This window comes from Marmota monax, unplaced genomic scaffold (genome assembly GCF_021218885.2).
Source record: "Marmota monax isolate L192 unplaced genomic scaffold, Marmota_monax_Labrador192_F-V1.1 WCK01_AAM20220418_F8-fsc00099, whole genome shotgun sequence".
Taxonomy (NCBI): Eukaryota; Metazoa; Chordata; class Mammalia; order Rodentia; family Sciuridae; genus Marmota; species Marmota monax.
In genome coordinates this window covers 5,393,736-5,537,914 of record NW_026692126.1, presented here as the reverse complement: position 1 = coordinate 5,537,914, position 144,179 = coordinate 5,393,736, and the positions used below count along the sequence as shown (strand labels likewise).

The following is a 144,179-nucleotide window of genomic DNA, read 5'->3' as shown; positions in this document are numbered from 1 at the left end:
GCTCCTTTTCATTAAAATAGAGAGGTCTTGTATTTCAAATTCAAGTACAGCTCTGTTCTTTTTAGAGCTGAGTTAATTACAGCACTTGGCCTGAATCTGCTGCTGGAGGAAATGTGATTATTGATCTTAAGAGTCTAATAGGATATTAGAAGGGTGGTAACCAACAAAGTCGTGCTCCTAGAAAGCTCAAAATTAATCCCAGGACCAGAAGGATGATCCCCATATGCTTTCAGTTTCAACTTTCTGTCCGTCTGATGATTTTACATAATTTCCATGCAATTAAATTCATCACAATCATCTTAAGTCATTCTATTGTGGCAATGCCTTTATGTCTATGTAAAAATGGACTCTGTGTTGATATATTTGAGTAAATAAAATATGCTGAGGGAATTCACTTTAGTAGCAGTTCACAGAGATCTTTTGGGGGGAAAAAAGTAATTTTTCAGATATAGTAAACATGCTTCCTTCCTACCTTCTCTGTCATTCCTGTGAGCACATCACATCAACTAAGGGCAAACATATAGCCACTCTATACTTCTATTAAGAGTGGAAAGACAGGTAGATGAGTTGTATAGAAAATAAACATATTTAGAATATTCAGATGATTTGTTGCATTTTGTAAGTAACTTTTAAAATATGGGATAAACTTTCACATGGATTAACACAAACATATCTATTCATAGAGCTAAGAGAAGGAAGTTGAGTATGTGATTGCTATCTGCCAAAACATATGTAAGAAAAAGACTGAAAATAAAGTTTGGCTTTCAAAGTCAGGAAAATCAGTGTGGGTAAATATTTTTAAAATCTTTTTTTAACCAAGAATAGATAAAAGGCATGTCAGGTTTTTTTGTCTCTTATTTTTGTGAATTTCTTCAACAAAAGAAAATCTGTCCAAGATTAAATTTCTGTTATTGGGTGAAAATAAATGACTTCCCAATGTCAGGTACATAGAAACTTTCTTGGGGCACACTTGTGGTTGTTGACCAACAAGTGCCCCAAAACTTGTTGGAATGACATTTCATTTATTTATATTAGTGTCAAACTTGAGAGAATTTTCCCACTATGTAGGCCAGCAAGTGAAAAGTTTAAGATAAATAGAAACTAAAGATTTGCCTGCAGATTTGTATGAATTCTAAGCACGAATCAGCGTGTTTCTCTTGGACTCTAGTAAAAGTCTGAAATGATGCACCTTTAAGACTGATTTTGCCAAGTGAAGTCCCCAACTTACTAACTATTCTTACGTGTGCCCTGGTTGGCAAAGGCAGAGAGGTGAGGGAACTCTCTAGGACATTTAGACAAGAACTCTTTTTCCATCCTGCTAAGTGGTCTCCATGCTACAGAGCAAATCAGAACCGGAGCAAGTTTCCCTTTGGTACCCGGCCATCACCTTGACTGCAGTTTTGCTCCTTCCTGCTGCTCCTGGATAGCTGCTTTATTTGATTCTTTTCCCATCAGGTACAATGCTCTCTCGATCTTACCTGCTGCCACTGATTTTCAGTGCTGCTCCACTCCTTGTGACTACTATGTTTTAAATATTCCCCAATGCAAACATAGTTAACTCATTCTCCTGGGTTTCCCATTTTTTAAACCCCTTAAAATAGTAGACAGATCTTTTGGGGACTCGGCCCTCCCATCACTTAACATCACCTCAGACAAGCATGTGTCTGCTTCTAACACACATCTGCATTTTATCCAGGTCAACTGGTCATTCTCTTTTTACCTTTATGCTTTATCATTTCATGTCCCCTAGGGACATGAATATGTTCTCCCTATTGTCTTATGGTTCTGGAGAGCAGAGGTTGAAAATGGGTTCTATTGGGTTAAAATCAAGGTATCAGCAAGACCATATTCTTTCCTGAGCCTCCAATAAAATTCTGTTTCTCAGAGCCCACTGGTTGGCTCTCAGAATAGATAAGTTCCTTGCTTCACCGTCAAGTCAGCAGTGTGACATCTTCAAAGCCTTTCTTTTGTTTCTGGACTCCTATTCTACTCATAAAATAGCGGGATTATATCTGGATCACTCAGATAATGCATGATAATCTTCCCATTGCAGGGCCCTTAACTTACATATGCAAAGTCCCTTGTACCATACTCATAGACTTTTTGAATTAGGATGTGGGCATCTTTGGATGCAGGTACTATTTTTCCCACCATGACACCTTCAAGGAAACTTTGCTCCACCTCTCATAATTTTGACTTAGTGTGATTTATTTTAATTAAAAAGTCAGTGTATTACAGTAAACTGCCCATTTTAACTCCCACTAAGGTAACAATTGATAATGACTTAGTCTTTTATACCTCATAGTACTTGCATCTTCATTCTTCATTATCAAATGTCCCCTGAAGTTAACCTCTAGTTTTATAATTTTGTGCATCTACAATTGTATTTCACATACATTATATATGCAAACTAGGCCATTTGTAAGATCCATTTTAATTGAAATAATGACAGGGAATTCAATCTGTTTTTCATTAATCATGGTGTTTTATTATTTTTCCATGAGAAATATGATATTATTTAAAAGACTTGAGGGTAGTAGCTGTTTGTTACTAAGGCAAGAATTCAGGAAAACAGAAAACATCCAGGGCTTACATGGTAAACTTGAGGAGCCCCCAGATGTTATCCCATCTCCCAGAAAGATGGAATGCACTCCAGTTAGAGAATGGGCTCAGGAGCAACAAACTGAAGGAGAACTCACCTGAGAGATAGCAGAACCAGGGCCTCCAAACAATGTCTTCTTGCCCATAGCCCCCATCAACGATTGCTCTTACAAAAAACTGGATGCAAATCTAGGCTTGAGGGCAGAGTTTCTCAAACACGTTGTTTTTATAGCACTTACATCTAATAAGAAAAGACCTTGTGAATCCTTTATCTACCTCATCCAAATAGTCAAAAACAAATTTTATATATAATGTAAATAGTAATTTTAGAAATTTCTTTTCAAATATTATATAAAGCAAGTAAAAGGATACACACACACACACACACACACACACACACACACTAAGTACTTCCTTTTTAAACAGGAAACCAGGTTTATAAAGGCCCTTGGAGATTGCCCACCAACCCCATTGGCTGAGAACTCCTGCCAAGATCCTCAGCTTCCACACCTGGTTTCACTCCACCTCAAGAAAGAACACTGAGCCATGGCACTCAGGGTAAGTCTCAGCTTCCTTGAAAAAATGCAGACTATTAACCATCACCTGTATGTGTGCTACCCAGGTACCAGCTACTGATGTCTGTGAGGACAGAATTTGACAGGCCCAGGAGATTATTCCAGACCTTTATTTCAAATGATAGTTTAGTGAGCTTTAGGGGATACTGAGTTTAATATAAAATGAAAACAAATTAGGTTTCATGATATCATTTAAATTTTGAGGCCTTGGGTACTATGCCTTTGATATGTCAGTCAGCCTTTTCTTACTGTAACAATACCTGAGCTCATCAAAAAGAAGACAGGTGTATTGGGACTGAAAGCTTTGGAGTTTTCAATGCACTGTTACTTGGCCTTGTTGCTTTGGGCCTGTGGTGAGGCCTAATAAAATGGCAGGAGCATGTGGTAGAAGAAGTTGCTCACCTTGTGAAACCTGGGAAAAAATAAAAGAAAGAAAGAAAAGGGACCACAGTCCCAATATACCTTCAAGGGCATGCCCCCCAAATCCAAGTTCCCTTTAGTAGATTCCACCTCCTGAAAGTTTCCCTCCCTCCCAAGAGTACCTTGGGCTGGGAGCCCAATACATGGGTCTCTGGAGACATTTGAGATTCAAACTATAGTATAATAGAATGAAATTTGGAAAAAGTAAAATGCTAGTGATTGTGAATATACCAATTGCTTATTTTAAATGTAATACATACATTGTTAACTGTGGTTTCCATCAATGAAGTATTTTTCACCACTTTTCACAGGACTTACTTGTTTGTATCTTTACACAGATGGTGGGTATGTGTCTGAGGAACTGAGTGGCTGACTTTAGGTTCCTGTTTATGTATTGTCACTTTTTCCTGTGGATTTTGTTTCACTTGATAATCAGGTATGGTTTATATGATGGAAATTGTAAATGATGATGAATTTAGCAAAATCAGAATTCATTCATTCTATAAATAGCACATCACATCTATTCATTCTTTCATTCATTTAACAATGATAAGAAGTCAAGAGATACACAAGGCTAAGTTGGTGTCACAGTGGTCCAGCAATATCAGGATCAAAGACTCTTGGATTCCATTGACCTTTCCTTCATTTTTGTTTCATCTCCAGTAACCATGTGGAAATTTTACACAGAAAGAGAATCAAAGGACTCAAATATTTCTCTTTCAAAAAGATTCTTTGTACACCACCTCCCAACAGTACCATGGGCTAGACACCAATTGTTCTGTTACCCTTACACTGTTAAGATAGATTATGCTGAGGTCCATTAACTTTGAGAGAAGGAACAACACTTGTGGATTTTCTGCTGGGTGTTTTTGTTTGATTTTTTTATTTTTTGCTTGCTCGTTATTGGGCATGTTATTTGAATTTATATGCATTGACTGATAATATCTCAACTCTATAGGAGAATCTAAACTAACAATTTGTCAAAGATATTTTACTCTACTTAACTTTTTATTTTGATACTGCATCATATCTTTGCTAGGATGAAATACACAAGTTAGCACAACTCCAGAAGGTCATAACTAGTGAAGATTTATTGTATGGAGCCTTGATAGGCTTAGTTTTTCCTCTTTGTCAGTACAAAAGGGAATTTTAAATAATTATTTTTGAGAAAAAAAAGAACTTACTTGCAGTTAACAAATAGGGGTTCTGCTTCTATAATTGACTCTGGAAGCTTTTAACATCAAAGAGAAGATTCCAGTAGTTTTAAAGGGGACTCGGTCTTCTTGTGTTTTCTTGTCCTTGTTAGAGAGCAGTTTTCACCAGACTGGAGCTCAGCATGGGCACTCTGGTACCTTATGTGTTTGTTGACTGGACTTCAGACAACTTTTGTCAATAAGAGCAGTAATATTTATCTTCCTAATGTCACAGTGTTGTTGTAAACATAAATTTAGACATATAGAAAGACATTAAGAAATTTTAAAGTGTTATATAATTGACAATAAATTACTGACTTCTCAAAATAGTTCAGAAAATGATTCCTGGAGATAAGATGAACCTCCCTGTAAATGTTCTATTGTGAGAAGTCAAAAGTAAGGGATGATTATGTCTTCTAGGCAATGTAATTGTGCGCATGGAGGAGGAAGTACTGCATCCCATGGATTATTTATACCTCAGTTTCAATCACAAATCTTTAAATATAATAATAGCCATTGGAAAAGCTTTATCACTTAATTTACCTTTTTCAAGTTTTAAAAGAATGATAATAATAATCGTAACAATAATTCTGAGTGAATGTTCAGTGAGTCCTCAGATTCATTTCTAAGGGCTGTTATTGTCTGCTTATTATTATGCAAGAAGAAATTGAGGCACAAAGGTGTTAAGAGACTTACACAAAAGTGCATATCTAAAAAGCATGAAGGCAGGGTGATCTAAGTTTCTGGCCCCACAGCCTGTGCAAACAGCTAAAAGCTTTCTTTCGTATGGCTAGAAAATTAGCTTTAGCATGAATCATTGATTGAGGAAGGATTTTAAATGTGTGTGTGTTTCTTTAAAGTTTTATGAATCTGTATTCATGATACTATATTCATTCAAATCTGTGGCCTATTCAGCTGTCTAGGGATCTGGTTTAATTCAGTTCCCAAGGTGTGCTGGATATCATGGTCTTTGCACCTCAGAGACCACAGGAACAACCAAGCAGCATATGTAATGGCTAATCGGCTTTGAGACTTGGGGAAATAATCTATACAATTGTGTTCTGCTCTCAAAATCCCAGACTAGACATCACATCATTACTAAATGCCTGACCTTGGCAGGGTCCCTTATGATTTCTGGGTCTTAGCTCCCTTATCTGTAAAGAGATAACAATAACCAACTTACAATGTTATTGGAACTGAATAAGATAAAAACATATAGCACAGTTCTGGTCATGTGGAAAGCACTTAAGGGGTGTTGGTTAAATTATAGCAAATCCATTTGTGCCAGTGGGGTGATTCTTACATAATCTTTGTCAAATTGATTGACTCAGAATTTTTTCTTGTTAGCCAAGGAAGTTAAAAACAACAACAACAACAACAAAAGGATCTACTAATGCACAATAGGAGGATGCCTGTAAAATTTAACTCTATTTTAAAAATAAATTTGAACATAGCAAAGAGGAGTTAGGCAAAACATTTCTCCAAAACCTGTGATATAAAATAATTTAATCAAATCCTCTTTAGGAATGTTGTTCATCAAAGTTGTTCCTTTGATTCTGGAAGGAATTCCCAATCTGAAAAAGAATCTCAAATTGTTACCCTCAACATCTGCTGCATTCAAAGCAAAATAGGGAAGCTATTTTAACTGCTCTAGAATATCATCTTTTGCTGCTTATCCAAATACAATTTTCACAATACAGAAAGAATTCTGTTGATGCACTTAGGAATCTAGATGCAGACTGGGATTCTAGGCAAAATTAAAGCAGGCAGAACTTATTGTCAAGACTTCACTATTTCTTATTTATAGTATCTTTTCTTTTCCAGGGCACCTGTGTCTGTATACACAAAGCCCCTAGAGTCTGTTGGATCTAGATCATCGCTTAAGCTCTTTGAGTGTTTGTTTAGTTATCTGGATATGTGCCCAGTAACACCTACCTTGGAAGCTTGTTGGGCTGAATGTGTGAAGTATGTCCCAACTACCTGGCACAATGAAGGTATTCAAAAATAGTATTATTACTAATGCTTTCACCTAACACCTGAACTTGCACTTGGTACTGTTTACATGACATTGAGGTATGTTGAAGTCACATAAACATAAAAATGTACCGAAATGCAGATATTTATGCAATTGCAAGGTAATGGACTTTGTCATATATTGTAGAATCAGTGTAAAAATATAGCAAAATCAGTTTCTAGCATTGAATCAGTTTACAATTAATAGAAAAGACAAAAGATAAAAAATTAGTTTTGATTCAAGTAGAGTAGACTAATCCAAGTACAAAAGATATTCATTCTCCATTAGATTGTTACTATCATATTAGTAATTATTTAGATTATACATTAGCTAGATATTTTCCAGACTTGTCATCTCAAACCTGTGACCCTATAATGTAGAGAGCAGTGTGTGTTTCAAAAATTGTGGCATAAGCTCTCTTCTCAGTGGGGTCTGTACAGACCAAGATGTGAAAGAATGAACAGCTAGTCACCTTTTATAAATCACAGTTCATTGGTTCTCTGACAGTACTGTCAATCCCAAATGGCTTTCATGAGTTTTCAGAAGATCAGAGAAACCAACTGGAATAGAGGGATGTAGATAAATCAGTGCATGTGCAATCTAACCACTACTAAAATGACAAATTGGGCCTCAACCACAGCATATTAGTCTTCATCATAGCTTGAGCATACCTAAAATAAATGGTTTTAGGAAGACTTATCACTATTGCTTTAGAAATCCCTAACTTCAGATTAACCCCAAATGTATTTTTACATTTGGGTATGACCAAATAGAGAGAGCACTGAGATCCATGCTTATGCTACAAAGATCATCCTTTATTGAAAGTTACAATTGCTATAAATTAGTAGTACTTTGCTGAAATCATATTTTATTAAAAATTCTTAATTTTGGTAGGGGGTTCACCAAAACAAAGTATTGAATTTAATTACAAACTCCCACCATTGTTCAAGGGAGAAAGGTAGACCTTGTGTAGAGATTCCTCTTCAGAAGATTAATGGCTGTGGAGGATGGGGCTGGATGAAAAACAGCCTGGGGTGGGTGGCACCCAAACACATACCCGTTACCTTCTCCCCTGCATCATTCCCATGCGAAATCTGTTAGATTAACATTTCTTTCATTACCTTCCTGTTTCCACATTCCACGCCCCCCTGCCTTTTTTTTTTTTTTTAAAGACAGGTTTTTGCTAAGTTGCTGAGGCTGGCTTTGAACTTACGCGCCTCCTGTTTCAGCCTCCTGAGCTGCTGGGTGCACTTCCATGCCAGCTCTACATGTGCTTTTAAGTATTTGCTTGCAATAGGCAGATTCTCTTATGAGTAACACATGGAGCAGGGCAGCCATTCACCCTACCACAACAGCAGTGATTGCTCAGAAAATTACAAAACCTTGACCTTCCTGAAAATTGCACTGCATTATAAAGATCTATCAATACCAAGGAACCACAGGTAAGTAGTTCTTGGAATTGCTCAAACAGTATATAGAATCATTCCAAAATACCTGAAAGGAAGGGACAAGAATTCTTTATAATAACTTTATTGCCAACACCAACATATTCAGGTCAAAGTAAATGTCTTTTCATGCTTAAGAAAGAGATGAGAAGAAAGAATTTAAACTTAGCGTTTCCCCTACAATGCAATGTACAAAACTTGAGCAATTCTACTGAACATGCTGGCTTTTGTGCAAGCATGAAAATGAACCTTATAAAACTACTTTATTGTTTTATAATTAAACAATTCTGCATATGCCTAAGACTCTGGAGGAAATTATTCCATTGAATTATCACTCCTGGCTCCCCCCCAAAATTTACAAAACATATAGAGCTTGTTCTAATTTAGGGGAACTGCTTTAGGCTTATGGCACTTTGGAGTTATATAAGTGAATCAATTTTCAAATATCCAGTGTTAATAACCAGCTCATGTGTTATTCTTGCTGTGTTTTCCTCCCTTCATGGTATGCCTGTATCTTAGTCATTGTTGTTTTTCTGAACAACCTAATTATGCTTCGGTGTTTCTAAGAAAGAATGGAAAGTTGAAGAAAAACAAAGAAAAAATAAAGAGGATCTTGTTAAATTCATTTTTTTTATTCTCTTCTCTCTTTATTTTTCATTTATTTATTTTTTACCAGGGATCGAACTCAGGGGCACTCAACCACTAAGCCATATCCCCAGTCCTATTTTTTTTGTATTTTATTTAGAGACAGGGTCTCACTGAGTTGTTTAGTGCCTCACTTTTTACTGAGGCTGGCTTTGAACTCACGTCCTCCTGTCTCAGCCTCTGGAATTGCTGGGATTACAGGCATGCACCACCTCTCCCTGCTCTCTTCTCATTTTTAACTTGGGTAAAAACAATATCTAGGAAATCTTGATTTTAATTATTCAGATTTTCTCTGACTGCCCAGCATCTTCCTGGCCACCCAAAATGATCCCATTGCCATTAACTGAGAGTTGGCTGAGGGTTTGACCGTAATGCATCAGAATGTTGCTTTTGTATCTGGGAAGCACGCACTAGTTTCATCATGCCATACAAAGGCTAATGCATGCATCCTCACATTGACCATCTCTTGTTTCTCAGAGGCACTGAATATTGAACTTCAGAGGTAATGTGAGAGGGCAAAATATGGACCTGGGATTTGAATCAAATTACAAAGCCAGCGCTCTTTCCACGCCTCCTCAATCAGCCTGTGAGATTGAGCAACAGTAATAGTAAATGTGAAACAGGGTTAAGGATTTGCCTGATGGTCTCCATTTATATAAAATTTGGTTTGTTGATCTCTCAGACACTGCCGCCTTGACCTAGCTTTAGAATCAGTTGATTTTTCCCATTGAAGACTAAAGTTTTCATAGAGTATCAAAGTATACCTTGGTAAGGACATAATAGAAAACAGTGTTTGATAGTGAACTTTTATTCTCCCCATAATGTCCTTAAGGATGAAGAGCCTTTTAGCTCAAGTCTGAGGGGTGCACTCAGCTCTCACATGAAAGGCATATTTTGGTTAGATCTTTTCTTGATTCATAATTTACTACTTTTGTCAACTACTGCATCATCCTAAAGATAGATGCCATTTTAATTTGTACACGATGCTAAAATTTGATCAACATGGAGTTTAACTTTTTTCATATTTTCACATGTCCTCTGACCTCATTTATTACTTTGAAGTTAAAATTAAAAGAAAAATTTAAAGACATTCCAATACTTTTAAGGCACACAATTCTCAAAGTTAATCATAGGATCTTCTTAGTAAGCGGTGCTGCTATAACAATATACCAAAAATTGGGTGACTTAAACATCAGAACTTTTTTCCTTACAGTTCTGAAGCCTGGGAAAGTCCAAGATCAAGGTTCTAGTAAATCCAGTCTCTATGGAGGGTCCACTAGTTTGTAGTCAGCTATCTGTTTATATCCTCACGTAGAGCAGAAAGGAAGAACTCTTCCATGTTTCATTCCTTTTCTTTTTCTTTTCTTCTTTGTTTGTTTGATGGTAGAGATTGAACCCAGGGCACTTAACCACTGAGCAACATCCCCAGCCCTTTTTCATATTTTATTTAGAGGCAGGGTCTCATTATTTGCTTAGGACCTCACTAAATTGCTGAGACTGGCCTTGAACTTTCAATCCTCCTGCCTCAGCCTCCTGAGCCACTGGGATTACAAGCATGAGCCACTGTGTGCTGGGCTCCATGTCTCTTCTTAAAAAGTCAGGAATCCTGATCTTGAAGACTCCACCATAATTTTCCAATACTTAACACTATTACCTTGGAGGATAGGATTTCAACATATGAATTGATCTACATATGATCCACATTTGGTGTATATTCAGAATAAAGCATGTTCATTCTTTTCTCATTGGAAAATTTTATAAATTGGTAAATCTAAATATATCATGTTTATAAGAGTAATTAAGTAGAACATTAAACCATTTCCCATAAAATAATAGTTGAATAACAAAGTAATTCTTTAACTGTGAAGTTCTTTTTAATCATAGAAACAAACATTGGTGTAGTACTAAGCTGTCATTTGTATTTAATTATCACAAATGGGGAAATTGAAGTTGAGAAAGAATAAATAACTAGTCTTAGTTTACACAGCTCATAATTGGTGATACTACTTCTCATTCTGTATTTTGGCAAAGATTTCATTTTCTACTACATCTGTCTCTTATTACAATCTTCCAAAACATAAGGAAATTAGGGATAGTGACTAAGAGATCAATCTGAACATTAATAAAATAAAATGTTGGTTCATGCTGTGTTCTAAGTGTTTTCTGTCTCTCCAATGTCCATTTGTTGAAATCCTCACCTCCGAAGCAATTGCGTTAGGAGAAAAGGACTTGAGAGGTTTTTAAGTCTTGTGGTTCTGCTCTCATGAATGGGATTCGTGACTTTATCAAAGAGGCCCTAGAGACCATATTAACCCATTCTCCCCTTCCACCAGGTAGTGTTACAATGAGGACACTGGCCTTCACCAGACACCAAAGAATCCACTGATCCTTAGTCTTGGATGACCCAGCCTCCAGAACATGAGAAACATTGCTCCAGTTTAAAAGTCTCCTAGACTAAGATATTTTGTTATAGTAATGCACACAGCCTAAGGCATTGAGTAGGGTGCATTTTTTTTGAAGAATTGAGCATAGATTTTTATTCTTATCACACTTTCCAAAAATGCCATTTAGAAATAGTTGTATAAAGTACAAGTACAACTCATAAAATAAAAGCAGTTGGCAAATCAGCTGTTAATGCACACACACTATTGAAAAACATAGAAATTGACATCTTGGGGAGAAAGACTGAATTCTGACTAATTCTGCAGTGAGAAAGGGAAGCACCATGCTAGAGCTGTGCTTCTCATTCCAGAGGAAACCTCTTGCCTAACACACTTGTTTTGAATTAAATATTAAGTATTTGAAAGTGTCTTGAATGAATTTGTTTTCAAGTGCGAAATTCATGAAATTGAAATATATTTATGAGCAGATAAATACCTTGCTGTTGGCTGAGGACTATGCAATGTATTTGTAACTTGTGTAAGTCTGGTTTTAATCTCTGTCTGCTACTGTAGGACCTTTGAGTCTTTTAAATTGTCATCTAATGCCCTTCAATAGATGAACAGATAAAGAAACTGTGGTACATATACACAGTGAAATATTACTCAGTATTAAAAGAGAATAAAATTATGACACACGCGGGTAAATAGATGGAGTTGGAGAATACCATGCTAAGCAAAGTAAGCCAATCCCAAAAACCCAAAGGCCGAATGTTCTCTCTGATAAGTGGATACTGATCCATAATGGCAGGGGATGGGGAGAATGGAAGAACTTTGATTGGGCAAAGGGGGGGATGGGGAGGGGCCATGGGGGTAGAAAAGATGATGGAATGAGATGATCATCATTACCCAAAGTACATGTATGACTGCACTGTAGTGTGACTCTACATGGTGTACAATGAAAAGTTGTGCTCCATTTGTGTACAATGAATTGAAATGCATTCTGCCACCATGTATAACTAATTAGAACAAATAAAAAATAATAATTTGTCATCTAATATGGTTGAGATACTGTCAGCATTGGTTTTGCATGGCCAAGACAATGCTGTCCTCAGATCTTTGCAGACTTCCTAGTCTCCTGCCCAGGAACCCTGGGGGGAGGTTTCTGATATCCTCACTGCTTGCTCAGCTTCATATCTTGACACTGCTGTTAGCCAGAGGGAGATGGCAGAGGTTCTTCAAAAAGGTCCTGTCTTCTGATGCCATCAACAGAAATTTCTACTGCTGAGCCAGCTGACTCCCAGGGAGAGAGTCCAAGGAGCTCTTTTGTGTTCCTCTCTCCACTATCTTCCTCCCACAAAAAATTGTGACCTTAACAGTTTGGTCATTTTCCAGGTTATTAATTACCTATGATTTCTACGGGTGGATATTTTAAAGAAAATAACAAATGAAAGCTCTTATAATCATAGTTTATTTCCTCCTTCCATCCAATGTGACTAGTAGCTGAGGTAGTCCAGCCAGAGTCACTTAGTATTCTCCCTCCCCTTGGAAGCTATCTTTATGACCCATTTGGATTCTAGGCCAGCATCACTGCCAACTGGGCTTTAGCCAGGACACAGACACTTGCTTTTGTTCCTTTTGACTCATTCTCTTCTGACCTTGGCGCCCTATTGCCGTGGTAGACTCTGAAGCTCAACTTTGGATTGGCAGGACCTTCTGGTCTTTGGCCATTAGGTCAACCTGGATATGATTTAGCTGAGGGAGAGAGTGGTGCTAGATGAGGCACTGCCTCATTTACAACAGTTCCATATTAACACTCAGATCCAAAGCTCCCGTCAGTGATATGGTATTTCTTTGTGTCACCAGCATTTATCTTTGCTTACATCAAAAAAGCAAGGATTTCATAAGAGGAAAGATAATCCAGCTGTGTTTGTCCAAGTCCTTCAAAGGCAGACTCCAAGACAGGATTAAGCTTGTAAGAGTGTTATCAGGGAAAGCGCCCAAGCAAGAGGACATGAGGTGGGGAGGGAGCCAGGAAAGAATGGGAGAGCAGTCAGACCATAATGCAGGTCTGATCCCCATGAAGGAGAAAGGGAAAAGAGATGAAGTGAAATCACCCGGATTACTATGCAGACTAAAGAAGTCTCAACAAAGCCATGAAGGATTCCTCAAGTAGTTAGCCATCGGAGAAGTCCCTTGGCGCTCAGGATGGGGTGCCTTTATAACCAAGCCACATGCACTTATTGGCAAGGAGAAGTCCCTTGAAAGCTTAGCTTCAGGACAAAAGCAACAGTGGACTTCACAGAGCAGCAGCTGGGGCCTTTGATCAAAGTGTCTGTAGTTGAAGGTTGAAATGTTCATCCCATGATCACCACATCAGCTAACACAGAATTTGGGTATTCCGCAGTCACCTAAGCAAAAATATCTCATAAGTGTTGAGCTACAAGGATCCTACTTTATTGTCTGACACCTGGATGACCACAAACCCTCTAAGCTTCCTGGCTAAACATTTTCATAGCTGTAATCAAGTGTCCATGCCATTTATTAATGGAAACCAGCATTTTTTGATCTTCTCAGGCATATTAGTTTTCTCTTTGCATAACAAATTGCTTCAGCCTTAGCTTTATAAAATATCAGTTATTTATTTTCTCATAGTCATAGAGTAGGTCAGAAATATGGGTGACCTCACCTGGGTCCTCTTTTAGTATACCACAGGGATGCAATAAAGATTTTGGTCAGATGAGGTTTTTATTTGAAAGCTTTGAGGAAGAATTTACTTCTAAGATCTTACAAATTCCTTGTGGTTGTAGAACTAAGGTTCCAATCTTCTTGCTGGCTATCAGCCAGGGTCACTTTTATCACCTGTTTTGGTTTGGACATAAAATTTCCCCCCAGAGTCCCTGTATTAATTTTCTATGATGGAGTTATATGCGACTTTCTTGTCAAGACAATAGCAAATTATCCAAAGTTACCCAAGCACACATTTTGATGCTTTCTTAAGCAAAAGAGGCATTTATCTGGTCATTGTTCCCTTTAAGAATCTCTTCCCTTGCCCCCAGCCTCTCCACCCCACCTAGTCCAGTAGACTCTAGGGAGACGTTAAAAAAACAAAACAAAACAAAACAAAACAAACATACAAACAAAAAAAACATCTTCTAGGGAATCAAAAGGGAATGGTGAAGTGGGGGGCACGAGGAAGTACTGGGGAACAAAATCTACCAAATCACAAGAGAGCCATGTAAAATATCCCACAACAAATCCCTCTTTTATATGTAATTACAATGCACTAATAAAAGTAATAGTAGAAAGGACATCAGTAGAGTAGAGCAAACAGATCAGGGGAAGGAGGTACTGGGGAATGAGATGGATCAAATTATGTTATGTTCATGTACATATTTGACACAACAAATCCACTATTATGTATAATTATAATGCAAAAATTGGAAACAAAATCTCTTCGAGTCCTGTACACAGCAAAAGCTCTGGAATGGTAGACCTTTTTGTTCTCTTCCATGTAAACCCCATATGAGCCCCAGGAAAATAGCACTAGCTAAAATCCTTTTTCAGCAAAGCCTATTGTTTGAAAGAGACTCCAGAAGACTCCTTTTTGCACCCTGTGCTCTAGCATGAATTTCAAAGTAGCATTGCCTTATATCCTTGTGTCTGGCTTTTAGTATAAAATAGTTCTCTCATCTCTGCTTGTAGTCCTCTTATTTCTTAGCAGCCACACGGATCTTTCAGGCCTTATGTGGAGAAGGATAAGAACAGACATGAGATTCTACTTGTTCCCCACAATAGAGTCTTTGGCAGAGTGGACCTTCCCTTATAGTAGCTTTCTACCTAGTTTTTGATGTAACCCACCTCTGGCTGGGACCACCACCCAGCAACCTGCCAAATATGCACAAACACATCTGAAATGTGGAAAAGAATAAGCTACCCCAGTTCTAGATTCATCTGCAGAGGAATTTGCAGATTGTTCTTTTCCCCATGTACCTGGACATATATTCTTCTAATCCCAGCATGTAAGTGCTTTACCAGTTTTATTGGTCAGATTTGCAATTGCCTCTTTCACTTCTGGTTTATAAGGTTGAGGTCAGAGTGTTAAGTTTTATGGGTTAAATATAAGAGACTCACTGTTCCTTCTTGTTTTTCTTGTCATAAAGAGTACAGTACTGGAGTGGCAGAACTTAATGAATTGAGTCTTTAGCCTGACACCCAGAGCAGCACCTGCTGGCAGCGGGAAGTGACAGTGCTGTAAACCTTCTACCCAATGGTCAGGTAGTGTGCACACCAGAGCCTTGTTAATTCACTACCCTTTAAAGTGAAGATAAATGTTCCTTTTTCTGTGTGTGTGTAAATAAAGCGTTTTCAATCAGAATCTTGTTCTCCATGTTTCCTTTCCATCTTTGTATCAACTCTAAACACTTATAAGAACACAGAAGCAATAGTGAGCTCATGGAAGCTGCAAAGATTTTACATCTTTTTATCTGCCCCCTGTATTGTATTAATCCCTAAAATAAATATGGAAATTTGATTCACGTTTAAAAGCCTTGCATAGACCAGAAAGAGTGACTGTACATTTTCAACTTGGAACCAAAGGTCTGGCAATGAACGAAGTTCTGTTGATGATGATTCCTGTGAGCTGACAAGCATCACCTGTCACAAACCTTAAGGACGGAAATAATTGTCTTGACTTGAAGGAAATCTTTATGTAGCTGTAAAATGTGAAACTCTTTGTGTGTGTACATATGTTAATGAAATACCTTTGAAAATGTGTGCCAGGTACTTCTTAAACAGTAATGCTTTCTCTAGAGACACTGCCTTTTAAATAAGTCCAATAAAGACAGCTTCCACGATAGCCAGGGTGATGGGCCACTCAGCACCCAGCAGAAAACTTACAATACCACCAACCTTACTTGGAGAGAATGCTCATGAAGTGCCTTCTTACAACAACAACAACAAAAAAAAAATGATCACCATACAAACATAGGACTTGATAAACAAAATATCTCTCAAACTAAATTTCTTGCTAAAATTTCTCAGGACTCACATAGAACTTTACACAGGAAACTTCATTCACATAGAGAAAATTATAAATTCAGTGATTGAATTTCCCCCAAATTTATTCTTTGTAAGAACAAAAATAATAAGGGTAGTGTTTTATCTGTGTCAGGTATTGTGGCAGGAGACATGTGATAGACAATTTTACTTAAGGCTCACAAAATTCCTCAAAATTTGTTTCTATACATTCATTTATCCAAAATTTTATTGATGTCCTGTGTGCCAAGCATTTGGGATGTATCCTGGACACCTGAGATGCATCAGTGTAGAAAGTAAACATCTCTGCACTCAAAGATCTCACATTCTAGAAGTCAAAGAAAGTGTGAAATAAATAAATTAAATATATATAGTAAATAAATATACATATATAGAGAGTATATATACATATATCCATATATATATTATATATATATATATATATATATATATATATATATATATATAGAGAGAGAGAGAGAGAGAGAGAGAGATTGAGAGAGAGAGAGAGAGAGAGAGAGAGAAAACAGAAATTAGGTAATATATAAGAAAGGATTAACTGTTGAAGAATAAATACAGCAAATAAGAATAAAGTGCATTAGGAGGGTGGGGGGGAACAAAGTGCTTAATAAAATAGCATGGCCAATCCAAGTCTCATTGAGAAGGTGATTTTTGATTAAAGACCCGAAAGGGATAAGAAAACAAGCCAGAGAGGAGGAAGGAGAGATGACAGGGAAAGTCCTTCAACAGATACTATGATGTATGTAGTTACAAAAGAAGAATCAATTCTGGAGCTCCATTGCACAGCAAATTGAATATAATTAGCAGATATACATTATATATTTCAAAATAGTTATATATTTCAAATTGTCAGGACAGAGTATTTTGAACATACTCACCCAAAAGGAATGATAAAAGTGTAAGGTGATGGATTTGCTGATTACTCCGAGTTAGCCAAGATACACATGAAAGAAAACATTATAGAGTAACTAGTGAATACATGCAAATATTAACTAAAATCAAAATTTACATATAAAAATACTAATATCAAGATGGCCAATGTGGCTGGAGGGGTTTCATCAAGGTGCAGAGAATAAATAAAGTAATTAAATCATCATGTCGGTCAAATTGTCTCTGCCATGGTAGGGACTTTCTTTGTGTGAAATGAGGTGCTGATGCTGGCTTCTGATGAAAGAAATTGCATAATAAAATTTATATTTCAAAAGAGTTCCTCTCTCTTCCTTTGGAATAAAAGACTATGGGTAGACAAAGGAATGGGGAGAAAAATAAGGAGGTTATATCAACAACTCAGGTAGAAATAATGATGGTCCTGACTCAAGTGGTGGCTTTTGTAAGGAAGAGCCAAGAGAATTTCTTCACTGACTTCATATTGGGGCTAAAGAGCTGACTTAAAGGTTTTGACCAAAATCATATTATGATGGTTTGTGTTAACTGAGATGAAAAAGGTTTCTGTGGAAGAGATTTTGGAAAAGAGATGGAGGACTTTGGTTTTGGACATGTTGAACGTATCTATTGGACATGCCAGTGGCAATGTCAAGTGCATAGTTGGACATACAGTCAGGAGGAAGGAGGGATGGCTGAGTTGGAGCTTGACTTTGGAAATCAGTAACACATGGATATAATTCAAAGATTTCTCATTGGTTGAGATCATCAAAAGAATGGATCCAAATAGAGAAGATGATCAAGATCTGACTTCTGGGGCACTGTAATTATAAGAGATGAGGGAGAAAAAGGGAGTCATCAATGAGAAGTGAAAGGAGTGATAAAGGAATAGAGGATAAACTATGAGGGTGATCAGTAAAGTATGGTGTTCTGAATGCTTGTTGAACATAGACTTCAGCTATCCGTGTGCTCAACATCAATTTGTTCACATTTCATAATTTCTGGTTAAATTTCATACATTGGTACCAATAATAAGTGGTAGAAATTGGTTCTACAATTGGCCCTTTTATGTTAATATCCAGATTGTTGCCTCAAATGCTAGAAGCTATTATTATAAGTGTAATAAAACCTATAAGCATAAGTTACATCCATTATTATATACTCAGAACTTCCTGGTAGGATCTTCTCTCGCAAATGATTGATATTAATCCAATTTGTTATTTTATCAATAAGAAAGGGGATGATTTAAAAGGTAGGTGGTAGCTTCCAGATCACGATTGTTATGGGTGAAGCTGAAACTCAGATCCTAATCTTATGATTCCAAGTTGTGTGTATGCATTGCTCCTACATTGCTCCTTCTATTCCATGGTACGGGAATGGAAGAGTTCTACCCTTTTTTCCCTTAAAATATGCATGTCAAATTCTCCCCGATTGGCTAGTTAATAGCTAAGTTTACATTTAGTTAAAATCAGTTATTGAACAAATTCAAGGGGAAAAAATGTGCAATTTACGTAAAATGAGGACCTCTGCATTATGTTAAGTGATACGGCATCAACCCCTCAGCATACCAAAAAAGGCTCAAAATTCCATCTCAAAACCTGTAACATGAGCTGTGAACACCAGAAGAATGAGACCAATTTTGTAGTTATTAGGTCTGGACACTTTAATGGTACACTGAACTTGAACATCACCATGGTGCCTTTTCAGGCAATTGAAATTCTTCCTGCCTCTTTAGTTCCATTACTTTTAGAAATATACTGCTTCTGGGTGTCTAAGATTCATGCTACTAATAGTGATTAATATTTTTTAGTCTCATGTGCTAGGCAACTTCCTGTATTTTTCACATATATATATATATATATGTGTGTGTGTGTGTGTGTGTGTGTATGTATGTATATATATACACACACATACAAGCATGACATATCACAAAATAGTATATATTCTTTATTTAAATTCAGAGCAATCCTGTGAGGTTAGTTTTAGAAATACTTGTAGCTTTAAAGTAAGAAAACAGAAGCAGAATGTGAAATAACTTGTCCAGATTGACATCCTGGGAGTTTTGACCTGATGGTCTCACTCTAAACGCTGATATGTAACCACTATGAACATGTGGGTGCATAACTAGGCCTGTGTATTCCAGGCCTTACCACATGCCTCATGTTTCCTGAATTATTCCATTCTATGGATAATGGTCTACTTTTCATGGGATTTTATATTTTGGTATTTTCCATAGGCATTACATCATGCATCATGAAAATAGATATCAAAATTCTATTGCCATATAACTCATTCCATTAAAGACTTTCCTTAACATGTAGCTACTTTTAAAAAACTTAATGTATAGAGGCAGAAGTATTGCAAGTTGAAAGTCAGCCTGTGCAACTTAGTGAGACCCTGCCTGAAAAATAAAATAAAAAAGGGTTGGGGGTGTAGCTCAGAGATATAGGGCTTGCCTGGGATGCGTAAGGACCTGAGTTTAATCCTCACCATTGAAAAAAAAAAGAAGAAGAAGAATGCCAAGAATGAAGGAAGTTATTAAAAGTTTATAATGGAATAACTTATAAGTTCCCTACTTTGCACTCTCCACAGCAATACATTTAAAATGAGCATTTACCCAAACTAAACACTAAAGAGCTATGAAAAATTTAGTCTCTCTGGTAAGATCAAGGGCAAATATGGTCTGACTTTCCTGATCTCGAATTACACCATCTGACAAACATCTCTGCTATTTATGAAGAAGTTCACATCCTAAAAGCACTCAACTCTACAAACCACTCAGCTTGCATCCCCTGAGAATTTACTTCATGATGTGGCAATTGGAATGCTTTCCATACCTGAAGGTCATCCCTCTTTCCTGTGGAGAGCCTCTGCCACTCTTCTGGAGTGACCTTCCTACACTCTTGACTTCAGGTTGCAGTTGGGGACAGGCAATGTTGGATGCCTCCTTATTCAATCATTGTGATTGTTGATTTGCCCACCTAGCCTGATTCAACCAGAATTCTGTCATAACCTGTTGGAATTTGGTTCCATCCTGAATCAATCTTAGTCCCATTCTATGTGGAATGCTGGAAAATCGGCTGCCATAAGGCCACAATAACTGAAGAAAACGTACATCTGAAAATATCTAAACCAATCTGAAAGGACAATCTGCAATAAGGGAACCAGAAGGTTCTGGAGATTTCAATTGCAAGAGGCCTGCAGTACTCTGGTTTTCCCACAGGGAAAAGCAGGAGGGCAGCCAGAGCAGCTCCCTCCGGCTTGATTCCTCCAGAGCATAAATTTCCTTTATAAGGAAAATTCTGAGATCTTAAGCTATGAAGCAGGGCAGCCATCCCACTAACATCCTGAGCAACACATAGCTCCTGTTAGAGCAGTAATGAGCTGAGTCAGCATCAAATCATTTGTAGTTTGGCAACCACAGCACTGGAAAGGGCGGCAGAACCTTCGTGGTTGATGTTGCCAGCAGGGGTCAAAAGAAAAGCATCCTTAGTTGGGTGCACGTAGAACTCATCCTTTTTATAGGGATATATGAAATACCTTAGGGATTCCACAAATAATTTCCTGAAGTTTTGGAATGGAGAGTGAGGGGACAGAAGAGCTGGTTTAATTAATGAGAACATCTTCCTTCATGGGTTATTAAAAGTAATGTGACATACAAAGTTAAGATTGTACTGGTTTAACTGCATTTTATAACTCAATTTTTTCATAAAATTATATGTAATCATGCTTTTAAAAGATCAAATTGTAAAGAAAATTTTCTAACTGAATTATATTTTTCTCCCTTGGTCTTGCTTCACAATAATAACTAATCTTTTTAGGTGGTATGCTTATGCAGCTACATGTTCACCTGTTCACTTTTGTCACAATTTATTGTTTTTTTGCTGTGATTCTCTTTGCTTCCTCTGTGGTATATGGCTTTTCTATTGTATTTTTGTTGTCGTTGTTGTTTAGCTATAAATAACTTATCAAAACTGGTATTTCTTCTTCTACCATCATGACAGTATATCTTCATATTCCACTTCAGAGAACTTCTAAATCTCTTCTAACTTCCCTTGCCCTCCCACTTTCTGGCATGTTTGCTATTACTTTCAAATGGGAAGAGGCATGAGAAAGTCTAACAGTTATGGGTCAAATAGAAAGGGACAGGGAATGTTCTGAACAAATAATGCAATTTCACAAGATTGTCATTGCTTCTAGGTCTTTGCTATGAGCAAAAGTTGGACATATTTTTAAATATGTGTTTAAACTCATATTTCCAATTAAAATATAGCCTTAAATATTTTTTAGTTAATGGTTCTCCTTGTATATTAGTATTTCTTTCCTATTATATGGAAAATATTGGTTGCAATAATATCAACACTATTATGCTCTATTAAAATTTAGTTAATTTTCCTATAACATATATGCATAAAAAGAGTTTCATAACACACACATTATGAACAATTAAATTCTGAAATTAAATTCCAAACTTTTGTAGTTTTATAGAATAGATTCTGAAAAAGTGTTATAGTTACTATATATTACATAGTCACTTGCAATAATTGTTTATCTATACATGCCAACAGTAAATGCAGTTAGCTTCATTCATTTTAGTTTGCTTTTAATTTTTGCTTTAATATTTTAATTTAATTTTTGAATATACAAAACACACAGATGTTTATAAAGTTGAAAAAATATGTCTTAGAGATACATTTTGGAGAAGTTGAGCTTTATTCCAATATAGGATATTTTACCCCTTTTAATAGGAAAGGTGATATGCAATATATAGTATTTTACGCCTAATTTTTTCAAATATTAAAATTTTAAAATATTAAAACAGGAACCACACTATTTCATTAGATAATGATTTTCCCTCTTTCTTTTTAAGTGTCCTGCTATTTTACTAGAGAAGCTGGCATGATTCACTTAACATGTGCCCCATGAATGATCATTTGGGTGGTTTCTATGAATATTCCTATCTCAAACTCTTACAACAAATAACTTTGTGTATGTCATTTCATACGTACATTATTCTATTATTAGTGCCCAAATCCCCTTCATTGGAGTTGAACATTTTTGCATTCCCATCAGCAACACATGAGTGTGCCAGTTTTCCCTCAATCTAGGCTCACCTACCTATATTTTGTGAAAGAATTCTTCAAAAATTTGGAATGTAAATAATATCCTTTCTTGTTTTCTCACTTTCTATTAGTTTCCTTTGGCCACATCAGTGAAGATTTGCAAGGGGAAATAAGTATCAGAGTGCCATCTTGTTCCCAATGTCTGGTGTTCTCTTTTGACAGCATGGGTCCAATAAGAGAAGACACACAATTTTTTTTTTCTTTACTACCCAGGGAGACCTGATGTACCCATGAAAATGCCATGTAAGGCAAATAAATATTAAAAAATGAAATGATCTTTCCTGGTTGCTTTCATGTATAACCAGTTGCCATGTCTTATATACATTGGGGTACTCAGGAAAAATAAAAGTTAGTTTGTAATAAAAGTATTGGGAATAAAATTTGATGCTAATACTGAAAATCAGTCTAAGCCAGTGCCCCTTCTTTTTCAATTGACCTTTTTCAAATCAGTCTAAGCCAGTGCCCCTTCTTTTCCACCTCATTGGGAATTCCTAGTGTGAAGAAGAACAGCAAGGAGCCGTAGCCTACTGCTGACTTCCTCAGAGAGCAGAAATGAGATGGAACAAAAAATGGAAACATCAGGATTACACATATCCCCTTTTTCCTTTTTATCATTTCGTTCATATCTCCTTATGTTTGTCCTGCCTTCAAATACATTTTTCTATTTCACTTTATTCAAAGTTTTATTTTTTCCCATTTCACCTGTATATTTTAAAGTGATCAACATGATTATTAATTCAAACCATAGAATGCTTTCATCTCAATTTCAAATGTTTTTAGATGGATATCTGTTTGATCTCTTATTTAAATGAATAAGTGATGTGTGATTAACATTGAGAAGCATTCAAAACATCAAAATCTCACCCAAAAATGTAGAACTGAATTCCTGGTTAAGGTTTATATAACATTTTGGCTAACTTATTTTGCCAAATACTTCTCTCAATTCAATTGTAGAGATTTTTGAGTTGTGAAGGAGTTTAGAGATCAACTAATCCAGAAATTTTCTTTAGAAATGAGGAATTATTTGGCATGGAAGATTCTGGAAGGATGTCATTCTAAATTTCTTTTAAAAAGTAGCTCCTGGTAGGACTGGGCTGAAACACAAATTTCCCAGTTTCTTGGTTCAGTGCTTTTAACCACAAAATCTTGACACATTTATTAATGTCTGTTGTTGTCATTGTTGCTGTTGTTGTTAACAGGGAGAAATGAAAGAATAGAGGATAATTTCATTTCAGGGTTGCATGGAGCCAGTTTGCAGCCAACTGGTTGCCTTTGCTGTGATTTGGACGATTCTCGCCTCGCCTTCCCAGAAATCTATTGTTAAACGTATTGGGAAGCTTTCTTAAAGACAGCTTCACCTAAAGTGGGGGAAAAGGGGGGAATTGGCTTAGCTCAATCATAAAAGTTGATTTTTATCATGAGCATCAGTTCTGAATTTAGCAAGGAGCTGGACATGCAGATGGGTCTGTTGGCTCCACTTTATGGGTTTATGCTTGATCCCATGAATAAACAGAACCACTCTATTCAAGCTTTAGATGATATTGGAAAAACTTCAATTCTTTGGTACCATTTTACCAGAGTATAAATAAGTAAGTGAAAGAAATTATCTCCTATTTTTCTACATGGTGAAGCTCTGGCAGTTTGAATCAGCACTCCAGGGGAGTGGAGGAGCCCAGAAGTGGCAGAACTTGGCAGCTGTGTTGGTGTTACACAATGAGATTGCTCCAGCAGCAGGAGAAAGCACTGCCTGCTGGGTGTGACTATAGACAGCCAAAAGAACAGAGCTGCTAAGTGGGGATTGCTCTAACTCAACAGGAAGAAGGGAAAGAAAGTGGCTGGTGGGATACAACGGTGGACTGGGTTTGTGAAATCTCCTGTGTCCTTTCAGAATACTTTAAGGTAGGGGTAGAAATGGGGATGGAATTACTCAAGACTGAAGCTCTGCTATAACCAGTGGGGAAGGCTTGCATGGAAATAATTTCATATATTGTGTGTTAGTCAACTTCCTGTTGTTGTGGCCAAAATACCTGACAAAGAATAACAACTTAAAGGAAGAAAGATTTATTTTGTTCACAGTTTCAGAAGTTCAGCTCATGGTCAGCTAGCTCCAAGGCAGAAACATCATGGTGGAAGGGAGAGCAGAGTAAAGTTGCCCAGCTCTTGACAGCCACAAAGCAGAGGGGGGAGTATGGGCAGGTGGACCAGGGGCAGATATAGTCCCCAAAGCCATGCCCTAGTGACTTCCTCCAGTCAAGCCCCAACCTACCTGTAGTTACTACCTAGTAGTTCATTCAGCTATCAGTGGATTAAACCAGTAAATGAATTAATCCATTGATGAGTTTAGTTCCCCAATACATTGCATAAATGTTCTACCTCTGAACCTTCATGTATCTGGGGCTCATGCTTTTAACACATGAGCTCTGGGGAGACATTCTAGATCCAAATCATAATATTTTGTATGTACCCATGTTCATTTTTATTTTGTAGTGGCCAAATATCATACATGAGAACATGCAAAAGTTCTTTCTTCTACCTTTACGGAATCATTGAAAAGATACAAAGGGAGGTTTTTTGTTTGTTTGTTTGTTTGTTTTTAACCTAAACAAGGTAAACAGAGTTTTACTAAAAATGATAAAGTAGAGAATATAATATAATTTTTGTATTTTGAGCTTGTCTAGTCTTTGCAAGTGTCAAATTTACTAAAGGAAAATTGATACCTCTCCACTTCTTTTGCTTTTATCCATCTCTAAGCCAATGAAAATGCAATTATTTAAACTGTCTCTTATATCCATGTGTACATTAATCGTTGTAAATTTTTTTTTAAAGGAAGGGAAAATAAGTAAGCGAAAAGGATAAAAATAAGGACATCTGAAGACTGAATAAAACAGTAAACATGACAAATCAGGGACAAATTGCTTGTTTAACTCACACGCTCTCCATGTTAGTCCCCTATTGCTGTGCAACAAGTCATCCAAATCTCAGCAGCTTCAAAGAAATTTGCAGGAAATTAAAGGTAATTTCCTCATCATTTCTCTCTGTCCCTACTATAGTTTGGATTTGGAATGTCCCCAAAGGCCTGCATGTTGAGGGGCTGGTCCATCCCCTGGTGCCACTGTGCCACTGTGAGGTAATGAACTCTTGAGGAGGTGAGGCCTAGTGGGATGAAGCTAGGGCACTGGGGGCAAGCCCTTGAAGAGGCTATTGGGATTCCAGGTCTTCTTCTTCTTCTCTTTTGCTTACTGGCTACCATGAGGTAAGCAACTTCCTCTACACACACTCTCTGACATTATATCCTGCCTCACCCCAAATTTATAGGTCAACCAACCATGAACTGAAATCTGTGAAACCGGGAGCAAAAACAAACCTTTCCTTCTTATAAGCTAATTATCTCAGGTCTTTTTGTCATAGTGATGGAAAGCTAAAACAAATCAGGAATAATTTGAGGTGGCTTGGCTGAGTTCTTAACTCATGGGATGGGCTGAAATCAATTTTTTGATCCAGGTTTTAGTCATTTCAAGTTTGAGTGTAGCGGGGAACTAGTTGCAAGCTTATTCACATGATTATTGGCAGGCCCCAACCTCTTGCCATATGGACCTCCCCACAACTGCTTCATGACACTGCAGCTGGTTGTCCCCATAAAGAGTGATACAGGAACAAGTGAAAGACAACAACTGTCATAGAAACCACATTGGTTGTAAGCTCCCCTCATGTATGACTCTGTGTCTTCTGCTCCATAATGTTTGTAAGGATTAAATCATTATGTGCAGCCCATACTCAGAGAGAGAGCTTTACACTGACACACAGAATATCAAGAGATGATGATTGGAAGGACCCTTCTTAGAGATTTCCAGCCCTGATCTCCAAGACAGAATGTTTTGGTTTAAGGAGTAAATGTTATATTTATGAATTATTGGGTAGTTTCAGTTATAAGTGCCTTAATTATCTTCCCTGACATCCTCACTCTCTTTCATTGTTGAAATAATCCAGATTCATTGGAACTCTACATTCTTAATTTCATAATTTCTATTCTGGGAAATGATCGTTAATTCCCAAATGGTATGTAAGCACCTGAAATAATAAACCCTTGAGTTCATCACTAATATTGTACCTCGAGAGATTTTTTTTTTGAAACACAAATCAGGTAATTCCCTATATTCTAAGGCCACCTTTGCTCTTTAAGATCCTGCAGTGGACTTTCCCTGCTCTTAGTAGAGTAGGCCAACTGTTATAACATGATGTATACTCTCTTGGACAGCCTTGCCAGAGCCACCTCTTCAGGCTCAAGCACCCTAGAGGGGACAGTGTTCCAGCCACATAGTATGGCCTCTACCATAATATTTTTTCTTCTCCCTATCTTTACAACATTATTTTCCCTGCTTGAGATGCTTTTCATCTCTTTCCTTTACCCTTGATCCTGTGCTTCCAACTTTTTCACCAGTTATCTTTCACATCTGTGAGAAGAAAATTTCTCCACTACAGCAGCACTTGCCTGGGAAATCTCAATACAAAATTTCATCACCACTAGTTCTAACTAGTGAATCTCATAAACTCTGAATGACCTTGGTATGTCACACCTTAACTGGAACTAAATGACGACTCTTTAATAATCAATAAACTGTGTTTTATTTTTTTTAAATGCAACCCTCTATAATCCTTGGACTCATTCATCTGACTCAGAAAGTTAGTATTTGGTCCTTAGCTCCTTAATAAGAGCAATCCTTTCTAGGGTCGAAAAGTCTATAACATTTTCCTATGAGTGAATGACTTAAGTGAAATTTTTCACTGGTGTGTGTTCCTTGCTTTCCAAATTAATAGACTCAGCAATGATTTTTTTCTTTCATTTTTTTAAGTTATGGTAATTTTGCTTTTATTATTATTCTCTAACCCTTTACTTTAGAACCCTCTAATTATGTAACTGATTGATATCTTCCTTTGCTGCTAGACTTCAAGTTCCCAGGAGGTAATGACTATGTGTGTACTTACTATGGTATATCCCCCAGCACTTAAACAAATGCAAGTAAATAAATGGGTTTCTAGCACATATTTGCTGAGTGAATTAGTAAATTACTTCATTTTATGGCCTCAGACTCAAAAACAAGGGAGTATATGTTATAAACTTTATTTCTTTGTTTTCCAAAATTGGTTTTTAGATTTTTGGGGGGCAATGTCTCTCCTTTTTTTCCCTTAATAAAGAAAAATCAATCTTAATTGCTATATTAGTTCGTGTTTACCATTTGCAAAAGCCATTTAATGATTTGGAGAAAGGTGATCTTCTCACCCCTTCCTCCTGACATTACAATCATGTGCTTGGCCAACTGTGCGACACTGGTGTGTGCAGAAATTCCTTTCTGAAAAGCACAGGTGATCATTTTACACCCTGAAGCCTGAGATCTGATTACTCTTACTCTAGTAGCCTGAAAAGTTACAAATGTCGTTAGTAGTCATTACTCTGTTTAGCTTTCTAAAAAAGGAGTGCAACCATCTCTTATGGCTGTAAATTCTATAATTTGAACATGCATTTTCATGAGACTGCATATTCTTTGACAGATTCTATGTATTATTGTTCTAAAAATGACTCTCAGTAGTGAAAACAGAACCTGAGCCTAAGAATTCTAGTGGAAATCCAAGTGTTGGAATTAAGTGTGTGTGTGTGTGTGAATATCGGCATGCCCAAATCTGCCTTCTTCACCCCACCCACTACTCCTTTCTATTTTGCTGTGTTCAAGCAATTTAATTCTGCATCTAATTTTAATCTGTAAACCATATCCCTTCTTGCAATTGTAGAGCATGTGTTAGCACTTAACCAGCAGGAGGGGGGTTGCCTAAGGTAAGAGGATTGATAGCACAGACCCGGCATCTTAAAAATGGCTTTGTGTGATTTGGCGCCACTAGCTAAGGCTTTATGTTCACAGGTCCAAGCTGTCTGTCCAGGGCTTAGAGAGACTCAGGAACTGAACACAGTGAAATCTTTTATTCTTATTACTTGGTGTTGATGTTTCAGGAAAATTTGTAGGGGCTGGATAAGAAACTCTGAACATATTCATGGTCTCTTTCTTAGAGGGAGCAAGCAGGAAGAATGAGTAAATTTGTCCAAAAAGGGCAGGAGAGTGACTTGAAAAATGTGATTAAGATCTGTTGAAATTAGATTGTGTCACCACTGGGTAAAGTAAGAAAGGATTTGTAGAAACACAAGTTTGACGGATACATAAATGTCATCTCTTCTTACTAAGCCTTAACTTATAGTCATAGAAATCTTTAACATTCCTGTAAAGTGAAAGCATTCCAAATTAAATTATTTCCAAAACTTTTCCATAATATTTTTACATGCATCACTTTTTCAGGCTTAATTATCTTTCATGTTTAATATAACAATGCAGCCCATAAATGTTGATAAATAAATACTGTATAACATGAATTCTAAGATTCGTCTTTTTCACGTTAACATTTCTAAAACAGAGATGTGTTTTACAATGAATGATGTTTGAAAATTAGAATGTGCAGCCTTCCTTCTTTCTTTCCCTTCCTTCTTTCTGTCTTTCCTTCTTTCCTTCCTTTCCCTCCCTCCTTTCCTTTCAATTCTTCCTCACACACGGATGGTTTATTTTACCATTAGTAGTTTCTTATATTTGAAGAAATAGAGTGACTAAACTCACATATTATAAAAATATAAATAAATGTTAGGACTCCACAGTCTAAAAATACATGCAACTATTGTAAGTGTAGTTTTCTGAGAAATCCACAATTCACAACATCTGGCCTAAAGCATGGGATTATATAAGGTAGTCACTGTAGATGCTGCTTACTGAACAGATATGTTCGGTATCTGAATTACTCATTCAACTAATATTTATTAAGCTCCTACAACATGTTTAACATTGTTCTTGGTTCTCAGTTTAGAAAAGCAAAAGAAACAAAACAAAACAACAACAAAAAGAAATGAGTAAAGTCTCTGACTTGGAGATTATTTTCACTTATAAAAAGAAAAATCAGTCTAAGTCATCTGATTCTAGTGTCATCTTTCCAAACATAGAGTCTGTGAATACAAACCTTATTATTCAGTCATGCCTTCACATTTAACCTAAATCCCAGAGAAAGAAAATTCAGACTGAGCTTCTGTTTTAAAAGGAATATATTATAGCTTTATTTTTTTTAGAAAAGTTATTCACTAGAAGCTAGAGTCTCAAAATTTGAATACGAACCGCACAGTACAGCTTAAACCACCTTCGTACCAGTTCTGTGACATTGCGCATATTATTACTATCTTGTCCCATTTAAAAAAAAATCTTTCTCGAGGGGTTTTTGTGAGGACTAAAAAAGACAATGTACCTGGATTATTGTGTATTTAACAAAGTAAATTAGAATTCCATTTAACTTTCTTTTGCAAACTCACCAAAACTTAAGCATAACTGGTATTATGATTTTTTTTTTTTTTTGTAAACTAAGACCTGTATCATTTTAGGACAGTAAATAAGTGCATTTTATCAACTTAAAACAAAATAAAATAAAGCACAGAGAAATAGGTGCAAATTAAAAAAAAATGGAGAGGTAAAATTAGTTAGAAATTAAAGAAAGTTCTTAAGAAGTTTACAAATGACTGATCTTGAAGAAAATGCCAAATAGGCATTAGAGAATCTCCTCTGTCTGAACAATCTGAAGAATAATTATTCATTAAATATCCCAACTATAACAATACTTTCTTTGCATATTTGAATACATTTCAATTTTCCATATACCTTCCTTATATCTTGGTGTTATTGACTTGAGTACCTGAAGCCCAATATTACTTAAGAGCACATTCTGGTATGTGAGTTGTGCCCGAATTCTTTCTTCCCATCTTTCATTCAAAAGCTGAGAAAGCTTATAACTGATAAAAGTAATGCGTTATAAAAATCAAAGGCAACATTCAAAATCAAATGAGTAATAATACAATTTTTAATGTTTTCTTATCCCATGAATTCAAGTTTATATATATTAAAATTACATTATTAAAAGAAATTTTTAAAAGAAATTTTATCTTATTTTATATAAAGCATGTAGACTCTTTTTTAAAAATATAAGTGATCAGTAAATAATAGACTTAACATTTCAAAGTAGCTTCCTTATATTTACTTTAAGTTTTCGGATTTTAATTTATCATCATATTTAGAATTAAGATGACATTACATAAAGCACTTTTGTAAAACTCTCACAATGTAGTTTGTATGTATGTGTTTATGTGTGTGTATTTAAATCAGAATAAAGACTTATAACAATTAATATTTTAAATACTGTTGTCAATGCTCGAGGGTTTTGGAATTCCAACAGGCTGTAGGTCTTTTATTTCACTAAACAAAAGAATTTGAAATTTAATAATGAGAATTTTTTTTAAAAAAAGACAATCTTTTAATGGCTTTCAATTACATAAAAGGATAAAAGCAACAAATTTTTATATTAGAAATATAGAAGATAAAATAAATATGAGAAGAAAAATGACCAAACGTTAAGTGGTAAACACAATGCTAAAGTGATCACATGAAATATTTCATTTATCCTGAAAACAATACTATCAGGTATGGACTATTATACCAGTTACACAGTTGAAAAAAAATAGAGTCTTAAGAAAGTGAATTAATTTCCTCATGATTGCTACTCTACTAAACTTGGATTTAAACCTCAGTGTGATTTTTGAAAAATTTTTTATTTAATTACAAGCAGACTCTTCTTTCATTAAAACAAATCTAAATCTTAGACTTATTATTACTTCCTGTTATATGATATGTCATTATTCACTGCCTCATTCCCCATATTTAGACAGGTAGCTTGCTTCTATTATTAAATTTTTAAAATAATGTACATTGTTGGTGGAGCTGCAAATTAGTACAACCACTTAAGAAAGCAGAATAGAGATTCCTCAATTAAAAAAATAGAATCACCAGATGACCCAGATATTTCATTCTTTGGTATTTATCCTAAAGAACTAAAATCAGCATACTTAGAGTGATACATGCATACAAATGTTTGTAGCAGCCCAATTCAAAGTAGCCAAGTTATAGAACCAGCTTAGGTCTCTGTCAAAAGATGAATGAAAGAAAACATAGTATATATACACAATGGAGTTTTACTCAGCCACAAAGAAGAATGAAATTATGTTATTTAAAGATGAATAAATGGAACTAGAAAACATCATGCTAAGTGAAATAAGTCAAACTCAGAAAGCCAAGGGTTGAATGTTTTCTCTCATATGTGGAAACTATATACAGAGAAGAAACAAGGGAATAGAAAAGGGACAGGGTCTTATGAAAATGTAAGGGAGACCAATAGAGTAGAGGAAGGAGATTGAGAGGGAGAAAGGACAGGATGGAATAGGGAGGTATGGGGGAATGAAATCTACCAAATTTTGCTATCACCATATACAGATATATCACAATGAATCGTGTGTGTGTGTGCACGTGCGTGTGTGTGTGTGTAAAATTATAGTATATATAGATCATAGCACATATGTAAGTATATGTATAATTATAGCACACTAATTATAGATAATAATAGTGATGGAAGATTAACAGCGTAAGGCAAGTGGATTGGGGAGGAAGGAAGGGAATAAAAGGAAGGTAGAAGGAAATGAGATTGATTAAGTTATGTTATATACATATACAAATATGGGACAATAAATACTACCTCTTATATACAATTATAATGCACCAATAAAAATAATTAAAATGCTGCTTTGTATATCTTCAAACATATGTACATATATGCATTGAAAAAAAATCACACTTTCTAAATTTAAAATATAAAGCTATTATAATAAGAACATCATGTTACTGGCATTAAAAATAGACACATCAACCAATGGAACAGAACAGAAAGTTGAGAAACAAACCCAAGTATTTCTGGTCGATTGATTTTTCAGGCAAGTTCCCAAGAACACACAATGGCAAAGGGCAATCACTTCAGTAAATCATGCTGAGAAAATTGATACTCCCACAGAATACAATTAGATCCTTATCTCACAGCATAGAAAAAAATCAACTCGAAATGGATAAAAGGCTTAGGTGTGAAACTATAAAACTATCAGAGGAAGCATAAGGAAAAGTTCTGCAACATTGGTCTGGGCAGAGATTTCTTGCCTAGAACTTGAAAAGCACAAACAACGTAAATAGAAATAAAAAATATGGAATTGCATCAAATGAACAATCTGCACTGCAAAAATAAAAATGAGTTAAGAGACAACCTAGGGGTTGAGAGAAAATATTTGTAAGCCAGACATCTGATAATGGGTTAATATCCAAAAATTTATAAGAACTCAGTCAGTGCATAAATATATAAACAACACAAAAAAAAAAACCTTGAGAAGGTGAAGAATGCACATCAGCCACAGCTAATCAAGTAGGGCTTTTTTTCCAAGACATTAAATGTCCTATAGGCATCCAAAATGACATCAAGAAGCAGAGCAAAGAGAGCTGGGAAAATGAGCTCCAGATCTAAAACTTTTTGAATGAAATCTGTTTCACTCATCCCTTAGGAGCTGCAACACACCTAATACCTGCCTATTTTTGCTGCTCCTCCCTGATCTTCTAGATCTGATTTACTGACAGGGAAAGAAAGCGAAATGTTCTTCCTCCCAAGATCCTCATGGCATTATACTTGTGGAACACCTCTACTATCTCCTGAAGGATTCAGCAGTTTTTAGTTCAAATTCCTAAAAAGGAAAATATGAAAGTCTCAGCCACACCTATGGATCGGTCCCCTTAGGACAGGTGCGTATTTCTGGTGCAATATGCCACAGCAGGGACGGTAAGCCACATGTTCAAAATTGAAGAAAAGTGAAGCTGAGAAGTGAGTGTAAGTAGAAAACAATCATACCTAGTTTAGTATGAAAACATTCGTGTCAGCCACACTAGAGGCTCTATCATTTGCTTCATCACTTAGCCTGACGAAAGAAACTCACATCATATTGTTTTAAATCTGGATTCTTGGTTGAGTGAAATAGAAAAAGCTTATATCATATACACATCACCCATTCACATTTATTCTGTGACTACTCTGTTGACTTTCATCGTTCGCTTATTTCTTGAGTTGTTAATGTTTTCCTTATTGCTTTTTATATTAAAGTTTTTTACATATTCAGTATACAAATTGTTGGTCTTATCTATTGCTCATATTCTTTCCATTTGTCTATTTGCCTTCTAATTATAGTTTGGTGTTTAATGTAGTCAAATCCTCCCACTATTGTCTTTTTGCTTTAATTGTCTTAATATTGAAAAAAAAAATCTTTACCATTTCAAGGTAAATAAATGTCCCAATTACACCTATTTTAAATATTTTTTAAAAATTGCTTGCAATTGCTTAATGTCCTGAAATAAATCTTGAGAGATTATGTGATATTCTTTATGTGAAGTCTGATATTTATTTGGCAATACATAAATTTCTTTTTTCTCAACTTGGCTAATATTCATAACATTTTTTCTACCAGAATAATCCATCTATTAAACATACTAAGATATTTTATTCAGGTTGCATTATAGTTTCACAACATGATTAGATTTTTAAAAATATTCCTCTTAAAATAATGTGGGGAAAATATCGAACAGATTGCTTATAGTAGATACGAAGTTGATTAGGGGACTATTAGGACAGTTCACATAAGAGTTCAGTAAGGATAACTCACAGAAAAGTCTGATATTTATTTGGCAATACAGAACCCACTGGTGATTCAGTTCATTAAAAAAAAAAGTAGATACAAGGGGTAGAAAGGAATGGTAGAAGCAGCCAAATTATAGATAGTTGAGGTGAAAGGGTACAGGCTGCCACATACAATTTTTAAACCCTTTTAAAGAGAAGATATAAGTAGTGGGAGACTGAAACAAGTCCAGAGAAGTTTTTTCTTAAATGTCTTTAGTTTTCTTCTGAGAAGAGACAAAACTGAACCTTGCCACATGTTACATGGAAAGAGCCATATGGTGAGAAGAGGGGGATATCACAGAGTAAGCCGTGTCATGAGCAAGACGGGAAGAAGTGAGTCAACCAGGGGACAGAAGTGTATGGATTGGTTGGCTATCGCTGAAGAAGTGGAGGGAGCAATCAGATGGAAAGGCTTCTCAATCAAAAAAAGAGGTCGGTGCATCAGTTGAAATCAGAATGTTGGAGGGGAGCTGTGAGAAAGGAGGTCCACACTTGAGCTACCTACTAGGTGGTAGGGTGGAAGAAATAACAGGGTGGAGATGAGGGACCAAGCCATTTGAAGGCCCATGAATATGTCCTAACATTCTTCCTTATGATTGTGTGATTTTTTTTTCCCCCAGCAAAAATGAAGCTTTTGGATAGTTGCTTTGGGGTTAAGAGAATGGGAAAATAGAAGAAAGCAATAGGCAGAGTGTGGCAGTTTAGACAGTGGATGAGCTAAAATGTCTTAGGGTTCTTATGAAAGCTAGAGCAGGGTTCCAGGAATGGGCTTCTATAAGGGGAGCTGAAGAGACTGATGTGAGATTGCAAAGGTCAAGGAGCAGGAAGGATCATGTATTGGAGAGATCTTTTTTTAAATAAACATTGAAGTCAGCTTGGTGCTCCAGACACTCTAGAAGCATTTAGTACTGTAACTATAATCATTATGAATGGTGAACTTAAAACCACTAGGATCAAACATAACAACTAAACAAAACAATGACATTAATAGTCTTACCCATGAAAAGTCAGATGAGTGTGACTTCACTGTTGGCCATGGTTGTAGGTTTAACAATTCAGGTTAGGTGTTTGGAAAAAGAAACACAAGGAAATGGGTAAAATTTTATGTTGGAGTTTTGAAATTTAGTTAGGGAAATGAAGCGACTCTATGATGATCATGTGTTCTGAGAGTCACTAAGTTATTTTATACATTTTTCCCTTCCTTAACAAATACGAGGGCAAGAGGAATTATTTGAGTGAGTCCTCAACTAGAGAAACAGAACATGCAATTACTTGGTGTTCCTATCCCAATCGGACCAGGAAATTTAACAAAAGATGTAGAGAATGGGTGCTTTTAAATGTTATAAAGACAGAGGTGCCAGTGGCATGGATCCTGGGGTGCTTCTTGGTGTCTTCCTCTCACCCCATTGTAACAGAAGAAGGTGTGTTAACCCAGATGATGATGTACTGATCCTGTGGACAAAATGGTTTACCTTTTATAAAAATGTGCTCTATTTATAACATACGGAAGTACAGAGAAGCATCATGCTGTTTTGAACTAGTGCCTTTCTCACTGAAATCTGATCACACGATATAGATTGAATACATCGACCTGAACTCTCAAACAGACCCGAAAGGTGACGGTGAAGAGTGATACCAACATATTCAGGACATCTTTGAAAGGTGGAATGTTGTTGATTGTGACAGCACAAAGCGGGGCCACAGTTGCATTCATTGTTCAGTGAGCTTGTCCACACAGCTCAACCCACCGACAGCAATGAATGTTGATTGTGACCTTTTGAAAAATAATCTCTGCATGAAGAAGAGAAAGTTCTGGAGTGTCCTGCTTTGGTTTTCTGTCTTCAGCAAATTCTGGGAGCCACGGAGCAGTTGATGGTTAGCCATAGGGTACAATCAACGGTCGATGGTTTTGATTTTAATTCCAAACTCACCGACAGCGTTGAATGTTCACTGAAGCAACCTCTAAGCTCAGAATTCTGCTGACTTTACAGTATCTGTAAGTATGGAAAGAGGAGGGAGACAGAAAATACAAAGTACATTTAGTCACACGTTGTATGCATTTTAAGCCTTTTCAAAGAAATAAGGAGGAAGAGACGAAGGGTGATTCTTCCAACCAACACTTTGGCCAGCCTCCACATCACATGTGTGAAAGAAAGGGATTTTGTTTCTTCAAGCTAAAAAAAAATGCTGATCTTGGTTTAGTTCCAGAGAGAGAATTATCCCACAGTTACAAAGAGAATTTCTTATTCAAAGTAATTTGAAATATCAAATTGAAACAATATCTTAAAATTTAAATAATGCTATGCTTGAAGAATATATTATGCATATAGAATATTCAAAAATTAAAAAGAATTCTCTTAGATTTCCTCAAATTAAACAACTGTCAATTACCTTTTTACACTTATATGTCTAATGTATGTGATCATAAAATTTGGTTTTAAAATTAGAATATGTTCCAAAGCATTCTTAAACTGAACAAATTACAAATGAAGAAATCAGCTCAACCCATTTTTCCATTTATGACACAAAAAATTCATTAATACAGTAAATACAATCTATGCATGCTATGAAGCTATGAATTCCCAACTGTTTTGGATATGAAACTCCTAACATCTTTTTATGGGTGTATAGGTCAGGGATTCTTTTTATAACCTCTTTTCTGTGAGTGCTTTGTGAATAATGCTTATTTTAAAGCATTTATTCTCAACTCTGTTAAATGTATTTATATAATCATGTTGAATAATTTTTATTATTAATTAAAACAAAAGTTCTCTTGCATATATTGAAACCAACCTAGAAAGTCACTATTTGACACACTTCAACTGACATCCAATATGATTGTAATTATCTGTGGGTAAGACAACCCACGGTAATTTAGAATACTACTTTGAAGATTTTCAAATCAATGGAATAGTTCCTGAAATATTAGTGAACTATGTATTTCAAATTTTTACATATTCTGACATTTCCTTCGCTTACAATACCATATTTTAAAGGCAGTAATTGCTTAATATCTTTGAAATACAATTTTTACATGGAAATGTTCTCTAACATGTTTTGGTAAAATGAGGGCTAGTGATCTACTAAAAGCATGTATTGAGGCAACAAATAGTAATAGAATAAACAGTGGTGATTAATCTGAATTTTGCATTGTGTCATTCTTTTGAAATAATCACTTTTTTTCCTGCAGAGTACAACTAGTTAAAAAAATGCTTTATCAATAGGCATTTCTTGTGCTGGTGTGGAAAGAACATTATCATGGGACTAAGGGCTCATTTGTTTGCATTATCAATTCCACCTGAAGGCATATCACTCCTGTTTCTCTGCCTGCACATTGTGGCGTTAGTGTCAGTTCAATATATAACCATTTTTTCAATCATGCCTATTGATCTCTCACTACATCTGCTAACATTTGTATAACAGGGATGCTCTGATACAAGACTTCAAACCCTGTATTTTGCCTGAATGCAAAATATGCATTTGACCTACTAATGAGCAAAGCTCCAGGGTTGCTACAATTAATTACAATGCATATCCATGTTATTATTTGTTTTGTAAAACATTCCCCCAGTAATTTTTGCAAAATATTATTAACTTATGCCTCAAATTTTCAAATTATTAAAATAAAACTCTTGAATAAAATTAATGTAAAATTCTTAAAAGTCATAAATGATTCATTTCCAACAGTAACAGATTGCATTATATATCTTGTCATTTGCACATAGAATAGTAATAGTAAACAGAGTAATTAATTCTTTCTAGTTTCCCTGGATTAAACTGGATGTGTTTCACACACACAGTTTGTTGAAGATAAAAAAATCTCATAACAGTTAAATTCTCCATAAGAGTATATAAATTTTTTGTATTCTTGCTGCATTTACTCTAATGTCAGAGAAGAGGATATACTTCAGGGTTCTATATACTAAATTATTTTTGAATCATCAGAAAAATTGTTACATTTGCTGATTCTATTTTCTGCTTATTCAAGTGGGCTTTTAATCACTATCTTATATTTCCTAATCCTCTCTCTTCTACATCTTTATTTTCATGACCTGGTCTTTGACTACAAATAATTTATCTTTTAATTATTTAGGTTTCACAGTACTGAGATTTGATGTTTTCTATTAGAAAGTATGCAGCATTACATTTTTAACATCATATTCAAATTCCAGAATTCTAAATTAGTTGTAGCAATCTCCATTCTTATATTGTTTTCACTGAATGAAAAGAGCCACAAGAAATAGGTCTTTTATGGATGAGTATCCCCTTATGCCCCTCTTCCTAATTTTGGAGGTTTGCGTGGGCAGGATAAGACTGATTTGCATCAAGGTCAGATTTATTTTAGATTTTTGTTTCTCATCCCTTGACTTGTGGAAACATTAAGCATTTTGGTTTTGCTTAAGGTTAGTAGGTCATAAATAAACCAAAGCAATTTCTTTGCTTTGAGCAAAAGGGTCACAGAATACATGAAATACCACTTTTAAACAAAGCAAACTTTAACATGAATTGACAGAGGAACATGAAGAAGTAGTGCCACATGCCTCAGTAAAAGGCCATAGGGATTTGGGATGCTGAAGTTGTCTGTTTTAGAAATAGATTATATATCTTGCTTGATGACCTGTATTTAATTTAAGTGACTGCCGCTGCCAGTCCTTCCAGAGGGCAAGTGTGTGAAATAGAGCATTCCAGTGTCAGGCTCCAGCCCTTTCCTCTGCCTGATGCCTTGACCTAAATTGGGCATGTGGGCATTGATCTGGACAAATGAGAGGAGATGAGACTTTCTACAGTCGCATTTTATCCTTAATTCTAGTTCATTGAAAAATTGGGGGGCAGCACCTACCTATGAGTAAATTTTAGTTTAATCAGTTTGATTTTTCTGTTAGGAAAGTGAATCTTTCCAAAATGAAAGACATGAAATGTCACACTTAAAAGTACATTTTTTTTTGCTGTTTCCTCCTTCTCCAAAACGTTAACACTATCTCTGAAACTCATCATAAATGAAATTCCAGCTTAACAAGTGATTTAGGGGTTCCTAGGCCTCTTGCTCAGGTCCATCTCCATTTTCTTAGAAGAATTACTCCTTTGATAGGATCAGATATTTCAGGGAATGTTTGAGGACTTGCACTTTTACCTTTTCAATGATGCAGTTCAAGTTCCCAATACAGAAATGCTCATTCTGAATAGTTATAATTATTGGGGTTTCTCGTTTCTTCGATAGAAGCAGCAGAAACATCAGAGGTCAAAACTGACTAAATGCAACAGACAGCCAAGTTGAGAACTTGGATATGGTTTTCCACTGAGCAAAAAGGAAAATCAGGGCATGTCATGCCAAAGCTTGGCTCAGAGTGGACATCTTTTACTACTGAAATGCTGGCTTCCAGAGAGGACTATAATTTTTTTTTTTCTAATAGCTTTGTAATTACTGATAACCCTTCCTCCTGTTGACAGCTAAAGGTCTGAAAGTTTTCTTTCCCAGAAAACTGTGGAAATGCATTTACATTACTCACTCCATAAAATGGCTTATGAATTTGCTCTGGAGAAAGGAAGAATTTCCAGCATAACCTTTGTACTATTTGGCATAATTGCCAGGTATTTAAAAAAATTGATTTATTTTCAATATCTATATTAACTGGATTTATATGTAAGAAATTCACATTATATTCTTATTACAGATTAGATATAATTTAAAAAGTCTTTGTGATTACTTAAAAACTATAAAAGCTCAAATATTTAAGCTTAATAGAAAAGGTTAAAATATGAACCACCATAACTCCAACATAAGCATCATTTTTAATAAGAGCATAGAAATATTGATATTTTTGCTATATTAACCATTTATTATCATAAGCTGGATTAACACTTTTCAATAGTGAATGTATACACACAAACTATATATATATACACATACACACACATATATACATATATATGTATAAATTTTTTTCTGAGCCTGTGAATGCAGCAATCTAAAAGGTACACTTTTTTAAAAACATTTTTTAGTTGTCAATGACATTTATTTTATTGATTGATTCATGATACTAAGAATTGAACCCAGTACCTCCACACATGCTAGGCAAGCGTTCTGCCACTGAGCCACAATCCCAGCCCCTAAAAGGTACACTTTATTGGGCAGGTTGATATAATCACTAAACAAAGCAATAGAATTGTAGCAATGGGCCTGAGATCTGCCACTCACCAGTTTGGTTATATAACTTATGTAAGCTTTAGTTTCCTGGATAAAATCTGCCTCATAATATAATTATCAGATATAACAGTTCAAGTTCTGAATAACCCTTTGTTAATGGACATTCTGTAATACATAATGATACTCCTTATTATTGGGACAGAGATTAAATCCAGGTCTACCAAGAATCTAATGCTTCTTCCCTTCAAAAAGAGCTGCCGTCCCAGTTCTAAAACTTACACACACACACACACACACACACACACACACACACCCATAAGCACATAAGGCTTTTTTCTAAGTAGCCTCAAGATATATGATTTTTTTTTTTTAACAATGGCACAATAACATTCCCCAGTAAGATGCAACCGTGTGTTAGTCTTGCTGCTTGACTTTCCTACCTGGTAGGTGGTGGTGACTGACAGGCAAGGAGAGCTCTTCTAAGACAGGGAGTTCTGAAGAGGATTGATGTCTACTTAAAAGTTACAATTAATCTAAAACTCCTCTAAAGTTAGGAGCCCTTGATTAACCTAAAGCATCTCTGTTAATCTTCAACATTCACACAGAGGATGAGGACTAGAGAGAATTCAGGATGACTGCTCTTCTTCACCTTTCAAAATAGGTTCTTGTCCTTGAGCATATGTCCTAAACTATTTTAAATCAAATCAGGATGCCATTGGATCTACAGAGGATAAAACAAGTGTTTAAATATTGCTGTATTTTTAGACATTTATCAAGTTTCCACTTTTAAAAAAAAGATATTTCAAGGTTTGCTCTAGGAAAACTGTTTCAGTGCCTTTCTTTTCTTTCATTCTTTTTTTTTCCCCTCTGAAGTTTAGACATCTTCCTGAAACAAAAAGGAAGAACGGAAGGAAGGGAGAGAAAGGAAAGAAAGAAGAAAACATTACATCACTACATTTTTCCAAAGCACATAAGCTTATATTGGGCTATCAAAAGAAGCTATTTCTTTTTGGGTATTCGATCATTTAGAGAGCCAATTTAGAAACAAAAAAAATCTCTTTTCATACAAAAATTCTCTCTTTTATAGAGGAAAGCACATGGTAGTGTGAAGTTCAGAGCAAGCTGAGTAGAATTAACGATTCTAATAGCAATGGATTCTTTTTCATAATGAAGATCAATTTTGTCGATAGTATAACACTATGCTTTCTACAAACTCTTGCCAGTGTCAGCATGAGCAGCATTTATTTTTAGCAAAGAAATGGAGCGTCCTTGATCCAAGACTTTGTACTAATGGTTGATTACTCCCTCAAACTACAAAGGATAGACATGTTAACTTATTAAGTGATTTTCAAATTACTTTCCAGTAAATACTTCCATATTAGTAATAGAGTTTGTCTCGTGTTATAATTAAAATGCAAATTAATCTCTTGAAAATTATTAGCAATATGTGTATTAGAGAAAATAAGTTTTTTTTAGGGGAAAATATACTGCATCTTTGTAAAGAGGAAAATACCTTGCTTCTCTAAATTGTTAAAATTTACCAAAAAAGGACACCTGAAACACATAATCAGAGAAGCAAACACTAAGCTTTTAAATTTTTTAAATGAAACAATGTGTTATTATTTTATTATTGTACCATGTTACACTATAGGAAAAGTGTTTATAATTATATTATAATTATATTTTTAGAATATTGAAAACATCTTTCAAGTTTTCTATGCTTCATTAAGAATTCAGTCTATAACTTAGGGTCTCCCAAGCTTTTAACAGCATTCTCCACTAACTATGCTATTAGAATACCTTTCTATTTTTAGAAGATATTGTGGATGTATTTCTAGCTTCATAAATTATACAAGCATCTGTTCCTTCAATCAACAGGACACCAAATGTTTTTTGCATCAATCCATGTGAAATGATGTATATAATACTATTTTATTCCCCATGAGATTTTAATAAGTACTGAGTTTATAGTCAAAAAATGTTTAAATGATTAAGATGGTGGAAGAGGGGTAAATAAAATAGTAAACAAAAATGTATTTCAAAGTAAACTCTGTGGGAATTATAAAAAACTAAAACACGAGTAGCTTTTAAACCTTTCTAGGTTTCTTATTCTCCATAGAAATATTTAAATCAACTAGCAGAACCTGACAGATTTTTAAGCACAAAATTGTAACTCTATTAAATAATTAGTTCTTATGTCTTTAACTTTATGTAAAATGCTATATTTGGAGAATATGAAAAAAAAGGTTTCTTCAATTTGAGTTCTGATACCTATTATATGCATGGCAGTTTATTTCATCAAAAATGCCTTTATATGAATTTATTCTTTAAAATTGATTAATCTAAATAGACATGGGTATGCAAGCTCTTCTAAACCTTCCTTAATGTGACCAGCAGGTAACTGTGTTCTCTCCACAGGTGACTTGTGGGCTGAGAAAGGATTTCAGCCAAAAGTCAAGACTCCATTACAGTTGAGTATTATATTTCTCAATAAATCCTGTGAAAGTGAAATACCTTAGCTCAAGTTATTCATTAAATATATGTCATTATGACATGTTTGAATTAATTGTTAAAAGATTTATACTTTGATTTTGGAATCCGATAAATGACCTCTTCTACTACTAAGACTATAATTTTCTAGATCCTGTTCCATTTTTATTTCCCTTAGCTAAAGAGAATAATTCTAGAGGATGTGGTTATGTCCCCCCCCCCCATTCTACATTTTAAATGAACAAACAGAAAATAAAATGGTGTTAATTTACAGTATTTAGTTAAGTTAGTTAACTGTATTTAGTTAATAATTCACATTTTTTTTTATTTTAAAACATATTAATTGGTCAATTTATTCTTTGAGCAATAGGATCATGTGATGGCTTGATTTACTGGAATGGTAGTTGAAAAAATAACTTTATTCAGGCATTATTCTGTTTCTACTCAAATGAGATTATTCTTTATTAAATGTATAACAAAATCCGTATATTTTAGCAATTTAAAACTACTCATTATATTCTTTACAACCTTTTCTCCCCCAAAGAAGTTACTTGAAAATTATTATATGCCTCCATGGTGGGGAGGGGGTAGGGGGGAGAGAGAGAGAGAGAGAAGAAAGTTTCTTCATTATACAAAAGGTTCCTTCAAGCAATTTTTCAAATCTTCACTCTCGGGTTATTTTCTCTTTATGTTTACATATCTGCAGAAAATTGAAAATTGAATGACTTAAATTTTCAAAAAGTACCTATGGTAAATGAAGAGATGAAAATAAGCAATCTTTGATATGATTAATAAAAGTAGAAATCTAGGATTTGACCTAGTGATCTTCATGAATCACATCACTTCTCTTATCACTTATCACTCTCATCACTTCTCATCCTGCTGGGAGACATCTACTTTCCACCTAAGGCATGATATAAACGTACTATTCTTTTCAGAATTACTCCTTTTTGACTTAATTTACAAGGAACCTCTCTTTCGTATTAATCCTAAATGGTTATTGGAGATTGATGCAGAGAACAACTGACAGAATGTTTCATTTGTAGAACTGTTTCGACAATTTATTTACCATCAATACTTTAGTAGCTTTAGAGCTTACTTTAAAAAAAAATCAGTTAGAGTATTAACTAGATAATTTTGGATCAAAATCAATTTAGGTGTTTTTTTAATATCCCCTCTGCAACTCCAATTAAATACGCTACTCTTCCCAGTTTCCTGTCTTAAAACTAGTTTTTAGTGCTGCCTTGAAACTGTTAAACAGCTGCAGCATTCCAGCCGTGAAGTTTTTAGCCATGAGTGAATTACACAAATGCAAAGACAGTAAAATTGCTTCTGGAAAAATGTCTACAGACACATAGATTTTTGAAAAATGAACTAAATTATCAAAAATGTCAGACATTAACAATATAAATATACACAGGTATGTAATATTTTATAGAATGAATGATGTTTACTATTAAAATAAACAAATGAGCATATTATACAGCCATAAGATGAAGACAAAAATACTTATTCTTAAAAAGTCTAATTACATACTCAAATTGGCATAGAGACTCAAAAACACTGAATAATTTGGGGCAAGTTGTCAAATAGTGACAGAATTCTATGTTAACTCCCCACTGAATGCCCTTTTTATCATTCTATGTACATGTTAACATGTATTTTTAATACATTTTATTACTTTGTAGTTATTGACTAAGAATTTTTTAATTAGCACAAGAAGACAATATAAATTATGTCCCATATAGGTACTTTGAGACTTAAAGGACATTTGATAGTTTCAGCTGACCTTTAAAATGAGGGGAATAAGACCACATAACAGATCAAAGACACCAATAGAATATGGAAATTCAGTTTCAATGATATGTGTTTTTCTCTGAAAAATGTTTCTAAAAAATGAAAAATCGTTACAGACCAAGAATTTTATCAAAGTTTCTCTTGCTTGGTCTATCTTTCTCACTAGACGGTGGGATCCTGGGATCAGACTTTCCTTAGTCATCTATGGAACTTTAGAACATAACATGTTTCCTAGAATACAGCAGGTGTTTGATGTGTGTTTGTTGCCTCTTCCTTGATTCCCTAACAAATATCATTATAAGGATGCTCATCTGGATATGACCTATTTTCACATTTGCTCCCATTTACCTGACAATATTGAATTATATAACCTCCATGTTGGGTTCCCACATATCTGGGTATACTGGATTCAAAAGTCAAAGTCCCAAAACCTAGTCACTCACAAAGGTTGAGTCATGGAAAAGGTTTAAACAGATTTAATGCTCACTAGAGATCTAAGCCACTTTCAGAGCTGCTGTTACATAGCAATGCATAGAACTAAAGAATTTTCTTGTCTTTAGAAAAGTGCTTCATTAAATTAAGAATTTTGCTCTTCTCTGCAAATGGACCATATATTTCCTTCTAATGGCATGAACAAAGTTATCACATTTTTAAAACCTATATTTTAAATGTTTATTCCTCTTAGTATGGTTTTTGATACTCTATATGTTTCTTCCAATAACATTTTAATTTTTGAAAACATCTATATTATTTCTGTTGATCAAGAAGGTTGGGCCACTAATGGAAAGAAAGTATCTTAATTGTGGGGGGGCATACACAATATCATTAACTTGTTTCTCAACTTTTATTTAGTGAAAGGCAAAATAGAAGAGGGCATAAAAGGCACAGAAGTGTTCTGGTTGGCCAAAGTCCTCCTTGCTGGTGACTTTCATCTCACCCAGGTATCCAGATATTTTAACCACATCCTCCCACCCCTGCACCCTCCCCTGCCCCACCTACTGTGGTAAGTTCTGGTTAAATTTTTTTTTTCCTTATCTCAGTACATTTTTACTATTTTCCATAGCTGCACCCTCAGGATAGACATCCAGCTAATGTACTTCTGTTTACTGAAAAGACCTTTCACAGTATTTCCTTTTGCACAGATGAATGCTAGAGATTTATTTTGAGCCTTGTGGACCAATCCGATCCATTATTTTACACACCAAACTTTAAAAACATTAGGGTCTTTTTCAGCTATTCTTGAAAACCAGATCCTTTTCAAAGGATGAGAAGTTGTTTTCTTTGAGGATCTTTAGAGTGTGGGGTTAAAAATGAGTGGGGTTGGATTTAAGATAATTCCCAAAAATGTTTTGATCTTTGGCAGATTCCCTGACTTATGGTGCCATCTTCTAACACATTTAACTCTGAGGGCCAGTGGTGTCCAGATGTATGCACAGGGATGTGTTTATCCAAAAGTCAGTCACATGATCATAGATATTGATCATTACAAAAAATTCTCCACAAATGGAAAAATCTGTTTCCCAGCCAAATTAAAGAAACCTGAAGTTTTCTTTACTAAATGGTTATGATGCTGCCAATTGTAATGTTCTTAAGGGAAAATGTTCTAGCATTCATATTTACTATTATTATTATTATTATTATTATTATTATTATTATTATTTTAAAATAGTTAAAGCTAGAAGATATTTTCCCCAAAAGATGCTGGTAGAAAGACTATTTAAACTAATATAAAATAATTTATTTTAGAATCCTCATTATCCATCACTTCTGTTTATATTAAATTTAGTTTCTGTCAATGTCTAAAATGTTGATAAGAATTTCTTTGTTGTGAAATTTTTATCTTTCAGTGCCACTGGCTGATTTTCTCTTTGAGACACCTTTTTACATGGTAATGAGTGGTCATCATGTTTTCCCTAAAATTGCACTTTTTAATGTTATATTGGATTTCTGTTTATTGATCAAAAGTTCTGAGCAGTAGGTAACAAACTGAATTATATAGTTTGCTTTAAAAGGCTAAGAATGCCCCCAAATAGTTTCAAACATATTGACTGATTTAAACAATTCCAATTAGTTTCTCCCTATACCATGTAGTTAACTACAGGGAAGGCATATTTTACATAATGAGATTTATACAGAAATTCTGTAATCTTGGAGAGAAAGCTATAAAAATATATTATGCTTTAGTCTACTTTTAGCTTCTATTTTATGGCAGAAAAAAAGATAATTTTGGCAATAACATTTCAAAAATCCTCTCTTTTTATTTTTTAGAATAACAAAAGTTGTTTACTAAAAATGGGAATTTTTAAACTAAATACTCCTTTATAGCTCTTTTCAAATTCTTCATTCTACATTCTGCCTAGTTTTCTTAAGATCATGTGAGTGATACAAAAATGTGGTACATAATACTGACTTTTTAAAAATATTTATTTTTTTAGTTGTAGTTGGGCAAAATATCTTTATTTTATTTATTTATTTTTATGTGGTACTGAGGATCGAACCCAGGGCTTCGCACATGCTAGGTGAGTGCTCTACCTCTGAGCCACAACCCCAGCCCTATACTACAGATTTGAAAGCACCACAAAAGCATATCATTCTATGGACCAACACTACAAGACAGTACTTCTAATTACCAAACTTAGTTTTATGAAATATTTTCAAGTTCACAAAAATTATCATAATTTTCTCATGCAATACTGAAAACATTTGGGGGGGCATTCCAAAGAAATATTATCATTTCTCTGAGATCAGCAAATTAATATCAAAAAACTAAAAATGTCCATTGGAGAGAAAAAATATCAACAAGTAAGCCGTCATTTCTATTATAGGAAATAGCTTGAGGCATATGGCAGAAGTAATGGAAAGGAACAGAAATTTCCTCTGCCTCTAAATATAACTTTTGACTTTAGTTAAAGATAACATTATATTGAAAGTAAGATTCTTGTAAGCCTCTACAGTTACTAAAATATCCTATTGGAACAGACGGTAAAATTTTAAAATTAAATATACATCCATTATTACAAATTTGGAATACTTTGGGAGAAATAAGGGAATTAAAGTATACACAACATACTGGGAATTTCAAAACAGATGTCTGCTAAAATTCAGTATATTTACATGCTTGTAAATAGCATATGTTTCCAAAACATGACATTTGTTCTTTAGGACAGTTGCGTATGTCTGTGAGATGATGGGATGGGACAAGGAGAACATGTTTTATTTAAAGTTTCACATTTGATGAAACTACATAGGATTGAGCTTTTATAATTATTCCAAATGTGACAGGATGTTTCTATTTCAAGAAAAAATGAGAAAATAAAGTTTAATTATTTGCTTTAGAACTGACTTAATTTCATACATTCGTACAGGTACTGTATAAAATATTTGCTCAGTTCTCACTTTTTGGTTGTTAGATTTTTTAAAAGTATTTTAGAGACTTATATAAAGGAATTTTCAGCAGGAATGATGTTGAACTTAGAGGCTGCACCAATAGTCTTACTTACATCCTTACAAGTTTGCTTTAGGATTCCCGGCAGAGGCTGGGCAGGTAGTTGTCACAAAAATCTTGGAAATTTAAGGGAAATCTTCAGTAATCCGAATCTTGAATTTCCATACAGGGTCAATCTATCTTTTTAGTATTTTTAATTTCAGAAGGAAACATGAAAAGTCAAATATTCCTTTTTAGTGGGAAATTTAGGAATTTCACATAAATACTCCAAATACAAATAAGTAAAAATTTTTATGTCATCCCAATCTCCACATAAGGCTTCCCTTCCTTAAACTAACTTTCTATCTATCTATCTATCTATCTATCTATATTTTTAGAAAAATGGAACAAGAAAGAAAGGAGGATATTAAGAGAGGAAGGAAGGATGGGAGGGAGGGAAAAAAAAAAGAGAGAAGGTTTTGAAGAGGGCACGGTACCCTTGTAATAGGTGAGCATGGTTACAGGAGCCAGAATAAACTGTAAGCATCAAGGGATTTGAGGCTGGAGACAAGACTGATTTGGGACCACCTAAGCACTTTTCTTTCCTGAGATTCAATTCCTGCATTAGTTGACAGAATGTTATTCTTAATGCATTAAGGTGCAGTTATTGAGTGGACTCTTTCTTTTGCTCTTTAATATTCGCAGTGGCCCTTTGAAATTCTATGCCTGGGCTGAGTTAGAATCAACTTGCATTATTCTATTCCTATCGAATTTTATATTTGGATAATTGGATAACACATATATATCCCATGAGTGCACATGTTACATTTATAGTCAAGTATACACTATTCAATCATAAGTCTATTTTAAGAAAAGGGGAAACAAAACAAACTTTTCAAATTGCTTTACTTTGTTTTCCTTTGTGAAACTGAAAATTAAACAAGTTTATGGTTTAATTCCATAGAATGTAAATATGAGGAGTAGATGCCTAATAAAGTCTGTTTTATATTTGGATAGACACTACTCGGAATATAGATTATTAGCTGAACATGAATATTAATTAGGATTATTTCCCCTTTAGTTAAAAACACAAATATACACATTCTCTGATGAAAAGAAATCTTAAGAAGTAACTCTAAAATTAATAATGATCTCCACAAAGTAATGGTTAAAAGTTATTCAAGCTAGTTCTATTTATTTTACTCGAAAGAATGTTTTCTAAAATTATATGTTCTATCTAAATAGATCATTTTTTTCAGTTTCCAGTTATTTTTGCCATCAAGTCTAATTGAGTCACTTTATTTCATAAAACAGGAAATGGAGACAGAAGATGTAAGTGACTTGCTTAAAACCCTGTAAAACTACAAGAGCAGAATCAAAGAACAGTCCATGACCATTTCAGAGAGCCAGCTGCCTGGGGTTCCTGGATCAGTGTCAATGTCTCTTCTACCTTTCAAGGCTACCATTATTGCTCCAGCTCGTACCCTTCTTCATGATTCATATTCTTAGTTTTTTTTATTGTATTTCAGTTCAGAGATAAGACCTAGAGTTTCCTAATGCTTCATCATAACACTGCACATTGATTTGCCTTTTCTAATCTCTTCATTTTTTACTAAATAAATATGTCTAAGAATCTAAAAGTTTGCAGTTGCTTCGAATCAGCTTTATGACTTTGTTGCCACATGGAAAGCCAAATCTCCACCCAGCCCTTCTCTGTCATCTCCCAGAGAGCCACAGGCAAATACATTTGATCTCAAAATGTCACAAAATATAAATGTCCATTCATTTTTTTTTAAGAGCAAAGATACTTAATGGGTTTCTTTTTTCATTATTTTTTTTCTCTGGGACAAAGAGTTGAATGCTTTGTACTTCATGATAAATAAAAGGCTTCATATCTAATTCTTAAGTCCCTAGATATTTATATTTTCCCATTCCTCCTCCTCCTCCTCCCCTTCCTTATCTTCCTCCTTCTTCTCAGTTACCTTATTTTTCAATATTTGAAATGCTGGAGTATAAATCAAGACTTGAATATAGAAGTAAGTTTTACCTGGAGATATATATATTAAACTTTAAGATTATATTTTTCTCAATATATCTCTCCATTGTTGAATTGATACCCTCTGCTGGACCATATAAGAGATATTTAACATATTGTAAGAGATATTTACCAGCATTTATGATTAATGTAGATGTTTAGGTAATGTGCTATTATACTAGTTTGCATTTGGTTATTTTACAGCTTTCCTTCTTGCCTCCTATAACCCAAACCGTATACATCAGCATATAATTGGACTTTTAAAAAAATAACACTATTCTGTCTATAGAACAATGGAAAGTGGAAAGCGTGAAATACATACAAAATAAGTTTTCTCATTCTTCACCTCACCATGCAGAGCTCATTTCAGAAGTCTGAAATTCTCTATAAAGTCTCTGTGCTTTGTCAGACATCAGACCCAGCCTGAGTGCCCATCCCAAAACTGTGGGAATCTGGCTCTGTTCTCGCTACCACAGGCACCAGGAGAATCTATGAAAAGAACAAGCAGTGGCTTTTCCATATGATGCCTTGATTAGGTCATGTAGGGATTTCTAAGACATAAATGAATTTCTGGGTGACAAGTGTATCCTTGTTTGCTTCTTTTAAATATACAAGGAATTAGAAAAGGTCAGATAGAACACCTATTTTTCTTTTTTTCATTGTAAGTGAAGAAAAGAGATCAGGCTAAGAATCACTTTCCATTTCTTTGAACAAGAGGACAGCCATGTTTCATTGTGGTAGCAATGTGTATGAGGGCCACTGCCCACCCTCTCTGCTGCCTTTAATTAGCGAGAAGGCCTGCGTTGGCAATGCTCATCCACAGAGTCCCTGTGCTGCAGGCTCATCTGCCTCAATGACGAAGTGCAGAATCAGGGCCCCTGGGCACAACCCCCTGCACAGTGCTGGAGTTTAAGAAAGCAGATGCTGGAGAGTCCAGTTGTGGGGGGAGATTTTTTTCCCCCTCTGGGGACTCTTCCAGGAGCCTCTTAGCTCTACCAGTGCTCAGGTGACAGGTCTTCGATGATATGGCCCAGGACCAAGGCAAGTCATCTGCCTCAGGCTGTGCACTGTCCCTGCCCAGCATTTCTCTCAAGGAGGACTCATACCATAAATCAGACAGAAAGTCTGTCCCACAGGACTCAGGGGGTAGAGCTGAGAGCACGAAGGAGCTATTGTCTTCAGCACTTGGCTGTTTGTTGAGTGTGTGATTACAAGCTGGAAAAAATGCAGCCCTTGCAGAGGCTCAGTGTTTGAATTATACAACAGCGATTAATTAGGGCAGCCCAAATTCAAAGTAGTGAAATAATGAACAAGTTTTTAGAATGAATGGAATTAATTTATAATGTATAGTAGGCAGTCTGCCCAATTGCTGTGCCCTTCGGAAAAGTGAAATAATTAAAAGCCTACATATTCTACTCAATCCATGCAATTTTTTTCAACTAATTTCTATAACTTTCTTTTTGGAACTAAATCTAGTGCATGCCTTTTAACTTGACAAATAAGATCTGCTCAGTGTATTAAAGTCTCACTGTTATACAAAAAGATGGAATGAAGTAATGAAGTAGAAGCATGCCTTTCATTTTAAAAACCTTCAAAGTCTCACATTTTGAGTCTTTTCACAAAGCACTTTCCTCCATTCTCTGCTAAGAGTTAGAAGAGGACACAGTGGTGTTACATTGAAACTACTGTCACCTTTACACTGGGTTGCTAAGTGACTTGAAAATTTTGTCTTGAGACATGCCATTATATTTATTGAAAACTTAGAAATGGTGCTGAATGTACAAAATAATTAACAGAAAAATCTTAATAAGGCATATAGTAGAGCATAAGATAATTTTCCCATTCACTCTCTGCATTAAGAGGAATATAAAAAACATACAAAATTTTGATTGAGGTCACCAATGATAATGGATTATTTCTACCCAAAGAGGACATTTTAAAGAGGTGAAATGACCTGACTCATAATGTTCCGCTGTATTTGTGAGGTCAAACAGTACCTTAAAATAAACATTTCTGTAGCAGGAAACTATTATTTTTTGATTGACAGATTTTTAAAATATAATTCAACTATGTACCATAAGAAGATAAATGCAGAAGAAGTCAGAACACAGATTAGGGCTCAAATATTTCAGGTTTTATGAGTGTGATGCTGCATATGAAGTGCTATTTTCAAAAATTAGACTAGAACCTTTTTTTTTACTAATTCTTTCTATACTTTCTTAAGCAAAAAATTTTCTATGGCCCTTTCAATGTTAAATTTCCTTCTTTGTGCATGCATCTGGTTATTAGGGTTGTTGCTTTTAATGAAATAGTTATGAAAGAAAACTTCACTAAATGTGCATCACTAAATATGAGTCCATACATGGTATAAAATTAATAACTTACATTGAATACCTTGCACAATCCAATAGTCTGCAAACTTCTCCACACCTCAATTTGGTAAGCTGTCTTCCTATCAAATCCAATATCCTCACCCGAACTTACTGAATGGCCTAAGTTATTTCTTTCATTTAATCTCCTTACTTTGCTTCAGTCACAAGGACTTCCTTCCCATTAACAGAGCTTGCCAAATATGAGTTAGTTAGCCTTGGGAACTTTGTACTTGCCATTTACTTTGTCTAGAATGCTTGACCATTAGCTAGATAAGTTTTCCTCACTTTATTTTTGTCTATAGTCAAGGATCTTAATTTTACAAGAGACCTTCCCTTACTCTTATGTATAAAATAGTACCCCAGTTGTTCTTCAGATGTACTGCTTTATTTTTTATGAATTGCAAATATCACCACAGATATCATAGTCAACAAATAATATGGTCATTGAGTACACAGGTCACACATACCTGATCCAGGCCAGGCACTGTTTTATGATCTTGGGATAGAGTCGAGAACAAAAGGGAGGAATGCATCTTCCTTCATGCAGTTTACATTTTAGTGAGAAATATAAAACATAAAAGATAAGGTATGTTAGACTTTCATGAGGACTAAAGATTCACAAATCAGAGCGGGAAAGGGAATATGAAGTGCACAGAGGGTGGGGTTGAAATAGCTGGTGAAGGCGACATTTTAATAAGAATTTGAAGGACGGGAGGGGGTTAACCCTTTAGACTCTAGGAAGAAAATTCCAGGAAGAAGATAGAGCACACACCAAGGGTTAGGCAGGACAGGGCTGGTATCCTTAGTTTTTCTGCTGATTATCTGTGCCCTAGAACAGAATCTCCATTAGAGCATGGATTTTTATTTGTGTGATTCCCATAATCCAGGACAGAAATCTCTGCATAAATATGAGCGAAGGCATTAAGTAAGAAACATGCACAGCAGTCACAGCACACAGCTTGTTCAAAATAACCCGTTTGTTAGTGGCAGACCCGGGATTTGAACCCCCTACAATGTAATACCACAGTCTCTTCTAGCCAAAATCTTCAGCTGTGTAGGAGCTCCCAGCTCTCTTTGGAAGTAGGAACACATGGTGTATAGAAAGAATAGCTGAACTGGGAATCCAAAGATTATTAAAAAAAAAAAAAAGCAGGGGGGTGGGGATAGGTACTATTTGGATTACCTAATTTTATCCTGAATTTTAAATATGGGCTCAGAAAGGTCAACATATTTCCAATGGTTAAATACAGAATTCTTTGAGTCAAAGGTGGATGTGACCACTAGAGTATAAGATTGGCAACAGATGAATGGTTAGTCTTGGCCTGATTGTTTAGGATTCTATGACTTTGGGCAGTATCTTTTTCTCTGTGCCTCTATTTCTTTAGCTGCAAAATAAAACTGTTGAGGTGGAGGATCTCTAGATCTTTTTTTTTTTTGTAAATGTTTTGGGAATGTTCACATAGATGACTGCTGGAAATATTTCTCAAAATATTAACTCCCTGAAAATTACTCTGGAAAACTGAACAATTCTTATTTTTGAACAAATTTGAACAATCTCAAACAATTTTTTTTTCCACTAAAGAGATGAATACAAATTATCCATGAAGAGAAGCAGATAGAGGCATCCCAAGGCAGTCCAAGGAGAGTGGTTATTAAGAAAAGGCAACTGGGCCTAGGGATTCATGTGTTAGGGAATAGTGATTATATATCAGAGAGACGCTACTGGATAACACAGTGAATAGAGAGGAGGGGAGGAGGTTTGAAGTTACTGTTTTGGAGGATCAAAATACAAGTGTTTGCAATGCAAGGTAAGGAGTTTAGACCCTACTCTACATGTATTTCTTGTGGTCAGTGATACATCTACAGGACAAACTACAGTCAACATTAATCAGTTTCTTATTCTAAGATGCTTTCTTTGACATGAATTTTTACAATGTATGGTGGAGAAGAAACAGACCTGGTTTTAAAAAAGTTATTGGAATAAATTACAGAGATGTAAAAATAACATTGGAAGACCTTCCTTCCTGCCTTCTACTTTGATCCTGTACTGGGACATTGTACACTGCAAAGCATATGGTCCCTGCTCTCATGTGGCTTATCACAGAATGGAAGATGGCATTAAACACACACAGAAACTGATTCTCAAAACTACCTGACAGTGGATATGGTATAAGAGTTAAAAGTACAATTCCTAAAATGGTTTATTTTAGAATTTTCAGGAAGCCAGATGGTCATGAGCACGCCGGTTGCAGAAAAGAATTGTAGGGGTTCTTTAAGTGGTTGGTTCAGTGGTCAAGACATTAAGGAACAATAAAAGCTGTTTATAGAGATATCCCACGTACACACTTACTTTCCCCTCCTACTCCCCGGCTTCTTCCTGTTTCCCATTCTTATTTATGCTTTGCAGCAACCTCCTGCGTGCAAATCCCCAAATCTTCTTTTAGAGATGTGATTCACTGGCCATGGCACACTATTGCATTTCTGGTTGACTGACACGTGGGATAACCCAAGTGTGATCTTCATTTCTAGCTAAAGATTGCTTCCCCCCCACGGAGATTTTGTATATGATTCACACGGTCAATAGCACATTGGTACATATACAATATGGACCACACAAAAAAATTAACATGGTTTCTAGTAATTATGTGTAAAATGCAGTAAAAATTTAGTAAAAATCCTTTTCCGAACATATCTGTGAAACAGAAAAAAAAGTATAATGCAGATGCAAAAAATTACAGCTATGTTTGGATTTTGTGTCAGAAAATTGCAGCTAGTTTCAAATTCAACATTTTATGTTTATTCATACTAAATCAATAAATGTAGTAAAGTTGAAATCTAATTTAATTAAGTCAAACCAAGTTACCACCATAAAGTGACCCAATTCTAGAAATAACCATGATGCTATCAATATACTGTAGTCAAAAATGAAATTTACTGTATATTATGATTATTTCTAAAGAGTTAAGAAATTATTGCACTGATGGTTTTTTATATATACTACACATGCACATGTATATCATGTATCTATAGTTTCCAAATACATATTTATATATATATTTTAAATAATATCATTGCCTAAGGCTAAGCAGTGAATTTTTTAGAAGTGAACTGATAGGTCAATTATAAGCTTCATTTTTCCCTTCCCAAGGGGCCTTCATATTTCATGAGCAATGACAACCATGGAATCTCTCATTATTGCCTTACAGTGTTTTTTCCTTTCTCTTTTCCTTTCTAATTGACTACATACATATTTTTTTTTCAAACTAAAGTCTACTTTTATTTGTAATCTACCCTTGGGTTATATTATTCAAAAAATAATGTATGAAATATACCTCACGAAAAATTAAATTGCTTGTTTTTAACCCTCTATTTCTCACTTTTTGTGTACCTATGTACAGTAAATATTTGAAAGTTAGAAGAAGAGTATTACTATAAAAGAAGGGCCATTTCACGAATGTTAAAACAATTTGATTAGAGAAATGTTTCCTGATGGTCAGAATGCAGATCTTCCCAAACATATGATTCTATCAGAGGTCAATGGCAGACTTTTCAGCAAAGTTAATTTCTGAAAAATAACTAGTTCTACTTTGTAAAAGTAAAAACTATGCAATTAATTGATCCATCATAAGAGAAACAAATATTTTTCATTAAAATGAGAAAAAAGTAAAAACAACCATCCTCTTTTGGAAATGAAACTGGTATACTAATATTTTACATAGTTTGTATTTTTTAAATTAATGTTCATATCCAAACTATGGACACAGATGTTTCTAGTGTAACTCTATTTTGCTTGCATCTGAAAATACTTTAACACTATTATCAACTACCTTTTACCAACAATATAGCTTGTCCGTTATTTGAGCCTTAAGTAACCATTAAGCTCTGTTCTGTTCTATTCTAATGAAATCAAAATGTGGAGGAAGTGAAATCAATTGCATAAAAACAAAGCTGACTTACTAATTCATGTTCCAGGAGGCAGGGACCCTGTGAGCCTTCTTGATGGTTTGTTTTAACACAGGTATTCCTGCAGGGGGCAGTATATCGATCTCTCTATGTGGAACTGAAACTAGCAGTTGCAGGGGTGAAAACACTCTTGTAATAAAGAGGATGTAATATCTATTTTCTTAGTAGAACTCTAGGAAAGTATAGCCCTGGATTTTTATAAAAAGAGCTTTGTACATATTTCGTGAATTATGTATTACATGAATTATTAATTATTACTTAAATTATTTAGAATTTACAGTGCCTTTCCCCTCTTCTCTTTGGAAGGAGATCACAATAAAGGGATAAAGATATTTTGATGAAGTGACTACGGGTAGAAATTTTTAGATCCTATAAAGAGAAAGGCACATTCATTACATTAGTGATTGTTCATTTGCATATGAGGGTGTGAAAATGATAGTCCAGTTCTTTGACATGAAACTGGATTAATCCAAAGGATAATGAGTAGTTACCTTTGGGGGATTTCTCTCTGTGTGTTAATGCACAAATGACATTTCTATTCACTAAAATTCAAAAGCAGTTAAATTAAAAACAGTTCTGTGATAATTACTGAACTTTCACATGGATAGATAACCAGCACTTTGGAAGATACCAAAGCATGCTATTATGTAGAGCTACTCACAAAGATGATCTTAGGTGGCAACCCCTGCGGGATCCAGATTTAAAACCTCTGTACAGTTCTTACCATATCAGGTTGAGACTAGTAGGAATTTTTCCTAAGATTTAAAAATGTTTTTAATACTGCAAAGCATTAATGCTATGACTATGCTTAAGGAAATTTCTTTCAATAATTCTTCTTAAAAGCAATGATATTAAGTTCCAGATATTGAAGAACTATTCTCAAACTCAACAAATCTAAATTGTGAGGCTTATTCTCTTGATAAGAGAAGCATGGTACAAGGCAAATTATAATGCTTGTTCTAATCTTTTTAATATTCATTTAATGTATCTAGCTTTGACTTAAGCATCTGAGAAAAATATGGCATATTAGCTTTTCCAAAACCAATGAGAGTCATAAGTTGCATAAGTTATAGGGAAAACTATAAACAAAGACCTCAATGTTTGTCATACAACTTATCTACTATGGAAAATAAATGATTTAACCTTTCAGAGATCCACTCCTCAAGGAGAAAACAAGCAGGTAACAGCCCTTCAGTCTATTTCATGGTGTTTAGGTAAGGATCAGGTTAGCTGAGGAAGGTCAGAATCTCTAATGATTAAAATGGGTTTGATACCAGGAAGACCTGAGTTTGAACTTTGACTTTGCTGCTTTTTAACTGAAGGATTTTATAACACTTAACCTCTGAAAATCTCAATCTACTCTCTTATAAAATGGGAAAGAAGGAGTTGACCCAGGCTTCCTGACCAACTATGTACATCTTTAGCTGTAGACTTGTCTATCAAGGAAATATCACATTGTGAGTACCCACAATTACTAACAAAGTAGAATACATTATTTTTCAGATAACTAAGTCATGCATATGTAAGCCATTATTAATGGAGAATAATTGTATCTACAAAACATGCTCTTCAAATTAGCAACTTCATACCAATAGTTAAAGATCTTAATTTTATATTATTGAAGCTAAGGTCAAACAACATGGATACTATATCAATATTAAATTTCACTCATTGAAGAAATAAATACATTCAAGTAACAGAAGAATGTTGTAAAAGAAATTATATATATATATAATTTTATTTATTATATATATATTTTATTTATATATATAAGTTTATATATATATATATATATATATATATATATATATATATATATATATATATATATATATATATATAAACACACACATATGTGGAGAGAGAGAGAGAGAGAACATTTTCTCCATCCTTCTTTCTACCAATCTAATAAATGTATTCTTAGGGTTTAACCCCTGGAGTGGCACATGCCCAGTGGAAGTGGGACTAAGAAAGTTATTTGTACATTCATGTTCTTAGCCACATCACTCATAATAGCCTAAGAGTAGAACCAACCCCTGGCTCTCTGTTCATGGAGGGACGAATGGATAAACACAATGTGGTATATACATGCAACTCATTATCATTTGGTTTTAAAAAAAGAAGGGTATTCAGCTACAACATGAATGGAACTGGAAGATATTTTGCTACTTAAAAGAAACCACTTGCAAAAAGAAATACTGTATGATACCACTTATATAAGACAACTAGAGGAGTGGAATTCGCAGATACACAGGAAGTAGGATGGTGGAAGTGGTGAGGCAAGGGAATGGGAGGCGCTGCGCATCCAGCGGGTGTAGAGTTTCAGTTTCGGATTATGAGAAAGTTCTAGAGTGGACGGTGGTGAAAGTTGCACAATAATACTTAATGCCCATGAATTGTACATTTTAAATGGTTGAAAGGCTAAATTTTATATTATGTATATTTTACCATGATAAAAATCTTTAATAATTTTCTGTACATTTCTCTGCTTCTTTAGACTTAGGATTATGATCATATTCTTCATTTTTTTTGTGTGTGTGTGTGTGTTCATATTTGGTATTTCCAAAAATAATTTGAAAGGGATGTGAGACAGTCACTTTGAAATTGACCACTTTTGATTTGGCTTAATCTTTTGATTTTAATTTCCACTTTCTATTAGGTCTAAATATATTTTAATGAATATTAAGATAACCAAACTAATATCAGCCTTTGCTTTCTCTTCTTGATAATGGGTTTAGATAAAATGATCAACTGGTTTAACAAGGCAAGGTCTTTTATAAAACAATTCAAGGAGCTACCAATAAATAGAATTGATACTTATGCACAAGTAGTACTTGTTTAAATACTGAAAGGACTAAAACCATTTTAGGCCTTATAAAGAAAAGTGTCATAACATAATCTTCTTAATATCCATTTACAAGAGTTTTTAAGTTTTACTTTTCACCTATTTCCCTAGTCTATCCACAAACCTTACATATCAGAAATCTTAATCTGTCATATACCTTAGAGGATTTCTTGCCCTCCTGTAGAAAGAGACACATTTAAGAGTAGTTACACTACAACTCAAAGAAGAGGATGACTAAACAAAAGAGAATATTTACAAATACTATTTAGCAGTTTAAAAAAAGCTCAAAACAAACAAAACTATCATACATATGAAAAGACAATCCCCAAACTCAGGAAGGTGGCAGAGCCATGGCAAAGATCTTTGTAGGTACATTTCAAGGGGCATCATTCCTATCAAGCCTGGCTGTAAGGGTAGACATCATTTTAAATTTGTACATTGCATGCTCTGCACAACTATATATGAAGACTTTGAAAATAGTAATTTCTGAAGAAGAGAGTACAGAAGTTGCTTCATCAGATGTAGTCTGCTGCTCTAGTTCTCAAATTGGGTAGTAGATTTACAAGTGCTCATTACATTGCATACACTTATTTGTATTTATCAAATAATAGACTCCCTGATGTAATTTCTAGGATACATCTTAGGATGGTGGGATAGAATAAAGTGAAGATCTAACATCTAGTGTTTTCCATATGTGAAAAAAATTTTCCTCCTACTCTACTTTTGCCCCTGAAAATGACTATTATCCCTTTTCCTTTACTTTCAATAAAAGGAAAAAATATGTTTTAGTTAAAATATTGCATTGCATGGATTTATTTAGCTGCCTCATATTCTGACAATAAAATACTGGTCATGATTATTTGTCAAATGTCAACTAAATGCAGAGACATCCAAATCCTAATTCAATGAGAAAGTGATACGTCAAATTTTCCCTGCTTTCAATTAATATCTTCTGTGTTCCTTACCTGGCTCCCCAGGTAAGTCAATCATGTCGACAGACCTGTGACATTTTCAGGTTGAGAACAAGGCTTTACTCATCAAGCCTGCTATGTGCCCAAAGTCCCCTTAATTCTATTCTGCATTAGTAGAGAGATGTGATTTTTCTAAACAAAGATAATAAGACTAAAGTTGGTTAAAACAGTTTGGAAATTTGAGAATCAATTTATTTGCAATGTTTGGCTTTTGCCAAAAAAGAAACACATATTATGGTACAAATTCAGTTAAAGCTTGTCTAAGATAGTGTTACCTTAATTAAAAAAAAAAAAAAAACTTCCATAGGTATGTTAAAAATCACTGATCTTCAAAAAACATACTGCATCTGAATCTCAAAATGAATTTGTGATTTAAAAAAGTTGATTATTTTAAAGAATTATTCAAATTGACTTTTGAAAATGCACGAAATCCATGTTATATATTGTAGCATGGAAGCAAAATTATTTACCAGTTACTAATTTAACATATGCTCCTAGAAAGAAAATGGATTTTACACTTTAAATATCTATAGCTACTTATCAATATACATAATATTGGCCAACATGAAGGTCTGAATGATTATGTATTCCTGCTTTTATCAGTCTTTGATAAGAAAAAGTTCATTGTTTTGTAAAAAATGTAACTTTCTTATATATGCAGGAATACTCTAAGTGAAATGTTAATTTGCAGAGTTTTTATTGTTGTCTCTTTAATAAACATTATGTTAAAAGTACATATTCAAATTAAAACTTGTTTCTCTGCTGACATTTGAAACACACCATCTGCATTGTGTGCTATACCAGAATGCAGAAGGCAGTTCCTTCCCTTTATATATAATAGTCATCCTATTATAAACTGGTTTAACATTAAAAAAAAACAAACTTGTTTTGAGAACAAAAAAAAATTTTACCTATGATTCTCTGATGGACACACATTCTTGTTTTTAATGTAATGTGTGTCTATAATACGCTATGTGCCATGTGAGACATAAAATAGAAAATCTTAAAAGCAAACAAAAATTTGGAGTCAATGAACAGCAGAAAAAAGGAAGGAAAAATATCTATAAATCATTTATGTTAAAATAATATAAATCAGTGTCTCTTTTGTCCATCTTGATTAGGTCAACTCATAAACCTAGTATAAAAGACAATTTGCTCATTTTTTTTTCCTAGCAAAAGAGAAAAATGAGGGCCAGTATAGTATAGAAGAGTTTTTAAATGAGCCATACTGACAGATTGTAATACGGTGCCCCATCAGATGACGTGGTGTTTTGACTGCATGGCTACAGAGGGCTATAATTTAAATGCCATTAAAGACACATAGGCTCTAGCATGGAGACAGGAACACTGAAATCTTTTGGTCTGTAGTCACAATGCAGATAAAATTGTTCCTTTGATCTTGTGACGCTGAAGTCTGTTGTCCAGAAGGGAAACATCTTTGTGCTTCTGTCTTAAACTAAGACAGATTTCGTTTTCCATCTAAGTCATTGTGTTAACACCACATAAAAAGTAAAGCATGTTTTATCAAGAAGAGCTGAGCTTTCTCCCTTTGTTATTTTAGGTTACATCATGATTATGCAGTGCTCACAACAATGTGCCCGAAATATTTGCATCTGGGTTTTAAAGTGAGTGGACTCAAATGTCCTGATATTAGCAGCTCAATGGCATTTGAATGTTAGGAATTAAGAACATTGTAATTTTTTTCTTCTCTCCTTTATTTTTCTTTTGAAACAATAAGCAGATATTTTGCTCATAAGACTAAGCAAAACTTTAATGTTTGACCTCTGTGAGGAAACTCCATAGCTAATAGTCTATAATAGAATATGTGCTACATTTGCATAAATCATACCAAAAGCTCTCCAGATCAAGTCTCTACTGAAAAACCTGTAAAATTTTAACAAAAATTTTGGCTTTAAATTGTAATTTAAAATGTACACACTAATTTTTTTTTAATACTGAGGATGAAACTCAGTCTATTCTGCATTGTCAAGGGGGTGGTACAATATTAGACATTTTGATAATAGATTAATTAGATTGCATTTCTTTGGAAAATCAGACAAGAGGAAGAAAGAATGATTTGCTCATAGTCTTTAATTTAATAGAGTTATAGATAAAGAGCCTTTATGTCAAAAACATTATTTTTAGATGGCAGTATGTTGATAATAGTTTCCAGAATCTATTCTATTTTCGGTCTTATTCATTTGTATGGTGATTATCTTTCATATTAAAAAATAAAATGAGCAATATTCTATTTAAAAAGTAGATACTGAGTCAGGAATATTTTTGCCAAGATTTAGCCAATTATTAAAAATACATCTATCTATTCTATTATTATATATAAGAATGATTTCCAGCTTCTTTTCCAGGTGAAAATCTTGAGATAATTGAAGGAATGTGTTTAATGATAAAAAACAACATTTTCATTCTATTGAAATTTATATTTTTTGGTGGGGATATCTTGGTAATAAACTTTGCTAAGTCAGGTTTGAATAGCTTCAGGTCACAATATCTCCTACATAAATCATCTGTTCTTCTCCCCGCCTCTTTGCCTTGATAGATTTTATAATATCATGGTATAACAAAATTCTAAAAGTCAACTTTCTAATCAAGATGTCTTTGGAAAGTTAAAAGTGATTTGATTTAAAAAGTGTGAGAGAACAAAGGAAAGAGAAGCTTCATGAATACTTTCTGACACAAGTCATGCTCAAAGGAAAACAATTCAAATTCACTGGGCATTTCTGCAAAACACTCATCAACAAGCAAACAAAATCTTATCTAGAGCCTGTAATTGAATTCTTCATTATTCTTGTTTTTTTCTAAATATTGAAAATGGTTTGTATTCAACAGAAACAGAGGCTTCTTTTGCTCTCTGTCCCAAAGTGGGGCAAATGGAGATGATTCTGTTGACAAGCCTTTGCCTACTGTTTATTGTTATCCAGCTGTCGCCTATGAGAAGATGCTGGAGTACAGAGTCCCAGGCATGATATTTTCCCCAGTGCTCAGTACACATGCCCAACAATGGAATCTCTGACTGCAAAAGGGTGTGTCCCTGACACTTTTGTGTGAGTGGATTGCTTAGTAGTGAAGAGGACATCGCTGTCATTGCAAAACAACAATGCCCAAAAGACCATCATATAGAGGGAATCCTACTTTACTGATTCTGAAAATAATTTATCTGTCTATGAATGCTCAGGAACAACCCAAGATTGATACAGAATTTGCTCTTACTCATTGTGTGCTGATGAAAAGTTAATTACAGTTAAGATTAGAAAGGCAACAGTATTAAAAAAAAAAAAAAAAACAGGACAGTATGAAGGGCAACAAAAACAATCCCAGAGAATGTATTGCATACTTTGTATCTGATTTTGAAAAAGCTTTTAAAAATTCATATCAACATCTTTCTGGAACCCATGATTGTTAATGGTTACCAGTATCAGCCCCAGGCAGATTGCCTAGCAAGATTTTCTAGAGCAGTGAAAGTAAACAAACCAAGTACTATCTAAACACATATTTATTTTATGGTTATTTAAACTGTCAATATACAATGAAGGAAAAAAAATGTCAGGAGAATACTCAACATCTTCTGGGTATTATAGGAAGTGGCTAAAACTGAATGCTTAAACATACGCAAAATAAGAATCAAAAAATGTATTATAAATACAATATGAAAACAATTTTACTGAGAAAAGGATATTGGAGATTATAGTCACTTAATAAAAACATAATCTTTTTTTAATCATTTCAACTTGACTGCTAAATTATGAGAGGAAGAGATTGAGATTTAATCACCATGAATGTAAAATTTTCAGAGAAATAAATAAATAATACATTAAACAGCAAATTGTGACAAATAAAAATAGGCAAAGGAGAATCATGGGAAATTTTTGAAGGAAATGTAGGAAAGTGGGAAAAAGATAAATAAAAAATAAAATTTGTAAATTAAATCAAACCAAATCATATATGATTTTTATTTATGCCCAGCAGTGCTATGAATCAGAATAACCCTCAATCTGTTCAGGAACAAAACAATTTAGTTTCTAGGAGATCACTGGCAATCATGTTGATTAACAAAGTGATTGTAGGTTATTACTAAAATCAATTTCATTCTTAATTTTATGAACAAAAAACACTAATGCTCTTAAAATCAAGATAATGATTATTTATAGCTCATTTCAAAGATTAATTAACAGTGAATGCATCCAGCAGTCATTCCTTTTGGTTATTTTTAAAGAATACAAACAATCTAAGTAAACAATTTTTAAATTTTATCAGACCCCAAACACAAAATAATTTCAGACATGTAGTGAAGCCAAAATACACTTGGGTTTGCCCGACACTTAAGAATTCTAAACTTCTTTTGGAGGTCTCTGGATTTCTAGCAAATTTATAAGTATCTTAAAATTTCTCTGTTATTAACTGAGCACAGCTTGCTAACTTAAGTAAATTCATTCTCTTCTGGCAATTTGTATTGGAGCTTGCCTCCTATCTTGATCATTTGAAAAATAACAGCAAAGTGAAGTTGTCAATTAAAACATTCAGTATACTCTCAATAGGGGCAGAATGAGGTTTAATTCTCTAACTTGTATCATATTTAAAACGGATGAATTTGGAATATGATCCTAATGTAGTTTTGTCATTCAGAGAAAGACAACATCCATAACCTGTAAATAGTTAAGATTGATGTGTGATAAATTGCTTGTGGTTTGAAACCATGGATGGTACCAGATAACTTAGTGCTTTCTAATATCCAAACTTTTTGAGCTGCCAGAGAATGTCCAAACAATCGGGGCTCTTTGGAATGTGTCCTTAACTTCCTGCTATGGGGCAGGAACCACAGCTGCCACAGAAGCAGTGGGTTCCCAGATGTCAAGGCTGTAAGGATAGTGAGGTAATTGCAGGAAGGAAGGGATACAATTTTGTTATCACAGATTACCCTGCCCATTGAATACAGCCCATAAAGCACTCATGTCAGCACTTTGGATGTGCACAGTGTGAACGGGAGGTCTTTGCGCTACAGTGTGGAGGTTTGTACATTTGCTTTTGTGGCAGATAACAGGCCAGATTCATTAAAATGTGTAGGAAAGAAGGAGAGTAAGTACTCTCCAAACTATCTTGTGGACTTAGGAGACAAGTATTAAGAGGCGTTAGCAAAAGTTAGTTTTTCAAGATCAAGAACTCAATAATAAGGTTTAATTTTAAGTGTTCTAATACAACAACTGACCGGTGCATTAAGAGAATAGAAAATGTTTGGACATGGATAAATCAATGAGCAGCTTGTGTTTGGACACTAGTGACTGTACAGAGGAGACAGTCTGATGACTTTCCGGTATACAACCAAGAATGATTTCTTTCCCAACTTGCCTTGTTATATGGTGAAAAAATGACAAGTTATTAAAAAAAAATTCAGTAGCTAGAATCATTCAGAAGCTAGAATCAAGGAGTCATATTTCTTTATGAGAGTTTTAAAGAGTACACTATTTTGGCATTTTTCACTATCAAAAGCAATATGTATTGTTCAGAGATTATTGACATTAATTCAATTTGACAATTTCATCTCTCCTGTTCAAAGACCTGTATTGTTATTTTACTAAGTGTAGATATTAGCTTAATATTTTGTGCAACTTAGTAGAATCATCATTGCTTTGGTTTCACCTAAAGCAAGGCAGATTAACTGAGCACACATACAGAGCTCAATGATCCTTCTCAATAACTTGCAGATTTGAGGATGGCATGCATTATGATTCAACACTGGATTGTTCTGCCCCTGTAGAGAGGCAGTTCATGTCTTCCTCCAACCCACCACCCTGTCCCACTAAACATTAACCTTTTCCTAGCTTTTGTGGGCAGCACCTAATATTATTGTCTCTCACTGAATTAATAGCAGTCAACTAAATAGCTGCAATTGACATGTGCAATTTTTACCCCATATCTCCTTCATTCTGTGTAATTTTTGAGTTAGGATTAGAACTTGACACCTGTTTTGTTAAGCCTGGCCTGTTACCTCTGACTCAGGAGCATCTGACTGCACAATTCCATAGCATCACACATATCATTGTCTAAATCAAGGCCACATTCTGAAGTTGCACAGCTCCCAGGAATATTGGTGATGGCCCTGCCTGTCTTTAAAAATGTTTTCATTTATGAGTCTGGTTAATTTATTCAATATACTAGAGGTCCTATCATTTAGTGTGATATCTTAATTTTAGTAAGATCTTGAAAAAATTGAAATAAAGGTTTTTAATAAGTAGGGCCTTGCTGTTCTATTTAAGATATAAAATATATAAAGACAACAGCTATTAGAAACTTTGGAGGAAATGAACACTGGGAAGAGACTAGTTCATTCTTTTGGGGCAGTGAAATGAACATAATTGAGAAAAATATGACCAAATTGTTGATAAAAAGGTGTTCTGTTAGTTTAGGAAAGCAAACTTTTACTGTGTTGTGGGCAATAATTTTTTTAACTAATTCATATCTCTGTCAGAAGTTTATCAGTTTTGTTTTCTTTTAATGTTTCCTGTCTTTCAAAGGCATGTGAAATATCCCTTATTGAAAACAACCCCTCTTGGGACTAGGGATGTAGCTCAGTGGTAAAGTGTTTTCCTATCATGTGTGAAGCCTTGGGTTCCATCCCCAGCACCATTAAAAAAAAACATTTAAAGTTTAAAATTTTTAAAAGTAAAGTAAAGCAACCTTTCTCAGAAGTCATTTGTCCTCATGGTAAACCTGATTTAGTCTAATACAAATAAATGAACTGAATTCATATATTTGCTTATTTATTTCATCTGCATGGTCTGTGCCATTTATAATAGAGAAAGCCAAATTAAGAAGCTACACATGAACTTTAAGTTCCATAAAAGTGGCTCTCTGTGGTCTGGATCACCTAAGAATTTGTGAGAAATGCAGGATCCCAGGCTTCATCATCTGAATTAGATTCTATGGGCACAAAACCCAACATCTTTATTTTACCAGATCATCCTAGTAGTCAGGATACAACTCAAATTTGTGAAACTGACCTAAAAGATCTATGGTAACTAAACATTGCTTCAGTAACCAAATTGAAAGAAATAGGTTCAGAGTACCTTGTTAAATTAAATTGCAATTTTTTATCAATGTGAGCTTATTCACTACAAAATAAAAACTGTTTTATTACATTTCAGATACACTAACAACACAAGTTCTCATAGCTCCTCTACTTTTATTGTATGTAATGCTATTTATTACCAGGGAAAGATTCATGGTAATTTAAAAATGCAATATATAGAAACAAATCATCATTATCCTAAGCTCTTCATAAAGAAAGACAAATTAAACCATAAAAGTAATACCACTTTATGATATAGTTACTATAGGTTGGAGCTACAAAATATCCTAAGTTTTAATTCTATAACTTCATACAACAGATTCGTGGTGGTGTGTTTAGTGAAATCAGAATTAATGCTTGAGCCCATATCTATCCTTAGTGTGCACGCTGGGTCTATAAAAGACAAACCTATTATCTCCCCATTCATAGATCCAGAGAACTTATTAAGATTTCAAATCTTAGAAATATAATAAAGAAGAAATTGGAGTATGTATGAATTTTAGTGCCCCCATGCCATCTAGTAAAGGGCTTTAAAGTAGGTAAATCTGAGGAGCTTTAGGAAAATCGGTTTAGTCATATGATGTGCTTAATTGGGAAGACACACACACACACACACACTCATTAGACAGTTATTAATATTCTGAAACAAAATATTGATTAATTGATATACCTAAGTTGTCCAGGGTGCTCTTCTGTTGAAGTTAACTCAAGCTAAAACATCCTGGCTTAACAATTTTCACAATTTTTGCAAGAACAATGGATCAATACTATCTGTTTTTCATATGGTCTAATGCTTTAAGATTCTGTACTTCCTAGCTATTTCTCTTTTAATCATTTGTCTCAGAGGTTTCCATGGGATTATCATTTTGTTCTTTCTACACACACACACACACACTCACACATACACACACACACACACACTTACACTCAAAACAGAGGCATGTCAATTAATAGTTTCTCTAACATCTCACTGTAAGCTAAAACAAAATAGTTGATAGTTGATAGTTTGACTACATGATTAACAGCCCATCTCAATCATCTCAAAGCTTCACTTTAGATTTTTTTCTTTTACTCTCAATATTTCATTCCTCCCCAGGAAAACTGTGCTTTAATAAATGTAAAAAGCTAACTTTTATGGGAAATCACAATGAGGGTCACTTTTCTGCTAAAACAAGTTCCATGTAGAATCATTCTAATGAACTATTATTTTGTTTTCTGCTGTAAAATAATTTTCTCTGGAGATGCATTACTGTATTTAACTATAATATCCATTAATTTTTTTCATGTCCAGTTAAAGGCAAACATAATACCAGGCTTACATTCCAAATGTTCAAATGAGGCACAAAAGTATAATTCTACATTCCAGATCCCTTAAAATCATGTTATCTAGCAAACAATTCAAATTGTGAAGGCACCACTGAAATTCCAGTTTTATACATCCTTTGATTTTATATCCTGAAGAAACATTTCCATTATAGAGCTGTTCTTAACTTAGCATGTAAAAGATCTGTGTATACAGTTTCTATTAATGTGAATGCACAGAACCAACATAACTCTTTTTACATATAAATAAAAGAAAAAAAATGCCTAGACAGGTGGTTGTCAGTCATGGTAAGCTTGTGTTCTCTCAAAGGCATTTGGGAACATCTGGATATTGCTATGAAGGGGAGTGTGCTCCTGGCATCTAGTAAGTAGAGTCCAAGAATGGTGATGAACATCCTCCATTGTACAGGACATCTCCCCACACCAAAGAATTTTCTAGTCCAAAATATCAACAATGCCACTTTCGAAAAACTTTAGAGAAGAACAAAAGACTCTCTGGTCAGTATAAATTGGCCTTAGTTATGTCATTTCCTTTTTATTCACTTGGAAAATGAAAACTTTCCAGCATAGATGTCTAACCCTGAAATATGAATAAAATTCCTTTTCCTTACACTCAAATTCTCCACTTCAACTCGAATTCCCAAGCCCCTGAACGCTTTCCTTTTCAGTGTTGAAAACTATTGCTAATGATTATAGCCAGCATTGAATTTCCATTTATAATCTATCATTTCTGTCCTGATGTTTTGAGTTATATGGTACATTGCCTGTGAATGTCCAGATTTGTCAATCAACTTCTTTTTCTGAAAAGCAAGTAAGTCATCCCATGTTGTTTACTTTAAATAAGATGGCATCTTACAAAGAGCAGTCGCTTCTTTCTCTGTATAATCATTGCTTTTAATATGACTTATTTATATTTCATCTCTAAAGCACAGCCTACTTTCTAACTAAATATATTTTGATCATAAAATTATCTTTCAATATGCCCTTTAAAAACTGTAATAGCTCTGAAATAATTTCTCTTGTATAAGATATAACTTTCCTTTTTTCCATTTTTTTGTTGTTGTTGTTTTCTTTTATCTGAAGGCTATTTCTAGGCTTTTTTGGTTAAAGATGCCTTATAAACTTTAGTGTAATTTTGCTACATAAAGTTAACAATGGATAAATATTGTTCTGCATTTGTAATTCATTTTAAAAATTTTAAATAAATAGCAGACAGAGAATGATGCTTTTTTTTTTCTTATAATCAGATTTGAATTTTGCTTGAATTGTACCTTTCAGAGATATCTGTAGAATTCAGAACAGGCAGGTGATACACAGCTACACTTCCTGTCCAGAAGATTCTCAGAATAGTGATTTGGTGTGAAGTAATTTTCATTGCAATGTTTGATCATGGACATCTTTATTAAGAATACAAATACCACATGCCTAAAAATTCTGATATAAGTCATGGATCTCTTCATACAGCATTAAGACAACAAACATCAAACCCAATTGTTACAAATTAGTCTACTTAAGTAGAAAAGGAAAGAAAATTAAGTTTGTCTTCATTTGTGGTGATTTCCTTGAACAGTTCAGGCTAACGGGAATGCAACTTTCTATAAGCTCAAATTCATTACTATAATATTTTATATGTCTAATATTAGACATTTTGATATTATATAAATTATTACAGTCTTGGAGATGAGGCAGATCTTGGAGAACGCTGAGTTTAGGGACCCTAAAGCACAGATTAAAAACTATGAGCCGATGCAAAATCCTGGTTTAATTACTGTTTTTCAAAATTATAGTATTTCTATTTCAATTACATGCAACCTTGATATTTTGGAACAAATTCCCTGAATCAGTAGTGGAAACTGAGAAGCACTTAAAGATTACTACTTCATAAACATGTTCATCTTTAACTGAAGAGATGATAGTTTTTTAAACATGTACGTCAAAACATACTTAGAACTAAGAAGTTATGATTTCTTAAATACATCTTAAGTCACACTGTTAAGTACAGAACTGTGTGGAAAGCTTTTTGGAGCTAATACATTCTTGTCTAATTTGCAGAAATGCTGCTTTTCCAGTATTAGCACCACACACATTTTTGTGTGATGTTTCAAATATTAATCTAAGAGAATATTTGGTTTTTTTTTAATTGTTTGATTTTCATAGAAAAACTAGAAAGTTGATTTGGGATGTAGCTAAATTTTTGAAAGTTTTGATTAACATTAATATTTATCAGTATTTTAATATCTCAGATTTTAAAAACATTATGTCTATCATATCATCAGGAGAAAACCATATTTTCTATAGGATACCACTAATTGCCTCTAATTATAGATCCAGCTGTTTGTTTATTTTATTTACAATACATAGCCTCCCCACTCCCACTTCTGTCAATTCTTATGAAAATGCATAAATGAGAAAATGGGATTTTTTCCCCCTATACATATATATTTTTTAAGAGTTCAATACTAAAAATGGGGGAAACACATTCTGAAGTTTTGACAATAGCTTACCTTCTTTTCTTCTGGGTAATCTCTTTATTCTGGTTAAAAACACAGGAGTATGATAAATAATCAGAATACAGAAAAAATAAACGGAGATAAGTATTGATACTCATTTATGTACAGAATTTGGGTATACTTCATACATCTACAGAAATCAGAACACATATTAACAAATGAAGTAAGTTTTTCTATATGAATAATATCCTCAGGAAATTTAATACATATTCTTGTTCATATTGAATGTTACACTTCACTATATGTGTATTTTGATGATTGGGTTTCTCCTCAAACATTTTTCAGAAATATTTTCCAAGAAAATATTTTCTTTCTCTAAATATATGCAAAACTATAATTAAGTCCATGGCATATGTAAACAAACTGAATGACTTAGAATAGATTATTTTCTGGACTTCTTTCTCTTCATCCAAAATATGAGATCTGCATTATATAATTTTTATGCTTCCTATCGGGTCTATAATTCTGCTAATTCCAATGACCATATAATGCCAAAATAGTGAGTATGCAAGCTAGAGGAGACATCTATAATTTATCATTTTGTTTAACAGTGACATCGTGTTACTATTAAATTTAGGCTAGAAATTATTCCATCTACAAATGTGGTTGCCTGACACCTCTATGTGCACACATCCTCTTTAAAATCATTCCTGGTCAGTGGATTTTTCCAAAATCCTCAAGCATAGCATGTTCAAAGTAAATAAGCCCCCACTGGATTGACGAGGTCCTTTGAGTGTCACAGTGTTCCCTTTCAAAACATGTTCTTTGTTTTCTAGAGTCATCTAACATGGAAGAATAGCCAGGAGCCAAGCCACTACTATTTTGCACATGTAAGCATGCTCCTTTGTTTAAAGGAAATGAAAGAAAAGTAAAACATGGAACTGTTAAAGACAGGGCTAATCATGGAATAGAAAGAGGGACCCACAGAAAAGGGAGGGATAAAAATTAACTGGGAATGGGATCCAGTGAGGAATCGCCAACAGAGAGACATCTTTAGAGCCCGAGGTCTGATTTCCTGCTAGACTCAGAAGGGTCCCCTTCTAGATGCTCAGCTCAAGTGGCCATCTCTTTAATTGGCTGACTCTAACAGCTGATTCAGTTACCACCACAGAAATAGAAATTACAGCTTTCAACCCTTCATTTTATCCTTCTTACCTATAATCCTGTAGTTCCAGTCTGTCTGACCACTTGTCAAAGGTTTTGTTTTGTTTTGGTTTGGTTTTTCTCATTTTGTTTTGTCCTTTTTAAAATTTTCTTTAAATGAGTGTAGCTTCGGGGGGACACTTAAGCATGCTTTTACACAGAAAACAGTAGACAGCCCTGGAAATTCTTGAGGAAAAAAAAAAGTCCTTTGGGAACATGAAATGGCACACAGGGCACACAATAACGATTCTCATAATTGAGATTGTCATGTGTCTTATTAAAAGCTATCATTTACCTGAAGGTCTTTCTTGGAAAAAAAATGCTAAGATGCTTTACAGATTTTACATAAGAATGTTTTTCAAAGCCTTAGTGATCTATTTTCATATGTATGTTGTTTGGTGAGGTCCTTCAAAGGGCTTCAAGGTTTACTTTTATATTTAAAAAAGAGTGAAGATGAAAGGTATTATTTGAATACAGCAGTGCATTCAGTGGCACCGAGATGCTTATTATAACTGCCCTGATGAGACAGTCGAAGCGTCTCATGGATGCCATTCCCCTCTAATGTGTGTTTAGGTGCCCTGGCTGCTGGTTCGCCTAAGTGATGTGGCATACATTTGATGAAAGGAGAGTGAACAACATCAATTATAAAAGACATCTGCTAATGAGAGGAAGAAAAGAAGAGAGAGAGAGAGAGAGAGAGAGAGAGAGAGAGAGAGAGAGAGAGAGAGAGAGAGAGAGAGAAGGAGAGAGAAGGGGAGAGGCTAGAGAAAAAAGGAAAGAAATTCTCCAACATGGAAAGAACAAAGCATTTCCATTGAGCTCAAAGAAATGACATACCTTAATCACATTCTAATTTCAGGGTACAACTAACCAAGCTCTCTACTCTCCTTTGGAGACATTCACGTTTCTTCAGTCTCTGTGGAACTGTCATGGGAGGTGTAGATCAAACTGCTTCAGTTCTGATTTTAAATTTGTTGGTCATTTTAAGATGCCTATGCAAAAGAACAACAAAAGGATTATGTATCACTCAGGCCAAGTTAAGCAAATTAGTTAAAATTGAGTTTTATCCTTTTATAAGGATGTTTTCCAATCCAACAATCCATAAGAATCAGCGAACTTTTAGCATCCCAAATCTTTCTTTTTATATAGGGCTATTGATTTGACCACAGAAATCATTGTTTGTGTGTGTGTGTGTGTGTTTTATTCCATAAATGAACCTCATGAAATAACAACTGGAGATCCCTGAAAAAATAAGCCAATAATTTTGGATATCTAAAGCATGCTAATTAAGTAAAAGGATTACTTTTACTTTTGCTTTGAAAGCATTTCCCATAGGTAAAAATATAAAATAAAATATTAAATAATATTAACTCAATTATTAACAAAATCTATATTTTATTCACAAACATCTTAAATATATTAGTCTTGTTTTTATCATCTAATTAAAAGAAACTAACTTATCTATTAATATTATGTTATCTTTATATCATTCTTCATAATAATAATTGAATTTTTAAATATTGAAATAAGGAAATATTGACTAGGATTAAGGAATGTATTTTTTTTCTCCTTTCAATCAGGCAAAATGAAGGCAAGCTAATGTGTTGCTTTTCTTTTCAATGTTGAATTAGAGAATCCTGATATATTGTAAAAAGAAAACAAAAAAGACCATAAAAAACATTGTTTAGAATGCATGTTTGTTGGTTTTCTTCGGCTACTTGTTATATATTCTGTCTTCAGGAATGTATTTCTATTCTTTCATCTCAAAAGACTATCCATATTTTCTTGAATATATCTCACAGTGCAGCATGGTTTCTTCCCATGAAATTCTGTGATTACTGGCACCTGGAGCAAGGCTCCCAAGTCTGCTGAGGAGGCACAACTAAAGAGGCGTGAATGACCCTGAAACTGCAAGGAAGCCACTGGACAACTTCACATCTTTGGAGGCTGAGGCAGAGGGCATGGCAATGTGGGCTCAACAGTAGAGAAGCTATGTTCTGGCTGAGTTCCGTGTCCCTCTTGTTCATTCTCTAGCTATTCTGTGCACATCCCCTTAGTCATCAGATGACTAACGGGAGGAAGAGTTTAATACGTATAAATAAATATGTCAGCTATTCTTTAAGAAATTTTTAATCACAGAGTATCAGATTTAATGTTACAGAATGTTCAAACAACCTGAAAAATCAACAAATACACCAAGCAACTGGTCGGTTTGGTGGTGACAACATAGCTTTGGACTGATTTATGTTACTGAATTCAACAGGGACTTCTTATCCATATTAATGAGATGGAACTGCTTTGCATATTCAACTTTAATGTTTGAAAGGCAACAAAAATTTACACCCTTTCTTCTCACTCTACAGTGAGCATTTTGGAGTTAATGCTGACTTTAGAGATTGATCCCCAAACAATTTCTTACAACTGGCAAAATTCTTTATGTTACACATAGAGAAACTGAGGATCAGAGACTCACTAAGACTCCAGCAGAGCCGAACAGCATTAAAAATGGAGGCTAGGCTGCCAAACCATCAAACTGGTATTGTTCTCTTTTGATAAGCAAATGAATAAATGCTTGGAGTCTTTAGATGGAGCATTTTAATACCAATTTCATTAGTTAATATTATATTAAATTAATTAATATGACATTTTAATATCAATTTCATTAATTAATAAATTATAAATATCTCATTTAATCGCTATATAGCATTCTCCTTAGACTGGAAATGATCGCTAGACTATATTCTGACATAAGCATCGTGTGAATAAAGCATTAGTTTATTGGTCATAATATCCTCAGTATCTTCCAAGATATCTCTTATTGATTCTGGAGTAATTTGTCACCTCTGTTTCTGTCTCTCTCTTTTCCTCTCTAATGTTCATGTTGACTAAAGACATTTAAGGATCTTAGGAACTCGGAAGAGGGTGGTAAAGTAAAAAAAAAAAAAAAAAGTGTTCTTGATTTTTTAAAAAAACTTTGTTATAAACTTTGTTTTTTTTAATTAAAATGTCCCCGGTGTAATTTCTTGGTCTATTACCCCTGACAGCTACCATCAATTATATTTTAACCTGTTAATGATCTAACACTTTCTAAAACATAAAGCCAAGTTTTGTGCAAGGATCAAGCCCATCTATTAGAGCACAAAGCTCTCAAGTGGGTCGGTGGGCATGCAGGCAGCCAAGGCTGACCTTCCTCAGTAGCTGATCTTTCTTTGTCTCCCAGTCCTAGCCTCTGCACCTACCCATTGCCTGGTACCGACTGGAGGCCAACCAGACGGCCCTTACTGCTAGATGCCAGAAGAAGGTACTGTGGCAGCCAAGGCCCTGGGCACACAAGCTGAAACTTGCATGCTTGGCAAGTCTCAGATGCCAAGGTTTGCATGTCTAATAAACCACTCTCTGCCTCTCCAGTAATGATACCCTGGGGCTGCTGGGAGGGGATTCTTTTTATAGGAAACATACTCATAAGGATTTAATATTATCTTTCTGAACCCTTTGATTCAATAGGTTAAAAAAAAAAAAAAAACAGAAACAACTTTCCTTCTTATTTTCTAGACCCCATGATGGGAGGCAGTGTTAATGCTTTATGTAACAGTAGTATGTAATCAGCTTCCCTCTACTGAGCTCAAGATTCTTTTTCCTTTTCAGCCACGTGCTTTCAAAAAAAAATAAAATAAAATAAAATATCTTGCCACTGAATGTCTTTTTTACAGACTGAAAAGACTTTTAGGTTAAACAACATTTGTTAGGCTTTGATGCAATCAAATGTAATTTCAATCTTCTTGAAATATTCAGCCCTGCCTCTCTGAAATTGCACATATGTGTCAGCTTTCAATTTTTCTCACTAGTGTTCTACACATGAAATCTATTTTCACTGAGAAAATGGAATCTTTGTGTCTTTGTCTCTAGGCGCTCGGCTTTCAGGCGTGTTCTGGCAGGGGCTCTGACTGTCGAGGCACTGGGGGAGGGGCCTGGTAGTCATTTGTCAGCTTTCTTGCATCTGTAATTTCTGGCTACTCGGCACTATTAGAGGGTCTAAGAAAGAGGGTAAGGAAGGAAGGTGGTGGGGGGAGCTTGTCATTGATGAAAGCCAAACCGGGAATAACTGCCCCATGTTAATGACCAAAGAGAGAAGAAGGGAGAGTCTGAAAAACTTTTATTGTGCTTTAATGAAAAAGATTTTTTTTTTTTTTTTGGAAATGGCTGATTTACAAAACTGCACATGGTAACATTCTCAGATCCCAGTTTAGAAAGCCCCTGTCCATATTGTGTTACCGATTTCATTGCTTTTAGCTTGGCAAGGGCTCATTGAAACTATTTTAATTTTCCACCAGTGGCTTCTGGTTATTTCTGCTCTTATTTCCTTGTAACAAAACTGACAGACCAATTAAACATCTGCATTTTAAAATCTGAATTTCCCCCATAACTGTTTTGCTTTTCTCCTTAAACTTCCAGATGTTTTGACTTCTTTATGATTTTAATGCATGCAAGTATATTTGCTCCTATTTCAAAGACATAGAGAAAGCAAGCTAGATGAACTGACCAGATGTTTCTATATGAAAAGCTCTGTAAAACACCAATAATCAGGTCAGCATTTTTGTCTTTCTATGGATAGATTTAAATTAGAATACACCTTATTGTCTTTTGGCACTTAACAGAGTTGATCTTTGCAACTTATTTCTGTGGGCTATTAGAGGTCAGAATTCACACTGTGATATATTCATTAATCGCAGCAGATGAACAAAGTATCCAACTTTGCTATCTTAGTGTCTAGAAGCCAGGAGAGAAACTGCTGTGATTTGGTTTTTATATTTATGCCTTTTTTTTTTCTGTGAGAGATAAGAAGTTGTAAGCTATGTAAAGAAACAATGTATGTTCACTCAGTTTCCTGCTTTGTACAAACATTAAAGGAATCATCAATATCTTGCCTTGAAGTGTCTAGCCAAGAGTTGAAAGAGTCTCTCGTATATTTCAAGAAAACCTGTTTCCCATAATTAATAACAGGAAGCTGGGTAAACAGACTTATGCTGACAAATGAAACTGAAACAGTAACATATATACAGAAACATGGAAAAGAAACAATGAAGCATTGTACAGTTGTGCCATCAGAGTTATTTCGAATGTACTTATGCAGGAGGTACTCACATAAAACTCCAGAATAAAAGATTAGTAATTTTATATTCTCTGTCCATTTAAACACATACTTACAGAGAGCAATAATTTTTCCCACCCTTCGTTCGTATTTACAAGTGATATCAGGCTACTTATACATGTGAAATCATTGTTTGCTAGAATATTGATTTTCAAACAAGCAAAAATGAAGGAAGAGAATACTTTTTAAACATATTATAAAAATTTTTAAAATCCATTTTCCAGGCACACTTTGGGAAAAGTGAACACCTAACAGGAAAATTTTGATGTAAGAGTTTTTGTGTTTTGTTGTTGCTTTTTGGAGGTGAGTGTGTATTTGTGAGTTCTGAGGGAAACAGAATGAGGCAGTCATTAATTAGACACATCACTGGGCAACTGGACCCACAGGTTTAATCTGTGGATAAAGCTTCCCCTGGATCTAATATATCTTCATCTTCTAACATATCATAAAGTATAGAGTGTCCATCTCAGTACTGACCTCAAAAGCAGCAGAATGAGGTGTTATGTAGTGTCTCTGTATTTTAGAAAGACTGGGCTCACTCTAACTTTTTGAATTTTTAAAAATAGAATCAGTGCTCAATTTACAGGTAATGTTAAGCAATGAACTGTTTGACCTTTTTAAAAAAATTTACATGTTAAAAGGGATTAGCCAAGAACTGTTAAATATAAAATTAAGCTTATACATATTTTTATTTCTGTTTGGTTAGGATGAATAAGAGAATGAATTGAATGATGAAAAAATTAAGGAAAAACTTTTGTTTTATGATGTGTTGTATTGTAAACTAAAGAATGCTTTTAGATTATACTAACACTATAAAAAACAAACTTAAATGAGTTATATAGCTGGAATTATGTACTTATTTTGGTAGGCTCTCAGTAAATCATACCTTAACACTAGAAGATGAGAATTGAAAATGACCTATGTGACCATGTGCAATATATATCAACATAACTGACATATGAATTGAAAACCAAATTTATTTATTTGTTTATATATTCATTAATTCATTCATTCATTATTAACCAAATCTTCAGTGGCTACAAACTTAAGGCGGGGAGGTTATAGTCAGAGTTTACTGGGCCCAATTACAAACAAATAGCAATTATTTAATATTTTATGTATAGATGAATGAAGAGAAGTTACTGTGACACACTTTATATCCCATAACTTGCATTTATTGTGGAAATTAAATGCAACCAGATGAATATTTTGAATTTAAGTGAACAGTTGAATTGGAAAAACTATCAGAGTGGAGCTTTGTTAATTGCAAATAAAAGTAAAGCATTTGCTGAGCTGTAAAAACTTTTTTTAAAAAAAGCAAAAATTTAAATCTAAAGTACACTTTATTTGGATTTTTTAAAGTCTATAATCAGCAATATATGCTGTATTAATTATTATCAGTACAGCAGTTATTAGGAGAAATATTTTAAGCATGTTAATGAATTCTAAATTACAAGAAATTTCAACACAATTGTTTTCTCTTAGATTTCCACTAAAAGAAAAGTAAAATTCACCAGATTTGTCATTAGATTTATGTGATTTCTCAAGTTGATGCTTTGAAAAACATGGAATATTTTTCCAAAAATTATAGGTAAAATTCTTGGAAAACCCTTAAGTATAAGCTATAAACTTTTAACTGTTAACTATAAATTTAATGGGAAAACAGATCACTGAGAAAAGAAGCATTTTCATAGGAAGAAGTAGTATATTGCAAACTTTTTTCAAGATATTTAAAGTTGTCCTTGGAAATGATTTGTCATAAAGATTTTATAGGTGATATGAGTTGCATTGTCCAGTAGAATAAATGCAGAGCCACCAAGGTCAGATAGGTTAGGGTCATAGAATCATCCAGTGCCTGGCAGAAAAGAACACTTTCCCTTCCTATGGTTCCATCAGAGCACACGATGTGCTAGTCTTTAGATGAAACCAATAGGGGGAAATTTGGTGTATTTATTAAGAAAACAACAATGAATTCTGTGCATAATTGCCACAGAGTCAATAAGTCTTCTTGCTTTTCTAAGAAAGAACTACAATTTCATTTCCTGAAAATGAGATTTAAAAGCAAAAATATTGTAAAGAATTTCAGTAGTATTATACATGGCAATGGACTTGGACCAATATTTAGGTCAAAAGGGACTGGGGGCATAGTTCAGTAATAAGGTATTTGATTAGCATGCATGAGGCCCTGGATTCAACCCTTTTATTTGTACCACAATAAAAGAAAAAGAAACAAAAAAAGAAGAATTTGTGTTCAAATCAAATAATTATATAGACATAAATCCAAATAAATAGAATTTTCAAGTTAGACTGATATAAATATTCTCATAGTAATGTCCTTTGGTGTAAGTAGTTTGTATATAGTCGTTTGTGAATATCACTCTTTGCTCATCCTTTGAGTATATGTTTAATGGTTTCTATGTCACACTGTCCTCTAATTTCCATTTACTTCTTAGTAACCTGATTTAGGAAAAACTGAATATCTGTTTCCTGGCTTCTGTCTTTCCTATTTATTTATTTAGGTCTGTCATTTGTAAATTTTCTCCAACAGCTATCCTAAAGAGACAAAATACATGAGTATGAAAGCAAGCTTACAAAGCTATTTCTTGACTCCTGGTGAAACCTGCCTTCTAATACTTTAGCAGCCCCTGTACTCTGTCTAGTACCTATTGAACTTCCAATACAAGTTCAGAGATTTCTGTCAGGACTGTCAAGACATATATGGGACAAACCCTATTAACAACGTTTACTGAGGAGCCTGAAAACCATCAGAGTATTGATACAGTTCTCTCACAGAGAATTTAGCTGTTTCAACCCCCAGCCCCCACCTCTGATTTTTCTTAAGATTCCTTGCTATCCTCAAACAAAACGGTAATTCTATTGTACACTTTCCCAAACAAGAACATTCTTTCAAGCTACATCCAGGTTCCTGGAGATCTTTTTTGCCTTGCATTTCATGTGTGCTTTCTTTAGCATATCCCAATGTATTTCCTGTCATTGTCATCTCTCTAAACACTGCAACCTGTAATACACACTGAGCCCACAGGAGGAAAACATGTTATTTTGATAATAATGTGCTAGCAGCAGAAATTATTAAGATTGAAGAGTAGTTATTAAAGTCTATTCAAACGTGAAAAGATGATGGTTGTGATGGACCTACATTGAAGTAACAATTAAATTTCTATTTGTAGCATAAACATAGGTCAGGACTGGACATGCATATTGTCTCTAAATATCTAGGGAGGCTTATTCTTCTGTAACAAACAACAGAACATACCCAATATATAAGGATCATTTTATTTTGCCTAACAATCAGAGATAAATAGTGAACTGTTACTGCCGTGCAATTAGCAATCTTCTTTCTTCTATCTCCTTTCCCACCATTTACAAAGAGAAATCAAATATGCTTTGCTAGAGGGAAAATTATGTTCATCAATTCTAATTTTAGAAAGTAAAAGCAGAACATTTGTCTTGGTGGTTTAACAAGTATACATAATACATCCCATCCATGATATATGCAGAAACTGAGTCCTGTTTTATGAAATCGGTGGGATAGTCAAGAATAAAAATGTTTTAAAGTATGTTACATTTTTATTTAAATGAAAAACTTGAATGATGTAGCTTGGGAAAAATTCCTGACTTTTAAAGAACCTATGGATTTACTCACAGATTGCTTAGAAAACTCCACATATGCATCATGAATTTTGTTAAATTTTACTTGCTGCCATATGAACGATTTATGGAAACATTGAATATGGGACATAAATTCTCTATGGAATAAAACTAGAACAATGTACATGTAACTTTGGGAATGGATGCAGCTCAATTCTGCATTTATGTTCAGTAGGGGATACTGAAGTCTTGAGCTCACCTTTATTGAAGTGTGATAAACTGGCATGTCACATCATACATAGAGAATGGGACACAAAACAGCTCTGCCTATTTCTGTTGTTTCTTCTTTCCCTAAATAAGTCTCCATTGCTCATATAAACAGGATACATGTCCTCTATTTAGCAGATCCTATTTCTTCATTAGTTTCCACATTTCATGGGATGAGAATCGAAATGAATAGCCATTTATATATCTGAGAAGAAAGTTTTTATTGAATGAGAAAAGCACAGATTTTCTTTTTTAGTTGATATATTTTGCACTTTCTCTTGAAAATTCTTGGGCAGAAAAGAATGATCAAGCCAAACTTACTGTGTGAGTTGAAATTCTATCATTTCAGATAATAAAAGCTATCCCCTTAACAATATTTATTAAGCAAAACCACTTAACATGTACTTATTTTTCTTTCAGCACATTACACATCAGATAACAATATCTTTTAAAAGTAATTAGCTCTTACGCAGTTAATGCTGTAGATTGTGAAATTTATTGACAATATAGTATTTTTAAAAAGAAAATTCTTCATGTGTATATTATTTTACTAGATTTCCATCTGTAATTTTAAGAAAAATTATCAGGCTATGGTCTTGAAGCTCTAGGAGGAAATATTTCTTATGCTAATTATAAGCTCAGTAAACTTAAATATTTGAGATATTTGTGGTTCTGAGAGTTTTTTTCTTCTTTTGCTAATGAGATTAGAAAATCCTGAACCCTGAAATCTAACAAAAAATCTAAATAACCATTTCATTGTATTCTCTCATATTTAGTATTATTCACTGGAAGCATAACAGAACAATACTAAAAAGAATACAGAGGATAAAACACTGTAATTTCTACTCTTATATAATCTTTTGAAATCATCTAAAATTTGCAACCCAGGGTTTAAATATGTCTGACTTTTATTCAATCTCATTTTCAAAAAGATAGAATTAAATGTCAACAATTCTGACAATGACTGTATTTTGTTTTAGTAAATCTATGTACAACCATTATAACATCTTCTGTAGCAAGGAAAATCACTTGTTTCCCATCACTTTTCTATGGGAACATATAAGATCTATGTTTTCACTGGAAGGGGACTAAGGTAGCATTTAACCAATGAGACTATTCCCAACAAAATTTCAGTACCATCTTTATTGCCCTTGGTGACTGTACATTTTTGTTGTTTTCCTTTTGGTACTGGGGATTGAACCTAGGGGCAATTAATTGCTGAGCCACATCCCTAGCCCCTTTTATTTATTTATTTACTTTTTAAAGACAGAGTCTCTCTAAATTGCCTAGGGCCTCAAAAAGTTGCTGAGGCTGGCTTTAAACTTGAAATCTTCCTGTCTCAGCCTCACAAGCTCCTGATACTACAGGCATGTGCCACTGCACCTGGCAGTAACTGTACCTTCTTAAAAAGAGACGGTTCTTTTCTGTATTTTAATGCAGTGTGTCCCTGATCGAGTAAACATGAATGATTATGGATAGAAGAAAATTCATTTTTTCTATTTCTTACAGTCTTCCAACTCTCATACTTAGGTTTAAAAATTCTTTTATGATCAAGGATTAACACAACATTGAAATAAAAAATAAGGATCTAACAAAAATATCTTGAAAGAGATGACAGAACGTAGCTTTGATAGGACAAATAAAGAGTTAAAACTTATTTCTGGATACTTCAAAGGCCGTGTAATTGTTTTTTTTCTGTAAGAAGCACTTGGTAGGAGTCGTTAATTTATCAATTATTTAGTCTCTCCACACTAATGGCGGTTTTTTCATTAGTTAGATTTAACTTAAATAATTACTTAGAAGTCACCTCCTCAGAAAGCAGAGGCTGTGTTTAATTCCCTGTTTTACTTCTTGCCACCTGACCAGAATATCAAGCACCTGAGGGACTGTCTATAAATGTACAATGACTTAAATTTTCCTTGAGTTTCCAGAGGAAGAGGGCTAAGGAAAAGAACACAATGAATGCTTGACTCCAGAGGCTGAGATTCTATTTGAGACAGGTGTGGATAAAGAGGAAATATGCAGAAAAGAATCTTATATAGGAAAAATGACTCATAAATGTGTGAGGAGGAAGACTTTACTGTCAATGTCCACATTTCCTGATTAAAATATGGGCGTTCGCATCATGTTCTAGCATCCTAAATATAAAAGTAGCTAAGAAATCTCTAAGAATCCTCCAATTCTTATTCAAGAAGAGTAAGAAAAGAGGTTAAAACTCTAACATACTAATAATAAGTGTTCTCCAGCATAATATCATCATCGTAATGAAATGTGTTAGCTGATTTGTGTGTTAAATTAAATGCACAGCTGATGGAGAAATATTTTGGAATTTGAAAAATAGGCCATTAGTTAATGTTTCAAAATAAATACATAGGCCATTGGTCAGGACTAGCAATACATTTACATTTTGCCACTTAGAAATAATTTGTTAAATGATCTCTTTAGGCATACTTTTCAGAATATTTACATTTTAAACACACATTTAAAAGTAAGGCAACAGGAAATACTACTAATAAAATGTAACCATCCCCCATATAGCTTGCTTGCTAAAAGCCATTGCCACAAAAATGACTCACTGCGTGTTTGTTTTCAGCTTACAAAATTCATATTCCTGAAAATACCTACACTAATCTTTGAAAATAATGTTAGCAATTTTTTGTGAAGCTACCTATTTAGTCAATATTCAGATTTTTTAATGCTAAAAATGCTTTATATATTTTAAGTCAAATTTCCTCTAAGACATACACATGGAAACTGGGAAAATGTGAACTTCAGTGAAGGGAATAGCAGGCTAGCAGCTCTGGGATTCATCTTGTAAAGCAAAGCCTATCACCCAGGTCTCTCTGAGAGCCAGGTTTAATCATAGCAGATGAGCTCTCTAGAGAATATGTGTGATGGTAATTACTCTATAGATATGAGATAACGGAATCCCCACCAGAAAAAAAAAGACCCTTCTTTAATCTACATTCAGAATCTTACTTAGTAAAATCTTAATGAACAATATGACTTTAACTCTGAATTAAACCACATCCAGAATCCAGCCATTTCTCATCATCTCCAGAACTACTGACCTACAAGGCACCTGTATCTCCTGCCTGGATCATTGCCATCCTTCCTAAGTTGTCTCCATGCTTCACCTTTGCTAAGTACCATGACTGCAGCCTAACCTGCCCCTCACACAGAAGCAGGACATTTTAAAGAGGACAGTTTTAAAGCTATGTCCACTGCAAAAGCTCTCCAATAACTTCTGATCCCACAACAAAATCTCATATCTTAACCCTGGCAGGTCAGGGCTCCCCATGAACACCCTCACTGTATCCCCACTGTCTTCTTCATTTGCATAATCTTTTCACTATAAGGGCCTTTCACTCTTCCTCAATTACCCTAATAAGATTCCACACATTTTCTCATTGCTATGCACCTGGTATGGAAAACTCTGGTGGTTCATGTTCCTCCCATTACCCTTTCAGCTTAAATGCTTCCTTACAGAGTTCTTTCCTGATAGCCTTGCAAAAATTGTCATACCCAACTTCCAACATTCTTTGACTTATCTTTTATTATATGGCCACCTGACTGATTATGTATGTGTTTACTGTGAGCATAGAATTTGTCCCTTTACTTTTGTCTCCTTGGCATTTATAAAAGTCCCAGACTTAAAACAAGTACTCAATAAATGTTTCTTGAGTAAAAGAATAAATGGATATTAATGATTCTCAGAAATATGTAAGTCATAAGATCATAGTGATACTTCTATTTTATGAAATTCATTTGTTTCTCAAGGTTTATTCTTTGATAGGCTCACTATTTATACTTTTAAATTATTAATATTTAGGACATAGTTCCATTAAAATAAGTAAAAGTAACCCATTGTCATTTATTAAGCACAGCTTTGTAAAGACATAGGAATCAAAGAAAAAGCTATTATGTAATAAAAATTGAACAACTGCTCTTGGATTTCCCTTGATTGTTCAGGCTTTTGTATTCAGCTTATCAAAATATATAGAACTAAAATTATTTCTTGAATTTCTAGGAATATTTTAGTTCTAGAACCAGCTCTTGGATTTTTGCATATTTTTTCAAAGTCTTTGTCCACTAATTCAATATTCAAACAAACATACATTTTGTACTATTAGATCAAGAGTGTTTGGTTGAGGGGCTGGTGTTATGGCTCAGTGGTAGAGTGCTTGCCTCGCATGTGCAAGGCCCTGGGTTCGATCCTCAGCACCACACATAAATAAATAAAATAAAGTTATTGTGTCCAACTACAAAAAATATATTTTTTTAAAAAAAGAGTGTTCTGTTGAGTGATTGCCTACCTTGAAGGAATAGTCTACTAAGGATTAAAGAAGCTGTGCAGGATAGAGCTAAAAGGTTATTGGAATTTAAAGAATTTAAGTGCAGCAATAGCAGATAGGGGAGATGCACTGGAAAAGGTGGTCTTTGAGTTAAATTGCATTTGAACATCCAGAAAGAGTAAGGAAAAATAATTTCAACAGGAGGAAATAGCATAAGCAAACTGGAGAGGTATATGTAACAAAACAATAGGTTCACATAATAATAGGAAACTTGAGTTATGATTGTTTATACATTTAAATTCTCTGTATAAGAATGCACTGAGATACAATGTGGCCTAGTGTTAAATGCATTTCTATACATAGTTGAGAAACATGCTTAAAAATAAAAACTGGTTTTCTCTATTTTTACAAGTTAAAATGAAAATAAATTTTCAGTGATAAAGGTAGATTATTAAAGCCATTAAAATATAATGGCATGCTATTGTAAGCCATGTATTCACATCTATCATTGAGCACTGCAGAAAACAAATTACACAAATTTTACAACATTCTTTATATTCAATGTAATCAGGATGTGTGGCATATTTAAGTGTTTTAACATTACATGGTGAGATGTATGCCTGCAGGTGCCCATTGAGATGCCTCACATATTTTGTATGCCCAGTGAGAGAAAACCTGGGGACTTTGCTAATAAGGAACCTTAAAGTAAAACTACTCTTCCTTTCCCCCCCCTTAATTTCTGGTGAGAATCAACGTTTTTTATCTTACGGTATGAAATTCTTGACTTCACTATAACTCTCTTGCTCCCTTCAAGTACATGGCAATGGAAGAGAATGTCACTTTCAGTTAGAATGTCAACACTGTGCATTTTCCACATCTGAAATATTTCCTTTTATATGATTTCTTTTTTAAATGAAGAATGTCAACATTTCCATGCAAAGTGGATTTGAGCAGGACAGAACACTTAATGTGGGTTGTTGGGGGACCCAAGCAACGTCAGACCCTTGATGACCCAGCATAGTCTCAACAAGTTGAGGATTGTCAAATGAGAATTTTTCCTCTGTGGGCTGCATTTGTTTTTTTTATACATTCAAATAATAAAATTAGATCTTGCCTGAAACTATACTGATTTAGTAAGTAAACGAGAACAAAGATGAAGAAGAAAGAAAATGGCTGTTTATTTTTTTCAGTCTTTGTTTAGAGAATAAACAGTTTGGGAAAAACACAAGTTATATTTCACACTTGAACCCCATATTTAATTTTGGCAATCACAATGTTACCTCTTCTGAATTAATGCTTGGGTTATCTTTCTAGAATGTAAATTTAATTCTGTCATATTTCTGTTTGTAATCTTCAAATCACTGCCATTTTCCTGATAGGTAGCAAGTGCTACATGAATGTGGTTGTGTCAATAAGCCATGGGCTCACAAAGGAGTTGGATGGGATTCCTAGAATAGACTAACCCACATAGTTGTGGAGTTTCTCCATAAGAATGGGATGCTATGGACATGAATCTGTAAACTCATGATTTTTGTGAGAATTCTTCAACAAGCTCCCTCCTGACTTGAATGCAGCTTTTCCTTCCAGGTCCTTGCCAGCCTTCACAATTGCATGAGCCCATTCTTTAAAACAAAACAAAACAAAAACTCTCTTTTGTGAATGTGCATGCATGTGTGTATGCATATCCTAGTGGTTACTTCTCTAGAAAATCCTAATACAAAGACCGTCATATGTCTAGAAGATGACTATCTGAATACTGACCAGCCTTTTCAGGTATATTTTGCTACAGCAAGCATTGGTAAACCCTGACACTGATCCCACTTATAACTTGTTTTAAAACTAGGTCAATAGAACTCTATTGGATGCTGCAATTTTGCTTTTACACTAACGTTATTTTTTTGTGTTAGAATTATTCCCACGTGAAGGCTTTTCAGTGCTCAGTACAGCTCTAGAATATGCTGAGAGTCAGCCATATTGAAAGTCCTTTCCACTCTATGCTCTGACCTACCTGTTGGCAATGGCCCTGGATGGTAAAGGACCAATATCAATGAAAATTACAGAAAATGATGAAGAAAATACATGAAAAAATTCCATGCTCCACCAACATTTTAAGCAAAATTGTTTCTATTTTCTGCAAAAATTAATACTATATGATGAAATGATGTGGATGGAAATGCTCTACTTTTGTGATCTGATGATCAATAATTTTTAAAGGTTAGTATAAAGGTTTTATCCTATATGACTCTTAGGCATATATATATATATATATATATATATATATATATATATATATATATATATATATAATGCTTTTATAGGTGGTTATCATGTCCCGTTATTTTAGGTATTTTGAGTTAGGCAGTTTTAGTAGGTGCCTCTGCAGAAATGTTGAATTAAAACCTTTATTTGAAAGGATATGTCAAATTTGATGGTGAAACCAGCTTTGAATACTTGGTGTGGGGTTGACAGTAGTTTGGGCAGAAATTTTCTTATGGCTGGTTTTGATGGAGGATCAACTTGTTCTGCCTTATGTAATTTGGAATCTTACTCCCTGGGAGAATAAGGGGCATATGGCTCTAGTGTGAATTCCCAGTAGCCCTTTACTGATGCTCTTAAATGGAGATTTCTGGTAATCACTTTAATCTCTGGTAACTCTTTTTTTTTTTTCCTGAAAAACTCACTCCTAATTATATGATAATGTATAGGAGATTTGTTAGGTGTCCTTGTGAATATTAATTTAGATGAAAAATTTAGTTAAATTTTTATTTATTTGTTTATTTATTTATTATATTAAAGCCATCTCTTACCTCTTTTACTTCTTTTCTTACTTTGTATGCTGCCTTTGATTTCTTTCATGTCTGTTTCTTTGGGAAAAAGTTTCTTACTCTGCTTTTGACTCTTCTTCAGTAATGAACTCCACTAACACAACACTCAGAACCCCCTACCCTATCCCATTCATTCTGCACCAGAGAGTATTTAATTGGAATATTTGGAAGGAACCACTAGGCATGTGATCTCCACATCTCCTTTCTCTCTTCTGTTTTCTTTCCTTACTCTTTCTCTCTCCTCTGTCTCTCTCCATCTCATTTTCTCTGTTCCTCTCCCTGGGGAACTGTTCTGCCTGTAGAATGTTTGTTCTCCAGATGGCCTCTGGGCTCTGAATGTTTAGCTTACATGCTTTAAGGTATGAGCCATACTGTATAAAATGATCAGTTATAACAGTAATAATGGTACTTTCTATCACCCGTTGTTTTGCTTTTTGATTCATTTCAGGACTTGTGTGGGGAAGAAGGGTGCTATTTATTGACTTCTTAAAAACAAAAAGTGTTTAATGCATTGCTTAAAACATACGGTCATTTTCTGCACAGGAACAGGTATATTTACATATATTTCATACTATTATTTTGATACCCCATTTTATTTTTTAATCATAATTTAGAAATATGTAGGAAGGCTTGTTTAACACATTATTAATTTTCCTTTAAAGAATCTAAATATATTTCTTTAATTAACTGTGCTGATATTTCATTTCTCTGAGGCACAATGATAATATGTACAAAATTAGAAAAATAAGTCAAAAAGAATATAGATGAAGATTTTTCATGATGAAACCTGTATTCAACCTTCCCTTGCTCTATTAGGAAATATAAAACTGGCCAAAAACAAAACAAGGAGCTTTAACAACTACTTTTTAAAATATATTTTATCAGATTGCACAATTTTAAAGAATTGACATTATGCTACCATTACAAAATATTTTAATTCTTTAATTACTTTAAAACACATAAGGAGTAAAGGGTAATGATTCTGTCCTGGTACTATATAATGATTTTTTCATTCCTTGCTTGAGTATTTCCACTAATTCATATATTACACATTGATCCAATAAGAAAAAAAAAAAAACATGAAAACTAAGAGCAAAATAAAATTCTACCATCTTGGACTGGGAATGTAGAACATTGGTAACACACTTGCCTAGCATGCATGAGACCCTGGGTTCAATCACCAGCACCAGGGGTGAAACAAAACAAACAAACAAAAAAACACAATCTTCTTACTTATTCTCTCGGTAATTGAAATAGCCATATCTTGTTAGCATCTAATATTTAACAACATAAAAGCTATGACAATGCATTCAAAAGTCTTGAAACTAGCTGTATTGAGAGACAAAGAGATTCAAGAGCCCACTAAAGACCATGGTCTGAGAAGATACATATGTCACAGTCAAAGATTGAGTGTTACCTCATAAAGAACCATATTGATACTGAGAGGCTCATTAGGGATACTCAACTATTAACGGGAAGGGATGACCCATCCCAGGGGGAGCATCAACCTAGTTGTTGTGATATCTACTGGGAATCCTGCTGAAGAGTTATTTCCACAAAAATGAAAGAACAGCACAGAGAGACAGAGGCTGCTTTTCATGCACTTGAAATCTCTCAAGGTTAGCATCTGAGTCTGTATGACCAAAGGAGAAAAGTGGCCTTTCTCTCAATGCCTTACCAGCTTTATCCAGATTCCCAGGTCACCGTGCCCCATTGGGGCCTCCATTTAGTTCTCACAATGTGTTCCTTTGCCACCTCCTTGGAATTTCATTTTCTTTCTTTCTTTATTTTTTTTTTAAAATTCCATCTATGTTGTCTTGGAAACTATCTTAGTTAAAATCATTTCAGCAGTTTTATTTGCCAAATCTCCTTATGGGTCCATTCTCAGAAACCATCAAAACCTCTGACATGGATAAGAGCAATTTCCAGGAAGTATGATTGTGTCATCTGGCTCAAATATCCTTAAAGTTAATTGAGGATGAGTTGAAGACTATATAAACCAATTCTCATACATCCGGCATACAGAAGAGAAGTAGAAAAACAGCAATGATGATACTGATGAAATTAATATGAGACTTTAATGGTAAGAGGAAGGAACAAAGAAACATAGGCCCAAGTTCAAGGTTATGAGAGGCAAGATCTCATTTGACAATTGCAGGTGGTCAGATGGCCAATTTTCTAAAATCACTGGTTCCAGGAGCTACTATGAGAATCCAATCCATTCCAGAAATTACGGTCTGATGAGGGTATTCTGTCTCCATCTGTCTGCCTCCATAAAAATTATGACATCTTACCTCTTCTACTCCTTGGTATGATTCTGAGACCACTACTCTTTTAGGCTCAGGTCTGCTGGAAAAGGTGTGTGGCAGCAGGGATTCAAGCCACAAGAAGAGGCCAGGCCTAATCTTGAAGGTTCTTGAGGCAATCACAGGTAGTACTTAAACTGACCCAGGACACAGGATCACTACTTATGCGAATTGCACTTATTCTAACTGGGCACATTCGGGGCCCATCTAAACTCTCAATAACATCGTGGCTGTGAGGAGGATGGATCCTAAGACACAGAGTGACAGGCATTAATTTTAAGATCCTCTTTATTTTGGGGAGTATATATGAGTTCTTCCAAATAAATGCCTGTTGATTTATCTGGACAAATACCCTATAGCAGAAACGACCTGTTTGGCCACATACAAGATATTCCTGCTTAGTTCTTTCTCTCTTATCTTGGCATGTGCATGATTGAAGAATTGGGAAAAGTATAATTTAGTTAATTAAAAATTATCCCATTGTATTCCCTATCAAATCAAGAAGTAATTGCCTCATTTAAAAGAATATCCCTACACATTACATAAAGCAAAAGAAAATATTAATACAGGAATGCCTAGTTTTTTCTGAAAATTAACTGAAGTCTTTGACTAATTCCTGGGTTCTTATTTCCAAAACCTTTAGGAATCAATACATAGATTTTATCCTCTAATTTTTAAATATAATTCAGTATTTGGTTTTATAATTTAAAGACTTCAGAAAATTTTTTCCTCTAGTCATCATTATAAATATCAATTAACTTTGCAATGTTGAATAAAAACCATCTTGAGAATGTAGTTTCATGGAACTTCTACTCATTTAAGATTGTGCTGGAATTGAAGGTGCTATTTTCAAATATAAGTTTTTTACAAAATATGTTTTATAAAATATGGAAAATAGTTTTCTCTTAAAAATTTAAGCTTATATTTTAAACCAAATGAATCCATAACCTGGAATAATTTAAAATTTTATTTTGAATCAACTGTACTGTGAACACTGAAGGGTAGAGAATAAGTTTTTCTCAAGTTCCTGATATACTTCCCCCTGTGTATCAGTCCTTAGCATCAAGAAAGGCCCAAATAGGTATGGAAATCAAGTAGCACAGTGATCCAGTCTCTGTTATTTTACCTTGACAATAAGCTATGCAATTTTGTTAGCAACTCTTTCTTTGCTTCCTACTCTGTAAGGACACAATAGTAGGTTTAATCTTTATTTAGATGGTAAAAAATAAAAATCATGATAGCACATGAATATGTCAATGAATGACTTGAAAATCCTCATAAATATTAAGGTTGAAGAGAAAACTGAATGAAAATTATGAACAAGAATTCCAATTTAAAACTTTTTATTAAGAGTTTAAAGACTTTTGCCATGACTACCCAATACTCACTTGAAAGATTGATTAGAGTACTTATTTTTCAGGGATAAATAATGGCAATTCTTCAACATGGCTTTGAAAGACAATTTCAGATTTATGGTATAATTTCTTAGAATTAAGAGCAATACAACAGACAGGTCATTTGGTCACAATACTTTCCAGTTCCCTGTTGTGATATTGCCCTTTATCTGTAATAAAAGTTCTACCACATTAGGTTGAAATTGCACATAGACACACTAGAAACATGTTTTAAAAAAAGCAGACATCTTCAAAAATATTTTTAAGTAGATGAAAATACATGTAATAGGAATTTTTTTCAGACCTACTTTATAATGAAAAATGCTGTACTGTTTTCATAAAATAAATGAGTTTCTGTAGTGAGTTTCACTACCTGACATAAAAACAAGAAGTATTTTTTAGAAAGCTGAGAATCAACAAGAAAAATTTCGGGCAATGACTTACATTTCTTCTCTAAGAGAGAAGTTGATTTGAGTCACAGTTTCACATCTAGAAACATTCAGTTGATGCTTAACTAGTCACAAGAGAGATCAGGTGAGTCCAACCAAACAAGTCTCTAACTAAACCAAAATTTAGTTCCCTAGGGAGATTTTTTTCAGTGCAAAAAAAAAAAAAAAATCATTGTTAGACTTTGTATTCCTAAGTATATATTTTTAATCCTTGACAAACTCCATAACCTCATTATCTCTCAGTGAAGATGAAGATTTTCTACAGATTTTATTTTTTTAAACCATGAGAACATGAATGTATTGATGCCCTATGTCTTCCCCAGAGCTAGCAATCAATAAGCATTTGACATTGATTATGAGATGTCTACATTGTAACACATTGCTAGCACTATGTTTGGATTCAATTTAGTCCTTTTTTAGGATTACTGGTGGCTACAGGCATTTAGATGGAAGCCATTACAGACTGGTCTCCTGAGCTACTATGAATGACTTATAGCCAAGATCAGTAAATGCTGAGTTAACTTTTATATCTCAAACATTATTGATTTTTTTTTGTTTTTTTTTTTAGGGACTCCTTCTATTTAAAAGGAACAGGCCAGGGTCTGGCACACGCCTATAATCCCAGTGGCTCGGGAGGCTGAGGTGGAAGGATCTCAAGTTCAAAGCTAGCCTCAGCAAAAGTGAGGTGCTAGAGCAACTCAGTGAGACCCTGTCTCTAAATAAAATACAAAATAAGGCTGGGGCTACGGCTCAGTGATAGAGCGCTCTCGCCTGGCACATGTGAGGCACTGGGTTTGATTCTCAGCACCACATAAAAATAAAATAAAGGTGTTGTGTCCACCTATAACTGAAAAAAAAAAAGAACATTTTTAAAAAATATATGTAAAATAGGGCAGGGGATGTGGATCAGTGGTCGAGTGCCCCTGAGTTCAGTCCCTGGTTTCTCCCCATCCACCCCACCCGAAAAAAGGAATAGAAGAATATAACGGGTTGAATATGTAAAGGAGATAGAAAAAGAAAACTGAGGAACCACAAGGGAAATATAACTGAAAACCAAAAGATTTAATAAAACAAACATAATTGCTCTGGAAATAAAATGGACATTATCCATACAGGTCAAATATGATTGGGGTTAATTTCAAGAGAGTTGAGTATACAGAAATTTTAAATAAGTAAGTAAAATAAATGGGCTTTCCCATGGTGCTTATATATGTTCTATCTCAATCTTCCTCATAATGAAGCTCATTAGAGAGATTTGACCTGCACATCCAAGTATTGATTTGTTGTGATAATGTGAGATAGGCCAGCATCCTTTCTAAAATTAATACTATGTTGCATTTTGGAAAGTGCTGTATTACTTTGACTATCCCCTGCCTATTATCCCATATTGTAAGACAAAAATTAAGAAAGTCATGGAGCAGAGCAGTCAGACACATTGACGAGGACTCTCTATGGCCTCCAGGTTTGAATCCTAGTCCTACTCCACAGGCATTATACCATCCTGTGCTTGTCACTTAGTTACTCTGCTTCTAAGTATCCCATTTCCAAAATAAGATGATAATGAGACTTACCAAAGAGAAATTTTGATGAATTAGATGAGACATACATAGTCCTATGACTTACTACAAATTTTAACGAATGTCTCTGGTGTGAAATATATACAGTATGTGCTCTGAAGACTTTTTCCCACCTCTGGGGATTGAACTTGGGCACTTGGCCACTGAGCCAAATTCCCAGCACTATTTTGTATTTTATTTAGAGTCAGGATATCACTGAGCTGCTTAGCACCTTGCTTTTGCTGAGGCTCTCTTTGAACTCCTTATCCTCCTGCCTCAGCCTCCCAAAACACGGGATTACAGGCATGCACCCACGGCCAGCTGTGATGACTCTTTATAGGAGGACTGCTTCAGATGAGGTAACCAGAGGACAAAGGGTTCAGATGCTTCTGTAGGAAGTTTCAGGCTCCTTATTAATATAAACTGCTCAACTTTATCCTCAGCAAGACTTTCGTCTGAGCTAGTGTTTTCTATCAAATGGGTCCATTGTGCCTTTTGTTTCCCTTTATCTAATCTTTTTTAAGGAGACAACCAAGAAATTGAATTATACTTATCACTCAAGATAATTTACTCTGGGAATTTGGGTTACTTGCTTCTCTTCTAAAACCTGTTTCTTTTTCTTCTATTGTTATATTATTTCATAAACTAGATCATTGAACTCTTGAACTCTTAAGATTTGACTCTAATAAATAAATTGCCTTAAAGTAAAAGAAACCTACATTCTATTCATAGAAATGTCACTATGCTTTATTTAATGCACATTTAGTAGGCATTGATATTTTCTAGGTTCATTCTTCATTTTGTTTTAACATCCCATTTGACAAGTTGTTGGAAGGAGATTCAGGTCTACAAAGTCAACATTGGCTGCTGTTATGGAATTAAAATTTTCCCTATCAAGTTCAAATCCAATCATTAATAGCATATTATATATTAACATGTATAAATGGTATAGACATATCAAAGTCTCACAGAATTATATAAGTAAATATTATTTAATATCTTCATGATTCTCATTAAATAAATTGTTTCACATTTTCAACTTAAAAGCTGCTTTCTATATTTAATATGTTCTTTCATCTTTTATTTTTCTTCATTTTAATATGACTAAATATCAGTCTTATGTAACTATTTGAATAAACTGATACATTATTTTAAATAATAAAGAAAATCACACACATTTTTGCAACATGAATATTATGGATAAATCAATGACACCTTGATTTTATATGCTGTGGATATCTACAAAATTAATTTAATTTGGATCAATTCTGTGTTTATAGAATATTCCAGAAGCAGAGATCATTTTATTGAACAAGGAGGTTTTAGAAATTTGTATATGACTGCTTCTTGATATTTTCTGAGTAACTGTTGTTTATAATTTCCTATGTGAATAAATTAAATCTTTTGTGTAGACTTTAGTAGAAAAATGTTCTCAATATATTTTATAATCTTTATATGTTAAGTGATTTCCTGTAATTATTTTACACTCACTATTTAACTCACTAGTAATATTATCCTCCATAGACTACCATTACTCATGCTGTACTCTCTATTTTTGGATTTTTAATATTATCGCTATTTCTGACTTCTGAAACTACAAATTCAATTCCTTATGTTCATTCCCAATGTAAGTTTAGTATGTGCACATCACAGTTATAAACTAGCTTCGACCAAATTAGCAAGAGAATTTGTAACTTAACTTGTTCATAAAAAAAGAAATCTCAGTAAGTTTGCATTGATAAAATTCAAGAAAAACGGTTGGCAAATTTCCTCAACAGTTATTCATGGATCAACTTCCCTATTATAAATTTAGTGGCATTGCTAACTTTAAGCATAATAAGTTTGGAAATACTTTGAGAACATCATTTTGTAGTTCTTGCTACTAAAGTCTAAATCAGCACTTAGGAAACCCCCATGGTCATATCATGTGGTAATATCATGGTATGTATCATGTGTAAGATCTATCTTACAATGAACTCCTTCTTTTGTTGTGCTACCCAAATAGCTCCAGATTATTACAGAGTTTGTGCAGAATGATTCCTACACAAAATAATTCTTAAAATAAAGGACTGCATTGTTTTCTGACTTCACTCAGCTTATCAGTAAAATGCATTACCATAATTATCTAAGATTCCCTTCAGCTATGTGATTCTATAAATGATACTTAATGTAGAAAACCAGCAGATGCAGATGAAGAACAACCGTTCAGAAGGAACACATAGAAATGAAAGTTAATGTACAAAAGATTTACAAAGGGGAAATTAAATTATTAAAGGGAATAGTCTTGATTAAGTGTGAGACTACATTTTAATTAGAATGGACCACTTGGCATGTGTAATTTTGATAGCTCAGAATTCACCAACTACCTACTGGTTTCATTTTAGGTAATCCTATACACAAATGTTCTAGGACCTTGGAGGACCACTAGCCTCACTTCTCTGAAAGGGAAAAGAGGGCCAAAATAGAGTCTCCCTGCTATTCCAAAATAAGTCTTCTGACTCTTTACCCAGAGCTTCTTTTTATTTGCTGTGTGTGTATAATGAGAAACAGACATAAGAATTTTGAAAGGTTGTTAATGAGTTAACCAGAGTTTAACAAAAACAACAATAAAAAGGACTCACATGAGCGACACTGACTGTATAATTACATAGAGGGAAAGAATATTGGTAGCTTAAAGCTAATGAAGATGATAATGACTGAGAAAACAAAGAAAGCAAGAAAGAGAGTTCAATAAAATTTAGGGAATATATTTTAGTTATTTCATCAAATTATAAAAGAGACTTCACACATAATTTTGTTTCATTCTTTCTTGCTTGCTTGCTTGCTTGCTTGCTTTCTTAGCATTGAAGAAAGAATCCAGAGCCTTACATATGCCAGGCAAGTACACTACCACTGAGACACACCCCCAGACCCAAACAGAACTTTTAAAAAGCAGTTTTCCAAACTCGTGAATTTCCTTTACAATAAAAATATGATGTGTTTGAATAAATGATTTGGAATAGAAAACTTATAAATTTTATATATATATATATATATATATATATATATATATATAGTATATACATTATACAGCAATATATTCTTTTAAGAAATAGTGTGGTTGTTTGAAGTCATTGTATTAGGTTTTTTTTTTATAATATACATCTAGCCTAGAAGATCAAGAGTCACAATTGTGGAGTATGATATACTCTGATTAGAACCTAAAAAAAAAAAAGAGAGAGAGAGAAGTCTTTCAAACTCATCTGTCTTCATCCGCTGACTATGTTAAACCAAATGTTGCTTTGAGTAAATATTTTACTTTTGGATACTAATCATCCAATCTTGAAATAACACGCAGTTCACAAACACAATTTGGAAATAGTTCAGGAGGATAGCAATCTGAGATATCTAACCAAGGTATGCTAGTTCTTTTTCCTCAGGCATTAATATTTTGACTTAAGTTTTAAATTGACTCTAGGTATCTCTTGATATAGTGCTACCCCAATCATTTAATAAGTAAGGAAACTAAAGGAGGGAAGACCCATTTAAACTTACCTGCATATATTGAAGTTTTCTCTCCTATAGATAATGTTTTAAGATAACAGGTGACAGTAAAGGCACTAGTGGAGATTTACACTGAGATACTCAGACAGAAACAGGGGCGTTGAGGAAAGAAGTCTGTAAGAGCATGCATGAGCACTTCGTTTATGCAAATATGTAGTAATACTGTATGCAAATATGAACCTCAGTTTCAGGACACTTTTTTAAAAAAGCCATTTGCTTCTTTTTAATGATACTGCTAATATTTTCTTAGTACACCAAACTGAAGAGAATTTTTGTATTTCTCTAAAATATTTCAAAATGAGCATTCTTATAATATAAAATGGGAGTCAGGAATAAGAAAACAGATATCCATGCAAGAAGCTAACTATAATACATAGTTCTTTGTAAGAGAATAAAATGGGAAAAACAGAGCATATGCTAAACTATAATGTTTTAACCATATTATCAATTCCTTTGTGTAACATGAAAACAGTTAAATTTTAAAAGGCTCAATTCTAAAGAACAGAGATGAAAGGGAGACAAGGGGCATATTTTCTCAATATTTGCAGCCATGGAAATTAGTTGAGGCAAGGAGAAAAATCGTTTAAGTGAAATCCTTGTAGTTAATCAACATCATGGTTTTTCAAATTAAAAATATAGAAGGATATATTGTTCCATTTCCAATAATTTTAAGATAAATTTTAAAACAGCTAGTTAGGAACTGAAGCATAAAAATAGAAATACAAAAAAATGATCTACACCGCACCCCCCCAAAAAAAAGAAGAAGAAAGAAAGATGACCTAACAATTTTGAAATAGGAATTACTTCTATAGCCAGAGGGAAATCAGAATATGGGAAAGGAACTGGGAATGAAGTTTATTCTGCTTAGCTTTTATCCTAGCTAAAAGTAATATTTGTATATCACTCCTCCAGTGAAATTGTAAAATAATTTTTTGGTCAAAAGTTAGAGATTTAATTTTCTTCAGAATTCAAAAACATATTTAAAATGAATGAATTTATGTTATTTAGAAAATTATGTGCTAAGCAAAACATTTAGCAGAAAAACTAAACAAAATCCTAAATCTTTTTAATATAGTTCAATACTTGCATAACTTTATTTCTCCCTTTTATTTTATATGGCTAATTTTGAGTCATTTAATGCTTTATGTATATGAGATGTCATTGCATTTAGAGGCATAAACATGACTATTTTATTCAAATATAAATTAATATGTATAAATAAATTTTGTTTTTATTTATCAAATATGTAAATAGATAAATTTAATTTTAGAATGCTGTAGTTAAAACCTTTAGTAAAGTTTTACTAAGAAGGCAGAGTATTGTGTTTTTTTTAGTTACTTAATGCAATTTTAAAAATACAATTAGTCCATTAAAATATACACCTGAGCATTAGAGCGTCATGGATTGCTGTAAGTTAATATATGTCTGAATATTTAAAGAAATCACTCGTTTTCTATATCCACTGCAAAAAGATTAGTGTAGATGGAAATCACCTAGATATATTCTTAGAAAATGTACCCATCTGTTTTAGCTGTAAGTTATACTTGAATAGCCTTAGTTATAGCCTAAAGAAGAGGTCTAGTCACTGTTATTAATTATAAAGAAAGTTGGCATAAGTTTACAGATTTTGCTAAAATGGGAGCATCATAACTACAGGGTTACTTTCTACGCTTTACATACTGGGTTCATTCACACTTGGAAACTTGCACATATTGTCCAATCAGGGTAAAGCACTTGCAAAATGTTGCACCTGGAACAGGGAGGAGCGAGGAGGGCAAAGGTCAAAACCAGGCCTTAATAAGCATAGACTAAACAGACTTTAGACTCAGTGAAAAGTCCAGACGACCCCTGCAGCGTCATCTTACAGCTCTGATTTTCCTCTTTTCAACGTGGAGTATAATCCATAAATACAACCAAGTCACTAGCCGCTTGGTCTCTCTGGCTTGGTTTTTATCTTCCAGATCCCCCCCCCCCTTCCTCTTCACAAAGATTCTAAAAATTAACCCTTTTCTATCCTCAGACTGACCAAGAATGAATTTCTTCTTCGTAGTCATTGTTGTTAGTCTTAAATTTCTAACTCCTAGTCTAAGAGGCACTTGGCAGAGTGGCTCATAAAAACCAGAGTAGTGGTTGAGTGTTTCATTTTCTCCCAATATATTTGCAATAATATCCTGGTAGATGACTAATAGTAACATGGAAATCCAACTATTATACAAATCAGTGAAATAGGCCTCTTTTAGGAATGCTTCTACAAAAATGGACTTAATTTTTAAAACCTTAAAAGGAAATTTTGCTCATTTCTGGTGTTCTGTCACAAATGGATTACATTTATATATGGGTTTCTAGATAATTCACATGCATGATGAAAATGTGCAGAGCATTTTTGTCATATTCTCTTAATTTCGGATTATCTGATACATTTACACTCTCATATTTTTATGGACATAATCCCTTTTTCATGCTTTTGCTTTCTTGTTCTACTCCAACGTTTGCTGAAAGAGACGTCAGTCCCTTTTAACTTAAAACACTAATTTTCCTGAAGGAAATAAATCAAGTATGAACTGCAAGAGTAAATCGAGTTCAGCCCAACTGTATTGGTTGAGGGAAGCCTTCCCCACTCAAGTGGGCTCACTTCACTGCTCCAAGTGAGAACTGCCCAGTCAAATTCAATGTCATCATATTATTCTGTTTACAACACTGCGGATTTTCAGAATGCCAAAGACATCTGCATCTGTCCCTACATTTATCCTCAGGCTACCCTGTGAGCCCCACTTCCTTTGCAGTTAAAAATACAAAATTAGAAAAACAACAACAACAGAAAAAGCACCAGCTCTGCGTGTGAATCATAAGCTGCACAATTAAGGATGAGGCAAAGTCCTAACAAAGCAGAAATGGCAGAGAGCAGAGCACACTGGGTGGGGAGGCTTCAACTCTCAAGAAGGTGCTAAGGTCTGGGAAAGGTCCTTATGAAGGAGCATGAAAACAGACAAAAATAGAGCTCAAGGGGACCTAAGTTTCTCAAAGACTCTGTCCCTGTCTCAGGCTGATCACCACAGCCTTACAGAACAGGAAAGGAGAGATGGCAAGGGCACACATTTTGCACAGCTGCAAAACTTCCATAACTGACCATAATTTCTCCTTTGCTGTTCACCTAAAAGAATCAGGAAGCATGAAGACAAACAGAGTAGGAAACCTCACTCATGACCCCACACAAATGAGAAGACCAAAACTCATTTCAATGATAAAGAAAAAAAGAGTGGTTCATTTTTATTTAACACATGTGATTATCCATGATCCTAGAGAATCAAGGCCTGTCCATTTTCAAGAGTAACAGAAAAGAAAAAACAGAAGTAACCTAGAGTTTTATTTCTTATTTAAATCTGTTCTGAACAACCTAGGCTCAATCATCTGAAATTACAATACTAATGTAATCTCAAATCATTTTCCCCAAGATCCTACTATCCATCATCTCCTGTGTACAGGTTTAGATTCATTAGTAATTAAAATATGCTGCTTTAAAAATAAATTTAATTTAGAAGTATTTATAATTTAATAACTTAGATGCTACATTATTATTGGATTTTTTTGATGTTATTGTTTATACTTTTTGATCTCTTAGGTTTCTAAACATCTTACTCATTGTGGGAAGGAGAACAAGGAATTGGTTAAGTCACTGCCATATATTTGTTTTCCAAATTGATTTTTATCATTCATAAATCAGTGGGAAAATCATCTAATATGAGAAGTATTGAACAATATAGATAATTAAAGGTATGATGATTATTCTTATATGTGGCATTACAGGTAGAAATTTAAATTACACAAAGTTCATAAAGAATTGATTTCATAGTTGGCGGCTTGGAACATGATTTCAGAATTGTGAATTCCATAGACAATCAAGATCAACTTTTATATATTCTTTATCCAAAGGAATTCTAATTAGTTTTACCATTTATAAGACTTGCAGTTTTCAAATAACTGTAGTAGTGTGGCTTTTGATAAAGAAACACTATTTTTGACAACTAATAGATTTGCTTAAAAAGTTACCTGAATAATGTGTGGCAAAGAATTACAAATGAAAAGCAGTGTTACTATGAGACCAGTCTAATATTTTCAATGACATTGATAATTGACTTGGAATTTAAATCATTTCTGTTATACATTTTAAAATATGAACCTTTGGATCATGTTTTCTCCTAATTTTATTGTTCACACTAATGTATTACAATCAATTAATTTCATCTCTCACTTGTACAATTATAAAATTAAATTTTTATAAGAGAACATTGTTAACTGTAGTAATAAATAAAAAGTAATCAATTGAGTCAAGGATTTGTGAAAGAGGGATTGCAGGTGTAACTCAGTGGTAATAGCATGTACCTATCATGTGCAAGCACCTAGGTTGGATCCTCAGCACTTCCCAAAATATAATAATAATAATAACAATTTGGCAAAAAGAAAAGTACCTGGAAAGTTTGGTGCCAGTTTTAAATTATACATAATTCACTGAATTATATGCCATATGCAGATCACCTTCTACTTTTGATATGTTTTAGTAGTTCAAATTGAAATAAAATCTCTGGAAAAAATATTTTCTTCATATAAATTATACACACAGTGGACCAAGAAGCTTAGATAGTGAGTATTTTCATGGTGAATTTAAAATGCATACATATTTTCCAATAATGTGAGTTTAGTTCAGTGACAAGGGAAATAAATTTAGCATCATCATTCTTTCATCTTAAATCACCATTATGTTAATGTTTTAATATATTTTTAACCTGTAAATTTCTCATGAGCAAGTTGAAGCTGTGTAAGGCATGATAACATTTTTAAATTTTGTGACACCATGACAGAAACAGCTCATTCAATTTCCATTGAAGATGAATCCTGCATCTATATTAATATTACTAAAAAATAAATATTTTCAACTAGTTTATATTGGCTATTAAGAGTAAAGCACAAAGACAAAACTGAGGCAGTGAGCCTCACAATGCCTCCACTGATTTCTCCACTGGCCCTTCCTCTGCACATGGTCAATTAGAATTGAAAATCCTGTGCTGATTTCATTCGCTGGAATTTTTAAGCAGGTCAGGAAGAAAGATGTTATTGAAAGGAAAAGTCTCATCTAAATAAGAAAGGAGCACGTGGCCATCTGGTCTTAGCTATACATATAAAAAGTTATTTCAGCTGAACTGCAGGCTTGCTGTTTTAAAAGATGTGCCAAAAATCAACCCTAAATCTGTTTACGGTAAAATATCCCAAATGTTTCTTTTTAAACCTCTAAATATGCAATATACAGTTCATTTCCTATCTGTGATTCATGAGCCCATTTGACCCCAGTGCCTCACTGAGTTTGCCTGGGTTTCAGGCAGTGGGACATTCAATCACTTTCTGACCTCTTTTCCGCCGTGGGGTACCTATAGGACCATGGTTCTTTTGAAAATTGTGAAAATAAATGTGATCATTTTCACTCAGATTAATTTTGAGTGTTGTCTACATGTTGGCTTGGAGGAATAAAATTTGAAGCATGAAGCAGCTAGACCAGTTTCCCTTCTTTTCTTATTGCAACTTGAGGTTCCTGTGCATGCTTCTCTGCATAGTGCACAGTCCACAATAATATCAGGCTCTATATCTCAAGGCTGAGCTTTAAAAAAAAAAATTTCTCTTCTCATAAAGGACTATGACTATTGAGTCTACTTCTAGAAATCATCATCACAGTAAGAAACAAGAGAGATGTTTTTTATAATGACATTTTGTATTGTTTGCCAAAGCAGAGTCATACCTTTGGATATGATCAAAACATTTTTGATGCGAGGCATCTGCAATAATTACAACATCAGTACGTTAATTTACCCAATATCAGGGCATATCCCTCTGTTAGTAGAAACATAGCTTTTTGATATCACTATTCACATTTCATTGTATTAAAATATGTTAATATTCTAAAATATTTTGGAAACTCTTGTCATAATATAGTGCCAACAATTACTTTGGGTGATAAAGTTATATTCAAATTAATTATATATTATAAGCAGAATACATGCATGTGTAAGACAAACATGATCACAACTCAGCATATGCTAAAGAGTACAGGTTCTAGCTAAGTCTTCAGTTACATAATTAGATTAAGAATATTCTATGAAACACAGAATCTTGGTTTATTACTGACATAAGATATCCCTTGGTTGTGTTGGTACATCTCCTGTTTGTTCTGCCATTTCAAATAAATCATTACCATTGTGTAAGAAGAATAAACTGTACTATAGTAAATTGTTCTTTCTCTGTTATGCTTTGAAAAACCATTTGTTCTTGAATTGGCCTTACGTATTTAAACTATTTCAATCAAGTCCATTATCTTCTTGTCTTTGAAAGATGCCTTTTTAGTAACCTGTATCCCCACTGGGTAGTGTCATGCATTGTTTTTTAGAAAGTAGGTGAAATTCAAACCCAAATATTTATCAATTTTTTATCTTTGATGAAGAAATTACATAATTCATCATCAGGGCCAAAACTGCACTGTATGTTTGCAAGAACTGTTTGTGTAAAAATTAGTTAGGTCTAAGAATTTCTCAAAAAAGTTATTTATCAGTTCACAGTGCTGTATTTCTCTATAGAAATGTCACCTAACTTGTGTTACTTGTTTTTTTCTAAGTATAAAATATGTCAATTCTTGAAGTTTTGTACTTTTACCAACAATAGTAATATGAAAGCAAAATATTTTTAAACTTGTTTTAAAACAATGAAATAATACATCGGCACAATGAATCTCATTAGGTTTTGTGTTGACAAGTAAATAGTGTTGTTCATAGAAATAGACTTTGAAACTCTTTCCAATGAATCCTTTTTTAGTATGCAAAAATGAAGAAGCATTGAGAGCAAATTCCTAAACTTGAAAAATTGAGTATACAATACTTGGTATATAAGAAATACTACTACCAGTCATTCTGTGTTAATGAAGATTAACTTAAATTACATTTCAGAACTTGGTAGTTAAGAGGCAGTATGGATATAAAATTGTTCTATATTTAGAACTCAAATTCAGCAATATGTTGTGGTTAAAGTATTAAACTTTCTTCTATTTGATTTAAGAAAAATGAAAAAAAAGTGTACTTAAACATGTACAAGAATAAAAATCTGACCTCTTGTCTGGTGAGTGATTATTGAATGTAAGACCCATAAAATAGGCTTAAAAAATTATACGCTGTACAAGTGCACAAAATTTTAATCCAACTATCATCAGATCCAGAGATATACCCCTGGAACAGCACAAGAAATGAGCATTACTTCTCAATCATTTGTATAAAATCATTCTTTCCTCAGAAACTAATAGTAAATATGATTTAATGGTTTCAAAAATTTTAACAGCAAAGAAGAAATACCAAGTCATAATAAAAATCAGTTATTGTATCATTTTTATCCAAATGATTTTACAATGCTCACCCTTTCCACGTTCTATTCATATTGAAATTCAGCCACCTCTGAAATGATCAACCTGCATATTAATAAGACCTCCTAAAACCAGGAAACTCTGTCCGACTACATATATCTTGATAAACATACCCATTTTGCCCCATGAACACATCTTCAAGAGTCAGAGAGCTACAAATAAAATAGTCCTTTCCTGTGGGTGTCGGTTAACCCCACAAACACATGAACTTCCTATAGGTCCACACCCAACAGACGCTGGTGATTAGGTGATTGAAAATGTTGCCCACAAAAGCAAAATTTTATATGTGATGACATCATCCAGCCAACCTGGGTTTCTCTGTGATATAATGATACACTTGCCTGGCTGGTGCTTATGTCTTGAGTGTATGTGTGAGAGGGAATGAGAGAGAGACAGAGGGAGAGAGAGAGAGCTTTTGGCAGAACAGCATCATCAAAAATGGTATAGAGCCTGCTGCAAGCTCTGCAGGAACCTTTCCACAGACCTTTGACTCTTCCCAGATTTCACACTGCTTAAGTTCCTTCAAAAATGCATTCCCCGTACAAGCAAATTATGTTTTGTTTAGTAAACACACTGTTAATCCTAAAATACCCTGATGGGATCTGTAGAGAGGAAATTTCTACACGACATGAGGCATATGTCTCTGTATAATATGGTGCAGGAGTTGCAGGATCCCCTGAGACCTGCCTTTGAGTGCATAAGACATCTTGGTCTTAAAGGTAACGAAAGGGTTAAAAACTGAGTCTGTCTAGGGTAAGAGAAAGGGGATATTGTTGTCTTTAATCTTTCCGCAGTATGTGTAAGACTTCCATCCCGGATCTGCACATAGCAGTGGAAGAGGCTCGGCATGCATTGCGTGCAAGCTCCTTGATTGTAGAAGAGGGAAAAAAACCTGGCTGGAGTCCAGACAGGCTGGAGCTCTGTTGATCATTATGTCTAGCCTTCAGGTGTCTCAGCACACAGTGGGCGGCGATGGGGGAGGTGTAGATAGCATGAGAGCAGACAAAGAAAAAAAAATGGTGTATTTTTAAAAAGATTATATGAAAATTTGTGTCCAAGTTCTCCTTAAAAAACGATTCCTAACGTCGTGGACTTTTATAATTAGAACACAAGCTCTGCTCTGGCAGCTCCCTAAGCCATAATTAGTTATGTCTGGAGCCTTTGAATAATTCCTTTCAATAATTGATGGAGTTAATATTCTCTTTTAAAAATGGGGAGGGCAATGGGCTCTTATAAACTCTTTTTGTTGGAAGCTTTGTCGTTCAAAGTCTTCATCAGTCACAATCACATTGATTACATTTGCCTTTTAATTTCTTATGAGACTTGACTTATAACTTTTTAAGGATTTGGATGATTCTAGAAGTAAAAGCATAATGCATTGCTAGATTACCCCAGCCGAATAGAAAGAGAAAGCAGGGAATACATGAACATTCACCCCCCATTTGTTTCCAATTATTGTATTTTTTTTTCAAAAAACTGCTTTGTATGTTGCTTCTGTTTGAAACTCCGTCAAAAAAAAAAAAATCTTACCATGAATGCAACTTAGATGCTAACCGTATCTTTTGCCTGCTAGCATGAAGAAATCCCAAATTATTTTAGTCTTCAAGCATTCTTCTATAAAGAAGCTTCCGCATGCTTCCTCCCCACCCCCATATCCTCACTCCACCCTATTAGGAATTAAAAAAAAAAAAAAAAATCTTTATACATGGAAGGATGGATCCGAAGACAGAAAGCTGTCTTTTCTATCTTTACACTGGCCACTTTCAGTCTCCTTCACTTGGTGCGGAGACTTCTTTTCACATTTTGTGGACAGAAACACTGAAACCAGTTGAGTTCCTATCATGATTATAAAATTAAAAGTGGTGGTTCAAAAAACAAAATCAAAAGAAAGCCCTGGCTTGAAGCCATTGTTCAGAATTTAAGAGCGATTTGCCTCCAAGTGTCTTAGCAGTCTTTCATAGCTAATTATAATAACTGTCAGATGTCCGGAAAGTCCACCGGTGCCCTTGTCAGTGGAGTCAGCAAAGTTTGTCTTTTATTTTTCCTGGGGACAGATCAAATCTGATTAGACATAAAGAGCAAAAAAGAAGTGAACTAAGTACATATGTGTGTGCCTTCATTTTTTCTTTTGAACAAAGCAGCACACTGGAGCAATGTTCCGGTGTGCAGCCTCCTGCAGCTACTCTTTGGAATGCCTGACTTTTATTTTTCATTCTTTCTCTCTAACATAATAAAAAACATGCAACAATTGCCCCCTCGAATATTTTCTTGCCCGTCGAATGCCTCGCGATCCACACAGGAAAGAGGACCCTCACAAATCTTCGAATATCGGATGCATATGACAGAAAACTATTTTAACCAGTCCACTTGACAGAAAGAAATGTATACTTACAATTTCAAAATGGTTATTTGCTCTAGTTCCTTGTCCCCGGAGGCAGAGCAGAGCCTTTGACCAGACTGTCCCTGATGCAGGTGCAGAATCCCTGTTTTTTCATGCCGGGGGAAGGGCAGAGAAGCGCTTCATAAAGTCCCTCGGAACTCAGCCACTTCTGCTCAGGCATCCCTTGCTCCTGTGGAAGCCGTACTATCTGCAGTTCTGAATTGAACTAAATTACAGCCCATGTGAAAGACAGGGGCAGGGAGTCATGTGAGAGATACTCAGCCACCCTATTGGCCACAAAGACATAGCTTAGGCATTCTGCCTTTTCCACTATTGGTGAATAGTTAAAACTGAAAGCATCTAGATCCTCCTCTTGAGCTTATTTGTCCTTTATGTGTGGAAGAATGACTGTAGGATTTTACAGTGACAGAATTAGTTAAGAAAGGGACTGAAGTCATCCTTCACTGAGACTAGTGGGAGGAGATTGGAAATTCAGCTATTTCAAGATTTTTTTTCTCTTTTTATCCCCTGCTCTGCAGTTTTGTCTGTGAATTGCCTGTCTGCTTGTCAGGGGGGAAAAAATGTTGATTTTTTTCTTAACCCCTCAGTTAACTTTGGAGGTGACAGAAAATAAATGATCACCGTCTTCCTTTGCAGAACTTAGTCATGTTTTGAAGCCCCAAATCGATTTTTCTTAATGATGAGTTTCCAAAATTTAATTCCATATTTAAAGAGGCTTTATTGCAGTTGTAAATAGAACTGGAAACAGAATTAACTTTTTTCAATAATTACTACATTTTGGAGAAAGCAGGGAAAAAGAATAAACTCTGGATAATATTAAAAGATAAAATATCAAATCAAAGAAGGGACTTTCACTAAGAGGGGCTACAGAGGAAATAAAAAAATTTACAAAATCATCCTTTAATTTATTTATTTTGATAATGCAAAATGTCCATAAAACTATGAGACGGTAGGTATTTTTCATATCTCTGATATGTTTGTTAAGGACTTAGAGGTTAAGTTACCTTAAAGGTTGTCAAATCTTACCCTCCCAATCTTAAAGGTGAGAAAGTGGGGTCTGACCAATAAGGATCCTCTTCATAACAATGATCCAAAGGGATGCAAGAGAAATATTAAAATGTTCTTATATACCCCTGAGAGCCTGCCATTCTCATTTAATTATCATTGTCACATCCATATAGCCAGTTACATACTTTTATTTTTCTGTGGCATAAACAAACTCATATATTTGACTATGGCGGTACTGCTTGGATTTGAACCCATCTGTGGCTCCTGCCTTCTTCTTCAACTATCTATACTGTCTTCTAGAGTAATGATGGTTATCATTCTTAAGGCCCTTCCTTGCTAGGTGCCAGGTAATATGCAGAGTACTTCACATCACCTCATTCAATTCCCACGTCTGGTAATGAGTTAATTATTCTGTTATCCCCATTTCATAGATGAAGAAATGGGACTTATAGCCATCAAGGCCATGTACTTGGTAGCTGGTGGCATGTGACTCACATCCACTGTACACATTGTATCCATTCCTTTTATAGTGTTGAATAAATTTGCTTTCTGATGCAACATATCTGGATAAGCATATATGTAGAATATTCACTCTGGTCACCAAGTATGTTTAGTCTAGACCCAGATCATACTAAAAAGAGATCCATATAGGATTGGAAATAGGCATTAAGGGGCAGTCATGGGACTGAATTTACTTTGGGCCCCCCAAAAGGCCTCAATAGGGTCTTGCAACTATAGGAGCCTCCATATCTTTCGAAGGAAATCCCCCTAGGGGAAGGCAGGTTGTAGATGGAATTAAAAGATGATTTTTAGTCTCCTTTTTGAATATTTTCCCCCCAATAAATGGTGCTCAGTTTCCTAAATTATCCAGTTGCCTCATGCTGTATAAAGTGATAATATTTTGTTATCATTATTTTTATAAGTATGCTTTTTTACTATAATGTAAATGTTTTAAGGGCAAGCCTATTAAAAAAAAAAGTCCTTCATGATGCCTAAGACAGTGAAGATGAGATTTTTTTATTTATTGCTGCTTTTGTTCTTATAGTAACCCATTCACTAATATCCATTAGATCAGAAATTAATCTATTAAGATAATTCCAATGTATTCAAAAATGTATTTTTTTAAAAAAAGTTGAAGTAAAAAAATCATACACTGGAAAACAAGAAGGACAATTATTGTGAGACCACACATTGTCCATAGTGTTTTTCTAAGTCAGTTCCATTACAATGATAACACTTGTACTGACTAATCTCATGGTCACAGCATTAGCACCTGGTCACCTCATCCTTTCTGTTGTCATCTTCCAACTTCTGTTCAGTCTTGCCCATTTGTTGGAGGTGAGGCAACTGGTTCTCATATTTCCTCTTCCTCTCTAGGCACCACTGTGTTCCTAGGAGAAATCCAGTCAGTACTCTGCTATCTCAGTTTTCCTCCTTAGTTCCAATGATGTTTACTTCCACTCCCACTAAAATCACTCACACCCTTAGAATTTGGAAAACTTTACTTTGGAACTTGTAACATCAAGGCACTATGATCATCATCAATCCTCACAACTCCTGCCTCTTTGATGCCTCCCATCCTTGGGTCCCTCCATTTTTTCTGTATCCAGCATCTTCTTACTTGCCTACTCCATTCTCTGTTCAAGCCCATGGTTCATGGTTATATCCAGGAATTGGCCAAAATCCTCAACTTTCTGGCCCTGCGTTTTTTTCCCATTCCTTTCCCCCCATCCATTCCATCAGTCAAGAGCTAATTTTCAAGTGATTCAACTGGTCATCTTTAGGCTACTCTGGGCTAAGAGCCAATGGATAAAATTCTCACAAGTCTATGACAAATGTTGCTGTAAACCGATAATCTCCAGACTTGACCATTTCTCAGTGCTGTATTAAAAGTCCGTTTCCTAGTTTAAATCTTCTCATCATTTTCCACGCGGCCACTCAATCTTGTTTTTTGCCCCCACCATCCCCTTGTTCCCACCTGACCATGCTGCTTTTAGACAAGACTACCAATACCTCTGTGCTGCTAAATTCTGCAAGTAATGTTCAGTCTTTTAATTATTTAGCTTCTCTAAGACATTTGTGCAGTTGACCACTCCATTTTTCTTAAAGCTTCTCGTCTTTGGGCGTCATGTATTACTGATTTTCTTCCTATCTTTCCTGTCCCTTTTGGAGCTGTGCTGTCTTCTTCTTGTCTCTTTATGTATTTGTATTTTTCAGCATCTTCTAGAAGGCATATTTTCTTCTCACTCTGCAGACTCTTGGTGAACTCCTTCATCTCCATGGGTTTAATTACAACTCTACGCTGATGATTCCCATGTTCCTATCTGCAGCCTGGATCTTTCTCCTGAGCACCATAACTCTAGATCCCACATCCTTCCCCTGGCATTTCTCAATCCCAGTACCCAAAACCCAACAAATCCAACAGCAAATTCATCATCTCTTCCTCAAATTGAGTAACTCTGAATGTTCCCCATCACAGTGAACAGTACCACTATCCAACAGAAAAACAAAGACAAACACCTGGAACTAACATTTAAATGTTCCTTCCTGAACACAGGCTTTCATATCTAAATAATAAGCATGCCCCCTAGATGTCCTGTTTGCCTACAATCTTGCTTAACCTCACTCCATCATCTTCTGGTAAGAAAATAAAATGAAATAAAATAAAATTGATACCAATAAATTCATTTTATGATCATGGACATCCTAAATACATATTATTAAATGAACACAGAATACAGGCCATATTATAAATTCCAAAGTATCTTTAAGAAAATGTATTTGCCAATAGCAATCTTTTTAAATTCACACAGCACTTGATATATCCCAAATCTTTTTAACCCCCGCTGCTATATATGATATTTACAATAATGCAATGAAGAAGGTGCAATAAGTACTGTTATTCTGTTAATATATATAAATAATGTGTATATTTTATTTTTATTTCTGCAAAATTGTCAGACATCTGGAAACTCAATGCAACTGAAGAACAGCACCAACTTTCTGTGTCCCCAGAATGTAAAACGAGGGTGGCTGTAAAGTGTTCTGCATATTGGACATGAAAATAAATCATCAGCTTAAGATTCTAACTTGGCCTCCAACTTGCATTCTAACAGAGAAGATGCATAGAAATTTCTGCCTTTCACACATTTGTGTACAAACTGTTTCCATTACAAAATTAGCTCTGCTTAGTAATTTTGTTTGTTTGTCATGGGTGGTCTGAGTGTTTGGTGGGAAAATTGGGATCAGATGAAAATGAGAGCTATCTGAGCAGGAAGTTTCTCAATTGTTCTGAATTTACAATAGAAACATACTGGGACTTGTAGCCAGATGAGAGGGAGAGGAGGCAGAGATGCTGGAAAGGTAGCCTCTTTTTGTTGAACTCTGCAAGGAATAAACTTTTGTATAAGCTTAGATTGTTAACTTTAAATGGTTGACTGATTAGATTTTTCTTGTTTTATTATTCTTTCTTGAATGTGATGACCGAAGTTCTTACAAATAAGTAAAAATTAAACAATTCATACACAGGATGTTTCCCAAATATGCATATTATATATGCAGAACAAAGACATAACTCAATATTTTGGTCTTTCATTTTTATATGGCTATTTTGGCATTATGTAGAAAAGGAAAGAGAAATTGGATGACCTGCTGTTATGTTCATCTCCCAAACTCCAATGCCTCAATTGTTTAAAGGCAAAGTATATTTTCTGCTTTGGTCTGCGCTTATTGGTAGATAGCATGAAATCATCAATAGATACTCTAATTTTTAGAATTAAATTGACCCCAAAAAAGGATCATTATTACCTAATCTTAGATTAAAATAGTACTAGAATGCTTACATTAAAAAGCAATGATTTTACTAGTTTGAATGGCACCTGTCGATACATTGAACTTATCTATCTGAATTTCTCACAACAGAATTTTGCATCTTCAAAATTAATGTGCACAAGAAACACTGGGGACTTATTGACATGTAGACAGATTTTGTAGGTTTGAAACAGAGTCTTAGATTCTGGGTGTCTAACAGCCTCCTGGGTGACATGGATGCTACTGAGCTAAACACTTATAGATGCCATTCAGAAATCATAGGCTAAGACACAGCAATGGAGGACAAGGAATGAATGGTGGCTTAATCATCCCAACCAGGCAGTTCTTCCAGTCCTGCCTCCTTTTGTTCCTTCTGCCCCTCTTTGTCAATCCTCTCTCTTGCCCTCCTTTCCTTGTCATCCCATATGTGATAGCCCGTACAGTTGCTGAACTCTGGGTGACACCTTTAAGAAGGTCGACAGCAACCTTTATCTCTTCATCAGCCACATATCCACAAAATTGAATCTATGAAAACTCAGCAATCCACTCCACAACCACTGGTCAAATCCCACCTCACTCCTCACGTGTCTGTCTTCAAGGTACAGCATTTGTCTTTCATTCACAGCTTTAACTCTGGTGCACTTTTACTTGCCTCTTAAATTTATTTATTTATTTATGCTCAGAAACATGAAAAATAATTTTGGCTTTGACTTTTGTTTTTGTTTGATTTTATTTATTTTGTGTTTGTGTGTGTATGTGTATATGTGTATGTGTGTGTTGCTTTGTTTTGTTTTGTTTGTTTTTTTGCCAACATGAATTTGAAAATAACCTGCTGCTTTCCTAAAATGTTTGCTGGATATTCTTGCTAGACTAGTTTTGTTAAACAGCATTTCCCAGTAGTGTTGTTCGAGTAGACAGCACACATGTGAATAAGTATAATTAGATAAGACATTTATCCTTTTGGGTACCCAGTGGTGAAATTTTAAGCAATGTGACTACTTGGAGAGAAAATGTTTGATAAAAGGTAAGATTATTTTATAATCCTCGAATAACACTATTAAATGCCTATTTACTTCATTCTGGTTTGGGTATTTATGTTTCCTTTTTTCTGGTATCACACATATGATTAACGTAAGCTGATCTAGCTTTCTTAGTAGAAATTGAGCGCTTCTGTGGTGACGACACAGTGAAAATGTCAAGGTTGGAATGAGTTTAACTCTATTTGGGGAATTGTATATATTTATGAAAACTTCAGCTGAACATTCTTTTAGTCTTTTTGGGTCTTCTTACAAAATTTTCTTTTACGCTTTTTATTTCTTTTATATTTATTATTTCTTTTAAAAATATTCCTCAGTTCATAACAATGACTATCTCGACACTCTATTTAATAATAGCAAATATCCTACAATTAACCTTAAGTAAATAGTTTATTGACTATGGAAAAATAAAATAGTGTACAAAGCACAAGAAATAATACTTTATTCCACAAACGTGGCTTCCTAACCTAGGTGAATATGATGTGGAGTTCAAAGACACCAAATTATCTATTAAAGCTTTCAATGAGAAAAATCATTAGGCCTATCAGACATCATATTACTTTTGAGCTGTATCTGTACATTCAATTCCAACTCCACTTGCAACTCTTGGGTGGTCTAAAACTGAGATAATTAATTAAACTCTCTGAAAAGCATCTGCCATCCACATTTTGTCTTGGATGAAAGAAATTATTTCATGCTTTACTTAAGGAAAGTTAATACCCAAAGGCTGCACATTAGCACTGTCTTGAATTAGAACTTGCCAAATCTGAAAATTGGCTACTCACATGCAATCTTCTTTAATAACTTATGAAAATTTAAATTAAATTGGATTAATAATTTAAGTAGAAATTTCTACCAGCGAGGCTTAAAATTTTAAAGCTTTTGAATAAGCAGTGAAAATATCAGTTAGAAGATGTGTTGTTGGATGTACTTTTTTAAAGATTATCTTAGAAGATGTTAAAATGGGGAAAATCCTTCTTAAGAACTTGTAAGAGTAATACATAATGGGCCCAATAAAATCTTGAAGCACAGATTTAAAAGAAAGTGGTGTCTTCTCCCCCTACTCCCAATTTTTTTTTTCCATTTGTACATCTTAGTCATTGGCTGAGTCAATTTATGCTAAAAAGTAGTGGAGGTGGGAATGAGTGATACTACCGTTGGGTGACTGTTTTAGTAGATAATTGTTATTTTGAAAATTTCCTGTTTAAAGTTTGGCATTAGAGATAGACTCAGGGAAAGAAAAGCAAATTATAAAAAGATACTTCTTAGCCAGTGGGAATGCAAACAGCTATATAGATGGGCACAGTCAGGAGTGCAGCATGTTGGAACCTGAGCTTCAGGTGTAGGTGGGAGAAAAACAAAAGCAGGAATGGATTGAGCTAAACCTTGAATACTAAAATGATTGTAGAGTTGTCCTTAGGTTAAGATGTGCAAGATCAAATAAAAATCCACTGCTTACTCTAGCCAAGGGCAGCGGGGAGGGCAGCAAGGAGAAAAGCATTGAAGTAGTACTGGAAGGTATTTACTCCATCTCTATAGAGCAGAACTCATGTGGTAGGCTCAAGTTACATAAATGTGGGGGCTGCCCATTATATATTTTTGCCTGTAACTCTCTTCTTGGAACTGACATTGTGGCTTTCCTTTCACATATTTGCCACTGGAGAAAGCACTTTCTGGTCATCTATCCCACAATGTATTGATCTAATTTGGGGGCTTGATATAAACTCAGTTGATTATATGCCTTTCCTTAGGAATTTCCAGTTGTGACTAAGACTCGGCTTTATCCTATAGAACTAAGAAGGAAAGTCCTTTTGTAACAAGAATAGGGGAGTAGGAAAGAAAGAAATGTAATTTCCAGCAAGAACGAAGAGTGATGCAGAATCTAGAGACGTGGATGGTATAATTCTTGAGGTTTTACAATGCCATACTCAGATGGCAGCTTTCATGACAAGTTATGTTCTTGGGCTTCCTGACATCTTTCCTTCATCCTCCAAGACATAGGTCCCATGGATTGACACCTGACGTGGGCTGGTTACAGAGGCATCCAGATTAGACAGGTTTTGATGCAACTCCTAATCATCACTGTCATATTGGTTGCACTTTCCCTCTGACTTATTTAATACACTGCACTTTAATAGAAAAAGACACAATCTCTTTCCTTTGAGTCACTCGCCGCTGCCTGGAACAACTGATTAGTTGTTTTAATGTTTGCCTGAGGTACCATGTGAAGGCTATTTTTTTTTTCATTTTTATTATGTATGTTAAGATTAAATCAGTCTGTCACTAATTATTAATTGAGAATGTATTTCCTAGCACCATCATCAAATGGGTAAGTGAAAATCAGGATAATACTCTTTTCTTACATTAGGAGAAGAACTGTAAACCTTTATGGAATAATTAAAATGCATCTAAAAATAACAAATATAAAATCAATTTTCAGGTCTCTTTTACTATATGGGTTATATATACTGTAGTGGATAAATGATATATTATACTATATAGTATACTATGTATATAAAAGTTACAAAATAAAATAATCTTTAACATTAAGGCAATAAAAGTCCAGTCATTCACACAAAAGCTGTCAAGATCATTGTTCTGGAAGTGTTTCATACGGCTGTTACCCTTTGAAAGTTTTATGTTCTCTAGTGCCTATAATTGTTCTGATTTTCATCAAGTTCTTTAGGTCATCTTTTTCTCAATGTTTTTAGTTCCTCTACACCATTTCGTATCCACTGGGCCTCTCTTTGGGCTAGAGTCAAATAGACTCCCCCAGGAGCCAGGGAAACTCAAATGACAGCAATATGCTTCATCCGCTTCTGACTTCCAACTCCAAATTAAGGGTTTGTCTGAATATCCAGGGTTTTACAAAGAATCATTTTTCTTATTGGCTCCTCTTCACAAAAGCAGAAGTGAGATAAAGCTTCTCATCCCCCAAAAGAATCTCAGTTGCAAGGACTTTTCTCCTTGTACCCTCCACTCCCCAAAGCCATGTCTTTGGCAACTCTTACCAGTTGCAGATCCCTGCAAAACTTGATCCCTCACATCCTATCATGAAGTTCACCAAGTCTCTCCCTCTCGGGTTTTCACCTGCTGGTGCTGCTGTGCCTATTGTGTTTTGCAGAGTTAGAGGAGTGGGGATTTGCCAAGATCCCTACGTGTATTCATGAACAGCAGTGATGTGATCACAGGGCAGCCTGTAAGGAGAACACACCATGTGTCTATGGTGCCTCTAAAATTCAGAGCTGCTAAACATATTTGAGCTGCCCTTTCATGCCATTTTTCTGAATATTAGAGCATCTAATTAAATTATGCATGCTGTTTTGACCAAATAAGGCTTTCACTTCATTTTAATGGGGAGTGACATCTATTTTCTAATCGTAAAAATGTTTCACAGTTTTTTTCCCTATAATAAAGGCTAATTTTTATCTAATACAGTAAATATATAGATAGAACTGCACCATTTCTATTTTTCAACTTTATTTCTTGAAAAAAGGTAAATTTTCCTTACCTACGTCTTAAAATTAACAATAGGCTTGATAACTAACTTCAACTTTTCATCTTGTTTTTATGGAATATGTTCTTGTCATATCCCCAAACTGTGAACTGAACATATCATTTGAATGTACAATTTAGAATCAACATAATTATTTTAAATGGGATCCTTTGATGTTTCAGATGACTATTGAAATTTATACAATGGGGTCAAATTGCAATTTACAAACTTTTGTGCATATTGAAAGTGATTTCTTTGGCAGTGATAAGTTTTCAACAAATGATGATGATGGCAGTTATCTTCTGCTGGTCTGAATTTAATTTTAGTCATTTTTATTCATGATATTCTAACCCATGGCATATTAAAGAATACGTAACTTCTGAAAGTGCTGAATTCTCTTTGAGATGCAGTTTATCACACTGTTAAATACTATACATCATAAGCAAACAATTCATGTAGAAATCCGTGCCTGTTCTTTTGGGGAGGTAAATAGATAAGCTCTCCAAGGTACAAGGAAATAGAGCATAGATAATGCAGGTCTGAGATATTCTCTTGCTTAAGTGATGCATTAAATCAATATTCTGCAAAGTCTTTTTCTTGTTATATTATTTACTTCGATACTGTCACAATTTTCCATTAAATTGTCTGTTTCAGAAGATATATTTTTCTCAGTTCCCAATTTCATTTGATTAGTATTCTTTAAACTGTTTCACTATATATGCAAATCATCAACGGCAATTTTCATCATATCAGTCTTCTGCTCAAAGACCGTCAGTGGTTCCCTATCTCCTGTCACATTGCATGTAAGCATTTGTACCTGATTTTCAACATTTACAGTTCCTGGGCCCTCCTCTAACTATACAACATTATTTTCCAGCATTATCTAATAGTCTCTCTAATGGAGTTATGTCATCGAATAATCATATCATCACAGTCTCACCCACTGTATCTTTTTCCCCCAATTCTTCCTCTTATCCCTTGCTTCTCTTTCGTGTGTGTGTGTGTGCGTGTGTGTGTGAGAGAGAGAGAGAGAGAGAGAGAGAGAGTTATGACCTTTCCCGTCAATCTTCTTTCTTCCATATCAAAGACTGAACATCTTTCTCTCTGAAGACTTCTCTAAGTCCCTCAAAAATAATTGATTGTCACCCCTAAAAGTTCCTGCACACCAACAAGAAGAACGAGAAGTTATACTCCATTTATGTAAGATGTGTCAAAATGCATTCTACTGTCATGTATAACTATTTAGAACATCAACAACAAAAAACTCCTGCACATGTGAAGCATGCACAGTCTCTAACCACATAACATCACCCTTCCTTTAAATTTCTTACTTATACTTTCCTAATAATAACAGCTATTATTATCATATACTTTGAGGCTTCCTCTATGGTCATGATATAAGTGAATAAGGAAGGTAAATGACTGTTTTTTTCTGCCCCATGTACCGGAGTCAAATAACCAACCCTTGTTTATTATACCTCAACTCATGCCAACTCACCCTGCCAGACAGCCTACTTCATGTGGGTGATTTTCCCATTGAAGGTTCACTTCTATATGTTAAATGAGGGAGTAAATGTGAAACCCTGGCAGGATACGATAACACCAAGCAGAGTGCATGCTGTGTTAACCAGAGGTCTGTGTTGACCTGAGCTAGATCACTTCTCTGGTTTCCTTAAAGCCCTGCAATTCCTTGTCAATAGTTTCTGCTTTCTTATTTTTTTTCAGAGAAAGCCCGAAAACAGGGGGTACACACTTTAAAACATTTTCAATGTGAAAATTCAAGCCATGACTGTAAGAAAGTTTGGTAAGTCAACTTGATTCATTTATATTGGAATTTATGAACAAATACATAAGTGGTAACATTTGTCATAAAGCCTTCAGATAATCTTTTAAGTGCTTAATGTATAATGGGTGCAGAGAAAATATTTGTTCCATGCGTGCATTGTCCAACTCTAAAAACAAACAGGGGACTGTAACTGTAGTTATGAAAAGAAAAAGGTATTTTGAATATATCAAATTTTAAAATGACAAATGCATAAGGTGAAATTCAAACATAATCAAAACAATCCATAAATATTAATGAGATAGCTGCTTTGTAGCTTCTTTTTAGCTACATGTGTGTGTTGCTTAGCAATACTAAGTAACCTCTTCTGGTCTCTGAAAGGTGGCCAAAATGTCCAGTTTCTCTTAAGATAGATTTCACAAATATTTAGGTTATTTTTTAAGGTGCCATGGATTGATATTGAGTTCTAACAATCAGAAACCTGTGAATATTACCCTATGTGGTAAAAGATGTGATTAAGGGTTTTGTGATAAGGAGATTATCCTGGATTTTCCAAGTGGGCCCAATGTAATCACAAGTGTCCTTATAAGTGAGGGGCACAGTGGCATATGACAGAGAAAGGAGAGAAGACACACACAGAAGCAGGAGATGAGACGATGGAAGTAGAGACTGGAGTGATGGAGTGACATGTCAGGGACCTCAAGGACAGTCACCACCAGACACAGAGGAAGGAAGGAGGCTGCGTGAGCCTCTGTAAGGAGCATGGCCCTCTGACACTTTGGGTTTTGCCCAATAATATTGATTTTGGACCTGTGGACTTCAGATCTCTGCAACGATAGGTTGTTTCAAGCTATCAAGTTTGTGGTAATTTATTTCAGCAGCTATAGAAAACTAAAATCTTTAAAACTGACACTATATATATATATAGAAAATTTAAAACTCCAACAACAACAAAAGTTTAAACTAATAAGAAAGTAGAGCAGCAAGATACAAGAATCACTATATGAAAATCAGTTGCATTTTTAAACACTAATAATGAATTATCCAAAAATAAAAAGAACAATTCCATTTGTAATAGCATTACAAAAAGCCCTCAGAAATAAGTTTAACTAAAACCAAAAAAAATGAAAGATTTGTATACTGCATATTCTAAAATACTGATGAAAAATATTAAAGAAAACCTCAATAAATAGGGAGATAATCCATGATCATGAATGGAAGAATCAAGAACAAAAAAATCCCATACTACCCATAGTAACCTCAAAGTTAACCATCAAAATTCTAATGCCATTTTTTACAGTAATAGAAAAAAAATTCTGAAGTTGATATGGAAACACACACACACACACACACACACACAGCTGAATACCTAAAGTAATTTGGAGAAATAAGAAAAAAATCTGGAGGCATCACACTTCTTTGTTTCAAGATCTACTACACAGTTATAATAATCAAAACTGCATGAAAAGCATAAAAACTGTCATTTAGACTAATAGGACAGAATAGAGAAAGCACAGAAATAAACTCATGAAAACACTGTTAACTAATTTTTGGACAAGACCACCAAGAGGACACAATGGGGAAGGAGAGTCTCTGCAGTAGATTACAATGGGAAAATTGGATTTCCACAGGCAGAAGAATGAAACTGTATTTTTATTCATTACAGGAAAAAAAATCGAATCAAAATGGATTAAAGACTTAAATGTAAGATTTGAGACTGTAAAAATCCTAGATGAAAACATAGGCAGAAACTTTCTTGCATTGGTCTTGACAGTGATTTTTTTTGGATATGCCAACAAGCATAAGCAATGATCACAACAATAAATAAGTGGGCCGATATAAAATTATAAAGTTTATGAACAGCAAGAAACAATCAACAAAATGAAAAGACAACTTAAGGAATGGAAGAAAATATATCTGATAAGTTGTTAATATTTGAAATATATAAAGAACTCATAAAACTAGCAAAATGCAAACAACTTGAGTTAAAAGTTGTCAATGGACTTGAACACACATTTTCCCAAAGATGCACAATTTTTCTGGTCTTTGTAGAAATGCAAACTAAAACCGTATTGACATATCACTTCATCCTGTTAGGATGGCTATGATCAAAAAGACAAAAGATAACAAGTTTTGTCAAGAATGTGAAAAAAAAGAGAGAAATCTTATTATGCTTTCTTGGAGGGAATGTAAATTGGTATAGCCATATTGGAAAACATATGGAAGTTCCTCAAAAAAGTAAAAATAGAACTACCATAAGATTCAGCATTCTCTCTTCTGGGTATATACCTAATCACCATGAAATTAATACCTCAAAGAGATTGTTGCATTCCCATGTTCACTGAAGTACAATTTACAGGAATACATTCATAATACATCACATACACATAGTGAAATATTATTCAGCCTTAAAAAAAGGAAGACATCTTGCCATTTAGAATAAAAAAGGATAAAGCTGGAGGACAGTGTACTAAGTGAAATAAGACAGGCACAAAAAGATAAATATGCATGATGTTACTAATATATGGAATCTAAAAAAAATTGGAGTCATAGGAACAGCGAGTAAAAGAGTTTTAGGGATACGAGTTGGGGAGATAAGAGTATAAACTTGTTATTATAGATGGATGAGTTCTGGAGACCTAATGTACAGCACATTCACTGTATTGAACAATAATGTATTATATGCTTAAATTTTGCTAAGAGTAGATCTTAAGTATTTCTCAGCATACACACACACAGAGGGAGAGAGAGAGAGAGAGAGAGAGAGAGAGAGAGAGAGAGAGAGAAAGCCATGTGAGCATAGCTCAGTTGTGTTATATTATAATGAATACTTATATCAAACATCATGTTGTAGACTTTAAATTTGGACAGTTTTCCATCAATTAAACCTTAAAAAAGCTAAGGATGGGAGAGAAAAATATTGTAATATTCTCCAATTATTTATATGAAATTTTAATCACAATGACAGCTGTGGGGACAATCTGGTTGTAGATTTTAAGGGTTGATTTAGCTGAAATTGAACGGCTAAACCGGAGTCCCCTTTCTCTCTCACTGTCCCACGCAGCCTTCCGCCCCACGCACGTTTCACCAAAGAATATTGAATTAGTCCCATACCCAGAAAAGTCCTTCACTGTACAACATTGTTTAAGTTAATCTAAAGAATCTCAACTGAGTTTAATTTTCTAAGGACCGATCCTGACTTCAAATTTATGTGAATCCCCCCAGAGAATACACAAAAAATCGTTTTTGTTTGTAAGCAAATATATTCATCTTTTCTAACTTCTGTTGGACGTATTCCTGGTTAGACTAGTGTTGGGTGAGAATTCTATTTGCCATTTGCATTCATTCTAAGAAGATTCTGTATTCAAGCACTTTGGTGGATCTGGATATGGTCATTCACTTATCATGAGAGGTATTTTGAACAGATTTGGAAATGAAACTGAATACCTCTTGATTTCCTTATAAGAAATGTTTACAGTGAAATAATTTGAATGTAGTAGGTTTTATGGTACTTCCTGATCTTATTTATGGTACTCTAGATATACAAAATCAGCACTCCATGTTGTTTAAAAAAAACACAAATATCTACTTGCTACTGTTTTATCCATTTGTATCCAAAATTCTGAGGAATATCTTTGAAATGTCAATGAAAAAAACAAGTTATATAAACTGTGTTATATAAAGAATATAACTTGTGCCTTACTGGGACTTTTGTGAAGTAATATTTGAACAGAAAGTTTGTGTTTGAAACAATACATTTCACACATATTATCTGTAAAACCAAAATATAAATTGCTGGGAGCCATTAGCCAAGTAGGTATGACAATTTCCTTGCCAGCGTACCCCATGTTGCTGACTTGTTGCAGTGACATTGAATGTAGGTGACCTTGCTCAAGGACCAAGGCAGATTAGGGTGTTCCCGGTTTTAAGATAATCGTGTTTAGGGCGTTCCCAGTTTAGGTTCCAGGTTTAAGGTTTAAGATTATTCCTGCTGGGAATAGGGCGTATCCTGCTGCCTGAGTTCCCCTTGAGTTCTCACGGGATTTAGACAGTATATTTTGGAGATAGAAGCCCAGTGGAGGTGGATTTGGGCAGAGAACGTGGATTTCCCCAGAACGTGATTGTAGACGGCTGGTGTGAGTTCGGGAATAAAGAGTTGCTGTTTGAATCTACAAGCTGTGTGGTGGCTCGTGATTGTGTGCCCAGCCAGACTGCGGCATTTGTGCCCAGCCAGACTGTGGCAATAAATAATGCTCAGTTTCTGCTCCTCCAAATGAAAACATATTAGTACCTAGGTAGTTTCAGGTATACCATTTCCTGCTCAGAAATTGTTGGTTTCGCAGAACAATACATGATTTTTGTCTTTAAAGTCTATGATCTCAGGTTGTTGAACAATTTATATGATATCCTAGCTCTCTGTCAGATTAGTAATAGTAATTTCAAATAAACACATATTTTAAACATAAGTGGGAAGCCAGAAAGCATCCTCAATTATTTTCAAATAAATAATTCAATTATACTGTTTCCCAAATGTACACTTCTATAGCAATTTAAATAAGAATCACACTAGGAAATATCTAGTCTGAAAAGGCTTTTTTTTTTAATAGCAGGAATTATTTCTCTTTCTAAGAATTCTAGTCATTTAGTATCTATGTCTGATGAGTGGATACTTTAATCATAATTTTACTGACATACATATATTAAATTATCTTGAAAAAAAAGTGAACATTTTCATGCTTCTTAATGTGTAGTCACGTGATCACTTTAGTACAGCTTTCAGTTTGCCCAAGAGTACTGCTCTGGTTTTTCCTATAATTGGATCTCATCCAGTTAATGTATGACCCCTTTTAGCCCTTGTAATATCTGTTCTGTAATGAGCAAGGGGAAGAAAAAAAAGCTGTTGAAACTCGATCACGAGTAACTGTACCAAGAAGATGAGGTGGTTAAATTTAATATGTAGCATTACTAACTAGTGACATGAAACAGTCACTGTGAGCCTGCCCTTCCCAGGTACCACCGCCCTTACCTCTTGCAAGCATGGACGAAAATAAATCTTGGGTTCTCATTATGTGGGGGATGGGAAGAAGGCACAAAGTATAGATCAGAATGTATCCTATAGTCCTTCCTTTTGCTGTTAAGGAGATACCATTCAGGCTATGAAAATATGGATTTATTTAAGCTACCTGAAAATCTGTTTATGCACTGTTTTGAAATCAGATATTTGTTTGAGGAGAAAAAGCAATACACGATAATGGGATCAGCTTTACTTGGAGTACTTCACCATTCTCCTATAATTTTCATGCAGGACGAATTAGCAAAACATCTTATAAAATTATAGAAAAAGAAGATCCTTTGTATATTTTACACTTCAGCTGGGGAAAAAGGCACTTTGACAGTGATTTTGATGAAAAGCTTATTTGGGTTTTGCTTTTGCTTTTCTGCAAGCTTTCTGATGCTCATCCATACTGGTTTATCTTCAACCTGAGAAGGGTTGATGAATATCATTAAAAGAAAATTGGAACTCACATTGTATTATGACAAAAAAAAAGGAAGAAATTTCTTTTTGTTTTAAACAAGTTCAAATTTTTTTTCATAGAGGCACTGAAATAAATTGTATATTTGACTCCAGAAACTTTGGGGAAAATTAAGGAAAGAAGAAATATTTTCATAGAAATTAAAAAACAAAATCATATAGATTTTTGTGAACAGTAAATAATGCAAAGATTCTGGAAACTACAGAGTTGCAAATTTGATGTGAATTCCAAAGAATAGCTAAGAATGAAAGACAAGAAAAAGTTGAACAGTGATGAAGAATTACAGGAGGAAAGATAGAAAAGAATGATTATGACAGGTTGAAATCATAAAGTTGTGCAATAGGATGTTGGGAAAGAGTTTTCCTGCAACATTTAAAGAGTTTAGGTGGAATGAGAACTGTTTGAAATGTCGCATTCCTAGGAGCACATCGTGGACCAGAATCCTTGGCTGAAAAACAGGAATAGAATTTCTAATGGCTCAGGCTATTTGTATGAGTAATGAGCTATAAAAGTCATGTGTACCAGTCACTTGGAGTGTAAGGCATGACTTGAACACTATTAATTAAATTTATAAATAATAACAAAAACAACTTCTATGACCCACCTCCCCACTAACTTCCTGAGTTGTTTGTCTCTGATGAGGAAGTCTTCTGAAGTTATTTTAGTTCAACTCATGTCAGTGTCTTTTATCTCCATAAAATTCTTCCTTTTAGCCCATTTTTTAACCAAATATAATTTGTCCTTTAAAATTGTATTTATAGCAATTTGACTTTGATAATTTGTTATAGTAATTTAGCTTTGGTAATGAGATTTTAAATGTATTAAGTCTAGATTATAGTTTAGCAACTAAGGAATAAGTAATTGGGTTTTCATATCTTTGCATAAAATGCCTCAAGACAGCATTGGTTTTTTTTTTTTTTTTTTTGGTCACTGGTTATTTGTATAAACATTCTTGTTCCATCACACCAACTAGAAACTTAAAAAATACTCAAATTCATTATTGTTCCTGAAACACACTAAAGGATAAGGATAAAAGAGATAAAATGTAATAAGTATAATTTTTTTTTTTATTCTTTGGTTTAAAGCTGTTTGAAGAAGTACTGGATAATCTCAAGGAAAAACAGAAAGGAGTAAAACTGTTCGTATTCACAGGACCACAGGATGCCTGTCTTCTTGGCTGAAATTTCAACCTTTTGGTAACTTCCTCCTGGAATTAATTGTAACATTGAATACATTTTGAATCAGCTAAAGGGAAATGCTATATGTAAATAGAAATCCTGCTGTGTTTGATTGCTTGTGCCTCTGGAGAAAAGGCAGCATGTGTACACTCTTTGGCATGAAGAGGAGGGAAATAATGGGGTAATGAGGTAAATCAATTAGTAAGTTATCATAGTGGCAAAGTAAGAAGCAAGGTAGGATGTGAGGAAAGCAGTAGAAACCGAGTAAATTCTAGATAATTTCTGAAGATACTATCAAAATATTTTTTTAAGAAGTTATCTTAGTCCCCTTTCTGTGACTATTACACACCACCTGAGACTGTATGATTTATAAAGGAAAGAAGTTTTCTCAGTTCACATTTCTGGAGGATGGGAAGGCCAAGATTTGATGGCAACATCTGGTGACAGTCATGTGCTATTTAAAAACATGGAGAAAGTCAGAAAGGGGAAAAGTGCAAGAGAAAGAGAGAGAGAGAGCGAGAGAGAACTGAACACCCTCAATAGCTAACCCACTCTTATGAGAAAGGCATTAATCCATTCACAACAGTTCTGCCATTATGACCCAAATACCTCCTTCTAGGCCCCACGTTGTAACACAGGCCTATTGAGGAACTTTGAGAGCACACACTCAAATCACCACAGTTGATCTGGAAGCAAAGGGGTCAGAAGAGATTGTCACAGAGCTAAGCTAAGCTCAGCGACCACAATTTTCTGAAACAGAATATTCAGAGAGGACAACTTGCTGCTTTTTAAATTGGAGGCTGGAGGGAAAGCAAGATCAAATACGAACATGTGAATTTTTAGATGCTTATGAGGCATTTATGAGGATATGTCAAGCAAGATACATGAGTCTGGCACTGAGAGGAAATATCTTGGCTAGAAACAAAATTGAGAAATCTTTATGTTTGTGTGGTATTTAAAGCTACAGAAAAGAGTAAGATCATCTAGCAGAGTTTAGAAAGACAGGAACGAAGGCTGACCTATGAAAAGATAGGAAAACCAGGTTTAATCTGAAGAGAGGCATGAAATTTTCCCAAGAGCTCAATGACGAGTGCTATACTTCTTAACCAGTCACATCCTGAGCAAGAGAATTCTAATATTAAGGACATAGCTTGGCAAGATGACAGATGGAAGAGGGAAGGAGATTAGGACTAGAACAAAGTACAGCCCATGGGATGGGCTTAGCCCTGCGAGTCACTGACTCAGCTCTAAGAAGGAAGAATGAGAGTCTGATAGACATCTGTATCCATACACAGATCCAACAGGCAAACCTCAACCAACCCCGTCAGGGAGATGCAATGCATAGTTGTCAGTAACAGATGGAAATTGGCGGAACACAGTAAGAAATGTTAAATTTGATGACTCCTTGACAGCCACAGATGTATGCATAGGAAGTATGTATGTGGCTAGGAAGCAACTGTACCCAGAAAATCAGCAAGATGCAGACTCACCATAACCAGCTTGGCGTTTCATTCAATGACTGGACTTTCCTTCCATCCTAACAAAGCATCCAAAGTCAGAACTTTAAATGAGAATCAGTTCATGCCATTCTCTGTAGGAAACCCCTCGAAGGGCTTCCATTTGCACTTACAATAAAATCTGTGACTTCCAGGGCTCTTCACCCTCAGTTCAATGACCTAATTTTCCTCCTCATATGATGCCACGTTACCCTGTAGCCAGCTGGCCTTTCATACTGTTATATTTACGTTGGTGTTTTTTTTTTTTTTTACTCAGTATCCTTGTACAGATTGTTCCTTACCCTATTCTTAACGCGGGGTCCTCATCTTCCTTCAGATTCAGTACACTGATTACCTGCTCAGAAGGGTCTCTCTGAATAACTCAGTTAAAATAGTTTCCCTTTTTTACTCTGTAAGCCTACATTGTTCCTTTTTGCATGTTAGTAATGATATATTTCTTTGTGCATGTTTTCTTGCTAAATGTCGCCTGTTTGTTAGATTGTGAACTCCATTCCCAAGGGCAAAAGTTCTGGTTTTCTGTTTCATCATTATGCCAGTGGCATTTAGAGCAGGACATACTAACAATAAAATATTTACTAATGGAATGAAAGAACACATGGATGGATGGATGGATGGACAAATGAAGAAAATAAAATTAATTAGTATATAAAGGAAGATGACCTCTTATTAACATCTGGCTTTTCAATGCATGAACATAGGCCATCAGGGGCTATAGGACGGTTCATGAGATCAGCATCTTTCTGCACCACATGACAATACAAAGTGTTGTAATATCCTTACCCCAGTGAGCAAGCTGTCATGACAACGTTTCTCTTTCGATTTTGATGCCTGAGACACTTCTTTTAGAGATTTTGCAGGTATTGTTGTAGATTTTAAATTGTTTGTCACTGTAGCAAATGCATTATACCTATGTTGATCTAGAAATTGAACAATTATTTTATACACTGTATGTCCAAACAGTAAAGAATAAATAATTCATTTATCTAAGACAAAATGTGATTTTAATTTTACAATTTATTGAATATTTTCTTTTTTTAATATATTCTTTAAAGTTTTTAATATTTATTTTTTAGTTATAACTGGACACAACATCTTTATTTTATTTGTTTTTTTTATGTGGTGCTGAGGATCGAACCCAGGGCCTCGGACGTGCTACACGAGCACTCTACCACTGAGCCACAACCCCAGCCCTGAGTATTTCCTACTACATCCAGAACTTAGATAATTTAATTGTTTTTATTATAGCAAATTACTCGGGAATTCTACCTTTAGTTTGAGTTTGCTGTTAATAAGCAGAATTAGTTATATTTGGATAGCAATTTCCAAACATACAGTTTTTAAATCTAGTTTTCACATAACATGTACATTAATGCCTAAAAGAAGAGACTGAAAAACAGAGGCCAATATTGTGTTCTGTTATGAAGAGTATTTGTTGGAATGGGTGTGAATTCTGCTAAAATCTATGCTGTGAAAAAAAAACTAGTTTCAATATGAATTTTCTTTGAAAATCACAAATCATCGTAACTTTTGTACATGCCAAGATTTGTTTGACATATCATGAAGACTTAGACAATTTTAAATAATGAAAAAAGTCTCCATGTATCGAAATTCAAGCCGCTTTCCAAGTAGTCCTTACTGTGCACAGTTTTAATGTGCACTAATTTTGGTTACCAGAGTTTAGACACTAGTCCCCAAGAGATAGGGTTCGAGATTCAGTTATCTTAGCAAATGAACGGTGAATAATAACACAAATTACCAAATTTGATCTGCAGTGCACAAATCCTATGTGAATTACAGACACGAATGCTACTCAGGAACCAATAGTGTTGCTCCTTCTGAGTCTTCAGGTGTTTGGTGGCTAATGCTGCCTCCTTGCCTGCTGGTGACAAGGTCATGGGACATGTTATGAAAGGAAGAAAAGGAATGAACAGCAAAGATGAAATTTCAGCAAAGAAATGAAAAGTGATAACAGTAGAAATCAAATTTGGATAAATAAGTATAGAAGGAAGAGTTGACCATGGAAGAGACTGCCTATGCAGGTAGAGGAACATACTGACGGGAACTTATTAGCATCAGAGAAAAGGAGGAGGATGAAAATGGTGAAGACATCTCCAAGGCAGTGACCCAGCAAAACATTTGGTATCTATGAAAGGGATTCTCTTCAATTAACATTTTGATATTAAAATTTCATATTAGGGTTGGGCTGTCATTCAGTGAGACCCAAGGGTCCATCCCTAATCCTGGGGAAAAAAAGTACTTTTTTATAATTAAGGGATACAATATTAGAAACCTATCCAAATTCAGAAAGGAGCACGTCAGTCACTAAGGCCCTCACTCTGCATCTTCACATGACTAGAAGGTAGGAAGAGCTCTTCAAACTACTCTTGATAAGATTTTTACAATGAAATAAAACAATAATTCTCAGTGTTTCTAAGTTTTGTTAAATACCGTGTTCTAAACTCATACTAACATTACTACTTGTTTTCATTTCCTCTATACTTATTACCAATTAGAAGAGAGTTTTTACTATTTTAGGGGAAAAAATCACTTTAGAAACCCCAGATAAACCATGATTTTTCTGTTGGTTCACAAGAACCATGTTGCATTGTGGAGCTCCAGCTTATGTCTTTACAACTCTAAACTGTTCTTTAAAGCAAAGACAGCATTACTAACCTCTTCACTTCATCTGAGTGATTGGGAATCAAGTTCAGTACAATTTCTCAGTTAACAGGTATTGTGTGATTTTCAAATGGTCAGTAATTATGCTTGCGTAATGAAAACATCTACAATTTTAATGTGCTTTAGAACCTACTAAATTGCCAAAGACTAAAGACAATTATTGTTGTAAACGTTTGAATGTGAACATTCATTGACTCTGTTACCAATCCGCAGTGCAAGATAACCAAAGCACATGGCGTGCTCACTGACACATGTAATAGATTATGATTCAACACTTAAAAGTAATGTAGGAAACAAAATTTAAGCTTAGAAGATATCTGCTAATGTTTTGATTTATTATTTTGAAAAAAACAAAAAAGAACTCATCTATATTTTTGCTTGTCCCAAGAAAGGTGTCATGGTTGGGAGTGGAGGAAAACTGTAAAATACAATAATTTCTCCACAGTTCATAAATAAATGAGTTACATTAATATTTGCATCCATTATAGGAGCTGGGTGATAAATTACTCATGCATCTTGATGTGAAAGAGGTACACATAAAACTTCAGATGAACCGAAAACCCTAGGCAGACTAGAAGCATCCTGGAAACAATGAAACCAAACACAACTAAAAGAATTTAAGAGACACAAGCAAAGGGTGTGAAGGGAATCAAAGCAGGAAGAGAGGGCAAGAAAGAGTCTGACAGCCCCCTCCTCCCATCCCCTGTCTCTGGCTGGTGGACCCCAGATCTTCCCTCTGAGGATTCTATTAGCCAAAACTCCCTGGGAGCAGCCAACAAGGAAATTCCTGATGTCATCCATCACTGTCAACTTCTTTAGGCACTAGAGAGAAGGACATTGGAAAAGTTTGGTTATGAGTAACCATCCTAATAATAATACCTCAGTAGCCTACCTGTGTCACATGGCATTCTGCTTTCAAATCAAAAGTAAAACACAACATAGGATTTGAAAATAAGGAGAAGTTTAACAAACTCTACTTGGATTCTTAAAAAGAAATATTAATGTAAACTATCAAAGAGGGTTTAATCTTCCAGCTTGATCTTCATTTCCCCATCTATTGTTTTATATTTTTATGTTTAATAAACTTCACAACCACTAACATGTGCATTGCAAAGATACAAGCAGATTTATTGAATGTGGCATGGGATCATGTACAGGAGTCGACGATCAAGGCGGTCTGCCTTTTAGTGAGTGGTCTAGGGATGCCAGGAAGTGAGATAATAAAAAGTGAACAGATAGCCACAGATCCAACGGGTGAAGCACCATATATGTTGTAGTTGTTAAAAGTCCCCCGCAGAGACATTGAAGGCTTGGTCTCCATCATGGTACTATTGGGAGGTGGTGGAGCCTCTAAGAGGCAGGGCTTAGTGGGAGATCTTTAGATCACTGGGAGGGTGTGTCCTCAAAGGGAATTGTCAGACTCTGGGTTTCTTCCTCTTTCTTTCTTTGCTTCCTGGACTTGAGGTGAATGGTTTTGCTCCACCTTGAAATCCCACCATGATGTGCTCTCTTGCCACAGGACTAAAAGCAATGGAGACAACCAGTCATGAACTGAAACCTCCAAAACTCTGAGCCCAAATAAACCTTTTCTAAGTTGATTATCTCAGACATTTGTTATAGTAATGAGAAGCTAAAACAATAAACAAAGGTAAGGAAGCAGTATGTGCCAGGTGCTTTTTAAAAGCAGCAAGCGACCCTGTACCAGAATACAAGGCACAGATATGATGTGATACAGATTCAGAGACAGACAACCTTCTCCAAGCAAAGTAGCCTCATGTGTATTGGAAATGATCTTGAATTGTATACTTTAGAGAAAGAAATAGAGAAACACTAAAGAGTAGCCATGAGGAAAGAACTAATTATTTTTAAAGCTTGCTCTGCTGATCAAATAGACTTTGGCTTCTAAGTAAGAAAATGTTGGAGAAACTTAATTCAAGGTTAAATTGATTTTTACTCTAGGGGAAATAAAACATGAAAAAAATTAGAAAGCATTGTTATATCATTTACATGATAAATAATAGCTCCTAAAGTATGTTGCAATGATGAGGTCAAATATTTAACAGCTAAAAAGATAAAGCAAATAAATACTGTATCAGAACACATATCCAACAGAGATATGTGTTGATTTCTTGGGCATCCAGACGGAGCACATAAAAGTGAAAAAAAAAAAAAAACATGGTTTCCATTTATAGCTACATATTTGTGTAAATCTAAGCCACATTGTGACTTTAAGACATAGAAGAGAAATTATGTGATTGCTTCTAAGAAGATCTGTAGCTCTTCTTAGAAAAGAAATGCAATAATTTGCTGAATTATATAGGCGAATCTCTGGGGAATGCATGTGAGAATTAATTCTGAATAAGGAAGGCAGAAACAATTTTAAATCAGACTAAATTTATCAACTTTGATGAGTTACCAGGGGATCCAGCCACATACACCTATGAGTACTCTGAATTATATGCTAGTTTGGTTTGATTAAAAAATGGCTCATACTCAATACACTTGACTTGGCATATTTATTGGTATATAATACACAAAGAATCCAAAGATTATAGAAGTTATGCCATCTTAAAAGACCTTTTCTCTTTCTTTGGAGCTGTATTCACATTGTAGTAAACACAGTCCATTTTCAAATTCATCTAATTGCTCCATACTTAATTCCTGAGTATAGAGTTGAAATAGATAGGTAGATAAATTAAGAACTATTATGTCAGGCAAGACCAAGAAAAACCTCCTGGAATTCCTGCTTTTCAAAACTCTAAATCAAATGCCAGTCTGTGTACCTAGAGGTATCACAGTGATTAGTGTCCCGTCAAAGACAAAAACAAAACAAAAAAACACATTGGTGAAGATTCCTAAATATTGCCACAGAATTTTCTAGCTTAACTCGGGCAAAAGACAAATGAGTTTCAGAGAGTAACAATAGACTGTGGAACATTGTATTTTAAGTTTATTCAAATGACAAATGCAATTTCAATTGCTATTCCAGATGTTGAACTTAAAACATATTAAACAGGAGTTTAAGGATTATAAAGAGAGCCAAAGTCAAAGAACTGGTGGGAAGAAATGAAAGAGAAAAAAAGAGAAGGAAAATAAATAACTATTTCATTGTCTGGAGATATTTTACTTAAATAACTAGATAGAAAGCTTTATACTGGAGGGAAATTATGATTAAACTCCAAAAACTGGTACAAGAAAAAAACTGGCAAATGACTTTTATTGCAACTTCTATTACAAATGGGAACATTTCAAATATTTTCTTCCCCAATTTATCATTCATCTGCTATTTTAGCATTTTTCATCACTGAATTTCAATTTAAATAATCACTACTGTTGCACACTAAGTAGTGTGATATTTTCTTTTTCAGTATTAATCTTCTATTAAACACAGTGAATTTTTTATTTCAGTTATTATGGTTTTCAGTTCTAGAGTTTACATTTGGTTCACTTTTATCATTTCTGTAGCTCTACTTAAAGAATCTTCATCTTTTCACTTGTCATTTTCATCTTTATATTTTAAGCATATTTTAATTTTCTTGCCTGTTAGAGGCTCACATTTTACCCATTCTGATCATTTGCAATAGTTTTTAATCTTTAAATTTTTTTTTTAGAATTTCTACTTGTATGTGGACACAATATCTTTTTTTTTTCATTTTTATGTGGTTTTGAGAATTGAATCCAGTGCCTCACACATGCTAAGCGAGCACTCTGCCACTGAGACACACCCCCAGGATTTCCAGTGACCACTAAACAACACAGGTAATTAACCCCATTCCTCAATATAGTTACATATTAGAAATAAGGTTGTTTTAGCCCTAGAACTAGAAATCTACTGTAGAAAAAAACTAGAAACCTCCTTTAGAAAACAAATGACAAGCTGCCAAAAGATTCAGTTGATCTGCCTAAACAGTAATGACTTTCAAGACCTAAATCCAACACTCATTTGAAAGGAAACCAGTAACAGACTTCTGCAATGTAGCCACAATACCAGCAAAAAGTTAAGACCTGGGGCTGGGGTTGTTCCTCAATGCTAGAGCATTCACCTGGCAGACTCACTAGATGAGTTTAATTAATTAAATCTGTAAATGAAAAACACACTGTTCTAGGCTCTCCTTAAAGTTATCCAAAATTATCTAGATTTATAAATAAAATAAAATTGAAAAACTGAACTTAAAAAGCCCTAGGATAACTGATATCAAATTATATTCTAAAAAAAGCATCAAGTTAACTAATTTGTACAGAGAATCTGCTGTCAAAGACATTTAAAATCTGACTAACAACGCTTCTATAGTATTGTTCATTCCCCTCATGTAATTATGAACATTTAATTTTACATTTGTTTGATTAATTTTATCCCCTGTTGACTATAAGCTTCATGAGGGCAAAGACCATGTGAGTCTGTGCTCTTTACTTAATCCCCAGTGGAGTTCTGAGAGGAGACACTCAAAACATATTTTAGAAAAAAACAAATGAATTCTAACAGTGTATTCCCACTATCTAAAAAGAAAGGTGTGAATCGTATTTATATGTGAGTATAAATATGTACATACATATGAAAATGTTCATTTATGTTTCAGGTAAAACATAAAGCATGACAACCTTCAGGTTACAGGAAGACAGCTAAATATATATATAACTATTAGTGGCATTGACACAAATGAAACCACTAATGGAGAGCACGTGCAGTGCCTGTCCATATTGCACTGATGTTCATCAAGTATCTGCTCCATTCCTGCAACAGGATAACAGTGGCTTGACAGTTTTGGGGAGTGAGATAAGAAGACAGTAAATATGTAAAGAGTGTGGAGTCAAAGTGCACAGTAAAGAGTAATGTATTAAAAAAAAAAATGAAGAGTAGACATGTACAAAGAAGGAGCAAAAGATAGAAAAGAACCAAAACACACAAAGACAATCTCAGTTTTACCTATATGCCACAACAATCCCTAAGAACTTGTAACAAGTGCTCGATCCAATCTACAAATTATTCTTACCTCCCAAGTTAAAGTTCCAGAATGGAGCCAGTTACTCTGGCAGTGATGAGTGACAGGCAGTGATGAGCACCTGAGTTTCCATTTTGCTTTCAATCATTGATTCAGGCTGTCTCCCCCAGGACACCAAGATATTTCTAGGCAAACCACAGCCAACATTTGACTACTTTATTGATCATTAGTCTTCCATTTTAAGTATAAAGATCTGTAAGTAAATACTAATCACCTGTTCCTGGAAAGATTAAAACATTAAAGATTCACATGGAAGGGGCAAGAATGACAACAAGAAAAACTATAAATTAAAATGATTCTCAGGCCCCAAAGATTCCAGACTTTGATCTTCTTTTCATAAGACTTATGTTCTATATTCTGCTTGTATCCAAGTGTATCATTGCCACTAATAGATATGCACATTCCTAGCTTTTTCCCTTTTGTAAATAAACATATGTTAACATAATTTTATAAGGAATATTCAAATTATGAGAAAGAAGAATGATAAAATACTGTATTTGAGAACTGGAGTGATTTTCATTTTCCAAAGTTCAATGGAAACAGAAGGTTTTTGTCTTATCCACAGGTTTATCTTTAGCATCTAGCATAATACCTGGCTCAAGATAAATGGTCAATAAATATTTAATGAATAAATGAGTAAGCTATTTTCATAAAAGCTAATCATTCAACACCATAAACAATCAACTATGTCAATCACTAAAAGATTTTTTTTTTAAAAATGAGCATCCCATCAACTTTATGGGTTACTAGGATGAACATTCTTATAGAAGTGTGAGTTAAGAAGTTAGAGAATCTGGCATTTATCAAGCCACTGAACAGTTTGGAATCAGTTCCTTGATCTGTTATGTGGGGACCAATAATGGTGAGTCTCATTGGCTCCTTAGGAATATAAAGAGATTTATAAACTCCTGTGTGGATGGATGGCAGTATGTTTCCCAATTCTTCACTGCACTGGTTCCTTATAAGAGGATTCTATAACTCTTTCCCACTGATGGGTGGTGACTTGTTGGGGCAATAGCTTGGGAATGAGTATGAGAGTCTCCTCCTCATACATTGGCACTTGGCAGGAGCAGCTGGGAAAACAGCAAGTCTCTGCTGCTTGTGGGTCCTCTACCCTGTCCCAGGCCAGGGCTACCCCTGCAACCTCATTCTTAATAATAAAAAGGCAGAGGAAGCAGACTCACAGCCAGAGGAAAAGGCAGAAGCTGAGCTGTAGCTGCCGGATTCTGTGAACAATTTATTTATGTGAATAATAAATAGTTGTGAAGCACTGAGTCCCCACCCCTCTTTCCACTAGCTTGTTTGTAATGCACTGTAATCTCAAGAAATCTGACTAATGCAGTCCCTTAGCCACAAAGGCTATAAATATATCCCTCCCCAGCCAGTCATACCTTAAACTGGATCATCAAAAGCCTGAAAGTTCTTTAAAGTCTGGTGCTATCAAAAACATATATTAATTCTGCACTCTTGTCCCCAGCACTGTGCATGTTCTGTAAAGTCTTCAGCCAGGTGTGGTGGCACATGCCTATAATCCCAGCGGCTCAGGTGGTTGAAGCGGGAGGATCATAAGTTCAAAGCCAGCCTCAGAAAAAACACTAAGCAACTCATTGAGACCCTGTCTCTAAATAAAATACAAAATAGGCCTGGGGATATGGCTCCATGGTCGAGTGCCCCTGAGTTCAATCCCCAGTATCCCCCCAAAAAAATTTCCAGGGAGGTGGTGTTCCCCTCAGGAAGGTTTCAGTGTACACGTGGCATATCACAGTACCTGTGAGAATCACAATACTGAGAAACTGTTGTACAAAATGGGTTTGGGGGTTTATTTTGTTTCTTTGTTTGTTTTCTACACTTACAACTTTTTAAAAAATTCAAAGTGTGACATGTAAACATTTCACAGATAGCTCAATTTTGAAATATATGCATACTGAAAAAAAAAAATTTACATACACATAGAGCTCAGCAGGGCTGGTATACATATGTATGTAGGCATGTTTATGTGTATGCTTATTAATCTTAATTATTTGGTGAGATTTTATTGGTATGTTTTTGTTGTTGTTTTTAGAATTTGTCATCATACCATTTCCACATGTAAAAAGTTTCAACATTCTTTCAGTGGAAATAAACTCAGGTTTACCCAATCTTCTCAGGCATGCTTATAGCTTGGAATTAGCTGGGCTGTGTTGAATGCCAGTTCTGATTTTTATGGTTTTATTTTGTTTCCTAGCATTTGACTATGCACAGTTTCCTTTTCTAAGCATTGGTTTTCTCATCTGCAAAATGCAAAAATTAAATCATACTCTATAGTATTACTTGGAAGATGGAAAATTTAGCCTAAGTCACCTAAGACAATTTCTTGTATAACAGGAATGAATGCTGGTTTATGTTTTTCTTGACACACAAAGGAAAGTGAATTTTGTGGCTCTTGTATCCTTATCTAGGTGTTTTCATGTTTTGTCCTATTTCATCTTCACAAAAACATTGCAGGTATAAGAAATCACTCTAGATTTAGAGATGAGAGAATTGAAACACAAAAAAATAAAAGTAGTTTTAGCTTCTAAAGAATGTGAGAAAATGTAGAATCTGAGGGTCTTGATGAGTAAAATGCCTATTACTTTAAAAATGGCGACTGTGAATACCACTCATTCTAAGAAATTCCATTTGAGAATTGTGAAAATTTGCATTAATTAAGAAAGATTGACACTTTTCACCTTCCCAGTGATTTCAGAAGGTTTCTTCAATACGCTAACCCTCATATTTTTCATTTATAAAACAAGAAAAATTAAGAACAGTTCTTTTGTGAATGAACTGTAAGGATTAAGTGGGAAGATATTTGTGGACATTTTAGCCAAATGCCTGCTTATAAGCCTTTAATAAAGTTGCCTAATTTTATAAGTATTGGGTATTTAACATGGACAATATGAAGCTTTTTTATTTTAAATTGTTTTTGCTTTGCTCTTTTCACAAATCTGCTAGGCTTGCATGAACATACATTGATCAATTTGAAATCATCTCATTTTTGTGAAGTGAATTTAAGTTTATGTGTGAGGACATATAGTGTGAAGACAATAGTGTTTAATGAAAGTTATCTGTATACAATGAAATCAGCTTTTCAGATTTTCTACTTGTTTATCAATATTTTATATTTCCTGGAAATTGTATTTACTTTTTAATAAGAAGACATATATTAGACTTTCAATGAAAAAGGTTTATAGAACTGAATACAGTGTTATGAGAATGCAAGGACATTTCAAAATGTTCATATAATTTCAATATATCATAAAGAAAGCAAATCCATATTTAAAATAGTCCTCTTGATAATTCTAAATGCCCTTGACCTCCTTTTAGGACCTATTAGATCATTATTACTTCTACTTCTTAACACGACCAATGAATAAGCTGTAAATTGTAAAGGAGTTAATTCTGTTTTTTTACTATTGCTTATTTTACTTCTCTTTGTGTAGTATCTTTAATCTATATTTGATTGCAAAAATATTTTTTAGTCATTTGTCCATATTTTGAGTATTCATTTTTTAAAATTTGAAAATATAATCCATAAATCTACAATCAGACACACAAATCTGTCACAATGTTCTTAAATGAACCAGAATGTATGGAAACTCTTGTGGTCACTTTCCATTACAAATGCTCAGTCACCTGAGCATGTTGCTGACCCTAGAAGGCATAGGGCTATCTGACAAAGTGTGATTTAACCCTGTCAATACAAATACTAAAAATGCTTATTGTCTAACTTTAATAATTAATATGTGTATGTATAAATCATATCTGTGATATATAAATTATATATATTTTTCTTAATGGAACTCCATAGAAAATTCTGTTTATGCTTTCAGACATGAGCTATTATTCTTTTAGGAAAAACTGTAATAAATAATTATGGAGCATTTGCTATGTGCTGGACACACTACTAGACACTGGGATACATGGTGATTAATAATAATATACAGTTATTCATATATACTCATAAAGTCAGATGAGGAAGGCAGATGATGAACAGTTCAGAAGGAAATAAACAGAAGGAAATAACCAATCTTAATGCATTTAATGAGGAAATTAATTTAGACATGGTAGGCTTAAAAGCTCTCAAAGAGTTGATGTTAAGACTTCTAAATGATCAGGTGCCGTGAGTCAGAGGAACAGTAAGAGAGAAGATTTTGAATTGGAAAAGAGGAAGATCTTTTGTAAAGAACCGTCAAATCCAATGTGACTGTGGTGTAATGAAATAGGGGAAGATTAGAAGAGAAAAGGTAAAAGAGATAGGGATAAGAGCATAATAAATGGTTTTGTGGGTCATTGAATGAGACTTGAGTTTACTCTTCATGCAGTGGCAATGTTTTACATTGGCTGCGAGGGGGATGGATTAGATGAGTGGAAAGTAGAAATCGGAGAATGTAGTCCATTGCTGCAGAGCATGGAGGAAATGATAATTGCTTAGATTGAGGGAAAAGAGTGGGGAGATTTGAAGTATATTGTGAGGATAGAACATTCAGGATTTGCTGATGGAGTTGGTAGGTAATATAAGGAAAAAGAAAGAAGCAAGGATGATTTCAAATCTTTTAGCCTGAGCCATCAGGTGAATGGTCAAAGCATTTACATTTATTGGGTTTAAGAAAATTCAAAAAGAAGTATTCAAGAGAGAAAAAAACAAGTGTACCCTTTCAGCCAGATTAGAACACTGCCTTTGTGATGATTTCAACGTAGTGTTCAAAGAGAAATCTATGTTTCTGTCTTTTGTAATTGCATGGGTAGTGTTATCATTTGCTGAGAATGGGAATAAGAAAGAAACAGATTTAGATTGTTCATAAATTGTGGAATATCAGACCTCTATTTTCAGGGTGTGTCTATGTGACATTTAAGAGGAAATAGTGAATATGTACTAGGCTTACAAGTTTGGCATGCAAGGAAGATATCTCAGCTGAATATATTCATTTATAATAAAACTATATCCCTGTTTTTTAAAGCAAGGAAATGGAAGAAGGATCCCATGAAAATAATATAGAGATAGAAGAAAAGCTGGTAGCAAGATAGTAGCAAATCCTGTGGTTCTAAAAAAAAAGATTAAAAAATCCTTTCTAGTATTCATGCCTCATAGAAAAATCTTAAAACAAACTGCAAAGGTTTTATATAAGCTTCACCTTGCTTGAAGAACTTAATAGTGTGTGAAACATGCCCTCTTCAAGTCACACATATCATTTTGAAAACTTTTTGGCTATTTTTCAGTCTAGGTCATTGAAGTTAACTGTTCTTGGAACACTATTCCTACCTTTCTTACTAAGAACATAATTTAAATATTTAATTTTTTTTTAAAAAATTATTCATTGTCTACCAGGATCTTTGCTAGATGTGGTTGATTAGAACTTCCTATATAGTCTACTCTTCTTTTGTTTGCATCTCTTTTCTGCAAAATGTAAAAAAGTTAAAAACTATATTCCCAGTCTTCCTTTCAACCATGATTAGCAATGAAAATTCAGTTCCTCCAATTAGATGTACCAAGGAGCTGAAGCCAACTTAATGCTTTTGCCATTTGGTATTGGCAGATAAAGGAGATTCTAGGGTCTGCTTTGTGGAAGTTAAAAGAACGTGGTGATGGTTTCAAGTTGCTGACCATAAAAGGCCTAGAGCTAACTGACAAAGTATGATTTTGCCATAGCAGAGTCTAGTCTCTCTATTATCTTGAATATTAATGGCATTTTAGCTCCAGTGACCAGACTGTTTCCAGAGGATAAGTGGTTGTGATGCAGAAGTCCTGATTCTGACTTCCCAATCCCTGCATTATAATCAAGATCATGTATTCTCAGACTGAACAATTGCTGCCTCACCTTCTTGGTAAATCAGTGTGACAATTTTCTTTCAGCCATCCTGGGAAGATCATCATGAAGACATTGCCCTAGTACGTGCAGTAGATTGTAAGAATCCTCATATAAATTGACAGTTCTAAATCTCTGCATAAAATACCTATAGATATTTCTGTTTCCTTCATTGAAACAAGATCCATGGACTATTTCAATTCTAGTGGTAAACAGAGTATCAGCTAGAATTAATCATTGTAAAACTGGCGTAGAGGAAATCCTTAGAATCATCAATTTCTATCATTTAATTTAATATAATATGTTGACTTATCATGGTTTTTACAGTAAGAAATACAGCCAAATTTCATGGCCAGTACCCAATTTCAAAATTTATGAGATAATTCCTGGGTAAAAATAAGTGACTTGCAGTCATGATTAACAGTTCACAGTATTGTGCTTAATGTCCTCATCCATTACACACAAATTGAAGTAATTTATTTCTAAAAGCACTTTATTAGCAGAAAAAGGAAAAGAAGATTCACTTATGTAACAAAACTCATAATAAAATTGTCAAATCATTCTATTAGAAGAAACAAAATCCCTCCTTAAACACACAAATATATCCCTTTTTATGGCTGAAATATTTGATATAATTGTGATTTATGATATATCAATTGAATAATCTAGGAATGTACAATGTACTTTTTCCAGACTTTGTGATAAATATTCAGAGAGTCTTCAGGTGATATCTATTATATTTTATTGCTATACTGCAGAACGTATTGAAAGAATAGGAATTTGGGGTCTTTAAATGTTAAGCTTAGTAGTCTTTTTATGGAAGAATTAAATAAAGAAGATAATTTTCAATCCAGAGGAATAAGTGAAGCACAGTGTCTAATATATGTCAGATAATAAATCATTTTGTGTTCAAGAAGGAAATGAATGAGTTAAGAGACTCTAAAGTTTAAATAGGTGACTTGGAAAATCACCACCACTGAGGTTAGTCCCCCATCCCAGTTTAAACTTAGTAGTTATTAAGCAGACATTGTGTCAAAGAGGATCCAACCCAGGCACTGAAGCCAGTTAACCCAGCTGAGGTTCCTGAAATGCCCTGCATTTAACAAAATTAAACTTTAAAATCTCCACCTGAGTGTCCTCATCTTTAAAGTAGGGATGTGGAAGCTTCCATTGCACAGAGGAGATAAGGATCATGTGAGAGGTGCTTGGGATGCAATAAACTGTATGTTTTTTCAATGTAAAAGTCTATTTTGAACAGAAAATATTTAAATGCAGAAAGTTTAAATTTCTTCCTTTTCTTGCTTTAAAAAAATAAAGTGAAATGTCCTAGTAGCTTGTAAAATATGCTAGGTGCCTCAGACTCAAATTCCATCTGCCTCCATGAACACCATCACGGCTACTGCTTCTCCTGGAAGAAAATTAAATTCTTCACTAATGGGAATCCTCTCTGCAATAATTTTATAGCACGAAGATTCTTCTCCTGTTGATGGAAAATTAAGTATTATTATAAATAAAGCCATGTCTGTTTTAAATTCAGCCTTACAGAAACTTTTTTTTGTAAATTTAAAAACTGTGTTAATGAACATTATGTTCCAAATGTGTTTTTATATATACATGCAAATATTCATATCAAATGTGTTCATATACTTGTGTGTGTGTGTGTTGTGTGTGTATGTATGTATGTGTATATATATATATATATATATATATATATATGTATATATATCTCAATCAGATAAGCTGGTGAACCAGCAGACAGGAAATGGTTGCATCTATGTCTCAAAACATCTAGAAAGGACTGGGTGTGTCCAATGTGTAGTGATGTGCACAACTGGAAAAGAGGAGACAGGAGTTTGTGTAATTCTCAGGAGTTGGCATAATTCTTTTTTTTTTTCTTTTTTAGTTGTAGATGGACACAATACCTTAATTTTATTTATTTATTTATTTATTCATTTATTTAATGTGGTGCTGAGGATTGAACCTAGTGCCACACACATGCTAAGCAAGTGCTCTACCACTGAGCCACAAACCCAGCCAGCCCAAAGTTAGCATAATTCTTAATATGATTTTGATACCAACTTTTCAGTTTAAAACTAGAAATCCCTTGAAATGCTATGCAAAGTTTAAAAATTCTCCTTAATTCATTAATTACATAAATTCACACAAGTTTGTATCTTCTGAAAGTGTCCATTTGTCATTACATAATCCAATCAATAGCACACCAATAACAAAGAAGCAAATATACTTTAATGTTGAATTCAATTCCAAAAGTCCTATTGAAATAGAAATATTTACTGTATGGGCAGCTTAGTAGACTAGTGAAAAGTTAATTTATCCATACTTATTTTCTAAATTTATTTTATTTAATATACAAGATATGCCTGCCAATTCTTTCTTGCAAAAACATCAGTTTTTTTTTCCTGAATCTAAGCTTCACCACTTGTTTAAGATTATATTTAAGAAATTTTGCTGATGGCATGATCACATTTGGCATGGAAAACAGTAACTCAAAAAAGAAGAAATAAAATTTATCTGGGACCCATGATGCTCAGTGGGTTTTTTTTCAATTGATTTTATTTTTTAAATACATGTCAGCAGAATGCATTACAATACTTATTACACATTATAGAGCACATTTTTTTTCATATCTCTGTTTGTATATAATGTATGTTCAAACCAATTTATGTCTTCATACATTTACTTTGGATAATGATGTCCATCACATTCCACCATCATTGCTAACCCTCTTTCTTCCCCTCCCACTCCTCTGACCTGTCTAGAATTCATCTACTCCTTCCATGTTCCCCCTCCCTATCCCATTATGAATCAGTCACCTTATATCAGAGGAAACATTTGGCATTTGTTTTTTTGGGATTGGCTAACTTCACTTAGCATTATCATCTCCAACTCTATCCATTTACCTGCAAATGCCATTATTTTATTCTCTTTTATTGCTGAGTAATGGAACCAACATAGAAGAATGGATTAAAAAATTGCGGCATATATACACAATGGAATATACTCAGCAATATTGCTCAGTGGGTTTTTTAATGAACTATTAAAAAGCCATAAGAAATGATTAAAACACATTTTCTCGATATATAAGTAATTTGTTTAAAAAGTGAAATTAGCAATTGAATGGATAATCATTTTGTACACTTGTGCCTGAGTTTTCTATAGAGAGCTTTGTTGCTCTGGAAATAAATAAAATTTGGGATGATAAACCCATTAGATAATTCAGTGAATGATTAGAAAACCCAAGAGTAAAAAAAAATGAGTCACACTTTCTCAAAGAATTACAGAAATCAGAAACAATGCAAAAATATTCATTCTATTGAGGATGTTCAAAATTTACACTAAAAGTTTTACATTATCCAAGGTGACAGATTAAGGGAAAAAATGGGGAAGAGAGATATTAGCACTTAGTAGGGACTCATTTTAAGGAAGAAAACATCGAAAAAGTATTAACTAATGCAAATAAACTTTTTCAAAGAACGAATTAATGAACTCTAAAGCTTAAGGCCCAGTGGTAACCTCAGTTGATACCAATGAGATCTTAATTATGAGATTAATGATCCTTAAGTGCAACAGTGAGCTCTAGCCAATCAAGAGAAAATACTTTGTGTTGATGTGGGAACTGATTATAATACTGATATGACCAGTTATTTGAAAAAATCATGCATAATTTATAGTGAGATTTATATTGTGTTGCTTTGATTATCAGATAAGACCAAATATGACAGGAAAAATGACACATCTTTTGACTCTGGGGGGAATAAAATAAGATATTTAATCCACTTACATCTTTTTTGTAACAAGTATCATATTTGCTCAGTTATTCATTTTAAAATTATATACCTGGTTAAGTTATAAATGTGAGTAGTCAAAGTAGAAAGATACATCTGATGACATTAGAGATCAGGAGGAAGTTTACTCTTAAGACTTTTGCCATCAACTTCATTGCTTCCATAATA

The 144,179-nt window shown here is 34.4% G+C and overlaps 1 long non-coding RNA gene across 2 annotated transcripts; it reads right to left on the bottom strand.

The window, feature by feature from the left end:
* Window positions 1–28,273: 28,273 nt before the first annotated feature.
* On the bottom strand, window positions 28,274–107,644 carry LOC124106893 (uncharacterized). Of its 2 annotated transcripts, XR_006856222.2 has the most exons (3): window positions 107,330–107,621; window positions 72,932–73,086; window positions 28,274–35,989 (listed from the first exon to the last, which is right to left on the bottom strand). It is a non-coding gene; the product is annotated as an uncharacterized LOC124106893 (long non-coding RNA). The 2 variants fall into 2 exon arrangements; XR_009228788.1 differs by lacking the exon at window positions 28,274–35,989 and having other exon boundaries at window positions 69,824–73,086; window positions 107,330–107,644.
* Between the last annotated feature and the right edge of the window lie 36,535 nt (window positions 107,645–144,179).